At 31.2% G+C, this 144179-nt stretch overlaps 6 protein-coding genes, 4 long non-coding RNA genes and 2 pseudogenes across 11 annotated transcripts; 6 read left to right on the top strand and 6 right to left on the bottom strand.

Moving 5' to 3' along the window:
• The first annotated feature begins 53034 nt into the window (after positions 1–53034).
• LOC132936133 (protein CLP1 homolog) lies at positions 53035–65407 on the top strand. The gene is made up of 10 exons (XM_061002818.1): positions 53035–53227; positions 57011–57157; positions 57503–57664; positions 58730–58958; positions 59020–59190; positions 59623–59813; positions 60673–60895; positions 61991–62084; positions 62170–62310; positions 65355–65407. Exons 2-9 carry the CDS (start codon positions 57050–57052, stop codon positions 62282–62284), a joined length of 1293 nt encoding a protein of 430 aa, XP_060858801.1. The 5' UTR covers positions 53035–53227; positions 57011–57049; the 3' UTR covers positions 62285–62310; positions 65355–65407.
• Positions 63958–67122, top strand: LOC132937853 (uncharacterized). The gene is made up of 4 exons (XM_061004429.1): positions 63958–63974; positions 65355–65520; positions 65605–65733; positions 66568–67122. Exons 1-4 carry the CDS (start codon positions 63958–63960, stop codon positions 67120–67122), a joined length of 867 nt encoding a protein of 288 aa, XP_060860412.1.
• Positions 67123–68513: 1391 nt separating this feature from the next.
• Positions 68514–82229, top strand: LOC132937858 (uncharacterized). Its single transcript, XM_061004443.1, has 6 exons — positions 68514–68541; positions 69479–69604; positions 69666–69836; positions 69898–69917; positions 71220–71349; positions 82132–82229. Exons 1-6 carry the CDS (start codon positions 68514–68516, stop codon positions 82227–82229), a joined length of 573 nt encoding a protein of 190 aa, XP_060860426.1.
• A 1041-nt stretch (positions 82230–83270) lies between these two features.
• Positions 83271–97078, bottom strand: LOC132936640 (kelch-like protein 2; annotated as a pseudogene).
• Positions 86196–88599, bottom strand: LOC132936642 (uncharacterized). Its single transcript, XR_009663505.1, has 6 exons — positions 88152–88599; positions 87586–88081; positions 87237–87520; positions 86963–87157; positions 86700–86894; positions 86196–86566 (listed from the first exon to the last, which is right to left on the bottom strand). It is a non-coding gene; the product is annotated as an uncharacterized LOC132936642 (long non-coding RNA).
• On the bottom strand, positions 89363–90479 carry LOC132936641 (uncharacterized). Its single transcript, XR_009663504.1, has 3 exons — positions 90340–90479; positions 89671–90273; positions 89363–89602 (listed from the first exon to the last, which is right to left on the bottom strand). It is a non-coding gene; the product is annotated as an uncharacterized LOC132936641 (long non-coding RNA).
• LOC132936643 (uncharacterized) lies at positions 90937–91760 on the bottom strand. The gene is made up of 3 exons (XR_009663506.1): positions 91615–91760; positions 91133–91543; positions 90937–91068 (listed from the first exon to the last, which is right to left on the bottom strand). It is a non-coding gene; the product is annotated as an uncharacterized LOC132936643 (long non-coding RNA).
• Positions 97079–97426: 348 nt separating the features above from the next.
• On the top strand, positions 97427–106070 carry LOC132934319 (ring canal kelch homolog). 2 transcript variants are annotated; one of them, XM_061000613.1, is made up of 11 exons: positions 97431–97787; positions 99459–99630; positions 99693–99921; positions 99994–100169; positions 100249–100345; positions 104160–104319; positions 104398–104510; positions 104571–104867; positions 104936–105076; positions 105151–105400; positions 105472–106067. In XM_061000613.1, the coding sequence occupies exons 1-11, from the start codon at positions 97535–97537 to the stop codon at positions 105669–105671; spliced, it is 2088 nt and encodes a 695-aa protein (XP_060856596.1). In that variant the 5' UTR covers positions 97431–97534; the 3' UTR covers positions 105672–106067. The 2 variants fall into 2 exon arrangements, with proteins under 2 accessions (XP_060856595.1, XP_060856596.1); XM_061000612.1 differs by having other exon boundaries at positions 97427–97787; positions 104160–104510; positions 105472–106070.
• Positions 106071–120896: 14826 nt separating this feature from the next.
• LOC132937866 (uncharacterized) lies at positions 120897–122274 on the bottom strand (annotated as a pseudogene).
• A 411-nt stretch (positions 122275–122685) lies between these two features.
• Positions 122686–123118, bottom strand: LOC132935579 (uncharacterized). Its single transcript, XM_061002171.1, has 2 exons — positions 122975–123118; positions 122686–122829 (listed from the first exon to the last, which is right to left on the bottom strand). Exons 1-2 carry the CDS (start codon positions 123116–123118, stop codon positions 122686–122688), a joined length of 288 nt encoding a protein of 95 aa, XP_060858154.1.
• Positions 123119–127267: 4149 nt separating this feature from the next.
• On the top strand, positions 127268–129920 carry LOC132935580 (uncharacterized). The gene is made up of 6 exons (XR_009663283.1): positions 127268–127656; positions 127728–127838; positions 128005–128137; positions 128499–128671; positions 128740–128915; positions 128973–129920. It is a non-coding gene; the product is annotated as an uncharacterized LOC132935580 (long non-coding RNA).
• A 6391-nt stretch (positions 129921–136311) lies between these two features.
• Positions 136312–140208, top strand: LOC132935866 (transformer-2 protein homolog beta-like). Its single transcript, XM_061002502.1, has 7 exons — positions 136312–136540; positions 136769–137032; positions 137134–137262; positions 137326–137498; positions 137656–137694; positions 137766–137875; positions 140079–140208. The coding sequence occupies exons 1-7, from the start codon at positions 136526–136528 to the stop codon at positions 140087–140089; spliced, it is 741 nt and encodes a 246-aa protein (XP_060858485.1). The 5' UTR covers positions 136312–136525; the 3' UTR covers positions 140090–140208.
• The last annotated feature ends 3971 nt before the right edge of the window (positions 140209–144179 follow it).

A 144179-nucleotide genomic window follows, 5' to 3' on the forward strand; every position in this document is an offset into this window, starting at 1 on the left:
ACACGTAGATTACGTATACTAAGATTACCAATTTATTAAATTAGACACTTGTTGTAATAATGTATATAATGCTTTTATAAATTGATAATAATACTAAATATTTCAATTGAACACAAAATAATTAATGTATATATAATTTAGGTAATAAATCTATATAAATACTGACACTGAGAGAGGTTCTGATTAAAACTATATGAGGCTCTGTAATAAACTATAAAAGATGCTCTGACCAGTAACATGGGTGTTACTCACTCTTTCGACCTTACACGACTGCTGTCCGCCGGGCGAGGCCCGCCGCAACGGTCCGTCCAGGCCTATAAGAATGTGCTGACCCAGCCCTTTCGGTCACGTAGACCATCGTGAAAACCGAATCGGTCACACACTCGTCTTACCCCGAGTCAACACATTTATCCCTATATATGTATTACATACATACATATATATACATAGTACATATATACATACATACATACGCGTGCATGCATATACAACACTACAGTTGCTTGGGAAATTTAACTTAAATCGGTTCCTCGTATTCTACTAATGTACATTTTATGTGTTCAAATTGTTTAATACATTTAAGCTGATATTGTTTATCTTGTATGTTCAAAATTCTAATCTTGTCAGATTTTTTTCTTAATAGAGCCAAATATTTTTCAATTTACGCATTTTTGTACATTTTTATAATATTATCTTTGTAATAATCATTATCGTTATTAACATAATATATATAACTTTTGTCAACGTCAGTGCTATGATATTGTACATTTTCCAAAACGATATTGCTGGTTAAAGTTTTAAGAACAAATAAATTTTTCGACTTTGATGTTGTTAAACGATCACTCATTTGCACAGTTCTTAGTTTGTTTTCATAGTTTACAATAAAGTTATCAATTTCTGAATCAGAGTCTATATATGTATATACTTAAGTATTGTAAACCACTGTGTGACGGGGAGTATAAGACCAATCCCTCGGGGGTTGTTACACCTTTAGCCATATTTCTCGAGGGCGGCTACTTCACACCTTTGTGACGCAGTCGCATCCCTCCGACAGGTTCGGTTCAGGGCGCCCTGGCGCCAGGCTGACGGTCCCCCGCCGGCTACTCTCGTACGAGGTAGAACGTTGGGTCTCGCTGATCCGCGTCGGCGAGTGCTGGATTTGATCCAGGCAAATGCCTCCCCTTCTACTAAGACGGTACTCCCGACAGCCCCCGCGAGGCCATCCACATATGTCGCGAATGCGCGGCCGGCGAGCGCGAGCACGCGAGTTACACGCGCGCATCGGCCGGACGCACGCCACACTGCTCGACGGGCACTGTTACCGTTCGGGCGTTAGCTAGGTCGGGTTTTCAGTAGGGCTGTCCTCGTCGCCCACGGGATGAGATTGAAGGATCCGTTATCCAGAGTACTCACAACGATTCTTTTCCCACTAGCATCGAGACCGGGGCAGTTCTTACGCTGACGCGATGCTACCTTTTTTGAGTGGTACGGTTTTCTTTTGCCGGGTGCCGTGTCCGTACCGAATTCTCGGGTTTGAGTGCTTGACGGTGGGTGTCCCCCAGCCGGACTTCCACCTTGCACGTGCTCGCACACGAGTTGGTCGGGCCCGTGCGCTCTCAGCCAGGTTCGTGCTAGAAGCACCAGCGCGCTGACGGAGGTCCGCGTCTGCTTCCCTCGTCATGCTCTTGCACTTCCCGCCCAAGCCCACTGGTTTGTCGCAGGTGGTATGATTCCCCCACTTGGGTAGATGGTTCCCGTGCGGAAAAGGAAGGTGCCCTCCATCACCTCGGTCGCCCTTATACGGGGACCCACGTCGGGGTCATTTGACGTGCCTATCAGGTCTTCCCTTCCTCAGTGCGTTGATACGCCTGGAACACGATTATTGGTTTTTCCCGTGAGTCCGTGCTCTGCGTTTCGGTCCGCTCCGATCACTTGCACCTTGAGCACGGAGCTTTTTCGTAGCTGACGGTCGGGCAGTGTAAGCAGATGCTCTGCGATCCTTGAGGACCTGCATTTGGCAAGCTGCCGATCTCCGGGGTATACTGTTGGAATGGCTGGTCTGCTGAAAAATGCCTAGCCAGACAGCCAGTCCTCTTTTCCTTCATTGATGACCCTTCCCCGTCGCCACCGGTAAGTCTCTGAGACCACCTCCAGGTGCTTCCTATTACCCCGGGAAGCTCGGTTTGGAGATGCGCCCTCCACTGGCGTTGAGATCGGGACGGAACCATCAAGTGGCCCGGGGGTGCGAAGACCAATGTGTATACTCTATACATACTATAGTATATACCTATATATAGTAATACCGTATATTTATATATTTATATATTACCTGATAGCCTTCATTTTTTTATTTATTTTATATATTATGCGGGATAGAACATTTTTTTTTATACTCACGACTTATACCTTCATTATAGTTTTTCAGGTCTTGAGTATCTAACTTCCAGTAACCTAAAAACATCATCTCAATTTCACCTTGTATTATGTTGTATGGTTGAAATTCTCTTGATCTCCACAGTTTTTTTTATCAAAATTTCCAATTCTGGTAAATAAGCCGTTGGAATATATCCATAAGTCAAATCATACACCATAATTTCATGTTTATAATTTGATGATGCGTTTTCAATTACCAGAAAGTTTAATTTATTGATTGTGTAAGTTTTTAACGTCCCACCCAACTGAGACGGTTGAATTGTAATATTTATATTATTTATTTTTTCAATTTTTTGTAATACATAGGTAATATTACTACAGTTGTTTGGGCAATTTAACTTAAATCTGTTCCTCGTATTCTACTCTTGTATATTTTATGTGTTCAAATTGCTTAATACATTTAAGCTGATATTCTTTATCTTGTATTTTCAAAATTCTAATCCTGTCAGATTTTTTTCTTAATAGAGCCAAATACTTTTCAATTTACGCATTTTTGTACATTTTTATTAAATTATCTTTTTAATAATCATTATCGTTATTAACATAATATATATAACTTTTGTCAATGTCAGTGCCATGATATTGTAAATTTTCCAAAACGATATTGCTCGTTAAAGTATTAAGAACAAATAAATTATTCGACTTTGATATTGTTAAACGATCACTCATTTGCACAGTTCTTAATTTGTTTTCATAATTTACAATAAAGTTATCAATTTCTGAATCAGAGTCTATATATATATATACTTAAGTATATACTCTATACATATTGTAGTATATACGTATATATACTATAGTATATACTCTATACATACTATAGTATATACCTATATTTAGTAATACCGTATATTTATATATTTATATATTACCTGATAGCCTTTATTTTTTTATTTATTTTATATATTATGTGGGATAGAGCATTTTTTTTATCCTCACGACTTATACCTTCATTATAGTTTTTCAAGTCTTGAGTATCTAACTTCCAGTAACCTAAAAACATCATCTCAATTTCATCTTGTATTATGCTGTAAGGTTGAAATTCTCTTGATTTCAACAGTTTTTTTATCAAAATTTCCAATTCTGGTAAATAAGCCGTTGGAATATATCCATAAACCAAATCATACACCATAATATCATGTTTATAATTTGATGATGCGTTTTCAACTATTGGAAAGTTTAATTTATTGATTGTGTACGTTTCTAACGTCCCACCCAACTGAGACGGTAATATTTATATTATTTATTTTTTCAATTTTTTGTAATACATAGGTAATATTACTACATTTGTTTGGGCAATGTAACTTAAATCTGTTCCTCGTATTCTACTAATGTATATTTTATGTGTTCAAATTGTTTAATACATTTAAGCTGATATTATTTATCTTGTATGTTGAAAATTCTAACATTGTCAGATTTATTTCTTAATAGAGCCAAATACTTTTCAATTTACACATTTTTGTACATTTTTATAAAATTATCTTTTTAATAATCATTATCGTTATTAACATAATATATATAACTTTTGTCAACGTCAGTGCCATGATATTGTAAATTTTCCAAAACGATATTGCTGGTTAAAGTTTTAAGAACAAATACATTTTTCGACTTTGATGTTGTTAAACGATCACTCATTTGCACAGTTCTTAGTTTGTTTTCATAATTTACAATAAAGTTATCAATTTCTGAATCAGAGTCTATATATATATATACTTAAGTATATACTCTATACATACTATAGGATATACCTATATAAAGTAATACCGTATATTTATATATTTATATATTACCTTATAGCCTTTATTTTTTTATTTATTTTATATATTATGTGGGATAGAACATTTTTTTTATCCTCACGACTTATACCTTCATTATAGTTTTTCAAGTCTTGAGTATCTTACTTCAAGTAACCTGAAAACATAATCTCAATTTCATCTTGTATTATGCTATAAGGTTGAAATTCTCTTGATTTCAACAGTTTTTTTTTTTCAAAATTTCCAATTCTGGTAAATAAGCCGTTGGAATATATCCATAAGTCAAATCATACACCATAATTTCATGTTTATAATTTGATGATGCGTTTTCAATCACCGGAAAGTTTAATTTATTGATTGTGTAAGTTTTTAACGTCCCACCCAACTGAGACGGTTGAATTGTAATATTTATATTATTTATTTTTTCAATTTTTTGTAATACATAGGTAATATTACTACAGTTGTTTGGGCAATTTAACTTATATCTGTTCCTCGTATTCTACTAATGTATATTTTATGTGTTCAAATTGTTTAATACATTTAAGCTGATATTGTTTATCTTGTATGTTCAAAATTCTAATCTTGTCAGATTTTTTTCTTAATAGAGCCAAATACTTTTCAATTTACGCATTTTTGTACATTTTTATAAAATTATCTTTTTAATAATCATTATCGTTATTAACATAATATATATAACTTTTGTCAACGTCAGTTCCATGATATTGTAAATTTTCCAAAACGATATTGCTGGTTAAAGTTTTAAGAACAAATACATTTTTCGACTTTGATGTTGTTAAACGATCACTCATTTGCACAGTTCTTAGTTTGTTTTCATAATTTACAATAAAGTTATCAATTTCTGAATCAGAGTCTATATATATATATACTTAAGTATATACTCTATACATATTGTAGTATATACGTATATATACTATAGTATATACCTATATATAGTAATACCGTATATTCATATATTTATATATTACCTGATAGCCTTTATTTTTTTATTTATTTTATATATTATGTGGGATAGAACATTTTATTTATCCTCACGACTTATACCTTCATTATAGTTTTTCAAGTCTTGAGTATCTAACTACCAGTAACTTAAAAACATCATCTCAATTTCATCTTGTATTATGCTGTAAGGTTGAAATTCTCTTGATTTCAACAGTTTTTTTTATCAAAATTTCCAATTCTGGTAAATAAGCCGTTGGAATATATCCATAAACCAAATCATACACCATAATATCATGTTTATAATTTGATGATGCGTTTTCAACTATTGGAAAGTTTAATTTATTGATTGTGTACGTTTCTAACGTCCCACCCAACTGAGACGGTAATATTTATATTATTTATTTTTTCAATTTTTTGTAATACATAGGTAATATTACTACATTTGTTTGGGCAATGTAACTTAAATCTGTTCCTCGTATTCTACTAATGTATATTTTATGTGTTCAAATTGTTTAATACATTTAAGCTGATATTATTTATCTTGTATGTTGAAAATTCTAACATTGTCAGATTTATTTCTTAATAGAGCCAAATACTTTTCAATTTACACATTTTTGTACATTTTTATAAAATTATCTTTTTAATAATCATTATCGTTATTAACATAATATATATAACTTTTGTCAACGTCAGTGCCATGATATTGTAAATTTTCCAAAACGATATTGCTGGTTAAAGTTTTAAGAACAAATACATTTTTCGACTTTGATGTTGTTAAACGATCACTCATTTGCACAGTTCTTAGTTTGTTTTCATAATTTACAATAAAGTTATCAATTTCTGAATCAGAGTCTATATATATATATACTTAAGTATATACTCTATACATACTATAGTATATACCTATATATAGTAATACCGTATATTCATATATTTATATATTACCTGATAGCCTTTATTTTTTTATTTATTTTATATATTATGTGGGAAAAAACATTTTATTTATCCTCACGACTTATACCTTCATTATAGTTTTTCAAGTCTTGAGTATCTAACTTCCAGTAACCTAAAAACATCATCTCAATTTCATCTTGTATTATGCTATAAGGTTGAAATTCTCTTGATTTCAACAGTTTTTTTTTTCAAAATTTCCAATTCTGGTAAATAAGCCGTTTTAATATATCCATAAGTCAAATCATACACCATAATATCATGTTTATAATTTGATGATGCGTTTTCAATTACCGGAAAGTTTAATTTATTGATTGTGTACGTTTCTAACGTCCCACCCAACTGAGACGGTAATATTTATATTATTTATTTTTTCAATTTTTTGTAATACATAGATAATATTACTACAGTTGTTTGGGCAATTTAACTTATATCTGTTCCTCGTATTCTACTAATGTATATTTTATGTGTTCAAATTGTTTAATACATTTAAGCTGATATTGTTTATCTTGTATGTTCAAAATTCTAACATTGTCAGATTTATTTCTTAATAGAGCCAAATACTTTTCAATTTACACATTTTTGTACATTTTTATAAAATTATCTTTTTAATAATCATTATCGTTATTAACATAATATATATAACTTTTGTCAACGTCAGTGCCATGATATTGTAAATTTTCCAAAACGATATTGCTGGTTAAAGTTTTAAGAACAAATACATTTTTCGACTTTGATGTTGTTAAACGATCACTCATTTGCACAGTTCTTAGTTTGTTTTCATAATTTACAATAAAGTTATCAATTTCTGAATCAGAGTCTATATATATATATACTTAAGTATATACTCTATACATATTGTAGTATATACGTATATATACTATAGTATATACTCTATACATACTATAGTATATACCTATATAAAGTAATACCGTATATTTATATATTTATATATTACCTTATAGCCTTTATTTTTTTATTTATTTTATATATTATGTGGGATAGAACATTTTTTTTATCCTCACGACTTATACCTTCATTATAGTTTTTCAAGTCTTGAGTATCTAACTTCCAGTAACCTAAAAACATCATCTCAATTTCATCTTGTATTATGTTGTATGGTTGAAATTCTCTTGATTTCAACAGTTTTTTTTATCAAAATTTCCAATTCTGGTAAATAAGCCGTTGGAATATATACATAAGTCAAATCATACACCATAATATCATTTTTATAATTTGATGATGCGTTTTCAATTACCGGAAAGTTTAATTTATTGATTGTGTACGTTTCTAACGTCCCACCCAACTGAGACGGTAATATTTATATTATTTATTTTTTCAATTTTTTGTAATACATAGGTAATATTACTACAGTTGTTTGGGCAATTTAACTTATATATGTTCCTCGTATTCTACTAATGTATATTTTATGTGTTCAAATTGTTTAATACACGTCGTAAACGTGTTTCAGATTCATTTCGTCCTGCTTGAATAAAACTATGAAATTAGCATTGTCGCGAATCAATTGTTTTGGTACACGTGAATACGATTAGGCTAAATAACACACGTATATTAGATTATGTCTAGATCTCGAAAAGTACGATCGAATAATAACTGAATTTGGTAAAGCTTTCTTGGGCGATATCACCGTCCCAATGTCATTGAATTTAAATAAACTTATACCCGAAACGTCGCATAAAATCTTATCTAGCATGATATATTTGGCATGATGTAGTGTTTTTGAATAAATAAATACATTTTCGAATTTAATCCCTTTCTCGTGAACCAATAACGTGAAAATAAGATTCGTTTTCCCGCACCCCGACGGTCCTACAATCAACGCCCTGATAGAATTCGGAAACAGCGGCCCATGCTTAGGTGGTATTGCATAGCGATAACGGATCGATATTATCTACTTGGAGTTTTATGTCTTGCCTGATGAATCACATTGTATAAATACGCGTGCCCATCGTTCGATGTGCTCATGTAATGTTACTACGTCGGAAGGCCAAGTCCAATAGCGGTGCAGGTATCCTGAACACTATAATAAATAGTTTACCAGTTGAATTACATTTACCAGGTTATCAGTACTGTGGACCAGTGACTAATTTAGGAAAAAGACTTGCTCTCAGACAGACCGGTATAAACGGTTTAGATTCTGCGTTTAGAGACCACGATATAGCTTACGAAAAAAGTAATTCTTTATCCGAACGTAGTACAGCCGACAGTAAGTAGGATAAAAAAAAAACAGTTCTAGAACCAGAACCTGCAGGCGTTTTCCTATGCTCTCGAAAAGAACTCTGACACCGGACGGCAGAACCCGCCGCCGACGGTAGATCCCTCCGCCACCGCTACCCCGCGAACTCCCCCAGTTAATAATTACTTGCCTTCTTTAACTTGTAATAAAATATGTCGCCAACGTGCATGACTTATATCTGCGTTATCATATCTATGTTATCATATCTGCGTTATCATATCTGTGTTATCATATCTATGTTATCGCATTACTTTAATCTAATGTTTATGTAATATTGTCCTCCACTTTAAATATTATATTCCGAAAATTATTTGTAAAATATATACATATCTGTTTGTAAACACCCACAGCCTTAACGAACATATGGCTACACGCACTAACCCTCCTATAGTCAAACAATTGTAAGCGTTAACGGACATGTAGCTACATGCAACATCCCTGCAGGGACATGTAGATGTTTCCACCACCAAATGATATTCAATGTGAACATTAAATAAACTCGATAAACCTACCATGCTGGACTATATAAGAGACTTTAAAAAATTTGAAATTTGTGGGCGTCGCTTACAGTTATGAACAAGTATGAATGAGCTAAGAAGAATTAACGGTTTTATACCTGTAAATATAGGAGCAGTAGAAATAGGTGTATTAGCTGATCGAATATTTAATGAGATAAATGAACTGTAAATAAATTACTAGAATTAAAAAATCGATTAAAAATGTATACATGAGAGCATGAGGTTATTTATAATCGTATATGCACGGATTTGGGTACATTTAATACAATGTAGATATATCACACATGTTTATTCAAATAATCATGTCCCTACCCACTGAACTCTTTTTTTTCAAAATACTTACATTTAGTTATAATATATCAAGTCATATAACATTTTTCTGTATAGTATTGCCAGGGTTTAACAGATTATTAGGGTATAACGGGACCTCTTATTGTATAACTACTAAAATTATATCAAATCCTTTTTTCATATAAAAATCTATTGATTTTACCGATTCAGTAGTATTCAAACTATCAAAGTGTTTGTATCTGATATTTTTATTTCTCTGATTAAAATTGTATCAATTATTTTTTTCTTATAAAAATCTATCGATTTTTCCAATTCAGTAGTATTCAAAGTGTTTGTATCTAATATTTTTATTTTTATTTCTGTGACACTCAATTCAAATACAATGGACTCTGGTTCAAGTAAATATATACATATATTTAATATTAGTACGATTTTTTTTTTTCAGTCTTAGAAGTAGTACATAATTATTTTCACACAACGCTATATAGGAAACTTATTAACGTCTACATGCAGTGTTTACAACAATTTTAGAAATAATTGCCGAAATTGCAGGGGTAAAATGAGTGATTTTTGCTATTTATACCATATGTTAGATAGGAAGTTATGGTATAAATTTATTGCCGAAAAGTTCAAATTCAATCTCGAATGGCTGGTTCCGCTTCTGGCTAGGTATTCTAGCTATGATTTTGAGTATTTTTTTCGTAAATTATATGAAAATATTTATTAGTTAAAATGTGATCGTGGCCATGCCAGCTGGAATTTATTAATATAATTTTCTAAAATATAATCAGTAAACGTATGGTTATCTGTAGGAGCTATAGAAACGAGCTCAACAAAACCATCATCAACTTTTTCAGGTGGTAAGAATGCTAGACCAAAAAAATATTTTAGCCATAACCCTACTCTGTATTATTTTTATACTGATTAAGTAAATAATTATTTGATTGGATTTTACGATACCAGCTTTGACACAAAAGAAATTGGCACGCAATAATGTGTACCGTTGGAAACGATTCTTCGATTGCAATATGTGCACTTTTTTCAAAATCCAAATGTATTTTGTTAATTTGTATTTCTTTGTTAATTAATTTTTTACAAAGTTCTTTAATTAATGTCCACATTTCCTTATATTTATCAGTTGATTTCGAATTTAAAAAACAATTAATCATAGGCAGATAATAATTGTTTTGTAATATGTGGATTGTATATAGTTGATACAAATATGACGTACAATATGTAAAAGTACCATCAGCAAAAATTTCACGTACTTCACACAACATAACTAAATTTGTATAACAAGTGAATATTGGTATGCTTTCATTATTTTTCATAAAACGAAATTGTTCGTTATTATTAGCAATGATATCGTTTTGATTTGAAAACAGTTGATACTTTGCCTCGTCTATTGATTTAGGAATAGTTAATATTAGTTTTCACCTAGCTTCATACATAGATTTCCTAAACGAACGCACATCTGAATGACTTATATTAACAGTAGTTTGATATTTAAGTACTTTTCTGATTATTTTATTTAGTTTAGTAAACACATAATCAATGGCCTTTCGTTTAAGTGTAGACATTATTTTTTGTCGATTTAAAATATTTTTAGAAGTGGCCGGATGATTGTGATCATTTTTTTGTGACATTATTAAATCAAGTTTCTCACCAATGATTGCTGTTACGTTACATTTACGATTTGTACATCTGAAGTGAAAAGTTTGGTCTATCAATTGTTTATTTTCACTTAGCTTATATCCCTGTATCAGTACATATCGTCTTCCTCGTTTTGTTACAAATATATCATCTATGGAGTTCATGGTAAGAATATTTACTTTAGCACTTGTGTACTTGTGTACTCGACAAGCGACTACGGACTGATTGTCTGATATGGACTTATAGTGAAATAAATATGGATAGGTACGTATTGCATTTTGTTACACTATTAATACAACTTTGGAAATTACAGATAAATAGATTTTCGATAACGTCTGTGATTAGCAATGATATTGTTTTGATTTGAAAACAGTTGATGCTTAGCCTCGTCTATTGATTTGGAATAGTTAATATTAGTTTTCGCCTAGCTTCATACATAGATTTCCTAAATAAACGCACATCTGAATGACTTATATTAACAGTAGTTTGATCTTTAAGTACTTTTCTGCTTATTTTATTTGGTTTAGTAAACACATCTTCAATGGCCTTTCGTTTAACTGTAGACATTATTTTTTGTCGATTTAAAATATTTTCAGAAGTCACCGTATGATTGTGATATCATCTATGGAGTTCATGGTAAGAATATTTACTTTAGTACTTGTGTACTTGTGTACTTGTTTACTCGACAAGCAACTACATACTGATTGTCTGATATGGACTTATGGTGAAATAAATATGGTACCTATTGCATTTTGTTACACTATTAATACAACTTTGGAAATTACAGATAAATAGATTTTCGATATTTTCGAAAACGTCTGTGATTACGCTTTTAGTCTGATAGTAGGTAAATTTAAAAAAAATCCAAAACGAAATTTGAATAATCCATTATTAAAGGAAAAAATGGTGTTGAGCATGCTTGGTGTATCATTCTCTATATAGTTAATAATTATAATAATGTTTCTATTTAAAATATTAAACTTCTATAAGAACCTAGGCTATATCTAATAGGAAAAAATTGATATTTATATTACCTTCTATGAAACCCGAAACAGCAAAATGCAACACGTATATTATTTATAATATTTTTATTCACAAATTCATAATTTTACATTTAAAATAAGTAGTCGACTAATTAGTTTTTTAATAACATTTTCGTTACAATATATAAACATAAACTATAATAATTTATATTGTAACTGCCTGTACAGTGTATACAATAAATATTTACTAAATCATAATTTTACATTAATTGTAACATTAAGGCTTTAAGCTATAAGCAATTTTAAATAATAATTTATATTGACGTTAACAAAACTATTTGATGTTTATATTATGTGCACCGTGTATTCACTATTCACGATTAAAGCGATAACATTAAAGGTTACCTATTACATTAAGTCACAATAATAATGACTGACTAAAAAAAATTATATTATCAATCATAGTTTTTCCCTCTTTCCTACTCACTACAGCAATAGTTTAATAATAATAATAATAATATTTTCTTTATTACGAATATAAATTCTAATATTACAGTTTTTTTTTTCATATAATAGGTATATAATATATTATATACGTACATTATCAGTAATTTATATATAACAACAATAATGTGGCAATCCGGTGGTTTAGAACACGCTAAGCCACAAAAGGTTTGAAATGGGTAGGAAGGCGGGGGGGGGGGCGCTCGAACAAGGCTACACCCTCGAGCGCCCTCACGAAAAGCTCACTCATGATTGTGCAGAATCGTGCGGATCAAAAAGAGCCGCGGGATTGAGGCCGCGGCTGATGATGTCCTGCCCGGGTACAGGACTGGGCGGATGACGAACGGCCGGAAGGCGTCTTCGCACCCCCGGGCCACTTGAGGACCACGTCCCGATCTCAACGCCAGTGGAGGGCGCATCTCCAAACCGAGCTTCCCGGGGTAATAGGAAGCACCTGGAGGTGGTCTCAGAGACTTACCGGTGGCGACGGGGAAGGGTCATCAATGAAGGAAAAGAGGACTGGCTGTCTGGCTAGGCATTTTTCAGCAGACCAGCCATTCCAACAGTATACCCCGGAGATCGGCAGCTTGCCAAATGCAGGTCCTCAAGGATCGCAGAGCATCTGCTTACACTGCCCGACCGTCAGCTACGAAAAAGCTCCGTGCTCAAGGTGCAAGTGATCGGAGCGGACCGAAACGCAGAGCACGGACTCACGGGAGTGGCTGTCTGGCTAGGCATTTTTCAGCAGACCAGCCATTCCAACAGTATACCCCAGAGATGGGCAGCTTGCTAAATGCAGGTCCTCAAGGATCGCAGAGCATCTGCTTACACATATGACTGCCCGACCGTCAGCTACGAAAAAGCTCCGTGCTCAAGGTGCAAGCGATCGGAGCGGACCGAAACGCAGAGCGTGGACTCACGGGAAAAACCAATAACCGTGTTCCAGGCGTATCAACGCACTGAGGAAGGGAAGACCTGATAGGCACGTCAAAAGACCCCGACGTGGGTCCCCGTATAAAGACGACCGAGGTGATGGAGGGCACCTTCCTTTTCCGCACGGGAACCATCTACCCAAGTGGAGGAATTATACCACCTGCGACAAACCAGTGGGCTTGGGCGAAAAGCGCCAGAGCATGACGAGGGAAGCAGACGCGGACCTCCGTCAACGCGCTGGTGCTTCTAGCACGAACCTGACTGAGAGCACACGGGCCCGACCAACTCGTGTGCGAACACGTGCAAGGTGGAAGTCCGGCTGGGGGACACCCACCGTCAAGCACTCAAACCCGAGCATTCGGTACGGACATGGCACCCGGCAAAAGAAAACCGTACCACTCAAAAAAGGTCGCATTGCGTCAGCGTAAGAACTGCCCCGGTGTCGATGTTAGTGGGAAAAGAGTCGTTGTGAGTACTCTGGATAACGGATCCTTCAATCTCATCCCGCGGGCGACGAGGACAGACCCACTGAAAACCCGACTTAGCTAACGCCCGAACGGTAACAGTGCCCGTCGAGCTGTGTGGCGTGCGTCCGGCCGACGCGCGCGTGTACCTCGCGTGCTCGCGCTCTCCGGCCGCGCGTTTGCGACATATGTGGATGGCCTCGCGGGGGCTGTCGGGAGTAGCGCCTTAGTAGAAGGGGAGCTATTTGTCTTCAAAGTTCAAGTGTACTTAAAAATGCCAAAAATAAGTATTTGAATATATGCATAATGTCAGCACAAAAATTAGATGAGTAGATATGCTTAAAAAATCACTGTGTATAAAATAATGTATTTTCAATATCGAATTCGTATACATTTTGTTAGTAAATCAATCTTATTTCTTTGTTGAGTTTTTTAATTGTCGAATACTAATGTACCTTAATATCGGTATGTACATAATATTGTAGGTATACTATATAGTTGAACATCATAATAATTTATAAGAAACTATCAATATATAATATGTATATGGCAATGACCGTTATGTTTACTTTTTAAATGTAGATAATATACCAGGTGCTCAATCTAAATATCTTTATTAATAATTCCAAAAAGTTTCAATTTCAAATATTTTTTTTATTTAATTTTACGTGATTTCTAAACAACATTTCTAAACAATAAAATAAAAATATTATTACTATCTTTTTCGTTATGATTTCTTAAATTTTTTAAACTTTTTGAATGACTCCATAAATTTTTGAAAAATATTAATAATTGGAAGTATAAAAATTATTCATGAAATAGGCACGTAACAGGCACCTACCAAATTGTACTGTTGAAGTGTTTTGCACTATTTCTGGTTTCCAATACTGATCAAGTTAATGTACTACCTAGGTAGGTAAATAAATTACAAATATAAATTTATACAAAATATGTAAAACGCATAAATAAAGTATAGTAGTAGGTTTATTGTAAATATAATGATAAGTATGGCCATTGAAGTGTTGTCCACCGTTGAATGGCGTTTAACCGTAGACCATAACGCCGGTATCAAGTAAAGTAACACGAAGGTTGCGTATATTTATGATTACTGGTTTAAACACTAAATAAATTAAAATAATTTATATAATGAATATTTAACACTGATATTATGAATATAATTTATACAATGTATATAATGATTATTGAACACTAATATTGTTAGTTTAAAAATTATTTATACTTATACGCATAATATAGAAAAGGTTATGAATATGTACAGAATAGTAATGCGGAATTCAATTTTAAATATAAACAATGATTCTATAGGTTTTGGCTCAAGTTTACTCAATTCAATATTTCTTTATGGGCTAAATCATTTAAATCCTTAAATAATTTTACATTAGTAAGGTTCTGTGGTAATACTGAGCAAAAAGTTTTCGTTAATATTGATTTTATATTAACTTTTTGATTTTCTGGTATTACATCTAGTTTTATATCTCTATTGGTCTCAGGGAAGCCTATATGGCATGATGTTTACCGGAGACGTATCTTCCGGAATCTTAATGTCATGCCCAATAGAGGCTCCCCTTCGAAATGAAACAGATCTTGATACTTTTTACAAATTTGCAGCAGGCTAGCTCGCTCTTTGTGATTGAGGTGGTCCATTCGGATAGCTTTGTTAATTCAGTTATCCGGTTATCTTTTCTTTTGTACTCTTCTGTTTGCTTGCAAAGATGAACGCTTGATTTTCTAAAGACGTCGTGTTATATACTTCCCAACTGAGGTGGGACGAATTCGATAGGATCTTCAGATGTGTTTATTACTGAAACCAATATTTATCCATCTCTTACATGATTGACAATATTTCCCGCTAACATCCCTTTTTTCCCGATGCTCTGCGCATGGATTATCAGAGTTGTTCCATCCTCTTTGTCTGTTAAAACTGGAACGAGTGTTTCCAAACGTAGTTGGATACTTTATGTTGGTGACGATTTCCAAGATTCTGGATGCTCATGATGATTGACAATGTAGAGGTTCTGAAATTAATGTTTATTTCATTGTCACAAAGGAATGGAACATCCAAGATTCCTGCTTCTGGTATTGGAAAAGCATTGTGCGTGACCTGAAACATGGCAGTCACGTCTTTCGTTCCAAGTTGAATTCTTAATACGACTGATCCTATGGTGAACACGGGTAGCGAATTAATACCCGCAAGTTTGTAAATAGTGGTTTTGTCCACCAGTACTTTTTTTTTAGTTCTGAAAGCTTTATCATATTCACATAACTACCGATATCCACTAGACATTTTACTGTTTTATTTATACAAGATTTATTCTGAGCGAGGTTGAATTATTTATTTATATTGCTGAGAAGTGGAGTTGCAGAATTAAAACAGCGGTCTGAATTTGCGAAACCGAACGCGCGCTGGTAATGTTTGGTTCTTCACCGTTTCTCGCATTCTGATTCTCAGTCGTGAATTCTTTTGCACCCGGCTCCTTTTTGCTGCTTACATACTTCCTTTTTCGGCACTCCTCAAACTCGTGTCCTTTCTTCTTGCAATACTTACATATCAATACAGTTTAACCGGCGTTTATTGAATTTAGCTGTCCACATTGCTGGCTGGCTTTAAACTTTTCTTGGTCTCATTGTGATTCTCTGTAGTCCTTGGCGAAATTTTTAGTTCTGCCACACTTGAAGCAGCCCTTATTTGTGTTGTTGTATTTACTGTTGTTTCCTTGTTTAAACGTCCCGAAGTTAGACTTCGATGGCTGATGTGGCTGATTCTTGGTATTCGTTTGCAGACTAAATATTTGTGTTTCCTTCGCCAGGTTTTCTTCCGTTTCCTCTTCTAAAGTAAATACTAACGCGTCACTTAATTTCTTGAGACCTCGAGCCTTTAACAGTATCTGATAAGATTCTGGTAAACCACTTATAAAGGCGTTGATTACCTGATTGTGGAACAACCTATCAATATCAGTTCCATTCGCATAATTTCCCCCCTTCATTGTTGCGCCGAAAAAGTCATGTAGTAATTTATTGCTCCATATTATTATAATATTCTTGCACCCCTTCATCAGAACTCTTCCTACATGTGAGTATATTTATTTGCATCTGTGGTAGCAGCTTTCTTGTTTCCAATATTTCCACAATATTTTTTCGGAACTCCGTGTATGTCTTTATGTCCTTGTACTTTATCGATTGTAATGCTCTTCCTGATAGCTTTATTATTAATCCTTGCACTAAAATGTCTATCTGCTTCTGATTGAAAATCCCGACTGCAAAGTCACATGCCTTTAGGAAAACCTCTGTCTTTTATTTCTGTCAGTTTACTTTCATGTGTTGTTGTCGTTGAAGTTAAAGAATTTTTGGAAGTATCACAAGCAATTTTCCTTTCAAACTTCATGGCAACAAACCCTGCAATATATATTGTAACATCTTCAACATAAGAATTTATACGTTCCACTGAGCCAAAATAATCATGGTCATGACTTTCAATAATATCAATTTGTTGTTCTTCTAAATTATCATTTTTTAACATGCTAGTCACTGGTAGTGTTTTTGTGCTGTCAAGAATAGTACAGTTTCCATGCATCGAACCAACTACCTATAGTGTTATGTACTAATAATCGTTTATAAGCTTTTTAAAACTGGCGGCATGTCGGGTTATCATTATAGCCTCCTCGGCCACGCACAACACTAAAAAAATGTTTCCAAATGATCCTGACTAAGTTTGTAAGTAATGAGAAATGTTCTGTAAGATTTCGATTGTAATATTTCAAATAACTCTACTGCACTGTGCAAGCCCATGACCATTCCTTTAAAACCTGTCTTCCTTCTTGATTCTACAATTTTTAAACCGTCCAAAAATTCTAAATTGTCTATATAATTAGTAAATTCATTTATAAATATTTTATATTGTCAAATGTTTTAGTAGAAATAGCACTGTTGTAAGGTTTTTTAGAATATAACTTTCTACTGTTTATTATGTCAAATGCATTATTGACCATACTACAAAATTCAGCAGTTGCTTCACATTCTTCAAAATCTTTTTTCTTCAAGTAAAGTAAAGCATCACTTACACTTTTATTCAAGACCTGGCAACCTAGACGATCATTCATTTTCTCGTTTTCTACTTAACATGACTTGAAGTTAATTTTTTCGTTAATTTTAAGCCTTCTTCTTGTTCTTTTCCAAACAACTTTTCTATAAACTTCCATTTTATAAATTTTTCATCACCATTTTTCGATATTTTTTTATCACCAAAAGTATTATGAATTAACCTAATCATGTGTGCTTGGTCATGAAAAACAAGAATTTTTTCAAATATATTTGGATTTTGAATATAAGGGGTTTTGTATTAAAATCTTACATACTTACAATGTAGCCCAATCAAAGGTTACTGAATGGAGATTTAATGAAAATACTCTGAAATTATCTGTAATAGTCTGTCGTTACACCAAGACTAACTTCTACGTATGTGAGTCCCCGCATACGAGCTGGTCGTCCGTGAAAAAGGATTGGTTCAGCAGATTCCTTAAACCAGTCGTATGGAAAAGGGAGTCCTCCTCACCTGTTGTGACACAAGTGTCAGTTTACAATTTTATTAAACAGCAATTTACATTAATACAAAAAGAACCATAGAATAATGTTACTAACAGTATTCAGGAATTCTTAACACCCCTACCCGTTTTCCTTTACATAAATTAACTTAAATGTTCAATTAATTTCTAAGAGCTCGGTTTCTGCAAGATCCATAGTTAATGACTATATGACTACTATATGACTACTATATGACTACTTAATACGTGGGTGAGTAACACTTGTACATTTTCGTATTATTCTTTTTAACTTTGAATATAAAAAAAGTATTTAAAATAAAGGCAACTAATAAATATAAATAATATTACTATGTGTACATCTATCATTATACAGCTTGGAGGTTCTGAGGGTAGTTTTTCTAAAGTATTTAATCCTTGCAGGCTGTGTATGAATTCAGTTAGATCTTTTACGATCTGTACATTAGTAATACTTTGGGGTATAAGTGAATTTAACAATTTTGTATAAGAGTGTTTGTCATTAAATTTGGAATTTTCAGGAATTAAATCAGCATAAGTGTGTAAGAATTCTGGTTGCTTACCGGCAGAAAACTACCCACATGTCAAGGGCAACACTTGATACGTGACCTACGAGTCGCACCGCGTATAGGCCCTAAGGCCGAGTCGGTGGAACTCGTAGGTTTTAAACACGCATCAACAAATGAATGTTGAAGATTTATATAAAGGGGGAAAAGGTTATATTAGTTGAGAAAAATGAAATAATAAGGGTGAAGTTTAAGGTAATCATGAGGATTTTATATTTTACATAGAGTAAATAACAGTTATAATAATATTGGCAATCATAAATAATAATAATTTGGCATTTGCACATGTGAATAATTAAGTTTGAGTTGAATAATATAATATAATAATTTGGCACATGGCAGGTATGGGAAAAAGAATAATAATAATACGGAACCTTTCGCAAGACATCATAATGTATATAAGTTCATCGGTAATAATAATTTGAATAATGAAGATCCATATTATAAAACATAATATTAAAATTTAGGCCCACGGGAGACTGCACGCCACATAACTCGTAGTATACTCTCACAGGGTTACCTGGTGTGTACATAATCGTATCTTTTTTGTTAAGTTTAAACATATTTTTGAAGTACGCCGGAGCATGCAGCTTGGGAAGGAAAATATAAAAAGGACCCACGTCTTGTGGTGCCTATACATCATGCTTTAAAGGGGGGGGACATAGGGAAATTTACATTACGACATTTGATGGAAACAACGACCGACGACTTAAGCTGCATCTACTGTGGAGATTCCGTTGTCTGGTACCCTTGGCCACCAGCGGCTCACGGGAGACAGCTTGTGAGTGGTTTCGCAATTTTCCCGTAATAAGGTATTTTCTGTAATATCCTGATAAGCCAAGAAAAGATTTTATATCCTTGTTATTTTTTGGGATTGGGTAATCTATTACACATTGAACTTTCTGTGGATCCGGGCGCACTTCCTGGTCCGTAACAACATGACCTAAATAATTCACTTCTTTCCTCATGACTTCACATTTTGTTGGTTGCAGTTTCAGGTTGAACTACCTTAATCTTTAAAAAAACTTCTTGAAGTTTTTTCGAATGGTCTGGGATATCTCGAGCATATATTATGATATCGTCTAGATAAAAAAATGTTTTTAATCCATTTAACCCTGTTAAAGCTGTATTCATCAGTCTCTGGAATGTGGTGGGGGCTCCTTTTTAATCCGAATGGGACACATTGGAATTCAAAGTGCCCTCTCTCGGTGGAAAATGCTGTCCTTTCCTTATGATCTGGATACATCTTTATTTGGTGGTAACCTTGGGCATAATCTAAACTAGTGGAATACCTTCAGTGGCACGAACCCTTACTGCCGACCCAGAGGAAGTCGACCGATTCGCCTACACTCAATAATTAATTATGATTTTAATTGATCTACTGACTGAAAATGATTTTTGCTTGGCACCGAAACGTAGGTCATGAAGGATATGGACACCTTGTATCATATAACATTAAATATAAACAAATAAATAAACACAAGGTGTGTACTGAGTGGTATAATGACGAGCAAGAAGCGCCGTATTACTATTAAACATAAATATTACAATATTTATTGTATAAGTGGATGGGCGCCCAAGAACTGAAGTACATAAAATATAAAAATAACCTAACAAATGATAACAAGAAATAATATATATTTGATACCGACAATGATAACGGAGATGTTGTTTTGATGATGGATATCATCGGTCACCTTGACGGCCCAGTCGCTGATATCACTGCGCAATCTACAGTGCTGCCAAACTGCTCGGCTTCTCTCCGGCGGCCCACGGGGAATCCCACTGCGGCCCAGGAGCCCGATGCGAAAACACTTCGAAAAGTCGGAGGGGGTCTGCGAAAGCAATATATGGAAGAAGGACAATTCTCAAAAATAATAAGCAAACAAAACTTACTGATTATTTCTTTTAAATTATATTTAAGGTTAAAAATTAAATTAAACTGTAATATGATGTTTGATGTTGTTTTTACATACATACAATATACATAATAAAAAAATTATAAAAAAAAAGTTGAAAAAAATACGTAATTCTATTTACCGAATTCCTCTATATAACGAATTTTTTTTGCTGCTTATTCGACTTCGTTATATGGAAGTTTCACTGTATATGATTGTGTCCTTTGGAGTGGGTGGTTGTAGTAGTGGCTAAGCTCGGTCATGAGACAGAGTTCGGTCTCGTATTTGGTATGCTGGTCGACTCGTATCCTGCGTATGGGTGTTGGCTTTCCAGGAAAGATACGTGTGTCACCTTCTATAGTTTAATTGTTTTCTCTACTCGTTTGCAACGACCTCCGCATGTTATACTATACTAATTGCCTTATTAGTTATTGTGTCAAATATTATTAAAGACGTGCGGTGCGCTGTACATAGTTAATATATGATTACTTAATACGTGGGTACGTAACAATTATAAAACAACACCTCCAAATTTAACAAAGATAAACAAATTGAAAAAAATAATTTTATACATTTTATAGAAAATTGGTACAAATCAATAAATTCAAATAAATTAATAACTAATTGAGTAAACTACTGACACGGTACGTAACGGCGACCAGTACAACGTACAGGCACTGTTGTGACAGTCTACACTATGTCAACCACCACCACGGGCAACGACACCGTTGACTCTCCCACCTTGCCTAAAAGGCACAGGGCGGGACGGGAAGATAAGTCACATGGACGAGTACCGGCCCCTGGCACTCGCCTCGCTCTCGCATCGTAACCATCGTCACGACCACTTACGTATTTTCTCTTACGTTGACCGTCGAACCGACAATCCATCGCTCACTCGACAAAACCACTATCAGCGACCACATATAATCCATATTATACACTCGTATATTCTTTCATATATATATTATATTTTCACCCATAATAATTGTACGAAATAAAAAGGCCACAGGGCTATATCGTTCACCCACAGTTCTGTGTTTAATTCACTCATTGTGAGTGTCACCTATACCTTCACACTACTTCAACGAGCTTACCGCGGACAACCACACCACCACCGTTGTAGCCACGTCAAATTGGCTCCCCACAGAAGTATCTCCTCAAGACAGCGAAATGGTGAAAAATGTTACGCTGACACATACCTTGGCTTAATTACTTATATTATAACGTTAGTATTAAGATATTTAACCGGGAGTGTGTCTTCACGTTAGCTAGGATTCCCAAGTTAGAATTACGTAACAAGTATTTTAGTACATAAAGGGGAATTCCGCGCGAGCCGAGAATAATCGTGATACGGCTGTGGGAAGCGGTTACATAACGTACCGCCACCCCGCCCAACACTTACCTTTCGTCCCGTGGCACTACCGCCGATAACAGCACAGCGTGCAGGCCAAAACCGGTAACAGCCGCTGTAGCCGTCAGCTGCCGCCTGCGAATTTTTATTAATCAAAAAAAAAAAAACAAAAGGTCTCCTCCATACCTGGTAAACCATACAACGAGCACAAGCCACCGACCATATTGGTAAAATTTTTGTTACACAATGACGGTAAATACATTACAACAGTTGTCATCGGCGGAGCATCGTGCAGCCCCTAATTACAGGATTAGAGAGGGTGGTACTGAAAAAAATTTTTTCACTAAAACGTCAGATAAACAACCACCGGGGCCGTGCAAATATTGTGGGGAACTCCATTGGAACAGCAAGTGTCCACACAAGCCGACCACGTCAGGAAACGGCGAGGGAGTCGACAAAGACTAGTCCCCTTCATCGACTCAACGCCACCCCCCCCCCCCCCCCCATCACCTGCTGCTATCGGTAGTACGGGCGAAAAAAAATTACGCAAACGAAACGCGCGTTAACCACCACTGAATACACTCACCTCACCGGTGACACGTGTGTTCAACAACAACCGGTTCATGGGCCAGCCACAGGTGTAGGGACAAAGGCAACAGAGACACGGGTGTTCACCTGCACAGGTCATGGGGACACAAACGCAAACACCGCGTATATCCCTGCATTAGGTCAGTCTGCGCACGTAAAGCAACAGGCGAGCAACGAGGCAACCGACGTGGACAGTATGGTCATGGTGGTTAACATTGACGGCCAAACAGTCACCGTCGCGGTTCAGAACCAGTTGTCCCGCTCAATCGATGTCACTACGACTAATAATGGTACACGAACACGCCCGGAAAATTCCGACCCCCGCGGTTGAACTCGAATTTCCGTCAGGCTTCTTAACAGCCCTATTACATTCACAAGCACAAAAATCGTACGTAAACCCGACAGTAGCTCGTAAATACGGCAAAACACCCCCTCGCGGACTAACAAACACAGTCCGGATGGTGGACGGTCAAACTGCGACAACCAGTGGCACCTCCACATTCGAAGCTAGAATAGGTGCACTCGATATAAAATTCGAAGCGACCATCCTAGACAATTTGTATTGCGACGCGTTACTAGGACACGACTTTCTTGTTAACAATGAAGTCTCTTGGGATTACGACGCGTGCACAATTCACATGGGTAGGCAAATACGAATGTCGACATGCTAGAAAGGGAAATCTCAACCACCCGCCACTCGTCCCGACTTGTCACAATTAGAATTTTTAAACGACACCGAAACTCGCACGAAACTAACCAAGAAATTAAACAAATAAGCGGTAGTATTTAGCGAGAAAGTGGGACGAACCAAATTAATTGAACACGAAATTTTGTTAAAAGATCCACAGCAGAAACAAACTGATATCGACGATATGGAACTCTAGGGCCTCATAGAACCTAGCACCTCACCGTGGGCCGCACCAGTAGTATTGGCAAAGAAAAAAGACGGATCATTTCGTCTCTGTGTCGACTACAGGCAGCTAAAAGCCGTAAAGGAATCCGACGCATACCCAATGCCAGAATTCAACAAAATGATTAGGCAAATAAGGGGCGCGAACATTTTCAGTATTTTTGACCTTAGGTTCGGGTATTGGCAAGTACCGCTACATAAAAATACACGAAAATTCAGGGCTTTCCGAACGCGTAGAGGGCTATTTCAATTTCGAGTCCTCCCTTTTGGTCTCAAAAACAGTCCAATGACTTTCGTGAGACTCATGAACGAAGTCATGAAGGGGTACCAGGATGAGTTCGTACAAGTATACCTTGACGATATAGTTATATTTTCAAGGAACGAGTACGAACATCAGGCCCACTTAGACAAAGTTCTCGAGCGTCTCAAGAGGTTTGGACTAACGTGCAACACAAAAAAAAGTAAAATCAGACTACGCGAAATTTCATTTTTGGGGCACATTGTAGACTCGGAAGGTATACAAAAACAATCGGAAAAATTAGTCTGCATTGACAATTTTCCGGTCCCACGTAACGTTAGGGACGTACGGGAATTTTCAGGGGTCTGCAACTGGTATAACCAGTTCGTAGACAACTACGCGGACACCATAGCACCCCTAACAAATTTATTGAACTTACAGGAACAGATAAACGCCGAGCTAAATAGTAATAATAATCAACAAAGGCACACTTACACCACGACAACGGTGACTATAATTGTAATAATAATAATTCTAATTATATTAGTTATATTATATTTATTGTATAAAAAATTAAGTACATTAAAAAATAAATAGAAACCCGGGGGCACCGGAAGTCCTAACGTCCTATCTTCAACAGCAAGCACCAATACAGAGGCAGAGCCTATAGCTTGCACAACAACAGGCGCAAGAGCGAAAAGCCTATTGCCCGAAACAATTTAAAAATAGGAAGCCCATAGGACAACAGGGCTTTCGTTTAGCCCCGGGGGTGTTGTGAACCCCTCCACGCGCCGCACGGTTATGCACACTCAGCATATCGGGTATGAGCGGCCGTGTGGGTTCACACGATCGTCAGTCTGTATTACGTAGAGCTACGAGATTGTCTTTATTTTGATTATTATAACGTGTACAATAAAAACCAGTAGTTAGAACCAACAGTCGAGTGTAAATTTATTTAAGGGAAACCTAACCAACGTTGTAATAAACGTCTCAGTTCGAAAGTACTAGTTGGCTAAACCCAGACAAACGGCAAACCGTGAACTCTGTAAGCACGGATTCAACTGAGCTTAAACACAGGGGAACAGGTGGAAATGGACCGATGTCGAACAACACGCGTTCAAATCTATAAAAAAAAAACGCGCTAGTCACATGGCCTAAATTATCCCCACCCGATTATAGCAAAACGTTTTGACTCCAAACCGATGCAAGCGAAATTGGAGCTGGTGCGGTACTATTCCAACGGGGTGACAGACCGGAGGAATGGCGCATAGTATCCTACGCAAGCAAAAAGTTTAGCGAGACACAAACAAGGTACGCCGCGGTCGAACGCGAGTGCCTAACAGTAATCTGAGCAATGGACAAATTTAGGCCATACCTAGAGACCCGACGTTTCGAACTCCTAACAGACAACTTGGCACTAACGTGGTTATACAGGGCCAAAGAAAAAAATTCAAAATTAACACGTTGGTCACTACAACTAGCTAATTTAGATTTTAGTACGGTACACGTCCCGGGAATACAAAACGAAGCACCAGATTTGTTATCCCACGACCCAGCACCGGGCACACCCGTAGACGAAGATCGACTTGTGGAAAAATGGGTAGGGACACCTACAAAAACGACAACCAATATTGACCTCGAGTCAGACCATATCTACTCTATGTTCGATAACCACAACATTGACAACACATCACTCACCGCGACAACTCTCGGAAAGTGGCAGTCTGAAGACGCCGCGATTCGCGACATAGTCGCCGGTCGCAAGTGGGACGGTCCAGCGCGAAATGGTAGGAGCACAAAATCGGGAACCGACGCATATGTTTCTTCCGACGGTGTCTTACGCATAAACATCGGCCACCACACACTCATCGTGATACCGATAATCAAAGCACAACATGCAATTTGGAGGTGTCACGATCACGTCTTATCCAACCATCCGGGATGGAAAGAGACGTACCGGGCAGTTCGACAACGGTATTATTGGAAAGGTCAAAAGAACGACGTCAAAAACCACTAAACTCGCGTCCTAACGACCCAATGCAACCAAGAACCCCCCGGCAACCATGGGAAGTTATCAGTGTCTATCTTATTGGCCCATACCCACGTTCCGGTAAGGGAAAATCAGACATACTGGTAGCAACCAACTGTTTTAGTCCTCTAAAACAATAATCGAAACGTTAGAACGCGAGTTCTATTCGCGTTTCGGTTACCCTCGCGTGTGTCTTAGTGATAACGGCCCCCAGTCTGTGTCAAATGAAATGCAAAACGCATTAGAACACTGGGGAACACAGGGTTGGACAACTCCGATTTACCATCCGAGGGCCAACCCAGTCGAACGCCGAAATCAAGATTTAAAAAAGGTTTACGCGCACAGCTTGTCGATTGCAAACATAAAACTTGGGATACAAAACTACCCTCAATTCTATGTTCCATACGGAACAAGTGCAACGAACAGACATGCTACCCCCCCCCCCACGACTTAAACGAGAAATGTGGGCTAAATAGTCACCATTTTTCTCCTATGTTTTATGTAAAGAATAAAAAAAAACTACAGGCCTAGGCGGTGCGAGACTGTGCAATTTCTTGTACGTTATGAGGTTCTGCGATTTCAGGTGAATATAATTTTGATATACTACATCGATACTTAATAACTAATGTAATGACAATTATATATAACAATATAAAATTATGTTCTGGTTTTACAAAAATATTTTCTGTGGTATCCTTATACAATTCCTTGAGTTTGTTTAACTCTTGAGACTTCTGAGCTGATTTGTTAAAATTTATATAAAGCGTATGATTACTGATTTTCTGGGGTTCATGATGTTATGTTATTTTCTTAAGGGATAATGGTAAGTTTAAACTGGGACTTTTGGGTACGAAATCTTTATGATTTCTTGTTTTGATATTCCTGATTTGTGTGAGTATTGAGTGGTCTGTATAGATCACGCAATACTCCGGAATGTCTATTTTACCTACCCCAGTAAGTGTTATTTTATACGGGACTTGACGACAGGCTACTGTTATCACCTGATGAGTGCAATTTTGATACTAAAGTTTATATGGCATATAGTGGTTTGCAAACTCAAATATCTGAGGTTACATGTGTCTAACTGACTGTCTGGATTGTTGTACAAAGATATCTCACAATTTTCTTTCTTAGTACGTTTAAAAATGGATTCTAGACCTATACATAATTTAAACGACAACAGTGATTTACACTTATAATATTGAGGTTCTGTAAGACTAAAATGGTATTCATTATCTAAACTTACTGCTAAATATTGTGTATCTGGATTTATTAGAGCTATATTCCAGTTCGGAATAGTTATTGGCAAGGGGATGTTATAATAGAGATTAAATGGTATGTTTGACAATAACGGTTTTTTTGCTACAAACATGAGGGTCTGTTGTAGATACACTAAAATTTAAAGTAGATGCTATAAAGAGTTCAGGAAGGTCTAAATGTGATTATACAACAGGGAGTTCTAAAGTTGGGGGTAACGTAAGTTGAATTTCCTTTATTTCGTGATAAAGTTCTGAGGGTGGATAAACGCTAGTGTGCATCAATTCATTTAAAGCGAAATTAACTATTGTTTGGAGGTTCTGAATTCCCACGCAAACTGATTTAACAGGATGACTAATGTAGTAGTATGCTCATCGAATAGATTTTTAGCGTTTAAAATATCGATTGCGTTCAACATTCGTGTGGTTTGTTCGGATAGTTTTTGGATATTTGATTTTGTTTTCAGAGAATCTGATACTAAATCGTGAATCGTGAAGTTCACGTCTTGTACGACTGATGACACAATACGTAATTGTTCTTGTGCCAGATATAATAATTTTTGGTTGGATTCTTTTAGATTTTGGATTTTTAAGTAGAAGAATTCTACGTCTTCATTTGAACAAATGCCGAAGAGGACGTTTGTTAGCCTACCTACTGCGTTAATTAGACCCCGATTTCGTCTAGACAGATGTTCTGAAGTTTTTCTACTGGGTGCTAAGATTTTTATTTCAGAGTTAAAATTTAATTCTATTTCATGGATGATCGGGTAGGTGGTTTGTAAAAATGTCTTACAGACATTATTTAGAGTCTCTTCTTCCCGATCTTTAAGGTGTGTGCATATGTCGCTAGTGAATTGGAAGTAATCCCTGAGGTTCTGAAATTTACTATCGTAAATAGTAAGGTTGACAAAAGTCACATAGTCCCAGTTTGAGTAAGAAATTGGGATTGGACTTATTGATTCAAAATAAAGACCAGTAGTATTTCTGAGTGACGTTACGTGTACATGCTTGTCTATGTTTTCTGATCATCCGGCTATGATTATGGTTAACACCTTGAAACATAGTAGGAGTTACTCGTGGAATAATCTTAACAGGTTCCTGTGTAATCACATCTGCTTATTACGTTTGAGACTAGTGACGTTGGGAGAATCCGTATTGACTTCATTCACAGGATATGGTCCTAGCCATTTAGGAGCTAATTTGCCTTTACTGGCTTTTTCTTGAACGAGAACTTTTTCGATTACGTTAACCATCAGAGGTGATTTTCTGGTCATGGCGATCTTTGGATTTTAGTTTCGATTCGATTTGTTGTTTGGTTACCATTCTATGAGTTTCCTTCACCTGTCTTTTCTTTTCAAATTGATAATCTTGGTAATTATACTGAGGTTCTGGGGTGCGTGTTAGAGAATTTGGAACGATGAGAGGATATCTATAAAACACCTTGTGAGGCTGGTATCCCGTGGATGAATGTACTGATGAGTTGTGGCAATACATTTCATAAGGGATGTAAGTGTCCCAATTCTTCGGATTTTTATTAGAGTAGTTTCTTAGATATTCAACTAGAGTCTGGTGACTACGTTCTAAGCTTCCGTTTCTCTGTGGGTGATATGGTGTAGTAAATGTCTGTGAGATTTTGAGAAGTTTGCAAACTTCTTTGAAAACTTTGCTGAGGAATTCAATTCCGCAGTCTGTTACTAGTAATTGTGGTTGCCCATGCAGGCATACGCATTGCGTTACAAAATTCTGTGACACAGTGTTGGCTTCGTGGTCCTTCATAGGTGAACCCCATGCAAACTTACAGAAATCATCTAACAAGATCAAGATATATGAATTTCCACTGTAAGATTGAGGTAGTGGTCCAACTATATCCATGAATACCTTTTCAAAAGGTTTCGACGCTGTGGTCGTTATAACCATTGGTTCCTTGATAGTACGGTTGGGTGTCTTATTTACTTGGCAAGTTGGACATTTGTGGATGTACTGCCTGATCTGAGCTCTCATGCCTTGCCATTGGTACTGTTGCGATATTCTGTTGTAAGAACGGGTGTTTCCTTGATGTCCTCCAAGAGGATTCTCATGAAACTCTTTGATAATCTGCTCTTTGTTGTCTTCGGTTAACTCGTCCTTGGTGTATACTTGAATATACACAGAAGAATCACGGAAGATGAATCTCATAATTGTTCGTACTGTTTCCCACTTAAGTCTATCTAAGCCCCAGCCTAAACGAGGACAAGCGAGTTTGGTAACTTGAAGTTCTTTACAACGTACCTTGAGACTCTAAAGACTTTAAAACAGGTTTTCATACAATGGTCTTTGCCATTGAAGTTTTTTGGTCAACAAATAGAAAATGTAACGGTTTCCTTCCCGTATTGAGGTGGTCTCCGTGACTGAATGGTTTTGGAGTCGGAGTTCGTCGAGTCTTCCATATTTGTGACTGAGTTCCAAAGCTATTCCCTTCTTCATTTTCAAGTCAACTGACACGCAATGAGCTAAAGAAGTTCCTAACTCCGTTTCAAATATGTCTCCTATCAGCTCAATGACGTTCGGCATTGAGCCTAGCTGTACTGTGTCAGCTTTTCAGAAATTCTGGGTAAGTCTCTGGAAACTCTGTTTCTTCTAGATGTGTTTGATTTTCTTGAGTATCTGTAGGTACTTGAGTTTCTGGTAAATCTGATGGTTCTTGAGTTTCTGGTAATTCTGATGACCTGGTATGCCCCCTAGTAGAGACAACATGTATACGGCTCAGTGCATCTGCGTTCGTATTATTTACTCCGGGTTTGAAATGAATAGTACAATGATACTCTTCCAACTTCAAACGCCATCGAGTTAAACGTGATCCCGGATCTGTTATGTTGAATAATAAAACTAATGCACGATGGTCCGTTATTATGTTAAAATGATGTCCAAATAGGTACGGCCTAAATACTTTTATTCCCCATACAATACTGATCAATTCTTTTTTCCATAGTATTGTAATTGATTTCAGCCTTGTTTAGTGTCCGTGATGTGAAAGCTATTGGTAAAACCTTTCCAATAAGTCCTTGAGACAGTATACAGCCTATGGCGTAGTTGCTTGCATCACACATTAGATTAAATGGCTTCTGGAAGTATGGGTATTGTAGAATCGGAGCTTGAGTAAGGAGGTACTTCAATGTTTCAAACAATGTCTGACATAAATCGCTCCACCTATAAGGAACGTCCTTCTTGAGTAACGTCATTAATGGTTTAGAAAATTGTTCATAGTTGTGTATAAACCGTCTGTAATAGCCTGATATTCCAAGGAACGACTTCACTTCCTTGACATTCTTTGGAACTGGAAAGGACTGAACACATTCAACCTTTTGAGGATCTGGTTTAACCCCTTCATCAGTTATTCTGTGACCTAAGTAAGTTACCTCTTTCCTAAGAAATTTGCACTTAAGTGGTTGTAATTTCAAATTATACTGACGAAGTCTGTTAAAGATTTCTGAGAGCTTCTGAGAATGATCTTTGAAGTCTATTGCATAGATTATGATATCGTCCAAATAAACGAAGGCCCTGAGTCCATTTAAAACCAGTCAGAACCGTATTCATTAGTCTTTGGAATGTCCCTGGTGCTTCTTTCAAAAAGAATACGTCTGAGTATTCGTGACAGATATCTTCTAATGAAACCTTTTCTTCGGAATTTAAATGCGTTGTACGAAGGGCTTCGAAGGGAGATTCGGTTCCCGATTCTGATTGCTGTTGGGGCTGTACTGTGCGCACCAACGCTTCGTGATACGGTTCGTATTCGAGATTTTCGATACTTGGAACTTATAATCTTGTAACACAACGTAACAGCTTGTTCCGTTGGATTGAAGAGTAGTACCAAGGCATCCTTGTTCTGAATCCTAGTGACTACGTTGTTACAAATGATTGAGTCAACTAATTCTTGGTTATTACTACTTCTTCACCTTCTAACCGATCTTCATCTCTGACTTTAACCAATGTTTCTATACGTGGCTTAAGAACTATGTCTGATTTGTTAGGAATGGTTACCTTGTTCGTTTCATAGTTGATGATGATCTGATTTGATGCTAAGAACGGCTGTCCGAGAATTGGTGGTATTGGAAAATCGGAGTGTACCACTTAGAAATCTTTGACGATTATATTTTCTCCTAATTTAACATCTAGATAGTGTTACGGATCTCCCGGATTCTACGATCTGTTTAAATATGAATTCGGTGTCGATTTTCGAGTATGCACCATACAAAATGTTGATCAGGCGCTTGAAGGTACCTCCCAATCCTCGGCGATTTCGAATTTCATTATTTGAGTTATGCTCTATCGATAACATCGCGTTACGACGATTTAACTGAATTTCATATAAATATGGACGGGTTGTAGTAGAGAATTGGTTTACGAATTGATTACAAATATTTTCTATTTCTGCATTACCAAAGTTTGCTATCATTTGCTTACAAATTGTCTCCATTTCGCTATACTGGGTCATCAACTTTTCATATTTTGTGGTCAAGATTCCAATATCCACATACGTTACCAAGTTCCATTTAGTGTGAGAAGTTTTGATCACTCCGTGAGATTCATAATAGAATCCTTTGTGATCAGGGAAGGTAGTAATATTATAATTCTCTTGAGCTTCTGCTGTACTATCCCATATCCACATTATCAGGATTACCATTTTTGGGAATGACGGATTTTTCTTGGAAATTCCAAAGAATGCCATGATGAGTTTCCTGGAACAAATTAATTTTTCTTGTTTCATTTTTCGTGAAATAACTTTAGTAAATGTTGGTGTATGGTCTGATTCTTCTTGTTACTTTTTTTTATGGTTACATTTTTATTTGTCGGATTTACATCTAAAATTTCATACGGACCCAACCACTTCGGGGCCAGTTTGTTTTTCGCGGCTTTTTCTTGTAGTAAAACCTTCTGACCAACTTCAAAAATTTGATGTTTTGCTGTTTTGTCGTACTGTTCCTTTGACTTACTCTTTGCTTCCAGCAAATTGCTTCTTGCAAAAGCCTGAGCTTCTTGCATTTGTCTTTTGACTTCGAATTGGTAGTCATTATAATTGTACTGAGGTTCTGGTTCGTTAGTGAAAGATGTGGGGATTTTTACAGAATTTCCATAAACCAAATGGTATGGCTGGAATTTCGTAGCTGAATGAACAGTGGAGTTATGGCAAAACATCGCATAGGGAATTTATGGAGTTTACACACCTCTTTAAAAACGTTGCTTAAAAATTCCGTACCACAGTCTGTCACCAGACTTTGTGGTATTCCGTGTAAGCACACGAATTTGGTCACAAAATGTTGTGCTACAGTATTCGCTTCATGGTTCTCCATGGGGGAAGCCCATGCGAATTTAGTGAGGTCATCTTGTAAAGTTAAGATGAAAGAATTTCCACTATGTGAACGAGGTAGTGGTCCTACGACATCTAGGAATATCTTTTCGAAGGCTCTGGTAGCTGTGCTGGTAATCACCATAGGCTCTTTTGGTGTTCTTGTCGCTGTTTTATTCTTTTGACAATCTGGACATTTTTTTATGAATTGTTTGATTTGTTTTCTCATGCCCTTCCAGTTATTGTTCTTCATACATCTTATTGAACGTTCTAGTTAATCCATGATGTCCTCCTAGCGGGTTTTCATGCAATTCTTTTATTTTCTGTATTTTCTGATCTTCTGTTAATTCATCTCTGGTGTAGATACAGACTTTGATGTTCGAATTTCCAAAGGTGTTTCGAAACATGTTTCGGATGATTTCCCATTGTAGTCCATCTGCTTCACTTCCAATCCTTGGACAAGCTAGACTGGTTATTTTTAATTGCAAACACAATTCTTTAAGTTTCTGTAAACAACTATAGATTGCTTGATACGTCGACTTTTGCCAGTGATGCTCTTTTGTCAATAAATAAAATATTGTTCGTTGTTCTGACTGAATAACGGCTACATCAGTAACTGATTTTTGTTCTTTTCGCAATTGGTCCACCTGCCCGAATTTCCGTCTCATTTGAAGGGCGATACCTCGAGACATATTAAAATCAGCGGAAACGCAATGTGCTATTGATGTAGTAGGTTCTGAGTCAAAAATATTACCTGGTAACTCAATTACATTGGTAGTAGGTTTAGCTTCGGTATTTAAAAAAAATTGGTATTCATCAGAAGGCTCTGTATTGCATAGAGGTTCTGAAGTGTTCGAGACTTCCGGTAAATCTACAATGTTTATTCTGTCGGAACCATTTGTAGACGTTACCCTATCTTCTAGTCTTGAAGGTTCTGACTTGATTTTGGATCTAGTCGTGACAGTTCTGATTCGACTTAATGCATCAGCGTTGGTGTTAGCAACACCTGGCTTATAGTGGATTTCATACTCATATTCTTCTAGTTTCAACCTCCATCGGATTAATCGGGACCCCGGGTCCTTTACGTTGAAAAGCCAGCTTAACGCTCGATGATCTGTAATAATTTTGAATTTCTGACCATATAGATACGGTCGGTATTGTTTGACTCCCCATACTATTGCACAAAGTTCCTTCTCCGTTGTATTATAATTTTGCTCTGCTTTGTTTAGAGTGCGCGATGCATATGCAATTGGTAGATCTTTCCCAATTGGTCCTTGAGATAATATGCAGCCAATTGCAAAATTGCTGGCGTCACATGTGAGATTGAATGGTTGTTCAAAATCAGGGTATTGTAGGAGAGGTTCTTTGGTGAGAATAGCTTTTAATTTGTCAAACGATTCTTGGCAAAGATCCGACCAATAAAATGGAACATCCTTCTTTAATAACGACGTGAGCGGTTTTGCAATTTGTCCATAATTCGGAACGAAACGTCGGTAATAGCCTGACAGACCCAAGAATGATTTGATTTCCTTAGCACTTGTTGGCGTTGGAAATTTTACTACGCAATCAATCTTTTGTGGGTTAGGCCTTACTCCTTTGTCGGTTATAACATGTCCTAAATAGTTCACTTCTTTTCGCATGAATGAACATTTTGACGGTTGGAGTTTGAGGTTTGCTTCTCGTAATCTGGCGAATACTTCTTTTAATTTCCTTGAATGATCTTCAAGGTCTAGGGCATAAATAATGATGTCGTCCAAATACACAAATGCTTTGATCCCATTCAATCCCGTTAATACGGAATTCATTAGACGTTGGAAAGTGGCTGGAGCTCCCTTCAACCCGAATGGAACTCTTAAAAATTCGAAATGACCTTTGTCCGTAGAAAAGGCGGTTTTATTGCAATGATCTGGGTGCATTTTGACTTGATGGTACCCTTGGGCAAAATCCAACGTAGTGTAGTACTTGGATTTTCCCAATTGGTCCAGAATTTCTGTAATGTTCGGTAGAGGATACGCGTCTCCTGTTGATATCTGGTTTAACTTTCTGAAGTCCACGCACACGCGATACTTCACGACTCCGTTTTCATCAGGCTTCTTGGGAACTACGAGTAATGGCGCATTCCAAGGGCTTTTGCTCGGGGCAATAATGTTGTCCTCCTCAAGTTTCTGAATTTGTCTGTCAATTTCTTGTCTATGCTTAAAAGGCAACCGATATGGACGTACATTAATCGGTTGTGCAGCCTCACTTGTTTTGATCTCATGATAAATCTGGTCAGTGCAAGATAGTTTATCTCCGTCTAGATGGAAGATATTTGAGTATTCCTCACATATTGGCATAAGAGATTCTCTTTCTTCTTGGTTTAGATGATCCAAATTTAATTTTTCCCTTAGGGTTCCTAAACGGCCTTGTCCGCTGATTTTTTCTGGTATGTTCTGAGTTGCATAAACATTAACTTCATCAAACTTATAGATAGTAATTGATTTCGTTTGTGCTTGGGTAAGTTCCACTGAAGATTCCGTGGGATTAATCACCGCTATGAGTATCTGATTCTGGTGCACTTGGTTAATCGTATTACTACATAGGATATTCTCTGAAACCTTTTGAGCTGGGATTAAAAGTGTTTCACCCTCTTGATATTCTGTGATAGGTATTGCGATTAAAGTTTCTGTTCGAGCTTGGATTTTCATGTTATCGGTATCTGGTACTATTAATTCGTTAGTTTGATAATTAATAATCGTATGGTTCCCTATTATAAAGGGTTTTCCTAAAATTCCATCTTGTGTAATGGGAAAGTTGGAATGTACTAATTGAAATTCTACTTGCATCATACGCTCGCCAATTTGAATACTTATAGTTGTCCGTCTTAATGTTGGGACTAACTGTTCGTTGATGCCCTTTAAATAGTAAATGGTATCTTCGTATACCATTACCTGATCCAAAAGTGAACAAATTTTAATTAGATTGAGATCACTTCCTGAATCCAGTAAAAATTTAGCATTGGGGTTAATTGTCTGAGAGGTTCTGCATGTAAAAGTATTATCTGTTAAATTTGACTTCAATGTGAAGATTCTGGAAATGATATGGCGGCGCTTTTTATGCTCCCTACCGGACGTCCGCCGGAAGCGCCCGGTTGATTTTGGTTTTCCGAAGCCTCTGCTTGAGCTGCTTCATTCCTTTTCCCGGTAACATATTTTAATTTCCAGCATACATCTTTTGTGTGCCCCGGTTTTTTGCAGTACTGGCACGTGATAGTGTTCACTGTAGCTTTGGAGGTTCCGTGTGGCGTGCTGGAATTTTTTGATTGATTTGTGTTGTTACCTCGGTTGGATCTACAATCGCGGGCCCAATGTCCTGGTTTATTGCAAATGTTGCAAGAACCATTTGGCTTTTTCGTTGCCACCGAGTTTCCTTTGTACAGTTTCTTGGATTCTTCGGATGACATCCTAATCCGTTCTTTCTCTCGGGCGGCTTGTATTGCCTTATCTAAAGTAAGCGGGTTTCTCGCCTTAATGTAGTCCTTTAGGTTCCCCAAGCCTTCCATAAAGACTTGAATTACCTGTCTCTTAATAGAAATTTCCATCGCTTGAGCAATTTCTGGTGAAAAGTCTGCAGTTTCCTGTTCAATGATAAGATTTTGTAAAGCTTCTACTCTCATGGAGTAGGTCAGAATATCTTCACCATTTTTTTGTTTGATGGCGTACAATTCTAAAAATAGATGTTGTGTGGTTCGCTGGGGTTCTAGACTTGTTTTAAGTGTTTCTCGTAATTCTTCCCATGTGTCGAATGTTTTAAACTTTGTTACCTGCCTCACTTTCCCGGTTAACCTGGTTTGGATTGCCTGAAGCAGTCGTGGAATTGCCGGTTCCACTACACATGACACAACAAATTCGCATTTTTCAAGGAAAATCTCTAAATTTTCGGTGTCTTTTCCATCAAATGACTTTGGTAGTAGCCTAATCGCATCTTGAAGTCCTATTTGATTATTTGATATCGATTCTCCATGTCTCGAACTGGTGCTATCTCTTGTCTTCATGATTTCCTGAATCTTTAGATCAATTAATTGGCTTAAATCTGGATTATTTGAAATGTCTGTGTTCAACTGTGGTCCTAGTGCACCACTCTCTGTTGGTTGATCTTTATCTCCCATTATTTCCAATGGTTTTTGATTTACAAAAAGCTTAATTCCTTGGTTTGTCGATTCAACTGTGTCGCTTGAAGACCAGTCTAATAGTTTTTCTTGATTGGTCTGTAGAATTTTTGTGTTCTGGGAATTTTCTGAATTTTCTGTTGAAGTGGTTTCGAAGGCGACGTGAATTAAACTTTTGTCTATTTTTCTAAGTTCTTCGTTAACTTCGGTTAAAAGACTATTTGTTGCTACAGACAAATCCGCCTCCTTAATAAGTAAATGGTCGACGGAAAGTTCGTGTATTTGACGCTCGGAATTTGGATTGTCGGGATTGGAGCACCTTACAGGTAAACTTACTCTTGGTGTAGGGGTAGGGGTATCAATAACGGACGTGTTAGCCCCCTTGGTGGTTGAATCCTTCCCCGAATTTGCGCTCATTAAAGTTTGCCTAAGAGTTTCCTAAAATGTTTATTCTCTAATCGTAAAGAGATATATAAAAAAAAAGAATTCGGAATAAGAAACACTGAGAACATGTGTTTACAAAGAAATACCTTTTTTCTACCATAGGTTTATGTTAATATACGATGTATAATAATTTATTATCCTATGTTTGTAAAAAAAATTATTTAACTATAAACAGAGCTGAAAACTTAATGCTAAATACTCACGACCACCACAATTGTTCGACTATAATGGATTGAAATGTTCAGTGTTCGTCTGCGTCTGGTCGTTGTGATTGATGCTGAATGCTCTGGTATATGACGTCGAATTGATCTCGGAACAATAACACGTCGAATATCCTCTTCGACACCTTAACCACTTCAGAACGATGTTCTACGCCCCGAAACTGCTGGCGCGGGGACCAATAATTAAATATTGGGTTTCGCTTTGACGATTAAGTAACGTAAATATATCGTTATATTTTGATATAAATTCGTTACGGCGGCGCTATCGTGTTTATAAACAACGAGGGCGGCGCGCGGCGGCTCTGATATCGTATTATCGTAACAGCTGTGTTGTCGTCGGTTTTCAAACGTCGGCGGCGGCGACACGGATGTCGTCACAACCACGACGGCGGCGGCAACACGTACGCCAGGCCCACACACACACGGCGGCTGCCTGTCGTCAATTTTTTTTTTTTTCTCGACGGCGTATGTATGTGTTACACCACGCCGGGAATTTGCTGATCGCGCGTTTATAGAGACTCGTTCACACGCAACCGTTTGCATGTATATATACACACCATATAGATGTATATAAAATATATAAAATATTATAAAATAATAATATCTTATACTATTAGTGTTACCTTACGCCACTTGTGTACAATGTTCTGTTTCGGATGGATACGCTTTTGTTCGTTTCCTTTTCTTCTAATATATTGTTGAAAGTCTAGTTCGGCTATTGCTCGTGTTAACGGGATACTGATATTTGTCGTGATCCCACCGCTGCCACCAAAAATGTTACGGATCTCCCTGGAGGTCCGTGCACAAATAAAAACAACGAACACTTTCGAACTAATTACTACTCTCTATATTTAACTTGAAAAGAAAAACTTACAATGCACTTAATGAATTATTTAATGTTTTATAAAAAATGGTCTGACAAATATAATGTTCTGGTGCGAATCACAATGTTCCGTCTACTGCTCTGAAATGCCACTGGCACGGCTTGCTATACGAGCCGTGCCTGTAGCCAGCGCTTGCCTGGAATTGCTGTCGCAGCAATTCCAGACAGTCGCCGTCGTACAATATTATATTATACACTATTATATATATACTAACTAATATAGCCAGGGGTTCTTAACAATAGGTGAGTCCAATTGTAGACACCAATAAGTCATTTATGACTTTAAGTTGGAATACCGTCTCTTCAAACATGATGGACCGGTCCTTTAACGATGATATTTTTATAAGGTTCGGTTCGCTCCCTGAGTCCAGAAGTAACAATGAGGTTCCGTGGATAGTCTGAGAAAAATGGCATGTTACATGGTCTCGTTCTAATTCTGACTGGAAGTAGAGGATTTGGTTGGAACGGCTATTCGAATTTCGCCAACCGGACGTCCACCGTTAACTGCTGGTTGTTGCTGGTTTCCCTGATTCTCTGTTTTCTTTGAATTTACATACTAATGCTTCCTACATTCTATGAGTAGGTGTCCAGGCTTCTTACAATAATTGCATATGATCATTGTTCTACTACCACTCTCTCAGATGGTCCGTTTGGTGGTTTTGAAGATTTCTGATCTTTAGTGCTGTGACATTCCTTAGCTGAATGTTCAATTTTTCCACAGTTAAAACACGTTAACTTGACTTTCGGGAAATAGCTTGCCTTCGGGGTTCCAATTTAGAGTTTCTTTGATTCAGTGTTAGATCGTCTGCTCTTTCATCTTTTCTCGCGGCTTGTATCGCCTTTTCGAGAGTCGGAGGAGTACGAGCTTTTATGAAGTCCTTTAATGCCCCCAACCCTTTAATAAACACTTGGACAGTCTGGGCCTTTAGACTAGCTTCTAATGCTTTCGACACCTCCACTGATTTTCCACTTGTTTCCTGTCCCAAGATTAAGTTGTGTAATTATTCGATGCGGGTTGAATAAGCCATTACGTTTTCTCCATTTTTTTGTTGGCTATGATACAATTCCAAGAACAAATGAGTCTTTGTTCTTTGTGGTTCTAACGCCATTTTTAATGCTTCTCTAAGTTCATGCCATGAAGAGAAAGATAAAATTTAACTGCTTGGCGTGCTTTTCCTGTCAGTCGCACGATGATACCTTGCAGTAGTCTTGATCGTGCCGTTTCACTTGCACACGAGATTGCAAACTCACATTTTTCCAAAAAAATATCTGTGTCTTCTTGTTTTTCTTCTTGTTTCAACCGTAGAGCTTCTTCTAACCCTATGGTGTCGGTTGGTTCTATTGCACGAATGGTGGCATACCCTGCATCACCATTACGTATGAATCCTTGATTTTCTGCTGTTTTTGGTTCCTGGTGACTACCATATTGTGAATCCGCAGTCCTCACTCCCTGTGAGAGCGATTCACGTAGGTGTTTTTGTGTTTCGTTTGGTGATTGAGCATTTTCATCATTCACTGACATACCTGTTCCTGCGATAGTCTGATCTAGTAAGTTAGTTATAAGGGAGTGGTCCGTGCTTGTCAATACTTTGTCCACACCCCTGATAGTCTGATCAACGTTCTTAAAAAAATTATCTGTTTCCTGAAGTTGAGCACAAAAGAAAGTAGATGTTAGATCTAACAAAGGTTTTTCAGATTTGGGTAGATCTGGGTTAGAGAATGTCACGGGTAAACTAGTGCGTGGAATAGAGCTTGGGTGTTCAATCGGATTTTGAAAATTTTGAATTGCGATTTCTACTAGAGTTTCTGTACTATCACCTAACTCAGGTGTAGAGGTTCGAGATTTTGAAAGGTCGCTATGGTCACTTATGAACGAAATTTAGATCACTTAAATGTAATTAAATACTCCGACTGATACTAAACCTTTTAAAACTAATTAAATACTAGCGTTACTGCTATTCGTATATATTGGTACAAACAAAAAAAAATCTTTTTATTACTCACGCGACTGCTACTGAAATCCCTTGCATGATTCCTATTTTTTTTTTCACTTGAATTTTCGTTTGATACTCTGTACGGATGCTCGGATTACTATGCACTGCTACTCAGCTTGGCTGGACACTGGATCCACGAAAAATTGATGACGACTTTCCTCTACGACCGCTTTTGAGGAATCGCCGTTCGCTAGCCCCTGAAAAACACAGGAAGACAGGGTAGAGCGGGAAAAGCGTATTTCAGGCAAAAAGGTAGTGCTAAAACCGAGCGTGAACACCGGCACACCGGTGAAGTTCGACAAGGGCGACGTAGTCTATTACAAAGCACACCACCTATCGAAGGCACATAAAGATTTTCACGCCGGGTCTACACCTAAGTGGTGGGGACCGGTAAGGCTTGCAGAACAGGTTGGAAAAGAAGTTTTCCTTACCGACCAACAGCGTCCGCGAAAAATACATGTGTCTTGCCTAAAACACGCACCCATAGAAAAAAAACAATAAATTAACAATTGTCTGTACTAACTGCCATTTACAGACAACATGAACGGCCAACAGCAAGCTGAGAAGTGGCAGCAGGTGGCCGACCTAATCCAACAGCTGGGGCTGGTGTCCAGTGGCCAAGAACAGCCACGAACAGCCGCCCAGGTTGCAAGGATGACTACCCGCCACCTACTGCAGGATCCTGTGCAGGCGGCTATCTACAACTGGGGCTGGGAGACCGTACGGCGGACATTCAGCGGAGGCTGCATCCACAACAGGCCGCCACCACACACACTAGCCGCACCACGTTGACCAAGCCACGCACAACGGTAAACGCACCTACCCCCGTGACGCCTAAGGAGCCGACAACGGTACCCAGGTCAACGGGGGTACCCCTCGTACCGACGATAAAGGTGAAAACGGGGGCGCAGCTGGCACAGAACCGAAAAAAGTTCCAGCAGCTCAAAGAGAAGAGGAGGGCCAGGGAACGTGAGGCAAGCCAACAACACCGGCTTGCCAAGCAACTTGCGCTAACCTCAGACCCGGAAGCAACCAGCACGCCTCCATCTGAACCAACACCGCCAGTAGCGATGGAGGTGGATCAATCAGCGCCCAAGGGCACAACACCCGAGGAGCTGGTACCATCCACCAGCCAGAAGCAGCTCAGCCAAACCGCGGCCCTGGACACACAATCTGTGGAAGCATGGCTGGAAGCTCCGGGCCTATCACTAGAGGGGCTACCCGATGTAGAGAGCGTATACCCACAACCGTTCTTCACCCCGGTAGGGTCCCCAAACCAAACATAGGACAACATGGGTAAGGCAAGCCTACCTCAAGCACCAGCAAGAGGTAGCGCAAGCCGGCCAACCCGCGACGGGACGCCGACACCGGTACAAGTACCCCGTGTGGTGGTTTGGTGGGGAAGTATGACACGGTACGTAACGGCGACCAGTCTACACAATGTCAACCACCACCACGGGCAACGACACCGTTGACTCTCCCACCTTTCCTAAAAGGCACAGGGCGGGACGGGAAGATAAGTCACATGGACGAGTACCGGCCCCTGGCACTCGCCTCGCTTTCGCATCGTAACCGTCGTCACGACCACTTACATGTTTTCTCTTACGTTGACCGTCGAACCGACAATCCATCGCTCGCTCGACAAAACCAATATCAGCGACCACGTATAATCCATATTATACACTCGTATATTCTTTCATATATATATTATATTTTCACTCATAATAGTTGTACGAAATAAAAAGGCCACAGGGCTATATCGTTCACCCACAGTTCTGTGTTTAATTCATTCAATTTCATTACCGCGGACAACCACACCACCACCGTTGTAGCCGCGTCAAATTGGCTCCCCGCAGAAGTATCTCCTCAAGACAGCGAAATGGTAAAAAATGTTACGCTGACACATACCTTGGCTTAATTACTTATATTATAACGTTAGTATTAAGATATTTAACCAGGAGTGTGTCTTCACGTTAGCTAGGATTCCCAAGTTAAAATTACGTAACAAGTATTTTAGTACATAAAGCGGAATTCCATGCGAACCGAGAATAATCGTGTATCACGTCTGTGAAGTTGGCCCCCCGACTTCACTCGATCCTCTCCAAACCTATGCCAATATTTCGCAACTAATTTGCAACTATTTGCAACACGATGTTGGTAATTTGCAACTCAATACTTTAACCAATATCAACGATTTACTTTTAGGGGGGCCAACATCACCTGGCCCCCCCAACTTCACTCGATCTGCTCCAAACCTATGCCAATATTTTGCAACACGATTTTGGTAATTTGCAACCCCATATTTTAACCGATATCAATATTTTTGTGTAGGGGGGGGGGGGGGGGTTGGCTAGTAAAAAATTCCATTGTACCCTATAAGTGGTATTAAACAAAATAATAATCAACAATTTTTTTTAAGATAATAGTTACTTAGTTATAATATTATAGGAGTTCCTTAAATTTTACAACTTATCTAATATGAAGTTTTATTTTGAACCATTATTTAATATTGAATAAAAAAAAAAACGTAACATGACACTTGGGATAGGTAAGATAATACCTATATTAATAATTATTGTTTTGATATTTGCTAGGATTGCGTGTTACAATATTAATCTGTCGATGATTTAACTTGGGTTCTAACTTTTAATTATTATTTTTTTAAATATTATAAATAAAAAAAAATACATTCGTATCATATGTATAGGTATACTTTTTAATACGTAATATAAAGTTAGTAAATACCTTTTTTTTCTAGTATAAAAAGAATTAAATATCAGTTGCTTGTTCTATATATAAAAACAATTAAAACATAACCTTCTGCAGGTAAATAAAAGAAAAATCTGCTTCTTCTATGCATAAAAAAACATTACTTCATATTTTCTTAATTTTAATAATTAATTATTAAGGAATATATAAAAAAATTAATCACTCAAAACATACATTAATACGTGTGGCTTGATTTCACATTACTTAATTATTTTTATTTTTTTGTTAAGTCATAATGTACTTCCCAAATATTGACTTTCTTTATGTATGCAACATAATGGTCATGAGCATAAATATATATATATATATATATAATATCAGTACCAACTAACAAATATCTAAAAAATAATATTCAATAAATAAGTTAATACTTGAAAATGGACTGTAAAAGAAATTTTTTTTTAACATGATTTTTCGTAAAAAATATACAAACTAACATTATATAGTCACATAATTAATTAAAGTTACATTATGTTGTCAAATTTTTATTCATATATTTAAAATCCTTTGGTTTCAGTAAAAAATCTGTAGTATTAAGGGTGAATTAAAACTGCAATCAAAATAAAATATTATATTATATGCCTTACCTGATTCACGTTGTTTGTAGATAATATTGTAGGAGTTTTAGGTTTTAGATGAAACAAAGAAATACTTCAAATACACAAATTGAATTAAAGAACGCACCGATTATTGCTCGCATAAGGAGTCCAATTGACGATCGTTGAAATCGGTTTTTTTGAGACTTTTTAGGTTGTTACTCTGGTGGCTGGTGCTCATGCACTGGTTTAAGGGACGACGCCAGGATGCTGACCAGAGAGTGGTGGGAACTAGATTATTCTTTGGCGTCAGCATAAAATAAAGTCACACACATCCTACGTAATACCGTTATAAGTGTGTGTCGATATCTTAATTGTCGTTGTTAATTGTTTTATTTTATGTGACAGATTTCTACAAATGACAGTCTGGCCGTTGTTAATTATTCTGTACAATTTTAGTTTATTATAATTATGTGTGAGCGTCCTAGCAAATATCAAAACAATAATTATTAGTATAGGTATTATCTTACCTATCCCAAGTGTCAGGTTACGTTTTTTTTTTATTCAATATTAAATAATGGTTCAAAATAAAACTTCATATTAGATAAGTTGTAAAATTTAAGGAACTCCTATAATATTATAACTAAGTAACTATTATCTTAAAAAAAATTGTTGATTATTATTTTGTTTAATACCACTTATAGGGTACAATGGAATTTTTTACTAGCCAAACCCCCCCCCCCCACACAAAAATATTGATATCGGTTAAAATATGGAGTTGCAAATTACCAAAATCGTGTTGCAAATAGTTGCAAATAAATTGCAAAATATTGGCATACGTTTGGACGAGTCGCAACAATCTTCTGCGACAAGGGGCGAATATGATATTTTCAAAGTAGACAATAAACATTACACCAATAATTATAGAAACAATAGCAAATACAATTTTTCTATACGAAGACACCGTCCGTACAAATATTTGAAAAGCAGAAATATAGATATACGAATAAAGATTACAAATTAAATTCGATAAAACGAAAACAAGCAAGATAATAATATACAAATACTTACCTTATGAAATACAAAAAGAGAAGAAGAATTAATCACCACAGAATCAAAGAATAAAATACCATAGAACAACAACGAAATTTTACTGCTATTTGTCGAAATAAAAATATTATACTTCAAACTGTGGACAATCACTAAGAAAAAATTTTTCCACAAAAGGACCAATCAATACATTTTCATAACTTTCAATTCATATTTTTTTTAGGTACGCATTAAATAATCGATTATTAAAATAGTAGGATTAAATTAACATCTAACCATAATTATATAGTTATCGACGCGAATAAGCCGAGACAGTAACCTAGTAATAAAATAAGTTTAGTATTTAATGTAGTAATAAGTAATTTTTATGTAGCAATAGCATTAGAAAATGAGGGCATTTTTTCCAAAAAACTACGGGGACAATTGTATATTGTAGACAGTCGTCAAAATAATATTATTTAATATAATATGTAATATAGGGGGGAATATTTTAAACTATAAATTATTGACATAGGTTAGGCCAGCGAAACAAGAACTGCATAGGAGCAGCGCCCGCGCCGGGATATACGTACTATGCAAGGCTATTAACGAGTTAAAAAGTTTAAGTAAAGTTAAAAAGTTAATTGTATTTTAACTTTTTAACTTAACTAGTTTCTTTTGGCTTTTCATTAACTTAACTGATAATTTACTAAATTTCTTTTTTAGTTAACGTGAAATTAACGAGTTAATTTCTCATTTTAAGAAGTAAGTTAAGTTAATTTATTTTATTTTTAATTTTATTATATTTTACTATTTCAGTCTACTTCGTTTTCATGTCAAAAAATATTTACCGTAAATTGTTTAAAGTTAGAAGTTTATATCATTCGAATCTAATCTAACTTATATGGAAATACTGTATAAAATATAAACACTGTAGTCTATAATTTAGTTTTGGGTTGGAAAAAAATTAAGTACTCTAGCGTTGTATAAACAAATTAACTTTTTTTTAACTTAATAAAAAGTTAACAAATGTGTGTATTAACTTTTAACTTAACTAAGTTAATCTATAGTTAAATTAACTTTTAACTTTTAACTTTTTGTTGTTGTTGCATATTAACTTAACTTAACTGAGTTAAAAAAAATCACTAACTTCCCCAGCCTTGGAACTATGTGCCAATGAAGTTTTATTTAACTGAATAGTGCCAAGGTATATGTAATCTTTGAGTCATTTCAACTAAATAGGGACGAACTAAGAATTGATAAGCGCATACCATCGTACCTCATCAAGTTAACAGTGTCATTCTAATTAATTTTAGAGAGTGTCATTAACTAAAGAATACAAGGGTAAGGCTCATAGTTGGTTTATTGCGTATTGTCCAATACGGGTGATACCACACATCATGGTAAATCGTGACCTCAGAACCAAAAGGTGCTAAATCGATTTTTCGAAAATCCACTTTTTGATATAAATGGGTTTATTAGTTAATGGTCTATAATCCAAGCTCACATCCAACTTTGTAGGTTCATTATTTAAGGAGTTATCCAGAACTAAAAGGCGCTAAATCGATCAAATTTACACTTTTGTTTTTTGATAGAAATCTAAGTAGCACCTTTTTGTGGATTGTGAGGCTGAGTCTAGCAACGCTTTACATAATTCCGTCCTTCTACCGTTCGACCCGCGTACTCACACAAGTGCAGTGGAAAGAAGTACGGATGACAATGCTGGAAAGCGTGGCAGACCATGTGCGACGACTGCCTCCGTAGTATCTGTGATTGTTGCTGCACTTACTGTTTTATAATTGACAGTGGATTTTGATGTAGATACTGGATCTTCTTCAAACAAATGTTGTTTGACTGTTACATTATGTAATAGTGTCTGATGATTGAAACCATATATTTTAGAAACTTTATCTATGGAGCAGACTGAGCATGAATGCCCCACAAGTAGACAGTTACAGCATAATTGTGATTTTTTTGCCATGAGTTGTCGTTCACTAACCGATGCTTCCCACGGCGGATACATGGTTACATATATATGTCAAATAAATGCTTATACTACAAATACTTATATTACTAATTAAATAGGTTTAAAACACTATATTATGATAAAGTGAACAGTGAATAATAATAATAATATTATTATCAGACGTCGTCGTTTATCACAACAACCGAAATACTTAACAAAACGAAGTAGAAACGCACAAAGGAATATTTTACCGTGTAGTTGTCGTGTCGCGAAGTACGTTGTCGCTAAGACGGTCGGTGGTGTCGCGTTGTCGTAGCCCGTTGTGGCGGTTGACAAGGTGTGGAGAGGTAGCTCTGACGCCTGTACTTTGTACTGGTCGTCGCTGCGTACGTCTCATACTCCCCCACCAAACCGCCGCACGGGGTACACTTGTACCGTTGCCGGTGTCTCACCGTGTGTGTGCCCACGCACTACGAATATGTTTAAAAATTAGAATGAATTGACCTCTTATAAAATTTACTATTCTTCGATTTGTCTGAGCCAGCGAGAGTTCGGTTACCAACAAGAGGTAGTAATAGTAGAAATTGGTACTACCTCAATCTTAACCACATGGTCTATAGGACAACCATGTGAGGACAAATATAGCTCCGCTCAGGAAAAAAGGTGAAATATTTTTTGTTAAGAATTGCCCACAAATTTGTATAAAATGGAAAGACACAAAGAGACGTTCTTATTATGTCAACATGTCATTCAGCTAAGTTTCCCATTTAAAAATAATATCTTCATTATCGGTTAGGTAATTTACTATCTGACCGATAAACTGATAAAACCGAAACGCCTATAGGAACTTTAGTTATCCGTCACGTACCTTATATATTCATTTAATCATCACGCGCACTGCATAACATTTTTTCGTTGTGTAATAATTTCGTATTTTTCATATTTTTGTTAGTAATATTTTTTTTTTCAAGTATGCCAAAAGAAAAGCAATCATTGGCTTTTTGTTTGAAAAGTTATGTGTCAGAATTTAGTGATTCAGTATTTACAACTTACGGAAAGATATTGTATTGTAAATTGTGTGATTCAAAAGTTGGTAGTGATAGAAAATTCAACGTTCAACAACACATTGCCAAACTAATGCAGCTATCAAACGAAGACAAAATCAATTTGTTATACAAAAAACTCAACAACTCTTAAGCAGTGATGTAGCCATAATTTTTTTACCGAGTATACGCTTTAATGTGTTTGATAAGTAAACGTGAGGGGCTTTGCCCCCCCCCCCACCCACACCCCCCATATATACTAAGTTATTATTAGTTTTATATTTATAATTACATACACTTTATTACTACCTTACCACAATTGAGCCTCTATAGTTTACAATCATACTCCTAAAATATATATTATTATACATTTAAATTCTTTATGATTACCTATGTTATTTTCTTAACTCCCCCCCCCCCCTATCACCACTTCTTTTAAGTTAAAGAAGTTAAAAACCCTAAATATTTATTAATATTTATAGTCTTAAAAGTATACTCGGTAGTATATAAATTAGGTATCACAACTTTAAGTAATTAAAAATAAATGAAATCACCATTTTTTGTAGATCAATAAATTGTTATATTTATGTAGGTAATTGTGTGACAGTGTACACGAAATAATATTTATTGACAACATTATTTTCAGTAATGCATGTTGACCGTGCATATCGGCGTCGACGATCGTTATCGATACGCTTATAATTTTAGATGTATTATATATATATATATATAGATTCATGCAATAAAGTTAAAAATAGATGTGTAAAATGTAAAAATAATAACCGTTCCTAATGAACGTGATAACAAAGAAATATGTTTGGTATTGTTGGTTATTCGTTTACTATTTATATTATAGATTTATAGCTTTATAGTATACCCGTTTGGCCGTATACCTGCGTATTACAAATTATATTATAAGTAGGTATACGCATCAACCAAAAACTGGAGAAGTCGTTATACGCTGTATACCCGCGTATACTCCCCCCTATACCACTGCTCTAAAGTAACACAAACAAGTCTTCTTTTAATAAAGATTTATGTTATGCTTTGTCATCGGCGAATATTCAATTACATAAACTAAATAATCATAATTTTAAGTCATTTTTGGAAAAATATTCATCGAAAGAAATTCCAAATCAAACTGCACTTCGTAAATGATATTTATGAAGACACTTTAGTGAAAATTAGAAGTTTTATATCTGGTAAAAAAATCAGGGTTTTGAGATTACAGATTCCGCAGGTCGTTACGTCGCAAATTTCATTATAGGAACGCTTGAACTAAATGGCCCTGGTCGTGTGTTTATATTAAACAATGAACAACTAGAGAAATCAACAATAATTTTACAATCGCTAAATTATTTGATAATTCTATGCATATATTATGGCCTGAAGGTGTATGACATGATGATATTTTATTATTTTTAAGCGACGCGGCACCATATATGGTGAAAATCGCTTGATATTTTTTATACGAAAATGATTCATGTCACACGTATTTCATCGAGTAGCTGAACAAATTAGAGTGCATTACTCAAAAGTTGACAAAATTACAGCAAACGCGAAGAAAGTATTTTGCAAGTCTCCATATCGCATTAATTGTTTTAAAGAAAAAGCACCTTTCCTATCACTTCCCCCATAACCAATCATTACAAGATGGGGAACCTGGTTAAAAGCAGCCATTTATGATTACGATAATTACGAACTAATACGAGATAATATTACATCTTTTGGTAAAAAAAGATTCTGTTTGTGTTGACAACTCTCAAAAGTACTTAAGTTATCCAGGTGTCGCTCCAAATCTGGTATATATAAAATCAAACTTTGGATTTTTGCCAGATGTTATGACTCGCCTTGAAGCAAGAAATATTCCTTTATCCGATGGAATTGAAATAATAGAAAATACCTATTTAAAATTGTCACAAGCTACAGGTTCAGTGGGGAAATTAGTACAGCAAAAAATAGACAATGTTTTATCAAACAATAATGGCTATAAAACATTAAATACAATTTCAAAAATATTGAGTGGAGAAATTACTTCTATGGATGGCTTACCCGAAGACTTAAAAGCAAATGAATTGTTATTTTTTAAATATGCACCGGGCACCGCTCACTTCCGTAAGTTGTACAACGATCTTTCTCAACATTTAAAACATTGTTAGCAGATAACAGGCATTCGTCTCAATTTGAAAATCTAATGAAGTATCGTATCATTCAATGCAATACTAAAGGTAATACAACATTTAGATAACTTAATACATATTCGTAGATAACATTTTATAAAATACATTATTTTTTTTTCAAGATGAAGAAATAGAAAACGAAGAAAGGAAACAAAATGATCTAGAAGACAACGAAAACATTTAACTTTTCAAGTATTTATTAATAAATTAATCATAATGTAATTTTTTATATATATATTTATAATTAGACAAAACAATAAAATAAAATAATTTTTTTAGAGCATATTTTATTCTTGATTTTTAAGTGCATAAGTGCATGCATATTTTTAAATTTTTAAGTACTAGAAGTCCTCAGCCCAGTCAGCCCTACAGTTATAAGAAATAAGAATTACTTATAATCTAATAATAGTTATTATTATAATATAAAGATGGTTTGTTATTACAATAGTCATTACTAATGACTAATTAGTCAATAACCGACAACCGTTGTCTGTAATTATTTGTATAGCTATTTTCTATTTGCGTTCTCACTTTCGTCGTGCGAACTATCGCGACACTGTTGGACGTAATATGATTTATATCATCGACCAGCGTAGTGCGACGTACGTAAGTAATAAGTTTATTATAGGTCACAAAATATAATATACTAATTATCGTGTTTTAACTACGCTGCAAATATAATATGGATGAATATCTCCGCGATAAAGCAATAATGTCAACACCAACAAAAGTACGATTACTAAATATGTATGTGTATATTTATTAGGACATAACTGGTTATATAGTGTTCTGCTATGTCCAGCTATAATAATAATTTATATGTAGGTATCTATCATAACAATAAATTAACTATATGCGTTTAATGTGGGTGTATAATATATTGTTTTAAAAGGTATTTATATAGTTTTCCAACCCACAAATACACGATTAATCAAGGACTGCGTTTGATTTATCCATATATGATATATATATATATATATATATATTAGGTATATATATTTAGTATTTAAATTGTGCAGCGTCATAGTGTCTGCAATGTGTACAGTTTGGAATTTATTCTTTACGGTTTATAACAATAACATTTTAGTCAAGTAGTAGGTATATAATATACCTAGTATATTGAATATAGCTACTAGTAGTAAATAGTATAATCATGGATATTATTACAGACAATTTATTATTTATTAACTATAATTTAAAAAAAATATTAGTAATGCACTTAGGTACCTTATTAAATCCAAATTACCATATATGTAAATGTAAAACTATGTGTGATAGGTACATATTATATGTAATGTATATTTTGTACGTTTATATACAATATGTTAATATTATCAAAGTTAAAGGGGGTGATTGGGATTCTAATTTACCAAAAATCAGTAACCGGCAAATATAGGTATCAATTCCATATATTAGTATTTACTTTTTATTGTATTATAAGTAGGTACATGAACGGTATGTAATAAGATTTATATCATATTTTGTTTGTTATATAGACTTGGGTTTTTGGATATTTTACAAATGAAGATGATAATAAAGTTGGCTCCATTCGAAATAATAATTATGGTATTCAGTATTACCATCGATATGGTCAACTTATAATGACGGTAATTATATGTGCAAATGGCCGACAAAAAAATTAACAAATATGTCAAACCTTATTAAAATGTACAAAGATTTCAGCTACCATTTGTTTTACCTTGCAAACAATATTTTTATGGCAAGTAATTTATATATAATAATAATTTAATTTAACTTTATTTCACAAATATATGCATATGCATAGGTACAAATTATAACAATGTAAGCCTATTGTAAGGGGTAGGTTTATAGCCCTAGTAAGACATCAATTATTATTTTTAAACCTTTAATATTTTAATTTTAATACGACTGTTTTAAGCTATATTTTAAGTGGGTAAAATATTAATTTAAATATGTATTAAAATATAACAAAAAAAAAAAAAAAATAGAAAACTTTTAAGTTTTATAATATTTATATCATTCTCAACAATCTTTAGATTCAGATAATTATATATTATATAGACGCCGTGCATTTGACTGAACACAGCACAGTGTAGTGGACAATGACTGAAATTGTGAAGGGATACACAATAATATAATAACTTTTCTGAAAAAATATTATTCTCCCTTGTGCACTAAACATTACAATATAACATACACTATAATATGACATACAAGAAAATGATAACTACATGATTTATGATATATTGTTTTACTGTGCCTTTGTCAGCCACTTTGTCCATCTTTCTCTAATTAAATGTATATTTTTATTAATAATAGATTCTTTTGGAGATGCAACAAATAAATTGCAACATATTGTGAACTCGTCAAAATGCTGACCGTTTAGGTCGTGGAAAGAGAAAGAAAATTAGGTCTATAAGAACATTGTTTGAAACTGCAGGTGTTGATGCAGATGAATCCTCGGCCTCACAGTCGGTTATAATATTGTAAGTATTATTATTATTTATATAAGTAGTACTTTTTTTTTGGCAAATTTCGCATGGAGGTCTTTTACGGGTAATACATCAGTGCCGTGAAATTTCCGGAAGTGCACGTACAAGGATTTACGTTGAGAAAATGTGTTTCACAATACAAACACTTAATGACGGTATCCATGTTTTTAAAATGCAACTAAATAGTGAAGTTTCAAGTATGAAGTAAATCAAGTCAATGACAGTCGATAAATTACAAAATATGACAGACGGGAGTTATCACTTAACAGTTAACATCATTACCACGGATGCCGAAAACCAAAACAAAGATAACAGAATTCCGGGACAAACCACTAGGAGCGCAACGCGCATGATAAGAATGCCATAAGAATGCTGCTGGGAAGCCCTCGTAAAAAACGTTTGTGTAGTTCAGGGTTGCCACCTGACCCGTATTTCTCAGGACAGTCCCGTTTTCAACAAATCTGTCCCGCTCCTGTCTTAATACCAACAGGACGCAATATGTCCCGTATTTTAGTATTTCTAAAAAAAATACACAAAAATTAATTAATTATATTATCTTATATCAAATTTATTTATAGGAACATAAATGTAATAAATATATAAATACAAAATCAAAAGTATAATACTTTAAAGTAAGAGGCTTTGTTTATATTGCCAATATGTTAACCCAATCAAATTTTTTTTTAGGCCTACTCCATTTTGTCACCAAAATTATTTGCTTACACAATAAAAAAAAAGCCATATTTATATAATATTTCATTTCATTGGAATGCTAATAAAGTTAACTTAATGATACCAACAAAAAAATGTGTGTCGCGTATTTTAACACTAAAAGTTGGTAACCCTGGTGTAGTTGGTAAAAACATTATTAAAAAGTAGTTCAGTTGTTATTTTTTTTTTTTTTTTTAAATTGTTGATTGTTATGTCAAGAACACGTGCTATAGTATTGCGTTTTTTGCTGATTCATTTATATTAGAATTGCAATAAGAAATGTATGCCATAATGTATGCAGTTTGTTCTAGTTAATTCGATCAATGAGATAGCTTTATTTTAGATAGCTTTTATAGGCAACAATAATAGTGTGCAGCTGGCCAGTTTCTGAACTTCACGGTGAGTCTTATTATATTATAATTGTACATATTAGTTAGCTAAGCATACTCACAGCGAGTTAAATTATTATTAGCATTATTAAATACCTAATTGTTGTCTGTTATTAATTGTAGTGAAGCACGATTAGTGCCATCAATTTAACTATACTGTTAATTATCATATTATATTATATATTTTGTTACCATATATTATTGTTATATTATTTGGTTGCAAAAGTTGTAATTTGTCTTTTTGTCTTACCCACCCTTGTTCACTGCGGGCAAACCCTCCTTTCGCAAGTAAAGTTGTATGCGAGCAGAGTTCCTTTCCATATAGTCCATTATTTTGTAGAGAGTTAGGTGTCGGGGAACCTCTCACATTGCATGATAGCCCCCGCCCGTACAATTATATATAAAATAAACAATTCAGATTAACCTATGCCAATAATTAAGATGTGAAACTTATTAGTTTTTGCCTATATGAAATTTTAAATGTTCACATGTTTGCATACTTCAATAGAATTTTATTTTGTATCAAGTTGCAACTTACTCACAATGTCCCAAAATACAGCTCTAATTGTCATAACAATCAAATCAATAACGACTAATTCTAAAAGAACTTTTTGTAACAAATGTAATTAATAACCATCCGTATAATATCATCATATTTATCAATTAGGTATGGGATTTGTCAAAATGACAGTAAATAAAGAAAACTAATAATTTCAATGTAATTCTACCAAGTTCTTATATTCAATAAATTAAAATAATAATAAAATAGTGAGCAAGTGGATAACGCTTTGCTAAACATTACGTGTCGTGTGGCTGGTAGCTGATGGGTCAGTATTAAGTTTAATTTAATGATATAAAATCATTTTATAAAAAAAAAAAACAATTCTGAGCAAATAGCCAAATACTGTCAGCCTATATTACAATATAAGTACCTATATTTGATGGTATTGCAGTTAAAATAATTAATTCTACTTTTTGTAAAACAGTAGATTGAATTATTTTTTGCCAAAAACAATTAATTTGATATAATTTAAAAGCTTCAGGTAGGTACAGTATGAAATACTTATGAAAACCTAGAAATGACTATTGAACGTTTTATATACTTTTAACTACAAAATAATTTGCAAATTGTTGATGAATTTTGTTAAAAATAGTGGATAATATTATATAATATTAACAAACCCATCAAATACATTTAAAAATACATCTATTTTAAGTATTCTTATTTTTGAATCAATAACACGTTTTTTGTCCCTCCTGAAAAATTGACAATATGGAGATAGAACTTCTACGAATTAGTCTGACGATATGAAATCTTTTATATTTTTGAACAGATATTAAAGAAACTATACGGATCCTTGTATTACATTTTCAAACTCTTTGACATAGCAAAGAACTTTTTATGGATAAGAATTATAAAAACAAATCTTGTCAAAAACTTGGGTTGTGTAAAAAAGACCATTTTTCCTCAATTAAATTTTTGTTTTTCCCTATGTATACGAAAACACTTGTGAATTTTCAATTTTTACCTGTTAAATGCATCCAACTATACTCATTCAAAATAAGACCGTGACTAGGCGGCGACCAGTTTTCGTCGGGCGGCGGTCAGACATATGGCCAGATGCCTTCCTTACTACGGCGACGCGTCGGGCGCTGCCACGGAACAAAGCCACACCCATGCACACAACTCGACCGCCTGGTCACGGTCTTATTTTGAATAGAGTATAGATACACTTTCCATTCAGAATAGATACTGAAGTCCAAACAAGTAGTGTGTTTCTTTGCAATTTAAATAACATGTTGAGGCCCTCTGTGTTATTAAAACTGGATTCTTGCTCAGCAAATTTGTATAACATAAAAATTAAAACTTTGTTAATAATATGTCAGTGCAACATTTGTTTTCAATTCTTAAACTGTGAGCAACATTCAAATGTGAGTACAGTAGACCTAATTTCATACTGTTAGCTTAAATATTAGAGTGATATGACATAACATTATACTATAACTTAAATAAAAATATTTTTTAACTAACCTTAAGAGAAGCACTAAGCATTTATTCGTATTTTACTTTTAACGCAAGCTATGGATATTTTAAAATTTTAACATATAATTATTTATTTATTAATTTATTAATTTATTTAGACTAAGCCTTTTCGAAACAAATATAAGTACACGCACACAATTAGATATACAATGTGTCCCGTGAACAGGTGGGTATGTTAATTAATAGCCCAGTAAAATAGTTATAAAATAAAAACCTATCAATAATGTTCTCACCTTTAAGTTACATAAATCACTCCAATATTGTATGGCTTCGTCTTAGCCGGCAGAATTATCTTCAAGGAAGTCAATATCTGAAAAATTGCCAATATATAGGCTCGACTTCCTAGTTCCTTGTATGAGGTACATCATATATTTCAGTTTTGAAAACCATAATAAGTATAATCCACTGTATGAACTAAAAAACGATAAACCATTAAGTAACTTTTGGTTTTAGCAAATATTTAAAATTGGAGACTTGAGTAATATACTTACATAAGTGTGTGTGAATTAGACATTATTCAGTTTCAGGTGAATTAAAATGATCAACTGTAACGTCTCCAAATCTTTTTTTTTTCTATTCATTTTCTTCTAACTCATTGCTACAGAAATATAATTTCCTGAAAATGTCTAGTTGTAAAAAATATCTTAATACCTAATTCATAAATTATATTAAATGATTTTACCTCTTAGATGATTTACTTGTAGTGCTTAGAGTATTACCAATATTGATGTAAATTATTAAAATGTATTTCATATTGTTTATTTTACTTCTCCATCCCAGACAAGTGGTTTGTATTAGGTATGTTTGAGACAGCCTCTGGACATAATGTCCACTAATTTACTGAACCTTGTTTATAATCACTGATTGTAAAATGCTTACCGCAGATTCTATGCCAGATAGAAATTGGGTTATCATTTAATTTGAAGATTTTTAGTCATTATTTCCTTCTATTTTCATTTTTTTAGGAAATCTATATGTTGTGAACCAATTAGCAAATTAGACTGACCCTATATTATTAAGAAATATAATCAGTATCTACAACTCGAAAATAATACTTACAAATGAAAATTAAGGTAATGTGGAGAGGCGATACTTTGGTTGTTTTACTAAAAAGAATACACTTATGCATGGTAATTTTTTACTAAAATTTATGAACAGAACTTTGTACGAATGTAGTCTGTAGTCGAAATTCAAATAATCGAATGATTCAAAAGTTAGCGAACAATAAAATAATATTGTTATTTATGTTATATATTATATTAATTTATGTTGTTATTTATTAATTGATAACGATTAATTATTATCTTAATATTCGTGGTACATTGTGATAAGTCAGAATGGTTATCTATAGGAGGTACTTCTGGCCGATATGGCGGGCGTTAAATTTTATCGAAGTCCAAAACATCGGCAACGCTGCCTTCATAATCCTAACTTCTGTTTAAACTTAAAACTGTAATATAAAGATAAAAATAAACTTTTTTAATTTGTTTGTTTTACGTCGTCGGTGGTGTGCAGACGCTTGTTAAAATCCAAACTTAATTAATTTAGTTGTATGACCACCCGTTAATTTATTGTAAGTCAGTTTTAGTATAATAAATTTAGTGGTCCATTTTTAGTTAGATGTTTGTTGTAGGTATTTATGTAAAATGTGTCTTGATTTCTTTAAAAAGAATTGGACTAATCGGCGATAGCTGGTCGTTTAATTTCATATCATACTTAGGTTTTAATTGTTTTTCTGTGTGTTTTCAGTGCTTTGAAATATTGAATAAACATACATAGGTATTAATCATGTCAGACAGCGTAGAATTTCAAATTGAAGATCAAGAATTCGTATTGAAACCTGATAATGAACTTAGGTTTGAAGTTGAAAACAAAAATGAAACAGTTGTGTTAGAAGTAAGTACATCCAATAGTCCTGCATATAAAATATGTTATATTACTCAATGTTAAATTGGTACACAATTGGTATACAATTTTTTTAATAATTAGATAGGTACATTTGAAAATAATTAATATGAACTTATGCAATTATAATTGTTTAAAATGTATTTATTTCATGAAACAAAAATACATTTAGTATCAAGTGATTTTTATTTTTAAACGAAGAGTGAGGACCAAGAATCACCTATGTAAACATAAACATACCTACTTTAAGTGTAATAAAATATGCAAAGTCACTTATATATATTCTGTTAAAGGTTATAGACATAATAAATTTATGGTGATTTTTAATTTTTTTAGTTGAAAACTGGCCTGGCAGAAATTTTTGGGACAGAATTAATTAAAAGTAAATTGTATACGTTTTATTTTGGAGCAAAAATTGCGGTGTTTACGTGGCAAGGGTGTACATTAAGATTACGAGGAAAAAAAGGAATTAGTTATATAGCCAAAGAGACCCCAATGGTAAGAATAATGATATTTTTAATTTAATTTACTTAATAGAGATTACTTATTTCTACTATTTATTATTAATTTAAACTATATTATGGTGTATATGCATAATAATGTATCAATTGTTTTTAAAATATTAAAATCACATTCATAACTGTACATTTTTCTTCAAATTTACTAAATAGTTTTATTGCAATTAATTTTATTTATCTATTTATAAATTTATCTTTTTATCAAAATGGATATATTTCTGTTTAATCTTCAATTTTAAGGGAATGTTGCAGACTAATTGTTTTCCAGCTGACTTATGGAAACATACCAAATTTGCATTTAGTAGACCCTACCTTGTGAAGTTAGCTTAAATTTTAAAATAAATTAACATTATTTTAAAACTGAAAGTTTAGAACGTTATCTGTGGTTATTTGTTTGATTTTTTAAGGTATTTAAATTTTGATGAATTTTATGACATATTACATAAAAGTTAAAATATTTAAAAAGCCAATGCCCAACAGAAATAATTTTTTTAAACTTAAATTTACTATAATATTAAAGCTAACAACACAGAATTTGTTGTACTAAACGTACATTTCTATATTGCATCTAGATCAGACAGAGTAAACAAATACAATGTCTCTTTCAAAGATGTATTTTTAATTTTTAATTCTTCGATATTAAAAAAACTCATTCAAGTTTTTTAGTGTTCACAGATTAGATAATATACGAACATCATTATAAAGTAAAATAAAAAAAAAACTTTTGAATTAATTCTTGTGTTTTAAAATGCTTAACTTAATATCTAAAATAATGCAAAATATATATAAACAGTTGTCTGTAATGTAACACCTGATAAATCAATTTATTTTAGCCATATAATTTTAGCTTCATTTATACCTTAATATCTTTTGAGAATAAAAAATAGCTCATATATTTTAATACTATTCAGCTGGAAAAACACAAATTAACCGAAAAAAAAAATTGGTAGAGTTCAATACAATTATTAATAATTAATTACTTTTATAGGTATGAATGTCTGAATGATTATCTATTTACATATTTTAACCGTGTTTAATTTTTTAGATGTTTTATTTAAATTGCCATGCATCATTAGAACAACTACGGGTAAAATCAGAAAAAGAAAAGATGAAAGGTCCTATTACAATGATAGTTGGACCGACTGATGTGGGTAAATCTACTCTTTGTAGAATACTACTAAACTATAGTGCACGAATGAATGCTCTTGGTCGTAGACCCATCTATGTTGACCTGGACCCGGGTCAGGGACAAATATCAGTTCCAGGAACAATTGGTTTGTATAGATTTTAAATTCATCATAAGACAATAGTCCTAACGAGAATAATAATTTGTAGGAGCAGTCGTGGTAGAAAAGCCAGCCGAAGTAGATGAAAGTTTCTCCCAAGCAGCTCCACTAGTCTATCATTATGGACATACAACCATGAGTATTAATTCAACTTTGTACAACACTTTAATATCTCGTATGGCAGAAGTTATTCATCAACGAATGGATGAAAATCCTAGAAGTAATTTTTATCTATTAAATATTATTTGAACTTAACTTATATGATTATATCTATTATACAGATGGTTACACGACAAATGAGGCTAAGTGACATAGCATAATATATTACTGGGTAGTAAGAGATGAGCTCTATCTATTGGTTAACATTTTACTATTTTCTGATAATAATTTAAAGTGATATTGAATTTCATAGTTTAGGATTTATATGAGACTTCATGTGTAGAAAGAAATGATTTATAAAATTTAAAAACATTAGGTCGGTAAGGAATTAATAAAGTTTTGGTTTAATTATAATAATTTGTTCAGTATGACTTCCAATATTTTGTAAATATTTAATGAGTAAAACATACTGTTTTACTGTTTTAAAAGGATAATAATAATAATTAATAAGTATTATGAAGAGAATGTGTAAAGCTTAATTTTATTTTTACAGTTAACTGTTCTGGATTAATAATTAACACGTGCGGTTGGATAAAAGGTAAAGGTTACCAGCATTTGATTCACATTGCACTCGCTTTTGAAGTTGATGTTATTCTTGTACTTGATCAAGAACGATTATATAATGAACTAGTGAGAGATATGCCAGTATTTGTCAAAGTTGTTCTTTTACCAAAAAGTAGAGGAGTAAGTATTACCAATAAGTTTTTTGGGTACTTACCCATTAATGTGGCTAGATTTATAAAAGGCTGCAAGAAAAAATAATATAAATAGCTCTGCCTAATAAAACTTAATGTGTTAAGCTTAAGTCAACAAACCAATTCCCTGCAATAAGTACATATAACATATAGGATTTGATTTTTTTTATATATATTTTACATTACATTTCAAAAATATCTGTTTCCTATGAAATATTTGAATTTGTGACCCACTTAGTCATATCTTGAATAAAATACTCATTGGAAAATTCAGAAAATTTTATTTTTATGGTAAATCACACAATATTGTTAAGATGAAAATGCACATTTGGTGGCAGTTGTAGATCGCCTTTATATGCATTAAGCTTTCTTGGGCAGACCTAATATTCTATTATTCTTGGTCTTGGCATACAGTATATAAATATTTACCCCTGTCAAACAAAAGCAACAAAAGTAAATATTTGTGTATGTCTCAATAAATGCTGTCTTCAACAAATTTTACTCCTTTTTTTTAATGTACTAAATAAAAATTTATTTGTACAAGTACACAACACTTTTTAAATTACGGTTAAAACTTATCTTACAAAAATATAAAGCTGCATATTGTCATATTGATCATAATACATAAATAATGTAACTATTAAATTTAAATCATTTTATACCAACGGTAATATTATTATTTTCTAAAGTTTTTTATCAAAACAAAAATTGATTTAGTTTAATCATAGCCATGTTGTAAAATTTGATTTAACTTCTATTAACCGTTTATTAAAAAATTAGACATATTTTATAATATGTAGAAATTATGATGTATCTATTATTATAAATTTGATTTATTTTATAATTAGGTAGCTGAAAAGAGTAATAAGTTTAGATGTGAAGGTAGAGAGGCACGTATTCGAGAATTCTTTTATGGTAGTCCTAGGAATGTACTTCATCCACACACCTGCATTGTAAGGTTTTCCGACATAAAAGTATATAGAATTGGAGTGCTACCCATTCCAAATACATTGATGCCAATAGATATGCAAAAAACTGATTTAGAGACAAAACTTCAACCTGTTACTCCAGGTAAATATAAAAAACATTTAGTGCATAGTATAATATTAATTAATAAAAGGGTGGGCAAGTGGATGTCGCTCTACTGTACAATAGGTTACAAGTGCGTCATTGTAATGTATGGTATTAAATTTAAATTCAATGATATATTATCATTGTATAAGAAAAACAATTCTGAGTGAAGACGGTCAGACAACGTATAATATTACTAAGTATATTTGATGATGATATTGTGAACAAAGGAAAATTATATATAACCTATTTACGTGGAACCTTGTTTTAAATTTTCAATCCTTAGCTATAAAAGTTGAAAATTTTATACATTTTTAACTACAAAATAATTATTAAATTTTATATTTGATAAATTTTGTCAAAATTCAAACTTTAAATGCTCATGAAATAAAATTATGCCTATGTATTTTTAATAGTTTTCAACTGCTATTATAACAATATATCAGGAGCCTTGCATTAAATGTTCACACTTTTTTACCCAACAAATAAAATTTTATTGATATTTATAGAAAAAAAAACTAAAAAAATTGAAAACTGACAATGTCCGTAAACAGCTCAAAAAGAGTCAATTAATTCTCAAAATTTTATCGTGTATAGAAAATGCTAATACAAATATTCAGTGAAATTTTCAAGTATCTATAGTCATACGTTTTTTAATTACAACAAAATAAGTAAATCGTTACTTAGAGAAATCGAGTGAATATCAAATGTAAAAATATGAGTTTCAAACGTTCTTAAAAACTTAATTTCACTTTCTTATAGATATTTTTTTTTTGATAAAGGTAGACAAATTTATGAGGACTCTTGCATTACATTTTCAAATATTAGATTTAAAAAGAAAGTTTTTATGAATTTCTTACTCAAAATAATTTGGAAATTTTCGTCATTTTTACGTATTTTGTCAATATTTGAACTTTAAATGCATAAATTGTGACTATGGTTTTTAAATATTTTTCATCTGTCTTTGAAACAAGACACAAAAAAAATAAGAAAACACACATCATTGTAAAATTAATACATTCATCGTTCCACTCAGAATCTAAAATACTTTTCCATTAAGATTATTTTTTAAAAATATTTTGACAATTTTTACAGGGCCAAATATGATGCATCATGTGTTAGCTCTGAGTTTCAGTACAATGGTAGAAGAAGACGTTGTTAGGAATAGTGTTGCTGGTTTTGTCTGTGTGTAAGTATTGTTTAGAATCGTTCAATGTAATATAACAAAATTTTGATGCACAACCGTTTTAATACATTTTTTTTTATTTCTCTAGAACAAATGTTGACACCTCAAAAAAAATGTTAACTCTATTGTCACCTCAACCAAAACCTCTGCCTGAAACAATTTATCTCATGTCAGATGTACAGTTCATGGACAACAATGCTTGAAACTGTCTGTTTGAAAAAAATATTTTGTATGTTACAATATAGATACTGTTAATGATTATTTTTTTTAGTACATAATATATTTTTCTTAGCCTTTAAGAATAATTAATAAATCCCAAGTCACAAATATTTTAGCATGATTTCTCTATCCAGTAAATTATATTTATTCAAATGACTGCTAGTTCAAAATTCAGGATTACGTGGTCTATATCTACTCTCTTAATTAGGTACTCAAATAAATAATGTCTTTACAATTATTTTTATTCAGTTAAGGACTTTTTCACTCATTTATTGTGCCGGTGGGCCAGCCTAATACGCAAATATGCAATAACTGAAATTCATATTTATGTATTATTCTACATTTCTAATTGGTTTTTTTACCAATGGTATTTTACTATGGTATATTATTACTTATTAGCATAAATGACAAAACTTCAAAACAATGTTACGAGACATTTTTACGTAGGTACATGAAATGTTTACTGAATGTTTATATTAGCATTTTCTATACACCATAACATTTTCCAAATATTTTGACTTATTTTGAGCTGTGTACGGACATTTTCGGTTTCCATTTTTTTTAGTTTTTTTTTCTATAAATATCAATAAAATTTTATCTGTTTGGTAAAAGAGCTTGAAAATTTAATAGAAGGCTCCTAGGTTATTGTTTCAAAGGCAGATGAAAAAAATTAAAAATCCTTAGTCACAGTTTTTATTTATAAGCATTTAAAGTTCAAATCTTGACAAAATACGGATAATCACAAAAATTAGGAAATTGTTTTGAGTTGAGAATTCATAAAAATTTTCTTTTTAAATCTAAGATTTGAAAATGTAATACAAAACTGTCCACAAGTTTGTCTACCTTTATCAAAAAAAAAAAATGTCTACAAGAAAGTCAAATTAAATTTTTATGAGCGTTTGAAATTCATATATTTACAACATTTGATATTCACTCGATTTCTCGTGTAACGATTTTCTTATTTTGTTGTAAATAAAAAACGTATGACTGTAGATACTTGAAAATTTCACTGAATATTTGTATTAGCATTTTCTATACACGATAAAATTTGACACTTTTCGAGCTGTTTACGGACGTTGTCAGTTTTCAATTTTTTTAGTTTTTTTTTCTATAATTAACAATAAAATTTTATTTGTTGGGTAAAAAAGCGTGAACATTTAATGTATGGCTCCTGATATATTGTTACAATAGCAGTTGAAAAATATTAAAAATACATAGGCACAATTTTATTTCATGAGCATATAAAGTTTGAATTTTGACAAAATTTATCAAATATTAAATTTAATAATTATTTTGTAGTTAAAAATGTATAAAATGTTCAACTTTTATAGCTAAGGATTGAAAATTTAAAACAAGGCTCTACGTAAATATATTATATATAAATTCCTTTGTTCACAATAATATCATCAAATATACTTGGTAATATCATAGGCACAAATATAATATTTCAACCGCACCATAATTATTATTATACGATAATTTTTAAATAAAAAAATACGATTTTTTCATAAAATATATATATTAATTTTTTATGTTGGTTAGGTTGGTTATACCTATTCGTATAATTTGTAGGGAATTTTGGATTCTATGTTGGTACAATTGGTTGGGATTTGCTGGTTTTTTTTTATCCTCCATGAAATTTTGGGAGAACTAACTGATGCCCGTCGCCCGAAGGTAATGAGGCGATTTGTTGTCCGGCTTCCCGACATCCGCAAATCATATCGTTTCCACTCATTTCCAGTGCTCTCTATCTTAAACTGTGGTTCATACAGTTGGTTGTTTATAATGTTGTGAAAAGAAGAAACGACAAAACGACAAACCGATAAAACCATTTTAGACAAAACGAATGTAAATCGTCAATGTGTAATCGAAATTTGAAACGTTTAAATAAAATTCGTATTGTTCCCAGTTATTTCTATCTTAGTCCGTGATTTTGTCGTAGTTAAATAATATTGTACCCGACGTTCCTCGTTCGTTCTTTATTTTAAATATATTCCATCCTTGTGTATACAGTGTACACACACTTTGTTCGTATTGTATTATTATCTCAGGTAAGACAAATTATGGTTGCTAAAGAAATTCATTTACTAAATCCACATTGGATATTTCGGAATAAACGTGGCTCTTAAAAACACCGCCATAGCCGTTCGTTTTGCTATGGGCCGAGAGAGAAAGCAAACGGTGTGTTTACGTCCTCCTAATGATTATGATAGACTTTTATAATTGTGGAGAGTGATTTAATTTTTTCTGTGTTCATTATTATGGTGTCATACATTTTGAATGAATTCCTGTCATTGAATATAAATATTAATTTCTTTAAAATTAAATACAATTTCAAGATATAGGAATAATAAAATTAAAAATTATACCTTAATAATCATGTATAATATTAATAATAATACTGATTTAAATGTTTAAACTTTTATCTGTTTAAAAATAAAATAACCTACCTATAACAATATAAATTTTAAAAAAAATGTACTTACTGTTTTTAATTAAAACTAAAGGATTATTTACAATCTAAACATTGTATTTTTGAACATTAAATAAATTTGATAAATTTTGTAAAAACCCATACATTTAAAAATTACAATCTATTACTAAGTTTAAATGTAATCAATAATGACACATACATTTAATTAATTTAGGAATTTTATACACATATATATGACTTTGGAATTCTCATTAAGCTACTATGAATTAATAATTTAATTTGATGAAATTGTACAAACTTGTAAAATATGAATTAAAAATTGCATATAAACATATTATAAGGTCTAAATGCCTATTACATTACTACATTGGTTTTATTTCAAATTCTTGGTGTATGCATGTCTTTGAAATAGATATAGTTATAAATTTGAGTCAAATTAAATTTTAAGAGATTCATTGTTTTAACTACCCACACTTTAAAACTATGTAAAATTGAATGTGTTATGGTGGAATGGGAATTCCAGTTTCTATATGGAATTGGTCTTTCAGTTAATTAATTCTGAAATGGGTGAAATATTTTCAATAATCTTATTAAAATGAATAATTTTTTATTGATTTTAGAAGAAAAAAAATGACTGAAGCTGTGGTGAGTGGAAAAGATACCGGCTGCTTATTCGTTAACAATGGTAATGATTTGTTGACTTTAAAAAAAGTTGTATCCAAAAAAACACACAAAGACGGTGAAATACGAAAACTTAATAAATCTGTAGACACTAATGGCAGTGAATTAAATGGAAACCACGATAAAACTGATAGCATACATTTTGATGTCGATACTACGTCATCGTTAGAACCAAATTTTGAAATGGATAGTGATACAGATCGTAATATTACTATCGGTTCAATTATCACCCAAGAAGATCGTGAATCAGAAACTATTTATATCTTTAATGAAAATTCAAATGAAGCAGATGTAAATAACGGTGAAAAAGATATTCAAGTACGTTTAAATTCAATGGAATATAATAATTTTGTTAAAATTAGAAAGAAACACAAAAAAAAATGTACTTATTATTTTAGGTTAGATTAATATCTGAAAAACTTGGCACACCATGAATTTAGGTCATGTTCTCATTTTATCAATATCCAGAAAAAATAAAAACAAAAATATTCATACAAAATATGTCTTAAATGAATAACCCAATGATAATATTACTGGTTTACCTTAACTTAATGTCTTTAGTGATAATATTTAAAAAGGAATGGGGTAGGTAGGTTTTAAAAAAATCTTTCCTCTTTGTAAATAAAAAAAATATATTTAAATCAGTTTTTATTTTGATGTTAATTGTTTTTTTTCTGCTCAAGATAATATCATTAACTGATTTAAGATTAAAACATTATATTATGTTTAATTTTTTGTATACCAATTGTCGAACGCAGCGAGGGAACATCCCTCCACTTATTATAAGTTCTATTTTTCATTTCTCCCCTTATTCATAACCTTTGAACACTGGTCATTAGTAATTAAATACGTACAATTAATTAGTATATTTTTGAGAAATAACTACTTAATTTCAAATATATTTTATGCTGACCATAGTTTCTAGATATTTTTCCTGTGTAACAACCTATACAAAAAACTACTTATTAAGTTTCATATGGGACTCTATATTGTTGTAACTCTATTTTCTTGTTAAATTAGGTACATAAGATAAAAAAACACGGCAAGAAGTTATATAATATAACATGACAAAATGTTTACTTTCATGTTATTTATTAATTAATATGTAATGTGAATTGAAAATCTCAGTTTAAAAACTACTTAATTTTTCAGGTAACTCCTTCAATCAAATGTCCAGATGTTCCATATTCTCCGAGTGATTCTTTATATGATAATGATTCACATGATTTGCAAAATGATTATTCAGAATTAAATAATATTGGATCACCTGCGTCTAACTTTAATATACCAGTAAGAGCACCATTACATTTTTATAAGGATTCAGATACTACGTCTGAGGGTGATCATTTTTTACTGGAAAAAGAAGTATTAAATAATAAGCGAAAACGAAAATTTGAAGATTTGGCAGAACAAGATCAAAAGTCTACTAAGATACTCAAATTGTGGAACTTGATGAAATATCCTTTCCAAAAAATAACATATGGTACTTTAATAAGTGAAGATAAATCAAATATTTCTATAGCGGAAATCATAGCTGAAAGAGAGAATACCATAGAACCCGAATCTGTTGTTTGTGAGAATAATAGTGATGATGCAAAAACTGAAGAAAAAGAGACTCAAAACAATTTTGAGGCAGATGAAGAAATTGAGGATACTTCAATAAATGTGAATACACAACCGTTCTGGAAGGACTGTAACATAATGTAACAACTGCAAAAGGTATAATTTAGTTATTTTAATATTCTTGTTTTATAGAAATGTATGTTCATATTAATCAAATAATACGTTGAATATTCAGGTCTTATTGCCTTATTCCTCTTTTACACTAAAATGTATTTTTGTTTTTTTTACCCGAACTATTTAATTAAAAATGACCATTTACAGTGTTCTCAAATAATCATTTGAATCTAACATATTATTGAGAAAACATTTGTGTTTTAGAATTACTGAAGAGGTACTTGTAATTTTCATTATTTTTTAAGCATATAAATAACCATTATTTATATTCCAATAAATATTTAACTCTTTTTTCTTGTATATTTAATTGCAGTGTCATGTTCCAAACTAGTTTTATACATATAGTTAAATACAGTAAATATTAATTATGAAAATCAACATATTTTTTATGCATTGTAATATAATTTTCAATATGTATACTTTTTGACTTAGTTACTGTTTTATTGGTCAATACGGTTACTTTTTATTGTATTTCATTAATTTTTTCTCCAAATAATAACCTTAGAAAAGTTGATATAAATAAATATCTTCCTCAAAGATTTACACCTAGTAGTTGTGAAGTATTAGTAGTACTATATTATAATAATATAATACAGTAAATTTGGTTGAAATGTATCAGCTGTAGAAAGTTACAGAATTAATCATGTTTTTGAATATTCATTTCTCTTTTTTTATTTATTTAAAATGTGTAGAATTTGATTTTAACTTATATGGTATTTAAAATATAAATTATGTTGTCGGTTTACATTTAAAATTATTTAGTGCACATTTTATAGTTTAAAAAAATGTGATAAGTATTATTTCTCATTTTTTTAATTAAGTTTATTTCTAATAATATTTTATGTGTTTATAATTAATAGGTATTCAAACAAAAAATAATACTACTTAATATTTTAGCATATTTTTTTAAGTACATCAAACATGATTTTAGAATAATTGTATTTTTATGTTGTAATTATTATAACTTTGTGTGATAAACATAAAATATCTCTTAATGATGTATATCTTGTTACAAATTCACAGTTTATTATCTAAAGAAAACAATTATAAATATTACATGTTAGATAAGTTTTTCAGTTAACTGTGTATTTTGTTAATTTTTGTAAGACCCTGTATACAAATATAAGTATTAAAAATATTTTCACGGTGTATTATTCTAAATATTTTATATTTAAATTATAATTATAGTGTACAATTATTAACTTGATAAGTATGGGCAACACAGTTAATAAAGTAATACAATTTTTTTATACTCTATTCAACTTAATAGTACAATGGTTTGCACACATGCGACTGATTGCTTTACGTAGCTGGACCCCTTAATTTATTTGTCGGAAACAATCGTTACCAATTGTATGAGAATGGTAGAAGTGAAAGTGATATTTATGAGTGGGTGGAGGCAGCCCTATTATAAAAGGAACAACATAGGGCTTTTATTGGTATTATTATAAAGTAAGTTATGTTGATTTTCAAAAAGGTCATAACTTACAAAAAAACAATAGTAATATCAAAAGACTATGTCTTGTCCTGGATAATATTAACTTTAAATTGTATAATAGTTCAATAAAATTCACTCTAATGTAAAAAACTAACAGCACACTATTAAAACCGGTGAACAAAAATTGTCTATACTGTACGTGTATTATGTTTTCTGTATAAAGAGTTGCTACAGGTTACTTATAATATAATTGGTTAGATAAAATAAAAATTTTAACTTATAATTTTGATTTATACTATATTACACTATATTTTTAAGCAGCATTAGTTATTGGCATTGGCAAAGTAAATAGACTCAAAAAATACCAACTGGACTGTTTTCAATAAAAAGTTATACCATTAATTTGATAATAATATTATCAATCATGATTAATATTAATAATAATAGTTATATCAATAGATTTCATGAGACTTGGAGGGTGTGTTTAGGGTTTAGTTTTTCAATGCCTTTACCTAGGTGGCTAAAACAGTTGTAGCCATCTTCTTCCGAAAATTAGATACCGTTTTCCTCCACTGGCCATTTCCTACTAATAAAGAATTAAGAATAAAAATAATGTTTATGTTTAATACAAAATATAAAATAAATAGGTAGTAAAATTTATATTGGTTACTTCTTGAAAACAGAACTATGTTACACCTGATAATTTGTTATCTTGTTAACATAATTTACAGAATATTTGAGATATTCTGATATTTGTTCATGTTGTAAGTATACATCTCTGTGAGCAACGCACTTCTAAAGGTCTATACGTCAAAAGTGTCTAAAATTAAATTAACCAAAAATAATATTTACTAATTTTACCAAATGCTGATTTAAAATACCTCATAGTTCATACCAAGAGTAGAACCGTAACGCGATCATCTGCTGATGTAGAGTTCAATACTCTTGGTCGTGGACCCATTGATGTCGACCTGGACCCGGGTCAGGGACAAATATCAGTTCCAGGAACAATTGGTTTGTATAGATTTTAAATTCATCATAAGACAATAGTCCTAACGAGAATAATAATTTGTAGGAGCAGTCGTGGTAGAAAAGCCAGCCGAAGTAGATGAAAGTTTCTCCCAAGCAGCTCCACTAGTCTATCATTATGGACATACAACCATGAGTATTAATTCAACTTTGTACAACACTTTAATATCTCGTATGGCAGAAGTTATTCATCAACGAATGGATGAAAATCCTAGAAGTAATTTTTATCTATTAAATATTATTTGAACTTAATTTATATGATTATATCTATTATACAGATGGTTACACGACAAATGAGGCTAAGTGACATATCATAATATATTACTGGGTAGTAAGAGATGAGCTCTATCTATTGGTTAACATTTTACTATTTTCTGATAATAATTTAAAGTGATATTGAATTTCATAGTTTAGGATTTATATGAGACTTCATGTGTAAAAAGAAATGATTTAACTCTTCCTGAATACCTTGAAAAACGTTTAGCACCATTTGTCGTGTAGCCATTGATATAATTAGAAAGAATATTTAAAAAAACATTGGGTCGGTATGGGATTAATTGAGTTTTAATTTAATTATAATAATTTATTCAGTTTCACTTCCAATATTTTGTAAATATTTACTAAGTTAAACGTACCGTTTTACTGTTGTAAAAGGATAATAATAATAATTAAATAAGTATTATGAAGAACACGTGTAAACTTTAACTTAAACATAATTTTTTTGGTTTATAAATTTAAAAATCAATTACTCTGATTTACTGTTTATTTATTTCCTGTAAAGTTTAATGTATATTCATTATTTCAATGATGTCTGATATTTTATTTAAAAATAATTAACAACTCATTACTGTGACTATATATATACAAACAACTAAAATTATATAGCTGACTCATTTGGTATATTGCATAACTAAATAATAATTGATTATTTTATTATATTGTTCCATGTTAGCAAAAATCAAATACTCTAGTATTTGTAATTATTATTGTTGTTTTGCATTTTAAAAGTTAGTTATTATTTGTTTATTAGAGATTAAAATATTAAATAGCAATTACTAATTTTAGTCCAAAAAAATGTTTTTTGTTATAAATGGTTTTTTCTTACATTGTATACTCTTATGGTAATTAGTCATTAGTGTTAGAATATATATGTGCTAATTTTTTATATTATATTATGTTTTAATTATCGTGATTAATTTTGTATTAATTTTATTTTCACAGCCAACTGTTCTTGATTAATAATTAACAAGTACAGTTGGGAAAAAGGTATATGTCACCAGCATTATAATTATGGTTAAAACTTATTAAATAAAAAGCTGCATATTGTCATATTGATCATAATTCATAAATAATGTAACAATTAAATTTAAAATATTTTATACCAACAGTAATATTATTATTTTCTAAAGATTATAATCAAAACAAAAATTAATTTAGTTTAATCATAGCCATGATGTAAAATTTGATTTAACTTCTATAAACTGAGTATTAAAAAATTAGTCATATTATATAATATGTACACAGTTAAAAAAAAAATTTTATTAAATAGTAAAATTAAATTATGATATATTATTATAAATTTGATTTATTTTATAATTAGGTAGTTGAAAGGAGTAATAAGTTGAGATTGGAAGGTAGAGAATTGGAGGTGCCACCCATTCCAAATACATTGATGCCATCAGATATGCAAAAAACTGATTTAGATACAAAACTTGAGCCTGTTACTCCAGGTAAACATAAATAAACATTTAGTGTGTTGTATATAATATTATTTAATAAAAATACTTTTCCATTAAGATTATTTTTTAAAAAATGTTTGACAATTTTTACAGGGCTAAATATTTATGCATCACGTTAGCTCAGAGTTTCAATACAATGATAGAAGAAGACGTTGTTAGGAATAGTGTTGCAGGTTTTGTCTATGTATCAGTATTGTTTAGAATCATTCAATATAATATAACAACATTTTGATGCACAGTTATTTGAATACATTTTTTTTTTTATTTCTCTAGAACAAATGTTGACACTTCACAACAAATGTTAACTCTATTGTCACCTTAACCAAAACCTCTGGCTGAATAAATTTACCTCATGTCAGATGTGCAGTTAATGGTCAACAATGTTTGAAGCTGTGTGTTTGAAAAAAAAGCAAAAAAAAATATATTGTGGGTTAAAAAGATACTGTTAATGATTATTTTTTTAGAACATAATACATTTTTCTTTGACTTTAAAAGTAATTAATAAATCTCAATGTGAGGTAACAATGTAATGTTCATATTATATAATATATAAGATTTAGATATGTAATTCATGTGCTGACGTTTTATATTAAATTTGTATTAAAATGACTTATAAGTAATATTACAAATAACTGCACTAGTCATTAGTGTCATTACATATTTATTTGATATAAAGTTCAATAAAATTACTACTTTTAATTATTTGAAGTAAGTAGGTAATATAATATTATTGTTGTCATTAAAAAATTATGTAAATCCATTAAATAAGTGTCTACACGTTTTCCAACTATTTTTATTTTGTTCAGTGTGTGGTGAAATTGTTTATGGATTTAAGTAAACTGTAATATTTGATTACAATTGTAATTTTTAACAAAATTCTATCCTTTAAAGTTAATTGACAATGTTGCAGAGCTATATAATAATAATTATTACTATGACTGTAGATACATGACATTTTCACTGAATATTTAAATTAGCATTTTCTATACACCTTAAAATTGACTTGTTTTGAGCTGTTTTTATTTTATTAATTGATTAATTTTTAGTTTTTTTTTCTATGAATGTCAATAAAATTTTATTTGTAAGAAATCAGCCTAGAAATCTGTTAACCCTTGACTATTGAACATAATTATATATTGCCCGCAATTCGCAGCATTGATATCATTATTCATTATTATTGTAAACGCAAACATCAATTTTTAGTGTTAAATTCATAGGCACCAATTGCCACATTATTATATTTATTGTATATTTCGCAGGCACGAATTGCCATTGTATTTATTATTGTAAACCTTTTGGTATTATTGTGTGTGTGTGTGTGTGTGTTTGTGTGAAAATCGCATTATTAAATGATATTATTTAGACGCAGGTACGAGCTGGCCAGCAGAGTGAACCGTCGAACTGTGAGTCTTTAAATTATTTGTATTGGTTATTATTATGAATATTATTTATATAAATATGTAATTTATTGGTTGCTCACATAACTCTATACATTTGTGTAATCCATTATTTTCACTTGTTAGGCCTGAAGGGCCGGATATTATCAAAATGTGTATTATTTAAATTATAGACCAATAGTCAATACCTTATCATAAAAAATCCGTGTTACTATATTATGTAATAGTTTTAAGTTGTAATAAAATAAACGAACTCGATTAAGACGATTTGGTTCATTAAATTATTATTTTTATGTTTATTATAAATTTTCAATAAATATTTATATGACAGTGTTTTCTTTTGTATTTAATTATACCGTTTAAAACAGCTTAACAACTAAAAATACGTTTAACAAGGAATACAGTTGATAATATCGATGATTTTACTTGGACTCACGCTAGTTGGTATTTGGACTGGGTGATATAGTTGGCAGCTTGGGTGGATATTGTGGCAATGTAGTATATGGACGGCGGCGGCTCGTACCGGTCAATTAGAACCAGCTATTGCTGGCCCCAGACACTAGTTTGTCACCGGTGACCGAAACGGTACGAATCGTATTGTCGTTTTACGTTTTTCGTTGTTTGGTCGTCTCTCCAGGGGCGTATATATCGACCATCGCGGCTGCTTCCGTCTGCGGGAATGGCCGGTGCCCGGTAGTAGTGTGCGTCTTTTGTGGGTATCAAGTGGTATATTTACAACTGTGGCCTGTGGGTGATGGGTTATTGATGGTTTGGGTCTAAGGTTACATTCTTACTGTTATTGTTGTTTTTGTTACATTTTATTAAGTCTTAACGATGAATTTGACTACTGGTACGCTCATTCTCATAGCGGGTGCGAGTTGCACGCTATCTAGTGTGTGTGCCCGGCGCGTGTTGCCCCCTCGGGTGCGTTCGAAAACTCAACTCTAGTTAACTCTATAAAAAAATAGTTACCCAACTTCGTTCGGGAACGCAGAGTTAACTGTGTACTATCGTTCGGGAACGCAGAGTTAACTCTGTACTATCGTTCGGTAACGCAAAGTTGTTATACTCCGGGTTAACTCTTTAACCCGAAAAAATAGGTAGGTTGTTTTAACTCCACTAATAATAATGCTTATCTCCGAAGTTAACAAAATCAACTCTACTCTACTTTACTGTAATTCTAACCTACTCTAAACGTACTCTACTCTAACTATTCATATTCGAACGCACCCGAGGGGATAGTTCATTATTATTCGGCTGGTGGCGCGTCGGCGCGTTCGGTTCACGACACATTTCTTACGGGGAGTGCACTGCGCGCGCTAGTAGAATCGTTATTTGCAGGAAATTGGGAGTGCGTGTTCTGTCTCGTTACAAAGTAGGTATCCACCGCACACAAACATATTTACACACTCACACACTCATATCACACGTAGCTCATCAGTATTTTGCTCGGCAATCCCGTCCACTGCTGATCGAGCTATTTACACCACGGCTCACACATACACACAATAGCCGGTCGGCCTATATAGTGTTATAGTTGTGCTGCATACGCGCACGAAGTATTGAGATAACCGGGCTCGCGTCTTTTATTATTATCCGCTCCCGGCTAGTACAAAATAATGTCAATAAAAATTTATTCGTTTAGTAAAAAAGTTCGAATATTTAATACAATAAGGCTCCTACTATATTGTTACTATGAAATATGAAAAATATTAAACATCCTGCTTAGACACAGTTTTTTTTTTGTAAGCATTTAAAGTTCAAATTTTGACAAAATACGGACAAATCACGAAAATTAGCAAATTATTTAGTGTTAAGAATTCATACAAATTTTCCTTTTTAAATCTAATATTTGAAAATGTAATACGGGATTCTTCATAAGTTTGTCTAACTGTATCAAAAAAAAAATGTCTTCAAGCAAATCAAATTCAATTTTTATGAGCTAGTGTTTGAGGTTTTTGAGGTTATTTACGATCATTGTCAGTTATCAATTTTTTTAGTTTTTTTTTTGATAAATATCATTAAAATTGTATTTGTTGGGTAAAAAAGCATGAAAATGTAATACAAAGCTCCTGATATATTGTTAGAATAGCAGCTTAAAAATATTAAAAATACATAGGGACAATTTTTTTTTTATATAACCATTTGAAATTCGAATTTTGACAACATTTATCAAATTTAAAATGTAAAAATGATTTTGTAGTTAATAAATTATAAAATGTGTAAATTTAATAGCTAAGGATTGGAAACTTACAACAAGATTCCACGGAAGTAGGCTATTAACCAAAAAATCTCATAAATATAAAAACACCGTTTTTTTATAGTTATTTCATGTTTAAATTTGTAAGAAATTACATTAACAATTTTAGTTATTTTTTTGTGATTTTATAATATTAATTCAACTTAACTTCCACCGTATTAATAATAAATACCTAATAATAATATAAATATAATATTAAATATCCACGCTGACAGACCATCACCGCTCAGTATCGTTTTTTGTATACAATATGATATTATATTATCATTGAATTCAAATTAAATACCATTCATTATACAGTGACACGCTTGTAACCTACTGTACAGCAGAGCGACATCCACTATTTGCTAATTTTTTTTTTTTATAAATTATATTGTTATTTTTGGTATAGATAAGGTAATTAGCCATTAGGTAACCACTGTCGTATACGCCGTTAACATACGTACACAAATAAACAAACTTTATATTTTATAATAAGCACTTTTATTAAACTTTGACGTCCAGTGGCGATCGAGTCACACGATCAGCACCTGGCTCTAACACTGGTGGTCAGTGGTAACCGAGTCTCACGATCACCACTCACTCACCCTCTTTCTGTCTTCCCATATTACTTATAAATCAATATTACAGTATATATATATATATATATAGTTATATATTTAGTTTAGGTGTCAAATATTGCTCAAATATTATGGCATGAATGAAAGATAAAATAATAGATTTTATTAAAAAATATAGGTATGTACAACAATAACAATACAACTTGAAATGGCATAATAATGTTAATGTTTCATAAGTATTTAGTAGGTAGGTAACCAAACCACACGTTCGCAGTTCTGTATCTTATTTAAATTTGAATTACAGAAATAAACTAATATTATATTAAATTCAATATTTATAAAACAAGCAGCGTATTTCAAAAATACAAATTACTGTTAACATAGGTTTGCCAATTTTAAACTGTTCGTGATCATAACTTGTAAGATTCATACTTATACATACTATAGTACTTTAAAAACTATAGTTAGGTTAAGTTCAACGTAGTGGCGTGGTGAAGATAATTTTTTCAGGCCTATGCCTCAACATAAATGGGTGGCTGCCGGGTGGTGGGGTGTACTGATGTGAGGGCATGAGGCCATGAGAATAATATGATAGATTGACTTGTCATAATAGATAATTAAATGTTAACAAATAACAAACCGTTGGGAAGATAGGGGACTTGTAAATTGTCAGTTTGTACTTATAAAAGTAGTGGTGGTGGTAGTAGTCAAAATAAAAATGCATTGGGCCTCACACAAACAATTTTCTACACGCCACTGGTTCAACGCACAGACGTTATTTGCAATTGTTTTATGTTACATTATAATACATACCTATACGTTTATTGTTTATTTTTAATCATTAATTATGATTTATGATTAATGATTTATTATGTCTAATGTTTTATTATGTTTAATAATATTAGATTATTTTCGTTTTTCGTTTATTGATTTTGTTTATTTTTTTTTCATTAATTTTCGTTATAACGTTTTGAAACTCTGTAATTTTTACTACAAAATTATATTTGCAAACTTTCGTAATTTTAACGAATTGCTTAAAAAAACATAATTTTGCCTAAGTATCTTTAATGTTGTTGAACTGCTAATATTATAACTTATGAGGAACCTAGTATTAACCTAGCATTTTCAAACCTTTCGACCCAACAAAATAATTTTATCGTCATTTATAGAAAAAACAAATTTTACAAATTTAAATCTTTACATATCAATAAATAACTCAAAAAGATTCAAAATGTTTTTTAAATGAAGACTTACGTAAAAGTGTAAAACTATTATTATAAATAAAATTATATTAATATCATATTTATTATACATTCATAAAATTATTATTTGGTGAAAATTCTAACGTTTATTTGTTATTGAATATACCAACAACAAAAAATAAAAATATCATTCTATGAGAAATCGTTTATTTACGCGTGAAAATCCAATGTCATCAACATTTGAACTTTTAGAAATCGACGGACGGACGTGTGTGTCCATAAATTATTACATATTACATAAATATTACATTTTACATTTTGTTTTGTCCCATATCCATAACCTCGGCGTTCTCTATCGCGGCGAACGTTTTATATTCGCGCTATACTGTGTATAGTAGCTATTAAATACATTTAATATACCTACGCACATATAATATAGGTATATTACACACTAAACATAACATTACAATTTTGATTTTGGTTTGAAAATTGTTCATTTTGAAATCTACGATGGAGACACTAATTGATTTTTCGCTGTGTAAAAGAGCATGAAAATTTATTACAGATTTCCTCATAAAGTCATAACCAGGGTTGGGATTTTATAGCACTTAAAATTGTATAAATATGCGCTATAATATTACCTCAAATATCGCTAAATATGCGCTAAAAATATGCAATAAAAACAACAAAATATGCAAAAAAAAGAAATTTTTTAATCACTTACAAATTATTATACGTAGTTGCTTAAGATTTGAAAAAATTAAGTCAGTGTGATCAGAATCCAAATAAATTGACTATACAACGCATTTAACGCTCGTTCGTTGATAATCAACGATTAATAATCGCAGTAGAAAACATCTAAAAAAACCCAACAAAATCAGTAGATAACAAAAATTAGCACTAAATACTTAATACGAAATTATCGTAATAATTCGATTGAAAAAAATCCATTAACACGTTTACTAAAATATAATTTAATAAAATATGACCGATTTTGATTCAAAAATAGATAAAAATGCAAATTTCAAAAAGTCCAAAAAAAGCACTAAAAATTCGCAAAATATGCAAAATAAAATTTTTAATTTGAGTTATCTGTATCATGAAACACATTTTTAGCTTACTCTGCTATTTTTAAAGCATCTCATGAGAAATATGCAAATGCTATAAAATCCTAACCCTGGTCATAACTATTATAATAGCTGTTGTTGTTCATCAGTATCCATTTGTAAATCATTTTGTAGTTAAACATTTATAAAATGTTCAATTATCATATCAAATGGTCAAAAATGGTCAAACATTTAATACGAGATTTCTCATAAATAGTTCATAGGTAGGTAGGTACTGTAAACAAAAAATCTAAAAATCTAAAAATTATTAACACAGTATTTTTTGTATGGTCATCTTAAGTTCAGATTAGGACAGCATTATAATATTATTAAACAAAGAATAACGATTTTAGTTATTCTGTTTTGATTTAAAAATATTATTCGTGGTACTTCGCGGTGCTTTTAAAGTATTTAATTTTAATATTTTATATAATATATTATTATAATTATTATGTTTATTTGCTAGTATCTAATAAACTGAGCTAGTGTGCTCCCAACCAGTGGCATTCCTTTCACTATAGGTGACAGTCGAATAAAAATCCAAGGCTAAGCATTATCGAGTTAAAAGTTAAAACGTTAAGTTAATTTACTCGTTACTTTTTTTTTCAAATTAACTTTTAACTTAACAAGTTACTTTTTTTTTTCAAGATTAACGTGTTAACTTCTAGTTAATTTTATTTCAAAAATATCTAAATTAAGTTAATTTTTGTCTGAAGAATAATTCAAATTTTTAAATGTTTTACTTTGATGTATAATTTTAAATTTCCCCAGTAATTTTCTTGAGCGTAAAGAAAAACTATCTAATAAACAATATTATGTCTGGAATTTTCGAAAATTAGCAAATTTTAACTTAACAATAAGTTAAGTTACTTTTTTTCAAAGTTAACTTTTAACTTAACAAGTTAACGAAAAAAATACAAGTAACTTTTAACTCAACTTAATTATTTCAATATAACTTAACTTAACGAGTTAAAAAAAATCGTTAACTTGTCCAGCCTTGTAAAAATTTATCGATTGCTTGACACAAACGTTACAGAACACGAACTTCCGACGGCTAATAGGTAACTAACAAAAAAATTCAACACCCAATATAGTGTTTTTATATGCTTTTCGGATTGCAGTTTGGTTATAGTGTTGATTGTGTGTGAGCGAACACAACCAGCGTTTTAACGTTCAAAATTCAAATATCGAATTCATTAACGGCGTTAACAATTGGTTTTGTGTTGAGAAACAACCTGTTCAAAACATAATTATTGAATCGCATACAATTTGACATACTTGTACAATAACACCGCCAAGCCATAACATCCGGAATGTACTTATATTGCCTATACAAAACGCCCGGTATACCAGATAAAAGTCGGTTTTTTGTTTATTATTTTATTTGCGTGAGTTTTTTCATGTCAAAGATTGCAATTCATTTTTTTTATTCATCTGTTATTTACATCAGAAAGTTTTTGTATAGAATCGATCGAAACAATTATATACCTACATAATTACGAATTGTGTCATTTTCATAATATTTATAAAAATATAAAAGTCCACTACTAATGATTTATTTTGATGAACTTTAATACATTTTAAATATAAAATATTCGGACTATAACGTACACGAATATCAAGAAACTCCAAACAAATGTTCTACGTTTTTTTTCGAACCGAAATCGGGGTAAAATCAAAAATATTATTAATTAAATAGTAAATTAGTTACTATGGTGGTTAACACATCTGCGAACACATAGGTAGCTGGTAATATCAAATACTATACAATATGATAATATTTATTATACGGGACAACTAGTGTCAAAAAGCGCGACACATGTATGCCCCCCAAGAAGGTTATGAATTCGCATTGTAATATAAATAGAGAGAATTCGAGTATTTTCAAGGGACAATTATCTTCTACAATTATTATTGTTTGTCCCGTGTTGTCATATATACTACTTGGTACCTAATAATTCGAACATTATTTATTTTGTGAGTGTAATAAGTAATAATTTATTAGTCAATATACCACTGTACATAAATATAATATAATGTGTAGGCTTGACGTTCAACGTGGCCTGGTACTTAATTGTTTTGCGGGGTCCAGATTCCAGAACCATGTTTGAAATGTTGTGGAATACTTTTACTTTTATATATATTTACCTTTAGTGAAAGTCCCTAAAAAGCGCTTAACAATAATAAATAATAATATATGAGGAAATACATTTTAAAACCTTGCGTCTATGACTTGTGAGGGCGAAGCCTCGGCCTATGGGTTAGTGTGATAGATATTATACATAATTTTAGCACCCCCTAAAATTTGCGCCTAGCGTACTCTCCTCTTATCTACCATCAAATTAACCCAGATCCAAACGGTTATACATATAAATATATAATAAACGGTGAAAATTAAATATTAGCTGTTAAATTATAGGTATAATAATAGGCAGGTACTCACTGTGGCCAATGTTTTTTCGTGATCTCACTTTGTGTGAATGATGTAGTACATTTCAGCTGTTACGACAATCTAACATGATGTAAAACAATGCATCGACATCTTTGAAATAAATCTATATTAATGATGATAGGCCTGTCAGGAATATAAATAATAATATTTGTTAAGATAACGGTAAAAGCCGCATATCGTCATCAAAGATAGAAAAAACCCTTTTATACGTGACAAACCACGCGCTTTCATCGACGTTTATTATTATTGACACTAAAGCACAACGTTATCAATTATCAAGTTGACTAAGTGCTTAATTGTTAGTTTATCTTAAGTTTATCTTAAGGGGAAACAGAGATATATGGGTTAGAAAAACTGGACGAAGTATGGTTCGTGTAAAGATACACTGGCATTGCTGGAACTTGGTCTGGCGCACTGCCGTGCTCTCAGATCATTAGGGATCGGATTTAAAGGCAATATAATAAGTAAAAAAAGCATATAATTTATAATATAAAAAAGCAATTACAAAAAAAATTAAATAGTTTGTATATTATTGTATTATTGTATTTAACTAGTGTGTATTAAAAAAATCACTATCATGTACTTGGATAAACTGTCTTCAGTAAAACGTTGAAGGTTTGGGCTAAACGTATTTTTGTACATGAAAAATGTAATGATTGTATGTGGAAAACTTATGAGGAATATTGTATTAAAACTTAGATATAAATAGAAATATTTTTTTATGAAATGTATTAAATTTTCAAGGTTTTTGACCTTTGAAACCTTTGACCCTTGAATATTAAAAAAACTAATAAAAATCAAAATTTTCTCATGTTTATAAATAGTTCAAAAAGAGTTAAATTATATTTGAATATCTACGTTATATGGAAATCGCTAATAAAAACATTTGGTGAAAATGTGATCATGTATATACGGCTATTTTATTTCAGAGCTATGCCAAAAACCAAGATTTTGTAAGGGCCTTAAAAGCAATATTTTACATTCAAATTCATTGCGATATACTTAGTAATAGTTCAAACAGTTTAAGAGAAAATCTAAAAAATTTGATTAATGCGTTTTAGAATAAACAACAAGGAATGTAGTTAGGTACCGCGTTATAACGTGAAGAAAAAATGTTTTTAAGTGCGACATTCTGTCAGCCTCTATTTCTAAGGATATTTATTAATTATTTATTTATTTTTCCATTACCTACTCTATAACTACTATAGTAGTGTCACAAATATTTTTTTACGGTGGTCAAGTTTCGCAATTTACCATCTAAAAATGTCTATATAATATTTACTGCTTTAGGTACCTATATAAATTAATCATACAATTGAATTATGTAAGTATATTATATATCTCAACCATATGCTATGATACATCATATATACATTCATGACACATAGCCACATAGCCATATATACCTTCGTGCTACCAGCAAATTATTGAAGGGGAGGGGAGAAAAGTAACTCTCTGAGCCTGGTACTTTGTGCCACTGTATGGTAAGTAGGTACCTAGGTGGAACCATGACAAAGTATATTTTGCTTGGTGGAACCAATTTTTTAATAAGCCAAATCACCATACAGTAGAAGGGTTTCAATTTATCAAAATTTTAACAGTAAGTAGATATAATATAGGTATTAACTAATATTTTGTAATCAATTATAGTCAATAGATACATAATATATAGTATACATAAACATAATACATATAGGTATTAGATATATATCTTGAGTCTTGACACAACTTTGTAGATTGTATAATTTTAAAGGGTTCTTAAAATACTTTGTTCATTTGAAATTTATATTTTCTAGAAATTGATGACAGAATTAAGGCCGACAACATGAAGTCAGGAGACTTAGATTGTGACGAAGTAACAAAAAAGAAGCAAAAAAAAAGACAATGTGACTAGTCAAAAAATAAAGACGAAAAACCAGAAAAAAAATCACGACCACTTAAAAGTATAGGTACAAAAATGTATTCCAAAAATTCGCTTTTTGCAGCTTATGGTTCATAAGGCAAGAATAAAATTGTACTGACATTTATATAAAAAACTACATGGAGGGGTCATTACTTCAATTTTTTTTTTTACAGTTTGTGGTGTAAACTTACAAAAACTATGTTTTGTAAACATGTGTTAATAGCACTCTTTTTTTAATAAACCACTATTGAAAATTAAATTAATTAAACCGTGGAACACAGTCTAAGAAACGCCGCAATAGAGCGTTAGTTTATAGATGGTCTGATAGAATGAGAAGCTTTGACAAATTTATAAAAAAGGGTATCTTTTTTCTCTATTTATTGCCATAACCTATTCATTTTGTAATATCTATAATACACACCTATCTAATACCTTGTGTAATATCTATGACGTATACCTACCTTGAAAGTTAAATTATTGTTTGGACCGTGTTGTATGAGAATATGACGTGATGATAATATGGATAGTCTATTAGTCCATTAGTCCATCTTAAATTGTAGTATACAAACGTATTCATATAGTCAAATTGCCATTGTCCGTCAGGTTCAGTTTTAATTTTTAATTTTTTTATTTTCTTAGTCGTATACTAGTATTACAGAATAGGTTATATTTTGAAGGTTAAGTCTTACCTAAATTTTTAATTAAAGATTGTAGTTTGAAAAACCTAAACAGTGGCCAGCTGAGTATTGTAATTACTAAATTTGAATAATATGGAAATAAAAATAAAATATAATTAATACAAGACAATAACGAATGTAAGGCATGTGTATAGAATGCACACTTATTATAAAATTACAGAATAATTTAATAGGCTATTAGGATTTCATCAAAAATATTAGCTCGTGAGTTATAACTGCTGGAAGTAGGCAAAATATTGATATAGTATTATTATTATTATTATCTTTATTGACAGAAAATTTCATTTACAAAACAATATATATTAAATTGTGTAGAGGCACAGATACAATAGAATTAGGTACAAATTATATAAAATTCACATGAAATTATGTAACAAAGAACATATTATGAGGTACATAATTGTACAGCCATAATTAATTATTAACTAAAATTAATATCCATAGTGTTTCCTATAGACATCAGTTTATTTGTAGGTGATGATTTTAAGTATGTTTTAGAAGCATTATTGATTAAAAAACTTTCTTGATTTCTGGTGGATTTGGTATCAATTCAAAAATTTAATCGTTCCAGTAAATAAGGGCAGTCTATTGAGTTATTTAATAGTTTTAATAAAAATAAATAATGAAGGGTACTTCTCCTTGTTTAGAAATTGTATATTAAAATATGATAATATTCCATCATGTACTAAATTAACTGATTACATAATATAATGTATGTAATGTTAAAAAAATAATTTAAATATAATACGACTAATTGATGGCGTATCTATTTTATACATTTTTTTTATTGTAATAACTCTCTCACGAACATTAGTGTCAATGCCTCCTTGCCAACCCTAAATTACACCCAATACTAAGCTTACTATCTGCAGGCATCAGACATCAATTGCACTATAAATTATAACTGAGTATATTAACTATTATACAACATAACTACAAATATTTTAAACTGACAATAAATATTAAAAATTCAAATATACAAATGAGCATTCTCTATTTATCAAAAAACAATATAAATACAATATTTTTATTGATAAATATTAAAACAAATATGTATATATTTGTTCACTTTATAAATTATTTGATAGATCCAAAGTATACATTTTTTTTTTTCAAGTTTATGTCTGTATAATCATGTATGCTAACAAATTTAAAAATTAGGAGGTCTATCAATGGTTAATGCTCCCGCATTACACTGTGCTACATTCATTGACGCTCCTAGCATGGTCCAAGTATTTTTGATGGTATTGTAAAATTCTACGGAATCCAAAATAGATAATCCGTCACGTCCACCGACGGCATATAATAATCCTTTTAATGCAACTATACCTATATTAACATTTTAATTTAAATGTAGTACATTTCAAATTCATTGTTTCATAAAATAATTTTGAATTGTTATAAAAGTATTTACCTGCATATTTTTGAGGCAAATGCATGTCTGCCATTGTAGTCCAAACTCCTGTGCTTGGTCTGTATGCTTCTACACTTTTCAGAGTTTCTGATCCATCATAACCACCCACAGCATATAGAACACCATCTAAAACTCCTACACCCACACCAATTCGATGTTTACACATTTCTGCGACTGGTGTCCATGTATCATGACTGGGATGATAACATTCAACAGAGTTTAACATCTCTTGTGATAAATCATCATCACCTCCTACCTACACAATTGAATTAAAACAATTAGCATAAAAAAAATCTAAAGCCAAGAAAAAAAGCATTTTTCAATGAGTGATTGAATTATTATATATGAAACGTTGAATAATTACGACTTTTTTTTGATACCTATATTAATTATTATTCATATCAAATTAAATATTATAAAAGTTCAACAATTTTCTCATTAGAAATTAAAAATCAAGCTTAATCAACTAATAAAGAATCATAATTTAATGAAAACTAAACAATTAACCTATATTTTTTATTGTTAAAATATACATTGAATAAAATTTAATTTACTTTTATATATTATTTTAAGATGTTTACAATATTAATAAGTAATAACCAGGGTTAGGATTTATATGCAAAAGCATGTTTTTTTTTGCGACTTCTGATTATTGATTTTGTCAGTAATGTCCACGAATCACCTCATGATGAGATAAATGGTGGTATTTTTATTTTGCATGTTTTTGCATATTTTGGATGAAATGCATATTATTGCATATATTGAATAAAATTAATATTATCGTACATTTTGATTATAAGAATGCGAAAAATAAATGTTTTATAGTAAATTTCATAATACTTGGTTTTTTGTCAAACATAAATTTTATTTTTATAAATACAATCCTATGGTACAATAGGTATGCGATAAAAGATTAAATAATTTGACATTCATTTTCGAAAATTTGAAAAAATATGTGATCGTAGCATGTAACACTCGTAGTGAATGTGAATTATAAAATTTATTTCTAAATTATTTTTTTTTCTCAATTATATTATATTAAGACGCCCGATGCCGATGCCATTTTGTCCTCAAAAATATATTTTGCGGGAATAATGATACCACCTTATAGAATCAACCAAATTTCATAATTTTTTATTTAATTGCTAGAGAGAAATATTCTACAGCCTGCATCGACCTCTGTTTTTCAATATTTCATTCTCAAACTTTATAATATGTCTAAAAAAATACAAGATAAAAAGCATTTTTTTTACAAATTTTTTAATACAATTATTTGAAATAAAATACAAAATCAGAGATTGGTGTGGGCTGTAGGAAGTCTTTTTCTTTCAGATAAAAAAAAAGTCATCAGAATCCAACAATTCTACAAAGCTTGAGCGTTATTCCCAGAAAGTCGTTTTTTTTCGATATAATACACCCTATCAACCCCCCCCCCCCCCCTAAATAGGTATCAGGTAGTAGATTAGTGTAAAAGTCTTATAATTGAAGTGGCAACTAAAATATAAAATTTAATTTTCAAATTTTATAGAATTGTGAAAAATTTGAAAAACTGGTAACGTGACCCTAAAGACAAACAGCTAATCACTGATGTATTTCAACAAAAAATATTTTTTTTGTAACTATATTTTTGTGTTTATCTTATAAAAGTTTAAATGCATATTTTTGTAAATAAAATGCATATTTTACCGTTTTTTATTGCATACAAATCCTAGCCCTGGTTATTATGTTTGAATTATAATGAATTATAAGAATATGAATTTGAATTATTAAGTTTTATAAATTACCATTTTTTTTATATGTCGACTTCTGATACGGTTGATGGAATTTTTATTTGCGAATTGGGCACTCATAAGGTGTTATGGATGCATGCACATTTAAATGGTAAGTTAATGTTTTCTGTGTTAAAAATGTTTTTTGGCACGCATTGCATTTGAACTCTTTGGGATTTTCTGTGTGTTTTTGTTTGACATGCTGTTGCAGCGAATCATAGTTGAGATATTCGTTTGGGCAGCGTTGACAAGGGAATACAAATCGCTTCTCTTCATGTCTGTACCGATGACGCATTATTGTATCTTCTCTTGTAAATGACAAATTACAAATATCACATTTCCATTGTGGCTCAACGTGGATAGCTATGTGTCTCAACCAATGTGATTTATACAAGAACGACTTGGGGCAGAACATGCATTTGGTTTTTTTCTTATATTTTTTTTCCACTAAATACAGAAAAAAAGAATTTTTTAGGTACTAACATTTACACACCCACAGTATATTACTAGATCTTTAATTAAGAAACAACATGGTTTTAATTATTTAGTTACTACGATTTCCACGTATATAATATATTACCATTTTTTAAATTTTGTTCTTGAATTGGAATTAAATTATTGCCATCATCTGATGATAAAACAGTAGACGACAATGGTTTTAAAGGGCTTCTGCGTTTCTCAAAATCATGATTATTTTCAGCCGAGACAACCACTGTACTAGGTCCTGGCAAATATTTATCATCATCACTAGTGGTGGATGATGAAACGCCTAGCTCTAAAATATAGAAACAAAATGGTTTTAATTAATTAGTTACTACGATTTCCACGTATATAATATATTACCATTTTTTAAATTTTGTTCTTGAATTGGAAGTACATTATTGCCATCATCTGATGATAAAACAGTAGACGACAATGGTTTTAAAGGGCTTCTGCATTTCTTAAAGTCATGATTATTTTCAGCCGAGACAACCACTGTACTAGGTCCTGGCAAATATTTATCATCATCACTAGTGGTGGATGGTGAAATGCTCAGCTCTAAAATATAGAAACAAAATGGTTTTAATTATTTAGTTATTACGATTTCCACATTTCATTATTATTAATAACTATTAACTATTTATATTTTTATTTTAGCATCCAGTATGAAGATTGCAGAAACGGTGGACTAGGGCTCTAGGCGATACCGCCTTGATAAAAAAAATGCGCTTATGTGTAAGACCCCTTGGGTAGTGTGGAACATTACACTTATTTGGTGTACTCAATATCTGAAGACTCAACCATTTCCATCTGCAACAATGATTCACACGTGTACGGAGGCGGTGACTGCTGTTCCATTTGAATTATTATGATTTATGAATGGTTGCCAGTTCAGAGGTTGTGGATTATGCTTCAATGGTCCTGGAAAAAGTAAGCTGTTAAAACAATGTGATATATATATTTTTTGGTTAAATTATTGTTTATACATTTTTTTTGCGGTGACGACTCTTTTTGTAAGGTGCGGTGAACGTCAATCCACATGTACCACACATGAATTCTTATTTATTATGGTGTGCATTCAAGTGGTAATGTAAAGTTTTCTTCGACCATAGACATTTTTTACTGACCTTACATAGGTGTTTTCGTCTCTTCGTACAGTGATTATTTATTCTGTATTCCTTCAGTGAACTTTTGTATTTGAATGTCTTTGAACATGTGTTGCATTTGTTCGCTGTTAGATTGCTTGAATGAATATATTTTGTGTGTCTTACCAAGTTGTCATTTCTTTTAAACACTTTTGAACAATAATTGCATAAATACTTTCCTGGCATATGTGTGTACATGTGCTGCTGATACCATGAGTCGAACGAGAAGTTCTTTTGCATATACTGCACTGGTAGCGTTGGTGTTTGTTTGAACATTCATCGCTGAGAGTAGACTCTGAATTGCTGTTAACAATGATTGGTCGGGTACGAAAGGACTCTGAAAAGTAACAGAAAAACATATTAGTATAACTCATTAGTCATTGGTAAGTACATTATGTTCAAATTACTTTTGTTGGCATCACCATCAATATTTTTTATGTCGTTGACAACTGACAAGAGGAAACGATCCATGATGATTACTTGCCAAATGGCACAGGAATGTTGATCGGTTCTTAAATTTAATATTGCAAGCATCACAATAATTATTGTTCATTATTACATTAAAATATCAAAAAAAATAAAATAAACAAACATCTTATCAATTGTTATCATAGTGACTGTGGCGCGCTAAGAAACGTTACCACATTCATATAATCAGTTGCACCGGGGTCATCTAATTTTTGATAATGTGATTATGTGCATAAGCTTATCAATTATCAGCGTCCCCGTTACATCTTATAAATTTCAATCGCCATAACCTAATAATTATAATTTTAATCATTGCATCACAGCTTTTTACTTGTTTCCAAACGTGGGCATTACGCCATTACCTTGACAATTGTTGAAAAGTTAAGTTACAAAGTTAATTATTTCACCTACTTAGCGGTAAATACATTGTAATGATAAATAATAAGGTATAACCATTAGACGATCACGACTAAGTCTAGTCGGCCATTGAGACACAATTTTTGATTTTTCCTGGTTTCTAATTATGTATATAATTTTATTATTAAATATATATCAAAGCTATTATCTAGCTACGTGATTGCTACATAAAAATTACTAAACACTGCAATGAAGTATGGACTAACCACTAGACTACCGCGGCCAGATAGACATTTTTATGTCCATCCAAATGTTTACGGATTAAATAAAGAAAACTTGGCCATTGTGATACTATTAGGTATTATATCGTCTTTAGGAGAAGCAATGTGAGCAACAGTTCCTCCTCAAAACATAAATTTTTTATGGTTAATATAAAGTGTACAATTGTATTGGGTTTGAATTTTGTGTAGTTTCTCATATTCATGTGGTTTAAACTAAAAAACTTTAAACTATGTAGGGTAAAACAGTGGATTAGGGCTATTGGCGACAACCACATAAAAAAAACGCACCACGTGCAATGGCCCCTCCTTGGGCGGTGTGGAACGATTGCAAAAAACTTATAATTGGTAACAGCCTGAAAATTATTTATGAAATAACAATAAGATTTGTAATGATAATATTATTATAATATATTTTAAAAATAAATGTATATTTTTGCTATTTTGTAGAGTCCATCGCTACAAGTCCCATTGTAAAAAGGTTTGGTTACACCCAGTGATAAGTGTCCAATCAAGGATGACCGTTACCATTGCAGTATATGCCAAAAAAAGTACAAAAAACATGGTTACTTCCAAAAACATATAACAACACAAGATAAATAGTGTCCAATCGAGATATATTATAATAATACATAAGGCTATTTGATTTACATACAGAAAAAACATTGTTCTGTAGGTATCAGACATAGGGTCATTTATGGTAGTCATTGTGTGAAAAAGTTTTTAAATTATACAAGACATCGGTTCTTATTGATCTGAAATGAAAAAAAAAAATCAAATTAGGTAAAATAAATATTTCACATTAACTGAAGTATATAGGTACCTTTTATAAAAGGTTTTAACATTTTGTTTTAAACGCTCTGGCGTATCTTGTATCAGTATTGTTTGGCTTGTCGATTGTTTTGCCGGTGTTGTTGTGGGTGTTAGCAAACCTTTATAATTATTTTTTATATTTTGCGGAAAGGTGCTGTTTTTTAAATGTGTAGTTAATGAATTTATTTTTTTTTTATAGTGGATAATGTTATTGTTATAATAATTTGGTAGATCGGAAGCAGGGATTTCAAAATTTTGTAATGTTAGTTGGTTTAAAATATAATTAATGTAATTTATTTTTTTTTTTCATTTTGTCTATGTTAAGAGGACTTTTATTTATAAGATTGTTTTTTATTTTTTGTATTTTAGTTTCTTGCATGTTAAGTATATTGTTTAATAATTGAGAGGTTTTTTTTAATATAATAATATCAGTGTTTGATATGTTTATTGAATGGTGAAATGCTGATTTATTGTGTTTCATTGTTGACCTTATTATATTTTTTTTTCTTAGTGATATGATTGTAGTTTTTATAGATTTTAAATTTAATTCTGTATTGTAATTCAGGGAGAAGTATGTGGAGAATGTTTTTAAATTGGCGTACAGTTGTTTGGTCTGAAAAAATAATATATTATGTACAATTATTTGTTATATGTATTAATAATATATTTATATTTTTACACTTAAGAATTGATTGCGAAGTATTAATCCGATAACTACTGTCTCCGTAAATGAAAATGTTGTACATATTGCAGGGTCCATATAGTATTTTATGAGATGATCGCTGACATCGACCATCATAATATCTTTGGACTCAAATCTGTATAACAAAGAACAGTTTATCAAATGTAATATAATTTTATTCAAACATGTTATAATAATAACACTCACCGCGGCAGTTCATGGTATTCAAAAGTATAATTTTTTTGGTCTATTATGTACAATAACTTTTGAAACTCTTACATTATTATTTTAAAAACATATTCTCCATCAACAGTGAATGCATTTTTTATATTTTTTTCTAACCTTTCATTGAATTTGTATAATAAATTCAATTTGCATATTATCTGATAATGTTTTATAATGTCCTTTATTGAATTTATTCCAGTTTCATCATTCCTAACAATACAGAAATATGAGATTTTTTATATGAATATACATTATAAAATAATGTACTGTATGAAGAAAAACATTAAGGCTTACACATTGACATCAACAACAGGACCAAATGGAAATTGAACAATTCTATCTATATGCCTATGGATGATATCTTCAGTAACCTCATCCATTATTATCAACGTCCATAATACTGATGATGGATTAATAAGTTTCGGGTACCAAGCGTCTGTCATTTTCGAGTCAATTGGGGGGTAGTTAGTCCAAGATTTATCAAAGCCATATTTCGAATGCCTGCAAATACATTGAATTGAAATGTACAAGTTTGTTTTATTTTGTGTTTATATTTTTTACTCACTTATTTTCTTCGTACTTGAAGATTTCCCTCAATTGGTTTGACATGATGATATTATAAATTTTTTTTTTGTAACTCACTATAAACTTTTTACTTTTTTTTTTTTTAAAGATTATTGGCATTTTTGACACATGTCTCTATTATTTTATTTTTATTTTCAATATAATTATTATGCAATTTTTCAGTTTTAATTATGTTTATTATTTGGTGTATTAAGGGATAAGTTGAATTTTTTTTATTTTGAGAATTTTTAAATATGGTTGATTGAAGTTCTAAATTATTAGTTTCTACATATCCCTTGATATTTGCATAAGCTTTGTTTTTCTTAATTACTGTATTAATCATCTCAATGTCGACAAATACATGTCCATCGTTCCAAAGCTCTTTGAAGGCACTTGCTATTGAATTTACTGCCTACTCCAAAAATGTATGTTAATATTTGTCTTAGCATTAGTTTTATACAATAAATCAACAGTTTTACTTACATTACTCTTTTCCTTCAGTTTTAAATGTTTGTTTTTTTTTATTAATTTTATTTGTTATTTTCGCCTTAACTATACTGATATTCCTCCCTAAAACTGGTCTCGGAAATTTATCCGGGTATTGTATAATTGGGTGAATTTTGTTTTCAGTTATTAAATGATAAATAAATAAAATAAAATAATAACTAATAAATTATAATGTAATTTATTATCAACCCGTTGTTTTATTACTTTATTATTTCATTTTTTCACTTGTGCTTATTGATATATAAAAATAAATAAATAAATTATAAGTAATCAGGCCCGTACTGGTCTCCCGGGACACCTGGTGCGCCCCATGATCAATTTAGAAATTAGTGCCCCTTTTCCCATTTTTTAGATTCTGAGTGGAACGAAGAATGTATTGATTTTACAATGATGTGTGTTTTTTTAATTTTTTTTTTGTGTCTGTCATCACCTTTTAGGACAGTAAAAGTGCTTGGATTTTCTTGAATAGTATATTTTTTTAAATTAGTTATTAATTATATAATTTTCACAATTTTTGTTGTACGTTTAATTAGCATATTTTTTTTTTAGTTAATTTATACAAAAAAATATTGGTATTTTAAAAAAATCTAAAAAATAAAAAGTTATTCTGTATATAAAAATATAGTTGGCGCCCTATGAATATATTTTTCTCGCGCCCCTTAAAGGTAGCCAGTACGTAATAGTATAGTATATAAAAAGGTGGGCAAGTATATTTGATGATCTTATTGTGAATAAAATAATTTATATAAAACATATTTAAAGGGAACCTTATTTTAAATTTTTACCCAATAAATAATAATTTTATAGATATTTATAGAATAAAAAACTAAAAATTTGGAAACTGGAAATGTCCATAACCAGCTCATAATGTTATGGTGTATAGAAAATGCTAATGTAAACAACCAGTAAAAATTTCATGTATATACGTTTATTTTTTTTAAAGTTACACCAAAAGCCAAAATCAATTTTGTCAAAAACAGATTTTGCGTAAAAATTACCTTTATCCCCTAATTTTTGTGTTATTTTTCCAGGTGCTTTTGAAAACTATTGAGAATTTTAAAAGTTGACCTACTGAATGCATTAACTAGATTCACCCACTTTCCCATCGAACAAGATACTGTTGAAGAAAATCGAAGCAGTTTTACTGCCCCATACCGTGATGACAGACACAAAAATAAAAATAAAAAAATAAAAACACACATCATTGTAAAATGAAAACATTCATCGCTCCTCTCAGAATAAAAATAAAAATATCAAATCAAATATTATTTCACGCCACTACTGCCTATAATATAGGAATACTGTGTTTCACTAACTACTTATTTATTAAAGACAACCAGAGAACGGAATTTATTGTAAATAAGAAACCAAAATATTTTGTAAAAATTTACTAAACAAAATATATGAATATCGATTACCCGTTAGCTGTTTGTTAGTTTATAAATTAGACAGTACACAGCAGATCGTACATAGCGAGAGCTCGTCGAAAACAATAAATAATTGTGTGTGTAGTGTAGGTATTATAGAGCAGTGTGTCAGGAAATTGTGGCTTTTTAATTTACGCCACACTGTAGTATTTTTGCTGTAAGGTTCAAACAAATTTTACCCCCGAGGTGTTTCTAACAAATCTAGACGTAATCGTCTAGTTATATGATTTTATTTATAAATGATTAAATATTAGGTATCACGGGATCTGTTATATTCTTACGAATTACATTAGTTCATTATACGAATATGAGACAATTGCAGATGTATCTTCAACTAAAATAACATTAGATAATGAATATTTCAAATTGTATAGATTGTAAATGCGTATTAAAAGATAAATAAAAATTTTCAGTTTGGCGCCCCTTACATGTTGGCGCCTGATTTAGCATTTAATAATAATTTAAAGACATTCTTTATTGTGATGTGTGTTCCATTAAAAGTTGAAAATCATAAAATATTAGTTATTATATATAATATATTTACCACATATAAAAGTCCATTCAGTACTCCGACTCCAAAATCAACTCTTCTAGTAAACATACTTGTTACCATACGCCATTATTGAGTACTGAAGTTATAAACTTCTGCACTATTTAAAGTATTACCAGAATGTCCGCCAACCTTGAATTTATTTCATAATTAATACTTAACATGTATCTGATTTATAATAAAAATAACTAAATAAATGTTATATTTCAACATAACTTACAGCATACATGCAATTATTTAGTACGTCAACTCCTAATTGTTATCTTGTAACTAACATGTCAACGGTTGATTTCCAACAAGCTGATTCTCATGATAAATCTAAAACATCGACAGACTTCAGAGGAGATTTCAAACTATCACCACCCATGCAAACACTAAATTATCTTTTTATACAGCTGCAGTAAAGGGTGTTATCATTTTTGATCCAAACTTCTACCGGTTGATTTTTGAATCGTACCATTCTGTACTACCTGAAGCTATATTCCCTGATCCACCAACCACTAAAATAACCTGTTAAAATTAAATCAATAAAATATTTGAAAGAGAGATAAATTATAACGGCATTATACTTTAAGTAAACCACTAGGATGTCTAGGTTTATGCCGGATGCATTTAGGATTAGTAATAACTTGACCTGACTGATTTCTCTTAAGAAAATGAAAATGTAAAGCCTTGAATACATAATCTTGACCTTTAAAATTTATAAAACATTAAATATTAATTCATTCAAAATAGAAGCATATTTACAGAAAAAAACTTACATTTAGGGCAATCATTAATAATAGGTTCGTTGAATACTTTTTGAAATATAAAATGTTCCGATGTTAATGGTAATTGAACATGTTCCAATAATTGGAGTAAAATACATTTTCTAGAATCCAATTCATGCTTTACCCAACGAATAACACATTCAAATACCTACGAAAATAAATAAACTTAAAAATAGGGCATTGATGTAAATGACTAGTGAATGTTCTTTTGGAGCTACGTGTATGTAGCTAAGTCAGTTACTAATTTTAAATTTATCAATAGGTAGGTATATGTCATGCTGTTAACTGTTATAACAATTCCTCATAATAAAAACTTTAGTTGGGTTTGTTTCACTGATTCAGAATGTACGTGTTTACTTTTTGCAATGAACTCTTAAAAAAATACAGGTTTGAATACTAACATTAATATTGATTAAATTTTACCTGGCTATAACAAACTTTTTAAATACCTAACCAGTTTTAAAATTTAAAATTAAATACAAATTTTAGAAGTATTTAGATTATTTAAATATAATTTTTAAGACATCCTTTGTGTCATATATATATATATTAGAGAAACAATACATCTAGGTCCTTATAAAAACAAAATTATATTAGGTATATATAAAAGTAGTTTAATATTTCAATTCCTAATACTAAATTAAAACAATAATCAATTTCAGTTTGCTTACTTTTTCTTCAGATAGCACCGTAAGCTCATCACTGGAGATCAACTTAATTAACTGTTCAGATGATAAGGATAGAAATTTGTCAGCCTCAACTACTTCTCCAAGAATCAAAATATAACAATAATATATTGTACAATTTCCATAAAGTATTATTATCATACAGAATATTTCATACGTAAAGTTTTGTTGAATGTACAATTCTGAACTTGTTAATAATTTTGTACAGCTGTGTAAATCAGCAAAAGCTTTTATACCAAGACAATTTTCAGGGTGCAGTTGTTTCTGTAAAAATGCACAGCATGTCTCGTTTATATCGTTCAACTGCATAAGATTAGCTGCTGGTATCAAAATCTTAAGAAATAAATAATTAAAAGTTTAAATACATTTTTTGTTTAAAATTAATTCAAGGTTTGTCTATTATAGTATTAGTACCTGAACATTTTTTTCGGTGACCATGATTTTGCCAGAATAAATATAGTCCACTAAGAGTTGTAAGGTGGTAGAATCTAATTGCTTAATAACAACAAGATCTTTATTGCACAATAAACATCTTTTCTGCTCAATTTGTAAACATTGCATGGAAATAAGGACTAGCCGATGCTAAAACCATTTTATGTGCAAATATTATAGTCCCATTATCTGTTTCCAGTTTAATATCACAAAAAGCCTTATGTCTAAAAACAAAAATTTGTTACTAATGTTTATCTGGCAGTTTAAATCACTTTCTACTTACTGGCGCAAGGATTCAAATACTTGAAACAGTTCCCCATAAGGCGATATTGTATACTCAAATTTTGCTGGTTCACAACTAGTGGACATTGGTATTTCTTGTAGATGTTGCATTTTAAATTATATATTTATTAAGTCCCGGGCTTGGACGTCTCACCACTACCTATAACAATATTCAAATATACTCTTAAAAATATTAAAATGACATAGATAAAGTAATGCAATTAACACATTGACGGACAATCACAAAAAAGTACTGCTGCAGCAGTATTTTTGTTTGGTGATGCCCGGGGACACTTTTGAATTCACATGTACCTAATAGTACTGCTGTATCAGTACTCGAAAACCGACCAAAAAATGGACACTACAACTGCTCAAGCGGTGGTTTTTTCAATGGTATCATATGAGAGACCAAGTCGGCAACTTGTTGGTGAAATCGTCGGTGAGTAAATGACTGTCAGCCGATAATGTTTGCACGGCAGAAGAAAAAAGGCGCATTCGTATTGCCCGAACGGTCAGTCGTTACGGCGGCAAAGGGGACGCGCACTCGTATGGCCGTACAGGGTGAATAATCGCGTCGCGATAGTCTGAAGGGAACGTACTTGCGCGGCGGCAAACAAGTTCTGACGGATAAACACATACGAGGCGTTATAATAACGTGAGCGAATACGGTGGCGGATAATACGCGCGCGCGTAATGCTCAGATTGATATATTTGACGCCGGCGCAGGACGGAACGGAAAACGTGTACGTGGCGTAATGATAACGTAAGCGGACACGACGGCGAACAATGACACGCACTAGGACGAGTCGGACGTGACGGCACAAGTGCACAACGACGGCGAGTAATACGCGCGCTCGAAGTTGGACGCACGCTTAATACCTATTTTCCGTAAAGAAAAATTATTGAGGAAATTGCGCACATTTTTCGACGAGTACGATGTATACCACGGACTATGATTAACAGGACTGGACACATAAATAAGTATATATGTATAACTGTATATATATTACTGGAAATATATAACTGTATATAACTGGAAACGAACAATATTATAGTGCACTGTATAATGAAAAGATCCACATCTGTTACGGAAAGTCAACGAGCGGTTGTAGCGCCATCTCCTAGTATCTGTATTTTTCACCAGCTTCCTACACTTTTCTATTACTATTACAGTGACTAAATTGTAGTTACTCAATTATGTCGCCACCATCGCTCGTTAACTTTCCATAATAGATCTTGATCAAATGATAAAGGTTCGTTTCCACTTTCCAGTCCTGTTAATCCGTGACTCGATTTAAGATAATATACCTTAGGTAAATCTTAAGGTGTGATCCACACGCTCAATGATAGTTTTATCAGCTAATGCGAGCTCCTTGTCTCTAGTCTTCGAGGGTGGAACACAAATGAACCACAGTTGACCACGATAGATTCATTAGGTAACCGGGTTTCACGTAGGTCACCAGTTTAACGCATAGACCTATAAAGTAAATAATGGACAGCGCATTCCACTCCGCCCTGCCATCAATGCACGGGAATCGTATGAGAGAAAGAAAGAAGAAAGAACGATAAGAGAAAAGAGAGAAGGAACCTAAAGGAGGTAATCATTGACGTATGAAACTAATACTATATTTCCCCCACGTTCTCTTTTCTCTTTTGTTCTATATCGTACCCCTGACCTCTCTCTCTCTGAGAGCCGTCCATTAGTTTATAAAGTCTATGATTACACGTTACCACGATTAGAATACGTAAATGCCCGCACGACGCGCAAAATTGTCAAAACTGCCGGTAAAATTCTATTGTTACGTAACAATCTTCCAAAGCTTCAATCCCGGACTCGAGGCACAATCGTCGGCCATTGTTATATTCTGTGCACAGCAAATCTTTTATTATACGATATCGTATATAGTATTATCCATTTCGGCACAGTCATTATTCTCACTATTCAATACTATTAGACTAGTAGACTTGTTCATGTTCGCCGAGGATCAACCATCAACGTCAGGTAGTTATTTTGTAATTGTAAATTGTGTGGTGAAATATATTGAATAGGCTCCTAAATATAAATTTTAATTCTTAGGGTTATAGGTACCCGCATTTATATCATCAAAAACACAATTTAATAGCATCGTCCTCGATTGGTATCATCACTGATTTGAGACCACGATAAAAAAGTAAAAACATACATAATCATATTCATTATTCTAACTATGTTAAATTCAATAAAATCTTATAATTCACCACCATTGAACTAATATTGTGTTCGTGATTTGATGAACTACCTACCTAAGAGAGTATTGTTGTATGGAAATTATTTTAGAATGTCCGTGTAAACTCTGTAACAATAACAATAATAATAAAACTGGAATTACACGCTTGGCCGTATGCATACAATGTAGAAGCATAATTAATTACTTATTATTTTTAATTATAAATGAGTAATCTCAATAGTAGAACTAAGATTTATATGTATTTTTACATATTCTTTTGCCATTTATCAGTAATTACCTACTGTTTTTGTTTTTAATGTCCGCAAATCACGTCATATTGAAGCAAATGGTGGTTATTTAATTTTGCATATTTCTCCATATTTCTAATAAAATGCATATTTTATTTATACCTATTTTACCAGTGATGGTTGTAAAAGAAGAAAATAGATTATTATACCCTATTTATTTATTTTATTATATAAGTAGTAAGGATAGTCATTTAATTTATAATATCTTATCTAATTGATATATTATACTCCTATAACTGCTACAGTACCTATAGATTAGACTTAATATTTAAGATTATTCTATAACTATACCTATACTTTACCTGCAGTATGTGCTTTGACATAGTCATCGTATATCATGAGTGTGTTGCGTTTTGTTTGTGAATGCCAAAAATACAAAGTAACAGTGCAAAACTTTGACAGTATGTCAAGAATTTTCTGATACATTTTTTAAAACCCATGGAAAAACACTATATTTTAGTATTTGTAATTGTACTAAAGTTTCATATTTTTACATATTAGAATACGCCAAAAGCATATTTTACCAATTTTGATTACATATAAATCCTAGCCCTGTTAGTAATTTAGATAAGAAAATCTAATTTGGTTGTTATTTATTTCAACAATTATTTATATTTAAAACAACTAGTAATTTCTTAACAGTTAACAGTTGCACCCACATATGTTGTCTCCGTCTTACAACATAAAAAATTTTTGTTTACCAGTTTCAATAGTGTGTTGTTAATTTTGATATTAGAGTTAATTGATCTATCATCGAACTTTTAGGTAACAACATGATCTGTGTTCTCTCATTGGTTTTTTTACGATATTTTAAATTTTTAGTGAATAATTATGATTATTAAAATATTAATGTTGTAAATAACTCAATTAAAATCTTAAATATTTAAATGTTGTAAAAAACCAACGAGAGAACACAGATAGTTGATAATTGGTCAATTTACTTTAATATCAAAACTAACAGCACGCTATTGAAACTGGCGAACAAAAATGTACAATGTCATCCGTGCGTAAGACGGAGACAATAAATTTGGTCTAAATATTAATATTTTATAGAAATTATTTTATTGGTCCTTACTCTCTTTTAACTTAAATTAAGTATTCAGTTTCAACACAATCATGATATAAAAATTAATAATAATTTTTAACTTTTCTTCAAAGGTGTGAGTACGTTAGATAATATGTCAGTAAACGAAATGGATGTCTTACAGACTTCATCATATTGTGAAAGTGATTTAAAGCAAGTACTGAAATCCAATGCATCTGGACCAACTAATTTTAGAAATAGCTATCACTCTGTTAAAATACTTGAAGGATTACAATCTTTACGCAAGTATGTTGAGAGTGATTTTAGTTGCTTGCTAAATAAATATTGGTAATAATTTTTGTTTTTAGAAATGAAGTTTTATGTGATATTAAATTGGAAACAGATGATGGTAAAATAATATGCGGACATAAAAATATTTTAGTAGCAGCTAGCCCATATTTTTGTTCAATGTTTAGTACTTTTAATGAGAGTGATAAAGATATAGTTAATATGAGAGAATTCGATTCTGACGTCTTGCAACTATTAGTAGATTATATTTACAATGGTGAAATTATGGTTACAAAGGAAAATGTTCAGGTATGAATGATTATTTAAATTGTTATAGATTTCTTTAAAAATGATTTAATTCATTATTTTTGACTTCTCAAGGTTTTGTTATCAGCTGCAAATATCCTACAATTAGACTATGTAAAAATTATATGTGCTGAGTTCTTACAAACACAACTGGATCCTTCAAATTGTATTGGTATCAAAGCATTTGCTGATTTACATAACTGCACAAAATTGATGTCAAGTTCTGAAGCATTCATTCATAAAAAGTTTTTGTATGATATTACATCACCTAATTCTTTATATCTGTTGTATATAATATTATTATCTAAATATTATGATAATTATTTTCAGAGAAGTGGTAAAATGTGATGAGTTCCTATATTTATCTTGTGAAAAAGTAATTCAGCTTATCTCCTGTGATGACCTTGATGTTCCATTTGAAGAAAAAGTAAGCTAACTAAAATTAATAATCGTTAAATTAAAAACCAACTTACCTAACATATAAAATGTAAATTTAATAAATTATAATCATACTAGATGTCCCGCAAATTTGTGTCGGTGTGCATCACTTAATGAACTAATTCGACCTAGATATACAATTCGCTTGTGGCCGATTGGACATTGGTACTTGGTATAAATCAAAAGTGGTTCAAACTACTCTTTAAACCGTTTTCTATTATTAGTTAAAGCCAGTCGATTTATCCCATCTTAATCACTTTTAAAGGCTTTTAACACAGTAATTTTGTTTGTTTTGACCAAATATAAAATACAAGTCTAAAATTATATTCAATCATAATAACTATTTTATTTTTTGTAATAATTAGAAACCCTATAATAAATAAATATATATATTTTTACCGTATTCTATAAAAAATTCTTAAATTTTCCTATGGATCCTATAATGGATAGAATAATGGTGGTAACATTATTTTTTTAAATCAAATAAGTAGTTCCAGAAACTACTCCGAATAAACAAAAAAACAATTTTTCTTCTTTATAATATTAATAGTATAGATCAGTGCTTATCAATCTTTTTAGTACTACGACCCAAATTTCCCCCGAAAAATTTTTCGCGACCCACATTGTTTCACTTTTCAAAAAGTAGGTAATAAAAAACAAAATTTGTATTATATAAATATGTATACATTTTTATTAGGTATTTAGTATTTTATAGGTTCATTTTATATAGTACATTAATATATTTTTACAAATGTACTTTTAATAATGAGGTGTATGTGAAGTGTGTGCTTGTTTTCTATTATGGTTAATAACAGCAATGACATCGACGTCAATTTTAGTTATTTTCAAACGTAAGGAGTTCGATAATTTTAGCTTGTTTCTATGTTTGTTTTTGATGCCCACCATTGCCGAAAATCCAACTTCACACATGTATGAAGATGAGAAAGGGAGTAGTATTTTTATAGCTTCAGTTGAAAGAATTGGAAATATTTGTTGAGACGACAGCCAAAACTGAATCACATTTTTGCGTCTAAATTGAAGTTTTAAAGATGAATTTTCTGATAAATCTATGAGTTCTTCGTCGGCTTTTGTCGATATCCCAGTAGATATAGGTTTCTGAAACGGATTCACAACCCAGCTATTATGTTCATATTTTTTCATTTCTTCAAGAAAGTAAAAATTAAAATTATCTTTCAACGAAATTAAATGCAAACTGATATGGCTAATTATGTCATCAGCTACTTTTATATCATTTTCAGTTATGAAAGTTTGAAATGTTTCAAAGCAATCATAATTTTGCTTTTCAATGTTGCTTTGCCATAAAGTAAGTTTTTTCATAAAACCTTTAATTTTGTCATGAACCGCAAAAATATCGGCTCCTTGTGTTCCTTGTAAATATAAATTTAGTTCGTTAAGTTTCGAAAATATATCAGCTAAATACGTGAGCTTCAGAATAAATTCTTTATTCTACAAAAATTGTGCCAAATCAGTTTTTTCTTTTAGAAACAATGCAACTTCTTCACGGAGTTCCACAAGTCGTGTTAATACTTTCCCTCTTGACAGCCAACGTACCTCAGTGTGTAAAAGAAGTGATCTATGAGAATTTCCCATCTCCTCGCACAACTTTTCAAACGAGCGTGATTGCAATGGCCTTGTCTTAATGAAGTTGACTATTTTCACAGAAGTGTTCAAAACGTTTTTTAAGTTATCCGGCATGTGTTTTGATACTAAAACTTCTCTGTGTATATTGCAGTGAGTCCACAATGCATTCGGACTAACTTCAAGCATTCGAGTTACAACACTACTATTTTTACCACACATAGCTCTAGCACCGTCCGTGCATAATCCGACACATTTCACCCAATCAAGACCTTTTTTATTGACATAAGAATCAAGGGTGTTGAAGATTTCTTCGCTAGTACCTCGAATAATTGGTTCACAAAACAGCATATCTTCATGAGGTCCATTGTTCCATATAACGTATGAATACAAGCAGCTGGCATAAACCTTGAACATCGATAGATTCATCTAGTTGTAGCGAGAAAAAGCTACTTTTACGAACTCTTTGAATTAACTCATCTTCTGTCCTCTGAGACATTTCATTAATTCTACGTTCAACTGTATCATTTGATAGTGGTATCATTTCAACGTCTTTTGAACTCTTGTCACCAAACATTACTCCAACTGCATCTTTTATCGCTGGCAACACTAAATTCTCTCCGATTGTGTGCGGTTTACCAGCTTTTGCGATTCGTAAACTTATCAGGTACGAAGCGTGCATAGCTTTTTCATTGACCTTGGTAAACTGCTTAATTTTTGTTTTGGACGTTTTTAGTTCTTTCAGCTTTGTTTCAAAATAAGAGAGTGGCTGATCTTTTAGATCAAAATGCTTGGTCTCAATATGTCGACGTAATTTATTAGGACGCATACTCTCGTTTGCAAGCATTTCATAACAAATAATACACTGTGGTCGTGGATCATCAATATCTTCATTCCAAGAAAAACCAATTTTCAGGTATTCTGAATCATACTTTCTCGTCACTTTTTTTCGTTTTATATTTAAATTTGAAGTTGAAGTTCGCTTATTCGTCAACCATTTATCCATCATCAAATTTTTGTTGATAATTTGTTGCAGAAATAGCACCAAAACGAACCGACAAAACACCCGTATTATAAACTATAGTACTATACGTATTATAAACTTGCACAAACGGTAAATAAAATAACAACCAGCAAGCATAGGTACAACTTAGTGACTAACGACTGATAGTCGTTGTTGTCGAGTTGCGACTTAATCGTATTTTATCGCGGAATTCTTCTGATAACGACAATTTAATATCCACTGTAATAAATATATGACGAATTATTAGTTATCATTATTACTCACAATTCATCCAATTTCTTGGAATCTATATAATTTGAAAACATGAATTATTATTTATTACCCACGTAATTGTTGTTACTATATTACTACAATAAGATAAGTATAATATTAATTAAACATACATTTCTTTGAATCTATAAAGTTCAAAAAATTGTTCGCGACCCACCAAAAATTGACTGACAACCCACACTTTGAGAAACGCTGGTATAGATGTACAGTGAAAGCTTGAAGGGAGTTTATTGGAATTACTTGTTTTTAAAAAAAAAATTAAGAAATGTATGAATACTTGAATACCTCATGTCTAGATAGTTGATCTAAGCTAAATTAATTTTTTTAGTATCAGCATAATAAAATACACAGTTATGGATAGTTGAGTATGGCTATTGCCTAGTTGTGGAAAGCTAGGTATTATAGCAAATCTTTAAGCAGTAAATCTCTATCTACTTCATAGCCACAATGCAATCAGAGCCTCACTCAATTGTAGGGCATATTGGGCCTCACCTTATAAAAAATTATAATCTGAGGCCTTTTCTAAAACAAATTGCCCAGGCCTCTCCACCTTAAGGTTGGATTTGTGTATGGTAATTAATATGTATTGTTTATGTAATAAATCACAGTAAACAATGGTATGTAGCTATAAAATAACAAATCATAAGTTAAATATAATTAAATTACCTACAACTATTACTATCAGTAAATTATATTAATGTTGATTAAAATTAGATTCACTACCATAAAAATATAATAATTATTTCTTAGATTGTTATAAAAAAAAAGGAACCCGCGATCTGTTATTAGACCCAGTGGATGGAATGACAAATAAATAGGTCTGAAAAAAATAGATAGAAACGCAATTGATCTTATGTAATTGGGTAAATTTTGTTGTATTTTAATTTAATTGTATTTTTGTTTTGTGTAGGTATTTGAATGTGTTATTAATTGGGTAAAATATGATTTGAATTCGAGAAAAGATTTTTTGCCAGAATTAATGGAACATATACGTTTGCCATTAATAGCATCAAAGCCAGATATATTAAAAAATATAGCTGAAGAACCTCTTCTTAAAAATAATCCCAAATGTAAATGTTATTTTCATAAATATGTTTTCACTATAAATATAATATGTGTTTTATTTATTATTATTATACTTTATTCAGGTAACAAATTTGTATTAGAAGCTTTAAGTTTCCATCTACAAAAGTCAGTTCAGAATTTCACCATTTCTCATTCGGTTCGGTATAAACCTAGACAGTTTGGTGGCTTAAAAAAAGTATGATCCTGTTTTAATTAATTTATCATCACAATTATTGTATCGATTTAATTATATCAGGTCATTCTAATGTTCTACTGGTCTGACACACTTCCAAAGTGTTATACAGAATGGTATGACCCAGCAACCAACATACGGAGAAGTGCACCAGAAATGAATGATTGTCGTAGGAAAGCGGGTGTAGGGGTCATAAGAGATCAATTTGTTTTTGTTATAGGAGGAGTGAATAGCTCAAGTTCTAAATCTGTTAGTATGCTTGATGTATCTTCACCCTTGCCATGTTGGATACCGATGATCAACATGTTGGTTAGTCGAGCCTATTTAGGAGTTGGTATATTAGACAATAATATATATGCAGTAAGTTACACCAATATTTTACTTATTTTATATTATAGAATATAAATATTTGATATATTAAATTCTAGGTTGGTGGATTTAATGGTTTTGTTCCAGTAAATAATGCTGAGGTGTTTGATATCAATATTCAAAAATGGAAAATGATAGCTAGTATGACTACTAATAGAAGCCTTTTTGGTATTGGTGTACTAAATGGTCGTTTATATGCGGTGAATAAATATTTTGTGTTTTTTTTTTTTTTGTAATTTGTACTTAATGCATTTAATTTAATCTAATTGTGTAGGTAGGAGGTTTTGATGGCTATGATAGTTTGAAGTCTGTTGAAAGTTATGAACCCTCACTTGACACATGGACACCAGTTGGAGAACTATCTGTATGCCGTGATAGTTTTAGTATTGGGGTCATGGACGGAGTTATGTATGCTATCGGTGGCATTGATGGATCTGAGAATCTTAAAAGTGTCGAGGCGTATAGACCAAGTGATGGAGTATGGTATTTTATTGCTGATATGCATTTGTGTCGAAAGAATTCTGGTGACTATCATAATATTTTTTTTGAAAATAATCTGATAAAAATATTGTCTTAAAATAACATTTTTATATAGGGGTAGTGGTATTAGATGGTTTATTATATGTTATTGGCGGAGAATCTGAAGAATCAGTTGTCAATACTGTAGAAGTGTACAACCCTAAAACCAATACCTGGTCCATGGGAACATTGCCAAGAAATGACATTGATGTCTCTGATGCCAAAGTTTATAGTGGAGTAGTCATTAATAGGCCACCACATTTTATTACTAATTAACATAATATTATATGTTCTCGTTATAATACACTTTTATTTATGTATGATTTATAACGAAACATTTTTTTATTCTATCATTTTTTTTAAATTTCAATTTAAAGTTCAATTTAAAGTTTTTTGTTTTATTTAATATTTTAATTTTGTATTGTATCCAAATTTAAAAAATACAATATAATATATTCAGTAGATGTGTTCATAACAGTATATAATCATTTTTATTTATTCTATCAATTTTTTATTTTGTGAATGTTCAATTTAAAGTTTTTTGTTTAATTTAATATTTTAATTTTGTATTGTATTCAAATTTAATAAATACAGAATATTATATTCAGTATATAATCATTTTTTCACAGCAATGCCTTGCTTTAAACTGCATATTATCAAGTACAAAACTAAAAAAAAACTTCTATTTCATGACCAACTACACTTAAGTATCATATAAACATATTCTGTATTCAATAGTAAAACTATTATAAATAGGTATAATTCATTATTTTCTTACCCTAAACAGTAGTAAATACCCACATTTTAAAAAATTAGAAATAATAAAGTTATATAAGTTCTGTTTTCCATGACGTATTTCACGTACTCGTAATTGTAAATAAGTATTTGTCAAAATGATTTCAAATCAAATAAATAATTTATTCTTAAAAAAGGTGGACAATTTGTAGCGCTCTCTTGTATAGTACCTAGATGTCTAGAGGGAATGGTGTAACAGATGTGTTAAATTTAAATTCAATGTTAGTTCAATTTGTATACAAAAAACAATTCTCAGCGAAGGCTATAATATAAGGCTATATTATAAACTTATAATATTAGATAGGTACTAATAAATTTTATTACAAAATTACTAATATTTATTTACTTTATTTTTCATAAAAATATTAAATTTCTCAAAATTAGAACTTTAAACACTTCATAAAAATAGAAAGTGATTACACAATTTTTTTTCCTAATTCTATTAAGACTATTACACTACTTGTGGAGTCAATAAAAATAATTTCTTGACAGTATTTAAGTTTTTGAGCATTTTCCATTATATGTGTTACTACTAACACTTCTCAAACCCCAAGGTAATTCTTTATGAATGGAAATTGCTACCCCTTTATTATTATATAATATAATTATATCAATAGTAAAATCAGGTATTTTTATGTACAAATATTACTAAAAACAAGTTAATATTTTTTACCAATATTTTTATATGCTTCTACATTTTCTTTTAATTTTGGAAGTGGTTCATAAATAAATTTACAGATCAACATTTTTTAATATACCTGGTGTTTTGTTGGATTTATTAAAGCATTAGCTAACAAATTCATTTAGAAACTAGATACCACAAAAATCAGTTGTGTTTTCTAAATGTTCATAATTTTAATACTTAATTAAGAAGTTTTTCATTATTATAAATATATTGCTTATATAATATAGCGTAAATTAAAAATGTTCATAAATCACTTAAAAACAGAAATATCGTAAAAAACCCAGATAATGTTCTTACGGTCAAGTTTCATAACAGGTTAAACTAACTGAGTTTATCTGCTGAGCATACATTTGCTATGTTATGTACTTGTAAGAGAGAGACAACAAATATCTGTGTAGCTTCCTCTTAAGTAGGTATAGGAAGAACTTTAATTCAAAATTGTGTTTTGTTGGATAAAAAAGCTCGAGAATGTAATACAAGGCTCCTGATTTATTGTTACAATAGCAGTTGAAAAATATTAAAAATACATAGGCACAATTATTTTTATAAGCATTTAAAGTTTGAATATTTATAAAATTTATCAAATTTATAATATAATAATTATTTTGTAGTTAAAAATGTATAAAATATTCAACTTTTATAGCTAAAGATTGAAACTTTGAAACAAGGTTCCACATAAATAGGTTATACATAAATTACTTAATTCACAATAATATCATTAAATATACTTAGTTATATAATAGGCTGACTGACTATCTTCGCTCAGAGTCATTTTTCTTATACAATGATATTATGTCATTAAATTCAAATTTCACACAATCAATTAGAGTGACCCACTTGTAACTTACTGTACAGCAGAGCGACACCCACTTTTTAACCTACTTTAAATGTTTTTGGTTATGAACTATTTAAATGTAGGTATAATAAAAATAATATATATTTATACCATCAACACCTATCATTCATTTTTATCTAAGGTACATTCGACTAATTTGAAAAATATAAAATGACTTCAAAATGATTGCCATCTTTATGTTATTCCGTTAAGTTTCACTGGTATATTATTAAATTTTTTTATAACATAACTCAATTGGTCTTATTTTAGAAGAAGGAACTGACAAATCTGCATTCTTGAGATTTACCGATGATATGTTAAAATAATTAGTCCCTATGATAGGGTTTAGATCCAAGTTCTAAAACAAACTTTTAGTGCTTAAAAGCTAATGTGAGAATATTCAGGATAATAATTTAGAAGAGGTAATTTATCATACATTTTATAAAAATATAGGTATTTAAATAATTAAATTCAGTAATGATTATGAGAAATACCTTAAGTAGGTACAATGTTTTTAAATAATTTTACTAACTTAGACACAAATTTAATGCTGTTGATTTAATAAACTCATTATACCCGCCCATTAAAAAATGTATATTTATAACAAGTATGTTAATATTTTATGATTAGACTTATGTTTATCAATGTTTATATTGACTGACAATCGACAATTAATAATAATACATTATATAATTATAATACAAATAAATACAGCCTTAGAACAAAGAAAAAAAAATGTTAGTATGTTAAATCAAAAAAATCTGAATCAATAAAACAACATTTAATTAATTTTATAGATAGGAGAAAGGGCCTTGAATAATAATTTAGGATAAGCATGATAAAATGTTGCACACAAAATGTTATTATACGAATAACAAAAATGAGTAATGCGAATAAGACAATGTTTTAGCTAATAGTATGGATTTGTCGACTTGTATTGACTGCACCTGAAGGCTGTAAGTGTTGCTAGGTACTAATGAACGGACGTTTAGTACCTAAACTAAAACTTATCAAAAAGCATTTAAGGTCAACAATGGCAGACAATAGGTTGGATTAATTAATGCTGTTTAGTATTGAAAAAGATATTTTGGATGAAGTCGATGTAAATAAAATAGCTATACACAGTGGTGACTGGTGTGTAGTCTAATATGAAACAAAGAAGAATTCAGTTTTGAAAATTGTATACTTAATTAATATTATTTTAATTCTTGCATATTTATTATTATTGATTAAATAATACTCATACAATTGCATCTTTTAACTTAGAACTTATAAATAGAGCTTGAAAGTCGTAGGAGTTGCATATTATTCTATATGCTCTTGATTTATACCAGACCAAGTTAAAAGTCTGAGATACACAATGGTGAGTTTAAGAAATCGAAAATTTGAATTTCATATTTTGCATATTTCGTCAATTTTAGGAAAAAATGCATATTTTAATAACAATATTGTATATTATACAACTCAATATTATTCAATGTAGGTAGGTAGGTATACAGATATTTATTGTTATCAAACTCCCAACTCTCAATACCATAAGTAATAATAATTCTTTTGTAGGTTGGCATAATCATTATTTTATTTCTTATCATGTTCGCTGTTATCAATTGTTATCAAAATCGGGAAATCTGTACCCGTCCCTATTTGAAAACACCTTCATCCATTCAACCGTGATTGTGGCACGTTACACTACTGATAACATACCGATACCATCATAATATTCGATATATTATCATCTTTTCAAAATGCTTTCATTGTAATTATATATTACCTATTTATTATTATAAATCTTTAAACGATTATACGATGCGTTCCAGGCTATTCACAATGGTGAAACGATGTGTGATCTGTGGAAACGTGGATGGTGACAATAACGTTTCGAAGCACAGGTATTTAAAATTTCACCCAACACAACAATAAATAATAATGTAACATATTATAAATCACATTCATCCTTAGAATTCCAACTGACGTACGTCGAAATTCGTGGTTAACGAAGGTTTTCCTGTAAACCTATACTCTAAGTTGTGTTCGAGGCCATCTGTTCCTGACCTTGACTACAATGAAGGGAATGTACGATGCCGTCATCTGGTCCATACAGCGGTGCCATCTTTGGTGAGTATCTACATATAATTATACCATACATATATCTCCAAGCATCACAACTCATTAATTTCAAACCTAACCTTAACACTGCATTACAATAGTGTTGGAATTATAAACAAAACACCCTATATAATGTAGTGTATAAGTAATATATTCACACTGTAGTTCATCAGACGCTGACTATACATTTTTACATACTACAGCATATATGTCCTGCGTTTTGTAGCCGGGTAACACTATTGTACATCGTATCATTATACTTATTATTATATTATATATATCCGATTATATTATTATTTACCTTTTAACTTCTGTATATCTGTGTACTTCAACAGGTTATGGGCCCAGAGTAAGGTCTTTATAATAAAGTCGTGAATAATTAGTAAAATAATAATTGATTAACAAATTGCGTGTTTTTTGTGTACAGACAGTGTACAGCAATAATAATTTGCGAAGTCAATGCAGTGTAGTGTGCGTGCGTTTCTTAGTGTACAGATAGTGTACATCTACGTTTTGTTTAAATATGGAAAACGAACAATTTAAAATCAACAAACTCAAAGATGCATCAAATTGGGACATGTGGAAATTTCAAATTAAGGTTATCATGAATGCAGCTGAAATATTTGATGTAGTAACAGGAAAATCAAAGAAACCAATTTTAGCAAAAATCGGTAATGAAACTGAAGATGAAGTGAGAAAAAGGCATAGTGTTGATTTTTCAATATGGAAAAGGGCAGATAATAAGGCTCAAAAATGTATCGTCACTTCGCTAGATGAACAACCTCTACAATATATTATGAACTGTGACACAGTTAATGGTATGTGGAACAAATTACTTAGTGTGTACGAACAGATGTCGGACACAAGCATAACAATAGTACAACAAAAATTCTATCGTTATACAATGGATCCTAAGGACAATATATCCGGTCATATTTCGAAACTAGAAAATCTAAGTAGACAACTAAAACAATTGGGAGAACCTATCTCAGAATCAATGTTGATTACAAAAATTTTGATAACATAACCTGATAGTTATAGGCACTTTTACAGTGCATGGGACTCAATGAATAGTACAAATAGAACGCTAGAACAGTTAACCACTCGATTGATGGTGGAAGAAACACGACAAGTGCAAGGACAGGAGGTCCGTAACGATGGTGCTGAAAGTATTGCTTTGACTGCAAACAAAGGCAAGTATATTAAAAGTCAAAAATACGGGAACAAAAATGATAATACAAAACCAGGAAAATGCAACCACTGTAAAAAACCAGGACACTGGAAAAAGAACTGCAGGATATTCAAAAGGGAACAAGAAGAAAAGAAATCAACTTCCGGTTTGGCGCTTATTGGTGTACAAAGAAAAATTGAAGAAATCGACGACTCAGACAAATGGTATGTGGACTCAGGTGCGAGCGACCACATGACAAATCAGAAAGAGTGGTTCGTCGATTATAAAAATTTTGATGTGCATTCGCCTGTACGCATTGGAGATGGTAAGCACATTATGGCAGTCGGAAAAGGTAACATAAATATTCATACTTATGTTAACAATAAGTGGATAAAAGGCTACTTAGAAAATGTTTTATATGTACCTGATATAAAAGTAAATTTATTTTCTTGTGGGGCATGCCTTGATAAAGGAATTACAATGGTGACAGACAGTAAAGGTTGTACATTTAAAATGGATAATCGTGTAATTGCAGTCGGTGTTCGTGAGAATAAATTGTTTTCAATGCTAATCAAAACAGATATTTCACAGGAAATTGGACACTGTGCTAACGTTGCAGTTAAGAAATTAACATTTGAACACTGGCACAAAATACTATGTCATCAGAATGTCAAACATGTTCGTGAGTATTTAAAACACAATCAAATACAATTTACAGATATACAAGGACAGTTATTCTGTGAACCATGCATCTATGGCAAACAGCATAAGGAGACGTTCACTCAGAGTGAAACAATAACTATTGAACCAGGGCAAATAATACACAGCGACGTATGTGGACCCATGGAAAAGAATTCATTAGGAGGTAAAAGATATTTCATTATTTTTAAAGATGATTATTCTAAATATACTTATGTTTATTTTATGAAACATAAATCTGAGGTTAAAGAAAAACTTAATTGTTTTCTGAGTATGGTTAAAACTCAAACTAAAAATGTTATTAAAACTATTAGAAGTGACTGTGGATTAGAATATAAGAATTCTGAAGTTCAATCAATTCTAAATATTTTTGGAATAAAGCATGAAACAAGTGTACCTTATACTCCTAAACAAAATGGAAGAGCTGAACGTTCAATGAGAACTATTTGTGAGGCAGCCAGAACAATGATCTATGCCAAGAATTTTCCAAAATCACTGGGCAGAAGCAGTCAATACAGTAGTGTTCTCATTCAATTATACTGGTAATTCAGGGAAAGTATGTAAAACTCCATATGAGTTATGGTTTGATAAACTTCCTAAAATAGCAAAGTTCGTAGAATTTGGAATAAATGCATATAGTTTAGTTCCAAAACAACGACGAAAGAAGTGGGATCCAAAAAGTCGAAAAGGATACTTTGTTGGATATTCAGAAACTTCAAAAGGGTATCGTATTTGGTATAAAGAAAATAACGAGGTGCCACTTAGTAAAGACGTTATTTTCAAGGATGAAAGTGTTGTAAATGACCAACGTGTAGAATGTTCTAATAATTTAAATGATAGTAATAACATTGATGTTCTTAGCTTACACAAAGACAGCTCTTTAGAACACAGCAATAAATCAGAAGGAGACGAAGTCATGGAAAATAAATTTGGGTCAATAAGTGTAGATGACAATGAAAAACAAGAACATGAACAAGAAAATAGATCAAATGTCAACGTGTACAACTTGCGAGACAGAAGTAATATTAAGAAACCATTACGTTATGATAATTCAGCCTTTTTCGTAGTCGAATCCGATCCAGTGAATTTCAAGGAAGTTGTGGAGTCACAAAATTCAGAAAAATAGATAGAAGCCATGAACAATGAAATGGAATCTCTTGAACAAAACGGAACATGGTTGCTCGTAAGTTTACCTAAGGACAGAACTATTGTAAATTGTGGTTGGGTGTATAAAACAAAATACAATGTTCATGGACGTGTTGATCGATACAAGGCTAGGCTAGTAGCAAAAGGGTATAGTCAAATGATCGGTATTGATTTTAATGAAACCTTTAGTCCTGTAGTGAAGTTCGATTCAATTCGGTCTATATTAGCTATATCAGCAGCAGAACAATTACAACTTCGACAATTTGACGTTCAGACAGCCTTTCTATATGGAGATTTGGACGAAGAAATTTACATGAGACAACCAGAAGGGTTCAACGATGGTACCGAAATGGTGTGCAGACTTCAACGCAGTTTATATGGCCTAAAGCAGTCACCACGATGTTGGAACATAAAGTTCAAAACATTTCTTCTTAACTTTAATCTATTAGAAACAAAAGCAGATCCCTGTGTTTTTGTTAATAGAGAAAATAACAAAGTATTAATTGTCGCTATATTTGTTGATGATGGTCTAGTTGCAGCTACATCGAGTCAGGATGTAAATGCATTAATGGAATATTTGAGACAACATTTCAATATTACCGAAGGAGAATTGAATCAATTTTTAGGTACAGAAATTGAGCAAAAATCTGATGGATCAATTGTAATGCACCAAGGGTTGTATTGTAAAAGAATATTGGAGAAGTTCAATATGACTGAAGCAAAATCAGTTCAAATACCAGCAGACCCTCAACATTCATTAGATGACAAGCAACAAAATACTAATTTAACTAGTAAAGTCCCATATCGTGAAGCAGTCGGAAGCTTATTATATCTCAGTCAGATTACAAGACCAGACATAACTTTTTCAGTAAATCTAGTTAGTAGATACATCGAAGATCCAAAGGAACAACACTGGACAACAGTGAAACGAATTTTAAAATATTTAAAGGGAACTATTAATTTTGGATTGGTATTTAGTTCTAGACAAAAACTCATGTTAAAAGGATACAGTGATGCTGACTATGCAGGTGACTTGGATACAAGAAGATCAACATCAGGGTCAGTATTTACATTAGGATCTGGAAGTATAGCATGGAGTTCACGTCGTCAACAGTGTGTTAACCTTAGCACAACTGAATCAGAGTACATAGCTTTAAGTCAAGCAGTACAAGAATTAACTTGGTTAAAATTGTTTTTAGGTGAATTGCTGGACCAGCCAAAAACGGTGCCAACAATGTATGGAGACAATCAAAGTGCGATTAAACTTGTAAAAAATCCAGAGTTTCATAGAAGAACGAAGCACATAGATGTTCGCTACCACTATATAAGAGAAAAGTTCAATGAGGGATTGTTTTCATTGGAGTACATATCCAGCAAGAAGCAGATTGCGGACATTATGACAAAGCCAACTCCATGAACGCGGTTCAATGAGCTAAGGGAGATGTTAGGAGTTATAAATATTGATGTATAAGGGTATATTGTTTAAAGGAAAGTGTTGGAATTATAAACAAAACACCCTATATAATGTAGTGTATAAGTAATATATTCATACTGTAGTTCATCAGACGCTGACTATACATTTTTATATACTACAGCATATATGTCCTGCGTAGTGTAGCCGGGTATACATAGTTAGTCGTTGATTTATATTACGCCTCGTAACACTATTGTACATCGTATCATTATACTTATTATTATATTATATATATCCGATTATATTATTATTTACCTTTTAAATTCTGTACATCTGTGTACTTCAACAAATAGATATGACTTACCTACCTAACTACCTAACTGGCTGTACAGCAAAACATACACTTTATGATGGATAAACAATAAAAAAGGGATTACTCTAGAGCATAATGAGATATTGAATACCTATATCTAGACAATATGTTAATTTTATCCTTCTGTTGTTGAGTTATGCAATACCTAGCTATATGTTTGTGATATATCTCATTACAATTTTTTTATTATATTACATAGCTCATTAATTCACTAGTTCACTCTTATATCCTTATAGTTTAGGAATAAAAAATGTACATACCTACCACCAAAGTATATACAGTAGAAACTCGATTAACCGTCACTCTCGGGACCGACACTATGATGGTTAACAGAAAATCAGCCATAAACGTACCTATGTATTCTACAATGTCAACGTGTGTACATACAAGAAAAATACAAACATACATATTACATACTTTACAAATTAATTTTGTCATTCTCTTTTCTTTCTTCGCGACTTAAGATTTTTGAGCTCCAAAGTTCCGAATTTTACTGAGAAGTAACACCTGCGTTGCATATGCCATTTTTTTGGACGATGATGGATAACAGAGAGTGAGGGATAATCAAGTTTCTACTGTACTTTTGTAAAAAAATACATATAATAAAATACTATTACATTATTATAGGTACATTTCACTTTCGCATATCTTCATTGTCTTTAACAATTCAATTTATTCTGCATTAAGTTAAGTTTAACAATATTGTATTAATGTTATTCAGATGACTTTTCACTTAGAAATTCCATGTGACATTACATACTGTAATTACTATAACCACAGTTAACTACTCCAATAGTCACTGTCAGGGCCCCCACAAGGGGGGATCTAATGGACCTAGCGTACAGGGACCTGGCTATTTTAGGGACCCGTTGAAATGTATTTGTAATTTTTTTAATTTTGATAGGGACATTTATTTGATTTGATAGAAATTTGGTTATTTTAAGCTGTGGGTAAATTATTTATCCCCTTAAAATTGTGTATGAGACATCCATATCGTTTTTAATGGGTTATATTTTTTGGAAGTTTTATACAGCCCAAAATTTGATGTGGGGGGCCTGGTCACTGTTCTCATAATTTATAATTTGTTTGCTTAGTTAGGTACCTTAAATTACACTTCATTTTAAATATATCACCTAAAACAATATTATATTAATACATATTATGCTCATGAAACAGTCGTATATGACACAAAAATCAATGTCACCATAAACCTTATGTCATTCAACAAATGTCTTATTTTTGTTACACCTTATTCTGACTTAATATTTACAATTTCAATTGCATAATAAATTAATGTATGGTCATGCATGGTTTGGTATATTCTACAAGCTGCACAAACTATAAATTTGTTCGATTACATTGCATTATACTACTTTTAATTTATATTACAGTCAATAACTTAGTAACTAAATTGTGCAGTGGAAATAAATACAAAAACAAATTATTGCCATTTGTTATTTCACAATAAATACTCTATTATATATTCAGTGTACTCTAGACTCAACCTTTGTTATGACTTAATTATTTTATTTTTGAACATTAAAACTGACCGCTTATGTTTCTATAGGTAGTCGGACCTCAACGGGAACGAGAAAATTTTGACTCCGGTATACAAGTTGTAGAAGTCCAGATGCAAGAAGTTTTGTTGGATGTCAACAACATTGAGGTAATGGAAGTCGCGATGGACGACAATAACGTCGAAATCGTTGAAGTCCTAATGAATAGAGACGGACAATTACCAGCTCAAGTCAAAGTGGTATCAGATGATGATACTTTAATGGTATCTTCGACTTTCACCACTATATGTCATTGAAGAGGTCAGTAAAAAAATAAAATACAATCATGTCTCTTAAATTTCAGGTTGAACAAATCGCCCCGGTTGTCACTAGATTGTTACTAGACTATCCAGCTGGCTACCAGAACCCACAACACAAGCGCATTGAATTACGTCTGCGGGTATTGTAGGGTCCGTCACTTTAGCTGCCAGCAAACAACCCCGGATCATTTTTCTACATGCTGCGAGGACAGTCTGATGGCCGTTTCGAGACCGGGTGTGTTGACAACTGCATCGCATTTACTACAGAGGTTGTTGGTTGAAAATTCGGTGGAAGGCAGACACTACCAAAATAACATCCGCCGGTACAACAACAGGCATTTGCTACATTCTCTACCAACCTCAACACACAACGCTTGGTGTACAGGGGCAGGGATATTGGACAATAAGTAATGACTTGGTGGGGAACATTTCTATTCAACGCAGATTCTGCCAGCTGTATTTCGTCGAATCCAACGACTCAAACCGTATTTGTAGGGAGCAGCAGCAAGTACTGCCTGCCGCATACCGTCTATTGCCAAGTGTGCTCGAAGACTTAGACGGCCTGTTACAGGACATCAATCCATTCGCACAGGCTTTCGAGTAATATATTAAATTAATTTTATTGAACAATCCACATTTGCATAATACTACACTACAGACAAACCATGTTCATATTGATTTATAACATTTAAATTTAGTTTCGGCTAGCAAGTACACATGTCATTATTACAATTTCCAATTGTAATAATTAATTACACTATTTGATTAGCCATTTGTCAGTGTAGATTTACCTGCCTACTTACACTATTCATTTAAAAAATTTGTACTTTGCTTGCATTCATACATTTTCAATAAATTACAAATATTTACTTTAATGAGTAACTAGAAAAAGATACATTCTTATTAGCAATCACAACACATTATTGCCTAAATATATTAACAGCGTTTAGTCACAAATTAAAAGTTAAGTTTATTTTGTTCATATTCAGTTACGGATACAGATTTATTTCTCTTAAAAGTGTTAAGATACTTGGTAGGTACACGAAAAAATTCTATACATACACTGCTTTTTAATATATCATATACATTAATACATATTATTATAATACTGGGTTGTATGAGTTTTTGATTGATGTCAAGTGCTGGTTCTCTATCCCCATTACTGTTGGTAGGCGATTAGATATACTAACATCATGACACTTCGTATGACACAACGTTGGTGCTATACAGTACACTATTGCATTGTCACAACTTATTTTTAACTCATCACTAACTTACAACTAACCTTACCACATTTACTTTATGCTACATACTTACCATAGGCACTACACTTTACATAATGTATAACTTATTTCAGTTTCGGTACTGCTGTCTCTGATTGTGATTAGATATTGGCTTTTTCTATTTCATATATACTGCAAATCATCAATTTGCACTTACATATACCTATGTTTACAGCTAATAGTTTCTATACATCATTTTCTTTTTTTTTTTTTGGGGGGGGAGGCATTATGTTTGTACACTATGTACAAAACTCAACTTTTACTTTATGCAAATATTTGTCATTTCATTTCAATTGAACTTAATAATCCTAGTTATTGCATTATATTTAAAATGTTTATTATTTCAAAGTTCTCCATTATTGATAAAATTTCACAGTTTACCAAAATAACAAAATGTGTAACTATTTATGGGCTAAAAAAATAAATAACTACATGATTCCTGATTTACCTAAACCAGTAATTCTTAAACTGTGGTCCTTGAATACTCACGTTAGGCTGTATCTAAAACTAAAGTATTAATTTTTATGAAAAATTATGTGTTATAGAAATAATTATAAATGTGCACGTTTTTATGTACCTACATAATATCTGATTTCTAATATAAAATAAGTATTGAAATGTTGGTTATAATAACTAGAAATTTAAAAAAAAAAAAATAGGTAATTAAATAAAAATTAGTATTAGGTCCGCGATTTCTAAAAGTCTTCCATCACTCATCAGTGGTTTGTGATCACCAACAGTTTATAAATCCCTGGTGTATAGACCATAATATACAACATCAACATTTTTTTAATTAGTAGATCTCCTATTTGGGCAAATTATATACAACACTAGAACCTAAAAAACATAAAGTTTACCATGTCTATATGCTAAAAATATTGCACTGATTATTTTTAATTATGTTTACTGCCATTGCCATACCATCAATTTTTGGTTCTTAATTATCATTTTACATTTATTTAAAAATAAAATATATCGACATATTATATTAGTATATTACTTGCATATTGTCAAACAATTTAATTAGTTAATAATTGTTTCAGAAAAATTACAACAAACTTCAAATTACTACACAATTTTTATTTGGTCATCATGTGTCACCATATTATTCAGTATTAAATTATACACTAATGGATACATGTGTAATGCACTTATTCAAACCTAATGCTCCTACTGCTAAAACTCTGAGGGTTAGTATATTAAATTATATAATATATTTTAATAAAAACCTGGAAATCCACAACTTTTTTACTTTTATTTAGGCAATTCCCCATATCACAAGCAGGCATTTGCTTCACTTAAGATTTGTTTTTGAGCTTCAGTGACGCTAAACATAGTTTTAGCGATTAAAGTTATATAAAGATAACATTTTTATATCTGTATTTCAGTATTTGCTACTAATGATAACAATGTGGTTGAAATGAACAATTTGTTAAAATAAAAATATAATTTGGACATTTCTAAATTTTTGTACAAAAATAATATACCCAGAAGTTTTCAATTTAAAATAATTTTATACAGTTATCTATTTACAATTTAAATACTTCAATTACATAAACCATATATGGATTACATTTTAATTTTATTAATTTGTTATAATTTGTATAAATGTTAAGATGCATAAATAAATTATTGAACATGAATGAGAAATGTTTGATCATTGGCCTCAAATCTTTAGGAAGAAAATTTGAAAAATCGTAGACTAAATGCCATTCCGTTCATTGAGAATTACATTAAATCTGCTTGTTATGTGAGAAATCATACAAATTATAAAAGTTTAAGATATACCATTTGATATTTACTATTTATCAGGGCTTTGCACCGGAAACATTTTTTTGGGTTTCGGGTTTTGGGTGTTGAAAGAAATTTCGGGTGTTACGGATTAATACACTTTTCTGGTTACGGTTAAATGTAAATTTTTTCGGGTTAATTATGGTTAATTCTGGTGTTAAAAAAAAACCATGTTGTATATCAATTAACATGAGATTTTCAATGCAAATTTGGTATAGTAATCTGATTTTACTTTTGAAGTAAACATAATGAAGAAAAATTAAAAAATCATATTAAATATTAAAATATTAAATTAGTACTTATTACTTAGTCATTATTCTACAGCATAAAGTTCTCGCTTATTACATATTTTTATTATATTTATTTTTGATTAAGAAGGTAAGACAACACAATTTTGAATTAACTAATATTGACTATTATTGAATATTGTAAAATAAAATAAAATAATGATATAGCATCTAGGTCTTTTTATTTAATTATTTAATAAATATTAAATACTTGACACTTTTAAGTTTTACATTTTAAAAATACATAGGTAAATTAATAATTACTTAACACTTTTAAAGTTATAACTTTTAAGTTTAAAAAATACATACGTAAATTAAATATTATATTATTTCTTAACAGTTAACACTTTTAACTTTTAATAATAGAATAGGTACATATGTAAATTAATAAATACTTAGCACTTTTAAGTTAGAAGTTTTAACAATAATAAAAATAATAAAATGCAAATAATAATAAATTGATGATAAATTAAATTATGAAAATTTAAAAGAACAAAACGTTAATAATTTAAATATGATTATTATTTAATTGTATCAAATATCTTATTACACCGGTATAATCATTATTTTTTCTAGCATGTCATTTGTAAGTGACATGCATAAATCTGATGAAATAAACTTTAACCCAGAGAAACAACGTTCAAGAGACACCTATATAGTACATAGTTATTTTTATTTTAGTATATTCTAATAGTTAATAAATAAAAATTATATCCAATGAAAAATTAAAATTAAAATTAAAAATCATTATATTATAATATATTTTCCTTCTATAGTTCTAGCCTCTAGGTGTTCAAACACTAAAAAGCTACATAGGTACATAGTTATTAATTATTTTACATTTTTACCTTTTTAATTTGAAATTAAATAATGTCGACAAATTATTATTTATTTATCTATTGTTTTTTTTTAAAAAAAACACTAAAAACTAAAAAGTAAACATTATTTGAAATTTGAATTTCCTATATAAACTTTAAATTGTTTCTATTTTTTTTTCACTGATAAACCTCAGTATATAATATAATATTATAATTCAATAGTTATTTAATATAACTAAATTAAAATTGAATTACATTAATAACAGAAGTTAAAACTAAAGTCTAAAGAATACAATTATTAATAATCCAAAAATGTTCAGTACTTACTTGAGTAACAGGAACACTTAGGATTACTTGTGCTAATCTAAATATCTCTGGTTTAATCAACTTCAAATCCTGCCAATACTGTCTAATACTCGTGGAATGATGTAAACGTTGAATATTATCATAGCTTTGTACCAACAAACGAATTGGTATTGCTTCAACACTTTAATTTTGTTCTTGTATAGAAATACATGTTTTAGTTTTAATAAAATCTTCCAAATCATCATCTTCAACATTTGAAAAATTATGATTGTCAACCTCACAATGAGTTGCAGATTCAATAATTTCATCATTTGAAATCGGCATTGAATTTTTATCTAACCATAAAATCATCTTCCACCATCAACTAAAATATTAATTGCTTTATACTTGGAGTCATCATCTAGGAGACATTGAAATCTTGGGTCTAAATAGATACCTAAAACAGTTCAAATATTCAAAATCATAATAATGGTTTTATTAATTTAATTTTAGTTTGTATTTGAAAAAATTTAAAATAGTATTTTGAAACTTACCAGCTACAAAAATAGGATTATCCAACAGTAATTTATCTCTTTTTTCCATTGAAGTAGATAAAATCTTAGAAAAGCCTGAACCTACTTTACAAGTATCTCTGCAACACTTAAGCCAAATTCCATAGAAATCTCCAATAGTAAGGTCTTCTTTTTGAAGTTGAACTGTGGCTTGCTTAGCAGGTAATAAAGCTTTTACCTGTCAAAATTATTAATATTTACATAATTAAATTTATAGTTAAATGTTAAATACTTAAATTACCATTGTGTTAAAAATATTATAGAAACATTAGAAACTTTTTGAAACAAAGTAGGTAAAACATTTTTAAAATAAGGTTAAAAAATTAAATAATACAAGATGAAACATACTAAAATTTCTGTTTTCTGCCATTGATCATCAGTTACATTCAATTCTTTAAATGTATCGGAGACATCTTTACATACATCTTTTAACTCTAAGAGACGATTTAACATGTCACAAGAACTACCCCATCGAGTCTCCACATAAATGATCGCCTTTTTTGCTTTTGGATGAAGACCTTTTATCATTCGAATTACTGTTGGAGTTCTTAGTTTTTTCACTATCTATGAGCAACCATAATCATTATTCACACAATTTTAAAATTCATAATTAGTCTACAGATATTTTAAATATTTAAACGATTATTATATACTACCTCTCTCATTTTAGAAACTAATTTTCGATCTGGTGTTGATTTAAGTGCATCTTCTACACAAAGTTGTAAAATATGCACAGAGCAACGAATTAACACATTTAGAGGCTTCAAAGTTTGTTCTTCAAAATCATGGTTTTGGTTTGACATCACAGTCACTAAATCATCTTCTAAGCCATCTAGAGGATTCAATTCCAAATCTTCACTAATTTGATTATTATTTGTTTTATCTTCTAACAATTCTTCATCTTGAAAAATATTTTTTAAATTTTCAAAAAGTTTAAATTTTACTTAGTTTAACAATGATTTCCTGGTAAATAACTAGATACCTAATGAATTTAATATTTAATCATAGGTACCTACTTGTACTACTTTGCAATTTTGATATGTGCAGATACTAAAATCATTACTATAATCATTAAGCTTAGGTATATTAAAAATTATAATACCTCTTACTTATTTATCGACTAATTTACAACATTATTTACTATCAATTATTATAATTTATAAGTAAAAACTAACAATTAAAATCTAAAATTTAAAAGTTTTAACATTGTAAAGCTAAAATAAAAATAAAGTATTTTTATTAACATAATTTTCTTTATGCATTAGGTCTACCATCTTGACAAAGTTTCTCGCATTGTCAGTCGTGATTGTAAGAATTTGTTGTTTTTTAATTTCAAAAACTGTTAAGACTTCATTGACCTGAAATAAATTTGTTAATTGTTTACTATAGTAGGTATTTTAAATTTTTATATCTAATCAATGTTCATCTATTTATTAAAAAGCTTAATTATAAACAATTTAGTATTTGCTATTTAGTACTATTTAGTATTTACTATTTACTGACCTTTTCTTTTAAATAAACAGCAGTGTGTTGTTGGGTTAACTCTATCATAGCTAATGTGTGTAAAGTAGTCACTGTTGTATCGGCAGCTGCATATTGAACATTAATTCCTAAAATGGACTTATCCTTTCTTGACGCACAATCCATTTTAAGGCATAATAATTTGTTTTTAACTAAGTCTTTAATATTTGCCACAACTTCATTTGATTTATCAATAACATTTGACCTTACATTGCGTTTATTAATGACATTATAGCCATTATGTAAACCGGCCAAACCTTTTAATAAAGGATTTAAAATTTTACGAAATCCACCATCATCTAAAAGTTCAAATGGTCGTCCATTAACCGTTTCTAATTCTGTACAAGCATTCATGAGTTGGTGTGCTGTAAGCTCAATAGAAATACACTTTGAGTTTGATTTCTTATTTTCAAAATGTAGTTTTGATTGTGACTTTGGTTTTTGCCATAATAAAAATTTGATAAATATTTACTTCAAATTTCTATAGGTTAGGTTAGGTACCTATTTATAAACTATAATATTTATCAAATCGGTAAAGTTAAAAAATAAAAAAATGTACTGAGGTAGGTAAAACATATTAATTTTATTGTATTGTTTTAGTGTTATAACTTATAAGTTATAAGTTATAACTAATAAATTATAAAATTATAGGTCATTGATAATTTTCGAGTATACAGACTGTTATAATTAAAAGTTAAAAATAAAATGCAAATGGATAAATTTGTATAATTTTGTTCTATATTTTTATTACATGAACCTTAATAGTTGTCAGTTCATAACATTTCTTATTTTTTTCAATTTCTCTCGAATCCACAGACAAATATTTTGCAAAAATATCATAATGCAAACTTTCGATATGCCGCTCTAAGTTTTTTGCATGCTAGCCTACAAGTTCTTGTCTACAACACTCTATTAGACATTCTGATTTTCCCCACTCGAAAAATATTAAACTTAAAATATATATGAACAGGAGAAGTTCTTTTTCTGCCCATTTCTATAAAGTAGATATAAATATTAAATATTATTAGGTACCTATGATACATTGATGATAGACACAACATAACAAAATGAAATATACTTACTCATTGCGCTTATGATAGATAAAGACTAAATAATAATTGTAATAATAAATAAATGTAAGAAATAATAATTACTTTTCATTAAACCAATAATCATTGAGTCTTATTATTAATTATAATTTATTTTTTTTTTAATATCTAGGATAAAAATGATACCATAATTAACCTTCCTATGGTACCTAGTTGATATTGGAAATTTAGAGTCAAAAATTTCATTTAAAGACTGTGTGTTTAATCCACCTCAAAAAATTCCTCGTAAGTATCAACTTTATAATACACAAATAGTAATAAATTATAGGTAACCCGCTAGTTCTTCTATTATAAATTATAATATTTTTTTTTTGTAGGTATTTTCACTATTTTGATTTAATTAAAATTAATTAGGTAAAAATTTAATTAAAATTCTTATTTTATAGAAGTCAATTTATTTAAATTTAAATGATTAATAAGGTAGACATAAAAATAAAATATATTTTTCTTATCTACTCTACTAAAAAAAAAACAGCAATGTTTAAATATGTTTATATAACCATTGAGTTTGTTTTCCAATGTTTTGGGCCGATTGATTCAATTTTAAATATAGTACACTATTATGATTTTAGAAGACTTGACTACCGTGTGTGTTGTCTCCATCACTTTCAACATACAAAATTTGTGTTCAGCAGAACAGGCACGGTGCTAAGGAAGCACCAGGGAGGGCTTTTAGGTCCCTTCTAAAAATGGTCTAGTCCACCCGCTGGAAAATGTAACAGAAGTTCACATGTAATTTTTTGTATTTCTAAATTATTAATTTTATCAATTATTATTTTTAAATAATGATAATATTTTTTTCTACATTTTCAACAACGTATTTTAATTTTTATTTGTATTTGTAAAAATTATTTATTTCATTTAATTCATTTATTATTGCATTTTCTAAATACTAATACTAAGTATTAATCATAAAATTAAAATAAAAATAGGTACCGAAATCATTGCCTTAAATTAGTCAAATTCATCTGCCTAATACTAAACCGTAAATACAATCATTTGAATTTATATTTATGAAATAAAAGTTAAATGTAGCGTAACCATTCAGTCATAAAGGAGAATGTTATAACAGTTAAAATAAAATTGTCAAATGTGTTAAGAAAATGCTACACAGAAATTTGTTTCCGTCTTTCAAGTATGTAACATAGCAAATTTTACACTCAGATCATGTTAGATCATGTTAGCTCTGTTAGTTTAAAAGTTAGAGTGAATTGGCTCTTATAAAATTTAAAGGTAATATTATTATATAGAGCATCTTATAGGCTTTTTGTTATATTTTAATTTTAAAGCAAGTTATGAGTATTTTAAGATGTATAAACAATTTACAATTTTAAAATACTCATAACTCGCTTTAAAATTAAAATACAATAAAAAATCTACAAGATGCCTGGATAATAATCTTACCTTTAAATGCTGTAAGAGTTCAATTTGCTTTAATATTAAACTAGACGAGCTAAATCTCATCCTACTTTAACTCAGTCTATGTGCCTTCCCCAGCAAGTACCTGTTATTCCATTTGCGCAGCATACTTTACCTTCTGACTGCATCTTCAGTGTCGATGATGTCGAAAACGGGTTAGCTGCTCTAAAAAATGTACACTCCGTTGGCCCTGATGGTCTATCTGGGACCTTTTTGTATAACATCAGATCTGTCCTCTGTTTTCCTTTATTATATAATAAAGTCTGTGCTCTGGGACCCGTTTGTGGTAACTGATTCTTGCCACTTAGAGCGAGTACAAAGGCGCTTTCTGTCGTCTGCAGATTACATGCTAAAAATTGTCCATCCTCCTCATGACTATACTCCAGTATTGCGCGCACTTGGCCTTACATCTTTAGCAGATAGGCGCGTTAAAGCTAATCTGGCCTTTTTAAAAAAATTAATCGATGGTTCCTTAAACGCCCCTTCACTGCTCGTCCAAGTAAACTTTAAAGTTCCTCATCGGGCCACAAGGTCTCAAGTTCCTTTTGCTGTACCTCTCCACTGTACCAATTACGGTAAAAACAAACCAATTGACCGCATGATGCGGTTGGCTAACGAGGACCCCTCCTTTCTCAGTTTACCTTAATATTCTGTTATTTTTGTACATTTGTTGTATGTAATTTTACTTGTGTCCTAATTATTTTAGTATATATTTACTGTGCCTGTAATTCTGCTGTATTTTTTAGGCCATCACCCCTTGTATATGTTAGCTATCTTATTTTACTGAATTATTGTTATGTACTGTACTAAATAAGGAATTTTTTATTCCGTGAATTAATTAATAAATAAATAAAATAAATGTGATCTGCTGAGCGTAAAATTAATTTTAGCCACGCGCAAGTGGCTACAAATTATATATATAAAAAATGTTTTTAAATATAGGTTAGAACAAAAGTTATTTCAAAAGTCAGTTCTATATGTTATACTCTATATAACCATAAAGGTAATATTATCAAAACATTGTCAATTATTTAAAAGTTCATACATATTATCTATTTAGAACTTAGAATATAAAAACTGTTGAGTGTTATAAAATGTTGATTGTGTGCTTCTATAGCTATTCTATGTTAAAATAAATTAAATTATTTATCTGAGTAATCACTGTAGTTGTTGTGAAAACTCTAGCCCATGTTCAAAATGCTCCACTCGGCACTCCCGGGAAAAAAATTTTAGCAAAAAGTGTTTTTGTTGGCTTGGATCGATATTTGTATTATAAAGTGAGTTACAACTGTAAAATATTACAATTTTAAAATGCTCAGGGTATATTATAATATTCTGATCCGTACATTTTATAATAGTCCAATTTACTGTAATATTAAAGTCGATAATGCAAAATTGGTTCTACTGAATGCAAATTTTCTGTTACATGTTTGTAAGATAAAGGCAAACACGAACTGATGTGATGTCCTCTTAATCTACATCTACTGACATATTACACATGGTCTAACTGTGTTAATGTGTGGTTTTGATACCTACGAAACTGATAATTTAAAAATTAAATTTTGAGAGGGCTGCATAAAATTTACTAGCATTTGCACTGATAAATATTATTATTTTTATTAATTATTTTATTTTATTTAATATCAGTGAAGATTACTAGGCACTGAGTTTAAAATTGTGTGGAGGCCTAGGAGTTATTTTATGTACAACACATTTACATTTATCTTTTCTCCTTAAATACTCAAATACACTGTAAAAAATCAAAAAAAAAAATTCAATAATATAAATTTGAACAGCATAAATAAACAAACAAATTATATGTATAAAAAGAAAAAATCTAGTTTGCTCACTTAAGCAATTTTGTTTCTACTTTCACTTATGTTTCATTTGTGTTATGTATAGGTACCTATTAGAAATTAAACTGCAATTAAAGTTTTTGTAACTGTATTGTGTCTTATGTGATGGCCAAAATAATTTAATACTGTGTTATTTACAGTCGTGGAAGATGGATGTTGTTGTACACTGTCAACAACAAATGACATTGATGTTAACATATGTTTAAGTAGTATAAAAAAATATTATTAAACTAGAGAAACCCAATAGTTTATGGATTATTCTTGTCAATGTAGATATTTGGTAATCATTGTGTTATTTTGATAATAACAAACAACAACAGACAATAAAAAATAAATAAGTTTTTTTTTTAGATACTGATGAGTGTAAAACAATTTATGTTGGAGGAACATCATGTACAGGACATTTCTCAAGAAAAAAGTTGGTCCTATCTTAGAAAAGAAATGAAAAATAATTCAAAAAGCGTAAGATACACCATATTTTTGAAAGAATCATATTCTTTTTTTTTTAATAATTTAAATAACTTATTTTCTTTTCAAGCAGAAAATAAAAATTGTCTTTATAATCCTCTAATTTAAATTATTGATAATTTTACTATCGCAACTCAATTTAATATTTATTTTTTTGTAGCTCACCTAATGAAGCTGTTGAGAACGATTATAATAATAACAACTATGATAAATGCATGTTAAAAGTCAACAATGTCAATGACGTTGACAAATCGTTAAATTTACTTTTAAAAAATAAACCCCATGGCATACAAGTAAGAATAAGTCATATTTAGTTAAATATCTGTGTAGTGTATACAATATAACAATATCAAACCATACAATACCCCAGTAGTAATAATACCAAAGGTTGAGTCTCAACCAGAATTTGGATTTGAAAAAGTCAGCGAAGAACAGCTTTTCGAATATTGGCTGGATACAAGCATCAGATGTCCCAAAACCAAATTAGCATTAGGAATTGCACTTGAATTATCCACACAATAGAATAATTTGCCCTGAGCGTGTCTGGGTAAAATATTTTATTTTGAGAATAGAACTAAAAAATGATTTTAGTGCCACCTATAGTTAGCTAAACCAATGTGGGTAATAATAATACAACACTGTTTTTGCTCCTAGAGTCAGTAGAACACAATATAGACCTGATACAGGTGAAATGGACAGTTGAAGAAGTAGAGAGTTTAAGTTCGATTGGCAAAGCCCAAATGTACTTACATAGATTCTATCTAACTCAAAGAAAACTCACACAATCCTAAAAAACCATTCCACGTTGATCTCTACCAGTCATCAGTGTAATCAAACAAAATTGATAAAATTATGCATCGTGCTTATATTTTTAACAAAATTATTATTACTTTAGGTGTGGTGGTTTCAATTTATTGATCATGTATTTTGTTCTACAACAGACTGAAGTTTCTGATTCATTAGTTTGGAATCCTATAAATTGGGAAATATTATGTCCAATTCATAATTACTTCTAAGTTGCACTGTGTATGTTCAGGCCAAATCCTGATCAATTAGATATCCAAACGATAAGTATGTTATATTTCATTATTTATGAACATATAAAGCTAAACTTTTAAAAATGTTTAGGTGAACAAGTGACCAAATTCAATATAGTCAGAAAAACCAAAGAGAATTATAAAAATGCATAACTTCTAAGAAAACAAAGAGGATAAAAATGGAAAAAAATCAAATTAAAAGCAATCTGCAACTCATTTTGATGATAATCAAAAATTGTAATCTTTGTAATTTAAAAAAAAAAAAGGTGGGTAAGTGGATGTCACTCTGCTGTACAGTAGGTTACAAGTGGGTCACTGTAATGAAAGTCAGCCTAAAAATGTTAATTTTAAATGTTTATAATCTTTTTCATAAAGTAATTTGAAATATTCTTATTTAATGCTATAACATTCTCTCTAGTAAAATTTTTTTTCAGCATCAGCCATGGTGCAATTCAAACAAAAACTTACTACATGCCCATCATTGAAAACAGTTAACATAAGCTTACTAGAATATGTTCCCAAGGAAGACTTTACAAAGAAACAATTATGTATAATAATTGTGTATATTATATAATATTTGTTAATCTCTGCATGTTGGAAAAATGATTAAATTAAATTAAGTAAAAATTGTATATAGTATAAGAATTTATGTTACACAAGCTTAGCCTCAAGAGGTTTATGTTACCTTTTAATGTGTTACAATTTTTAATTAATTTAAATGCAATGGAATAATTTATAGAATAATAACAAACGAATATATAATTAACTCAATGATATTGTTTTTTTAATCTTTTTTATTATAACGTATATTACCTACAGATTTTAAAAATAAAAAAAAGTATAAATAGGGTAACAGTCAACTGTACATTAATTTTTCCTTATTTTTTTATATTTTTTTATATGACACTTCTATTAACTACTAGGAATTTTTTACTTTTGACTCCCCAAAGTACCAACTAGATGATTACTGAATGACACGTACAATTAAAATATGAATCATATAATCGTATTTTTAAAAAAAAAAGCATTTATACATACATTTATACATACTAACAAATTGTTTATAAAATATATTTTTTACCTTATATATTAACTAAACAGTGAATAGTAAAAGATATTTTATTTATATATATATAATAACATGTTCACTGTATTTGATATATGAGATATACAAAAGATAAATATACATAAAAAATATGTAAATAAAAAATAATTTACACAAAAAAAATGCTGTTTCATATTTAATACAATTAATAAGATTGTAGAAAGATGATTACCTATCACTACTATGTGAAAATCCAATATTATTTATTTATAGATCTTGAAATTATAGCATATTATAGAAAACTGGGTCACAGGTTTGTTTAACTCAATCCATACACATTTTATTTAAACTTAACTCTTACACAATATATTACCAGGTACGAACAAAGTATTTTTTTTTGTCTGAAGACAGTTTCTAGTAGAAAGCTTTTTTTCTCTCACATTGCCCATAAAATTAAATTTTACCATTTTATATTTTTTTTTCAATGATTTAAATATAGTTCAAGAATGTATAAATCATTAATTGGAACCTATGGATGTTGATGTTCAGGAAGATGACAATGTACGTCCTAACTCTTATGTTACAATTCTTAGTACTTTTATATAATTTACAGTTCAAAAGTATTTTCTGCTTAAATGTTGATTAATTTTAAGTGCATTGGCAGTATGACAATTTTGTTCCCAAAAATTAATTTCAAAATCATATTTTTATTTATTTATACAGTGAGCTCAAATTTGATGTTAATATAAGTCGAAAGGTGGGCAAGTTAATGAAAATAATTCACTCGAGTTGAGTTAACAAAACATAAAATCAATAAGTTAGAAGTTAACAGTTAACAAATCATAAGTTAAAAGTTAAAAAACAAATTAAACACACATCATTGTAAAACCAATACATTCATCGGTCTGCTCAGAATCTAAAAGTATAAACAATATGAACTTAACTCAGTATAAACAAAGTTAATTTACTTTTTTTAATTAGTATGTTGATCACATGAAAAGTGACTGTGTTCATTCTAATTTCCATAATTATAATTGTTGAGTTTAGGATTGTGTTTGTAGATCGATCTGGACAAAAATGACTACACTGCTTTTAGTAATAAGTAACACTTACTAAACGCATGACGTACACATAAGTAATATTATAATGTAGTCCCTACAGTATGCTAAAAGTCGGCCTTATATACAACTATACAAGTGACCTATTGACCTAAGTCTCACGCCACTGTTTTACAATATCCGATTCGTTAATAATTATATCACATGATATGGCGTGATTTTGCACATTATTAATAACAATGATATTGTTGTTGTCACACTATATGATGATACGTTATACAATATTAAATTATATTCAACACACCCCCGTAATTAATATTTTATACAATAAAGAATTAATGTAATTGAAACAATGATAATTTTTCCTTTAATTTTTCAAGTCTATCTTTTAAAAGTGGTTTAGTGAATATGTCTGAATATTGTTCTTCCGTCTCAGGGCCGGCGAAAGCTATGGGCGACTGCCCAGGGCACCAAACTGAAAATTATTTTTATTTATCTTTTAATACGCATTAACAATCTAATATACAATTTGAATTATTCATTATCTAATGTCGTTTTAATTGTAGATACATCTGAAATTGTCTCATATTTGTTTAATGAACTATCGTAATTCGTAAGAATAATATAAGAGTACATCGATACCGTGATACCTAATATTTACCCATTTATAAATAAATTCATATAACCAGACGATTACGTCTAGATTCGTTAGAAACACCTCGGGGAGTAAAATCTGTTCGAACCTTACAGCGAAAATTCGGGACGATTTGTTCAACCTGAAATTTAAGAGACATGATTGTATTTTATTTTTTTACTGACCTCTTCAATGACATATAGTGGTGAAAGTCGAAGATACCATTAAAGTATCATCATCTGATACCACTTTGACTTGAGCTGGTAATTGTCCGTCTCTATTCATTAGGACTTCAACGATTTCGACGTTATTGTCGTCCATCGCGACTTCCATTACCTCAATGTTGTTGACATCCAACAAAACTTCTTGCATCTGGACTTCTACAACTTGTATACCGGAGTCAAAATTTTCTCGTTCCCGTTGAGGTCCGACTACCTATAGAAACATAAGCGGTCAGTTTTAATGTTCAAAAATAAAATAATTAAGTCATAACAAAGGTTGAGTCTAGAGTACACTGAATATATAATAGAGTATTTATTGTGAAATAACAAATGGCAATAATTTGTTTTTGTATTTATTTCCACTGCACAATTTAGTTACTAAGTTATTGACTGTAATATAAATTAAAAGTAGTATAATGCAATGTAATCGAACAAATTTATAGTTTGTGCAGCTTGTAGAATATACCAAACCATGCATGACCATACATTAATTTATTATGCAATTGAAATTGTAAATATTAAGTCAGAATAAGGTGTAACAAAAATAAGACATTTGTTGAATGACATAAGGTTTATGGTGACATTGATTTTTGTGTCATATACGACTGTTTCATGAGCATAATATGTATTAATATAATATTGTTTTAGGTGATATATTTAAAATGAAGTGTAATTTAAGGTACCTAACTAAGCAAACAAATTATAAATTATGAGAACAGTGACCAGGCCCCCCACATCAAATTTTGGGCTGTATAAAACTTCCAAAAAATATAACCCATTAAAAACGATATGGATGTCTCATACACAATTTTAAGGGGATAAATAATTTACCCACAGCTTAAAATAACCAAATTTCTATCAAATCAAATAAATGTCCCTATCAAAATTAAAAAAATTACAAATACATTTCAACGGGTCCCTAAAATAGCCAGGTCCCTGTACGCTAGGTCCATTAGATCCCCCCTTGTGGGGGCCCTGACAGTGACTATTGGAGTAGTTAACTGTGGTTATAGTAATTACAGTATGTAATGTCACATGGAATTTCTAAGTGAAAAGTCATCTGAATAACATTAATACAATATTGTTAAACTTAACTTAATGCAGAATAAATTGAATTGTTAAAGACAATGAAGATATGCGAAAGTGAAATGTACCTATAATAATGTAATAGTATTTTATTATATGTATTTTTTTACAAAAGTACAGTAGAAACTTGATTATCCCTCACTCTCTGTTATCCATCATCGTCCAAAAAAATGGCATATGCAACGCAGGTGTTACTTCTCAGTAAAATTCGGAACTTTGGAGCTCAAAAATCTTAAGTCGCGAAGAAAGAAAAGAGAATGACAAAATTAATTTGTAAAGTATGTAATATGTATGTTTGTATTTTTCTTGTATGTACACACGTTGACATTGTAGAATACATAGGTACGTTTATGGCTGATTTTCTGTTAACCATCATAGTGTCGGTCCCGAGAGTGACGGTTAATCGAGTTTCTACTGTATATATTTTGGTGGTAGGTATGTACATTTTTTATTCCTAAACTATAAGGATATAAGAGTGAACTAGTGAATTAATGAGCTATGTAATATAATAAAAAAATTGTAATGAGATATATCACAAACATATAGGTAGGTATTGCATAACTCAACAACAGAAGGATAAAATTAACAAATTGTCTAGGTATAGGTATTCAATATCTCATTATGCTCTAGAGTAAACCCTTTTTTATTGTTTATCCATCATAAAGTGTATGTTTTGCTGTACAGCCAGTTAGGTAGTTAGGTAGGTAAGTCATATCTATTTGTTGAAGTACACAGATATACAGAAGTTAAAAGGTAAATAATAATATAATCGGATATATATAATATAATAATAAGTATAATGATACGATGTACAATAGTGTTACGAGGCGTAATATAAATCAACGACTAACTATGTATACCCGGCTACACTACGCAGGACATATATGCTGTAGTATATAAAAATGTATAGTCAGCGTCTGATGAACTACAGTGTGAATATATTACTTATACACTACATTATATAGGGTGTTTTGTTTATAATTCCAACACTTTCCCTTAAACAATATACCCTTATACATCAATATTTATAACTCCTAACATCTCCCTTAGCTCATTGAACCGCGTTCGTGGAGTTGGTTTTGTCATAATGTCCGCAATCTGCTCCTTGCTGGATATGTACTCCAATGAAAACAATCCCTCATTGAACTTTTCTCTTATATAGTGGTAGCGAACATCTATGTGCTTCGTTCTTCTATGAAACTCTGGATTTTTACAAGTTTAATCGCACTTTGATTGTCTCCATACATTGTTGGCACCGTTTTTGGCTGGTCCAGCAATTCGCCTAAAAACAATTTTAACCAAGTTAATTCTTGTACTGCTTGACTTAAAGCTATGTACTCTGATTCAGTTGTGCTAAGGTTAACACACTGTTGACGACGTGAACTCCATGCTATACTTCCAGATCCTAATGTAAATACTGACCCTGATGTTGATCTTCTTGTATCCAAGTCACCTGCATAGTCAGCATCACTGTATCCTTTTAACATGAGTTTTTGTCTAGAACTAAATACCAATCCAAAATTAATAGTTCCCTTTAAATATTTTAAAATTCGTTTCACTGCTGTCCAGTGTTGTTCCTTTGGATCCTCGATGTATCTACTAACTAGATTTACTGAAAATGTTATGTCTGGTCTTGTAATCTGACTGAGATATAATAAGCTTCCGACTGCTTCACGATATGGAACTTTACTAGTTAAATTAGTATTTTGTTGCTTGTCATCTAATGAATGTTGAGGGTCTGCTGGTATTTGAACTGATTTTGCTTCAGTCATATTGAACTTCTCCAATATTCTTTTACAATACAACCCTTGGTGCATTACAATTGATCCATCAGATTTTTGCTCAATTTCTGTACCTAAAAATTGATTCAATTCTCCTTCGGTAATATTGAAATGTTGTCTCAAATATTCAATTAATGCATTTACATCCTGACTCGATGTAGCTGCAACTAGACCATCATCAACAAATATAGCGACAATTAATACTTTGTTATTTTCTCTATTAACAAAAACACAGGGATCTGCTTTTGTTTCTAATAGATTAAAGTTAAGAAGAAATGTTTTGAACTTTATGTTCCAACATCGTGGTGACTGCTTTAGACCATATAAACTGCGTTAAAGTCTGCACACCATTTCAGTACCATCGTTGAACCCTTCTGGTTGTCTCATGTAAATTTCTTCGTCCAAGTCTCCATATAAAAAGGCTGTTTGAACGTCAAATTGTCGAAGTTGTAATTGTTCTGCTGCTGATATAGCTAATATAGACCGAATTGAATCAAGCTTTACTACAGGACTAAAAGTTTCATTAAAATCAATACCGAATATTTGACTATACCCTTTTGCTACTACCCTAGCCTTGTATCGATCAACATGTCCATGAACATTGTATTTTGTTTTAAACACCCAACCACAATTTAATTCCAACATTAACTTAACTTACTTCTTAAAATTAAAAATTAATTCGTTAATGAAAAAAGAAATTTAGTAAGTTAACAGTTAAGTTAACGAAAAGCCAAAAATAACTAGTTAAGTTAAAAAGTTAAAATTAAATTATTTTTTTAACTTAACCTAACCTAACCGAGGTCGAGTCTCCTAGATCTCGTTAATATAAACAGAACGACACCTGAACGGGTAGTAAGAGTGATAGGTGAAGAGGAAACGTTACAACAGTAGTTTTAGTATTTTCTCTGTCTATGCCATAGACAATAGACCTATAAACTTAATTACCTAACCTAACTTAAGTCTTTTGTCAACAAATTACGCAATATAAATTAGCAAATAAGACTATTTAAAGAGTTTAAAACAATATGAGTTAAAAATGGCTTGTATATAGCTATGGCTTGTTCATTCTTCAATAATTTTTATTATGTAATAATTAATAATAGCAAACGAATTATTCAGTGTAGCACATATTTAAAATATCAAATTATTTCCTATTTAAAAAAAAATACTATGTTGATAATGCCAACATTTCAGAATTATCGTATTCGACACTCTTATCATTTTTCGAACAACTACCCTGCACCTGACCAGTGATTTACTAAAATTATGAGTGTGACCAACAAGATCAGCTCTCACCAACTACTAACTAAAAAAAATATTTTAGTGTGCTGGATATGGGGCCGCTGCTAAAACGGGTTTTGCCGGTTTCAGTGGTGGTGTGAACTGTGCGTGTTTGACGGCGGGAAAAAGGGTGAACCAATAAATTTTCGAAAAACGCCTCCAGATGAGCGTTGTTGTTTGGCTCACGTCTTGTACTCTAGTGGAAGGAGTCACGCGCACGTTGGCTAAACTGAAAAGGGACGCCGTTGCAGGGCGGAGGGGACTTCCCTTAGCTCACAAGCTTTGTTTTCAGCGTCTGCGTCTCTTGCTATATACAATTTTTGTGTTCTGCTGTTCGATCCTTTTTTTTGTTTCCTGGCTCCTGCACTCAAGGCGAGAGCGAAATATATTTTTCCGTTAAAGTTGTACTTGCGGTCGTATCAGTTTTTTGCGGCACCACCGTTAATCCGACCCCTTGTTGAGGATTTTTGACCGATATCGTGCTGAACGAGATTTAATTGACTCGGTGACGGACAGACACGTGAATTGAGCTTCGAAAATGAGTGACGTTGAGGTGAGTAACAACTTTGGAGTTCTGCCGCAGTACCACCCATGCTATTCGTAGTTAAACTTGACGCCGTTTCTTGCGTTTTCGGAGTGAATTCAATGCATTCTCTCTTGACAGTAATTGAGGTTATGTCGTGTTAAGAATATTTTAACTGAAATTTTTTAATGCTCGCAATTGTTTATTTATTTACTTTATAAGACCCATGTTTACCGACCGTCGGTTTTATTGTTACAGGACAGTAGCTGGAGTTCAAAATCCAGTTCCATCTCTCCCAGCCGAATCCGTAGCACATCGCCGAGCGATTACAACTCTCGCAGTCGATCACACACTCACTCGAAGACTCGTTCTAGATCGCTTTCTCAGCTACTCAGCTGCAACGGCATCGAATATAAGAGCAACTCGAGATATTCGTACTCAAGGTCCCGTTCGTATTCTGGAGATCGTCGACACAGTTACCGAAGCCACTCTCGAGGCTCAGGCTCGAGACACAGCAGACATGTAAATAACATAATAACACCATTAATTTCCCGCGCATTTTTACCTCAATTTGCTTAATTTATTTAATGAAAATTTCATTATGAAATATTGTTTTGTTTTAGGAAAACCCCAAACCTAACAAATGTCTGGGAATATTCGGCCTAAGTGTGTACACTACAGAACCTAAGCTCTATGACATACTTGTAAAATATGGTAACATCGACAAAATCCTTATTATTATGGATGCTAAAGTAAGCAGTTAAACATTAATGAAATACTTGATACAATTTTATAATTTGTAATGTTTATTTCAGACTGGAAGGTCTCGCGGTTTTGGTTTTGCCTATTTCAAAAAGCATGAAGATGCTAAGGTAGCTAGAGAAGAATGCTCTGGCATGGAAATTGACGGCCGCAGAATTCGAGTAGATTTTTCACTTACCCAACGCCCTCATAAACCAACACCTGGCATTTATATGGGCAGACCAACGTAATTACATTTTTTTACATAAGTATTATTGTTGATTTTGTGTGCTTAGAAATTATTATTTTGTGTTTTAAAATTTTAGAATAAGAGAAGGAAGGTCATTTAGGACAGGAACTTATGATAGATATGATGATAACCGATATGATCGTGGTGATCGAAGAGAACGTTATGATAGATATAACAGAGATAGAGATTATGAGTGAGTAGTTAATTAATTATTAATACATATTTGTATTACAATTTACATAATATACAATTATTTGTTTTTAGTGATCACTATGAGGGTGGATACAGAGGTGGTGGTGGTGGTGGAGGAGGAGGCCACTATAGAGAACACAGATCACGTTACGATAGGTCACGTTCACGTTCTTATTCTCCACGTAAGTCTTAAATATTTTTTTAGTCAAAACGTTCGACATTAGTACCCTATCCCGCAATCCAGTGTTTTGTTAAGCTTATTTTAATTAACTGTTGCTATCCCATTATTTTTTCTTCGTTTTCTCGGGTTTTTCTCATATAAGAATATAAGTTTAAAAAATAACCAATTACTTTATGCAGTTTTCAGCTTTCAAAGTATTTAATCAAGATTTCTCACATATTCAATTTTTTATTAATTTCCTGAAGAACATATTCGAAGAAAATAGAATATTTCAAACTGTTAAGATAATAATATATAGGTACCTATAAATAACTTGAAGACTTCTCGAACTTCTATAACTTTAGAACTTTTTTTTTTTAATTTAAAAAAAAAATATTAAAAGAAGATTCTTCAAATTACAAAAGTAAAACACATGAAGACTCATATTCACAATATAACCCGAGGGTAGAAAATTGGTAGACACTAATGAAGATCTTGAAGTTTGTCAAGAAAATTAACAGTTTGTCACCACTAGTTACAGAGGTAAATTTATAGAATGGTGTAAATTTCCTCTAAAAAAATAACGTTCTAATAGCTTATAATAACTTAAAAATATCGAATTTTTATGTATGCATGAAAAAGAAATTCTTTCTTAGTAATTCCCTAAAATACTTTCTATAATAGGTCTTGTTTTGATTATCTAAATCCCAACATTTCGGTGTAATTGTCGGTGTTTGTTAATACTTATTGTCCAACTACTATTTGAATGGGTAATTTAGTTGATGTTGGGTTCGACATCAGTTATGAAATTATAAATTTGGAAAGTTAAATGACTGCTGATTTCCCTTTAATTCCCCACAAACTAATCTTATTTGTTTTATTTTGGATTAGAGAATTCAAATTATCAAAAATATGATCACACAACAGACTAATTGTACCTTTTAATTTATTTGTCTTGTGACATATTTTATACAGGTATATTATGTACTTTAGGTGTTAATGTTTTGTAATCAACAAATTTATAGCAACAAAATAAATGATTACGTGATTAACAAGACAGTGCTGAAAACCTATGATACATATATATATATCATGTTTGTATATATCTATTAAAATAAAAAATTGAATATGTTATAATCTCTTGTGGCGAAACTCATCAATATTTTGTATTTATTAAATAGAAGGTGATTTTGTTAATAGGATTAAGAGTTTCTCAGATTTTTTTTTTCTTGTGTTTACCTACAATTTAAAGTACCTATATATTAGTCCTCTAGGTATAAAAGTATTTTAAATTATAAATGTATTGATAAATAATACAAATTATCTGAAAAAGACTTAATTACTTATGCAATCCCCTATATATATTTTTTTTATAAAATATTAAATGACTATTATTCCTCCAAAAATTATTAAGTAAATAATAACCAAAATCTAATATTACTTTTTAAACAGTTAATTTTTAGATTAAATAATGAAATTGGGTATTTAAATTGGTGCTAGTTTGTTATCTCCCTGCTATCATATAAAATGTATTACCCCACCCAGTTGGAGACCATCAGATGGTTTTACTAGATTCTATTTTACTAAGATATTTTTATGTACTATTACATACCTTCAAAAAAGTTATGATAATTTGCATAGTTAGTAATTGATATTTTAGTATAGAAGATAAATTTCTTAAGATCCTTAAATGTCACATTTTATTTATTACCCAATATTTTTTTGTTTTATAAATTCTATGCCAGTATTCACTAATATTATTTTTATTGATTTTCAACTATATAAGTTTATAAAATTATGTTTGTATGATAAGTACGCACGTTAAATTACACATGCATTATAGTGACAAGCCTTAATCATACTAACATGATTAAAATATATTCAAATAATAATTCATTCAACATAAGATTTCTAATATTATAAAATGTTTATACCCTCATTCCATAAATATGTCGTATACTAGACTCTTACATACACAGTATATAATATATATAAAGATAGAATAAAATATTGAAATATTAGATTAGACATCTGACATAAGGTCATCTGGTAGGAATGGAGGATGATAATTATTATTTGGTTCGGTGGTAGGGCAATAACAATTTAGTACACTTAAATTTAATATTTGAATATGTATATTTATATTAAATAAATATTTATAATTTATATCTTAATATAATTAATAATTAAAATCTTCGTTTTTTTGTTTTTTTTTTTTAACACAGGTCGTAATTAAACCTAAATGAGCTGGAATATCATGAACGCAGGAATGTCTTGTGAAGAAATAGAATATACATAGTTTTTTTATTGCTCAATTTTTTTTCAAACACAAAATTAATTTTAATGTGAAGCATTTGTTAATATACAATTTGTCAAATATTTAAATTATAAGTTAATAAAAAACAATATATATTTGAAATTTAGTAGACAAAATCATGAAATTATGATTCTTATTCCTTAATTATTAATTATATGATGTATAACCTAAATCTGATTTTGCCTAAAAAAAAAATACAATTATTTGTATTTTAAAAAGTGAGTTGCTTTTTAAAAATTGAGTAGCTCATTAGTAGCTGAGATCAATTAAATACTTTAAATAAACATAGTAAACATTATAAATATTCTGGTAGGCAACATATTATGTGTAACACTGGGTGTAAACAATAATGCAGTTTAACAAAAATTTTTAATTTTACGTAATATTATAATAATTAAGTTGGGAAAATTTAATTTTTTTAAATTGTGAGTATAAAATAAAAATAATTTTTAAGTTTCTACAATAATTTTAAATGTGTCTTCAGATCCTGATATTAAACCCCCTTTATTTTTAAAATTTTTAAATTGAGAAACAGATGAATGATTATAACTATGATCAGATATTTTTTTAAATAAATATGTAATACATGAATCACAATCCAAATTATTTACAATTCCTCTGATGATATATCCTAGTATATAATATAAAATATTTTTTTTGGCTTCTGCTTATGTTGGATTTAAAGTATTTAGTAGTACTAATCTGTTACAAATATTCTCATCAAGTTTTTCAATATATGTTATGTCATTAATAATATTTTTTTGCTCTCTGTACAATTTAAATTCAAAAATTCCTCCTGAAATATCATCATCAAATACATTAGTTTCTAGATAAAATTTTTAAATAAAACTTGTTTGAAAGCTGTTTTAAATTGTATCACATTAGGGTTGTTATTTGATCCATACCATTGCCTAATTTGGGCAAATAATAACTCAAGGTGGTCTTGGGAAAACTTATAAGTTAAAATATAATTCATATTTAATGATGAATAATGTTCAGTAAATATTTCTTCTGCTATACTAAAAACTGATTTAACAGCAACAGCAAATCCCATTATAAAGGTTTTTTTTATTTGATTTGTGTAATTAAGTATTATTAAATTTTAAAGAGTACAGATATTTATTTAAAGGGATTATAACAGTTTTAAGGGACCTAATAATATTTTTAAAAATTGGAGATTTTTGACAGTTGGAAAATGAATATTTTGAGTTGAGAAAATCAAAAATTCTGTCAAGAACTTTACAGTACTCAACAGTTGCTTTAACATCAGAAAACCCAGTCATATTAATTTTGTTTAAATATTCTAAAGCATCAGCAGTAGAGGAACTTAAGGTTTGAGCAGCGTATTTGAATTCATTTTATTATTATACCATTGAACATGAGCTGCACTAATTTTATTAGTAAGTTTAAAAGTTTTATTTCATTTTGTACATTGTGTAAATTTAAAATATGTGCACATTTCACATTTCCCTTATTTGACTCAATGAATTTACAATTTTCCAATGTATTTCTAGCTAGTTTTAAATTATGACAAACATCTGGTATATAGTATATTTTTTGATCATTTACTGGATGAGAAAACCAGCATTTTAATTCTTCGTAACCACCATCCATCAGGCATACTAAATATTTCATTGTAAATAAGTTGGTATATGCTCCCGCACAAATTATACCCAAAACTTTAAGACCGGCATTATGTGTTAGAGTTAGGGGCTGTTTTAACTAATTCAGCTTGACTAACAGCGGATATTTTGGTTAGGAAAACATAACCAATAGGTAATTTCCATTTGCCATTAATACCAACAGCCATAAAAACTAACACTTTTGTAGCAGGGGTTTCATTACCTTCAATAACTAAATTATTTCCGAAGTCACAATATCCAAGAAACTTATTATTTTTATCATTTAAAATGATCTGTTTTCTGATAGACATAAAATGCTAGAGTGCAATGCCTGTCATTTGTATCTAATGTTTGTAGAGAATTCAATACTTCTTGCAAAAATCCAGGGTCGTCATTTAGTGAAGATATCCAGTTTCTTATAGATTTTGCATGAGGAAGCGTTAATATTGACCTGCAAATATAATAAATAACATACTTATTAGTACTAATTTGTATTATAATAAATATTATAGTAAATGCATTATCAAAAGAACTAATAAGAACTTAACTAACCATGCATACTCATAAGCTTTAGGAGAGTAGTAATTTAATACATGCGAAAATTCTTTAATAGTCTTACTATAACTTCTACCATTTGGGTTAATATTTTGATTTTTTTGGATGTAGTGAAATATTTCTTGAGAGTCCGCCAAATTTGTTTAACATAAGTTTTTCAGATTCCGTGTGTAACACTTGTTTGTCTTTAAGTAACTTTAAAAGACCCGCTAATGTATTAATCATAATATCTTTACATAGAATTCGTTGTTTTAACAGTTTAATTGTATTAGCTTGTGTTTTTATTTTATATTTAAATTCAAATTTTGAAGGAGTTGTTTTTTATGAGGTGATAAATTTATTTTATGTTTAGAAGGAGTGATGAGTAATGGGGCTTCTTCTTCAGCACTTTCAAATATTGTTGGTACAGCATCATCACACAGTAACAATTTATAGCTACCACCAACTGCATTTTTAAAATCACTTTTCAAAAAACTATTATCACACAATAGTGAATTTTTGGTTTGAATAAATACTTGACGTCCAACAGCTTTTATCCACTTGGCGTTGCACACAAGATTTCGTATAAGATTTCGTGATGAAATGTTGGGACAACGTAATTTATTAAAATATAAGAAGTACTTCCGTAAAAAAATGATTTTTAGTGTCTTTTGTTTGTCTGTTTACACGGCCGTGCGCAGAACACGATGCTACCATATTTGAATAAATATAAAAGTAGGTATTAAAGTAGATTAAAATATTTGTGTACTCGAAATGACGGTTTCACAATAATTTCAAGTCACAATTAATAGAGACAATAATAATAATATATTATGCAATTGTGAAATGTTTATGGCTATTAATTATTATCAATATTACGGTATGGTTATTTTCTGTGATAAGGTGTAAAATGTAAACATTGCCGTGCTTCAATGATAAGATCTAGTCGACTATCTACTTGTTTTATATATATATGTGGTGGTTAGTTTCAGTTTGCCGCTATGCAACAAGTACAATTTTATTATTGGCAATCTCACTTTCGCTTTCATGAGCTTAATCTCAAAAATATTTGAATCTCGCACGGTTTCTAGACCTTATATAAACGAGTTATGAACAAATATATTCTTACTGGTCAACTGCAGATGTTTGATTATTATTCGTCAAGTACACGAAACTTAACGCGTAAATTCAACGTTAAATATTCGTCTAATAGCGCACGTTTGACCCAACTTCAAACATAAAATAATTCTTTGATATGCTATTTACTGCCGTATATTATACGTAGTTTCGTTTATAGGCACTCGTTTGATATACGTTAAATATACGAATATTTGTTCACTGGGTTGTCGTCCACTCGAGTTTCAACGGAGTTTATTGGTTCTAATGCGGTTCCTGTATTGTTCGTCGTCGAGGAGGAAATTCACGTTGGCGGCACATGTTTTTCAATATTGTTTTTGGTGAATATCGTTCAGACCATCGTACATTCATATTATTTATATACAATGTTCAAGTTCTAGGATGTCTTTTCTAAATTTGTCAACATTTGTGTTTGTGTTGTACATATTGTGTTACTGGTCAATGTGTCATTTGTAAACCGCGCTGAGATGTTAGCGATGTTTGCCGTGTGAGTGCGGGATCACACCTGTATATTTTTATTGCATTACATCTTACGAATTGTGTCCACACACACCATAGCCTCATTTGGGTAAGTGGTATATATCTATCATTATTTTACCTATACACAATTTGTAATGCGTGACCATACGTCGATAATGTTCTATATTATTAGTATTATTTGTAAAAATCTTGTCTATTTTATTACCTTTTTGTTTATAACAGTGTCACAACACCAG

The sequence above is a fragment of the Metopolophium dirhodum genome, chromosome 1 (genome assembly GCF_019925205.1).
Source record: "Metopolophium dirhodum isolate CAU chromosome 1, ASM1992520v1, whole genome shotgun sequence".
Classification (NCBI taxonomy): Eukaryota; Metazoa; Arthropoda; class Insecta; order Hemiptera; family Aphididae; genus Metopolophium; species Metopolophium dirhodum.

Coding starts and splice junctions, on each gene's coding strand:
- LOC132937853 (XM_061004429.1), top strand. Junction 65,521..65,604: donor TAGACACTAATGGCAGTGAA/TTAAATGGAAAC, acceptor TTTGAAATGGAT/AGTGATACAGATCGTAATAT. Junction 65,734..66,567: donor ACGGTGAAAAAGATATTCAA/GTACGTTTAAAT, acceptor TTAATTTTTCAG/GTAACTCCTTCAATCAAATG.
- LOC132935866 (XM_061002502.1), top strand. Junction 137,263..137,325: donor TTATTATTATGGATGCTAAA/GTAAGCAGTTAA, acceptor TGTTTATTTCAG/ACTGGAAGGTCTCGCGGTTT. Junction 137,499..137,655: donor ATTTATATGGGCAGACCAAC/GTAATTACATTT, acceptor TGGTGATCGAAG/AGAACGTTATGATAGATATA.
- LOC132936133 (XM_061002818.1), top strand. CDS start 57,050: ATGTCAGACAGCGTAGAATTTCAAATTGAAGATCAAGAATTCGTATTG. Junction 59,191..59,622: donor AATGGATGAAAATCCTAGAA/GTAATTTTTATC, acceptor TTATTTTTACAG/TTAACTGTTCTGGATTAATA. Junction 60,896..61,990: donor ACTTCAACCTGTTACTCCAG/GTAAATATAAAA, acceptor CAATTTTTACAG/GGCCAAATATGATGCATCAT.
- LOC132934319 (XM_061000612.1), top strand. CDS start 97,535: ATGCCCGCACGACGCGCAAAATTGTCAAAACTGCCGGTAAAATTCTAT. Junction 99,922..99,993: donor TTACAAAGGAAAATGTTCAG/GTATGAATGATT, acceptor TGACTTCTCAAG/GTTTTGTTATCAGCTGCAAA. Junction 105,401..105,471: donor TTTGTGTCGAAAGAATTCTG/GTGACTATCATA, acceptor ATTTTTATATAG/GGGTAGTGGTATTAGATGGT.
- LOC132937858 (XM_061004443.1), top strand. CDS start 68,514: ATGGTAGAAGTGAAAGTGATATTTATGA. Junction 69,605..69,665: donor ATCAGTTCCAGGAACAATTG/GTTTGTATAGAT, acceptor AATAATTTGTAG/GAGCAGTCGTGGTAGAAAAG. Junction 69,837..69,897: donor AATGGATGAAAATCCTAGAA/GTAATTTTTATC, acceptor TCTATTATACAG/ATGGTTACACGACAAATGAG.
- LOC132935579 (XM_061002171.1), bottom strand. CDS start 123,118: ATGGATTGTGCGTCAAGAAAGGATAAGTCCATTTTAGGAATTAATGTT. Junction 122,830..122,974: donor CTGTTTATTTAAAAGAAAAG/GTCAGTAAATAG, acceptor AATTTATTTCAG/GTCAATGAAGTCTTAACAGT.